General features: G+C 35.3%; 2 long non-coding RNA genes across 5 annotated transcripts; one reads left to right on the forward strand and one right to left on the reverse strand.

Annotated features, from left to right (window-relative positions):
- Positions 1-1,675: 1,675 nt before the first annotated feature.
- Positions 1,676-27,571, reverse strand: LOC118152100 (uncharacterized). The gene is made up of 3 exons (XR_004740449.2): positions 27,544-27,571; positions 3,903-3,995; positions 1,676-1,786 (listed from the first exon to the last, which is right to left on the reverse strand). It is a non-coding gene; the product is annotated as an uncharacterized LOC118152100 (long non-coding RNA).
- A 21,359-nt stretch (positions 27,572-48,930) lies between these two features.
- LOC118152332 (uncharacterized) lies at positions 48,931-116,069 on the forward strand. Of its 4 annotated transcripts, none has more exons than XR_013533487.1 (7): positions 48,931-48,996; positions 49,490-49,548; positions 66,615-66,696; positions 71,202-71,319; positions 73,535-73,652; positions 94,050-94,132; positions 115,249-116,069. It is a non-coding gene; the product is annotated as an uncharacterized LOC118152332 (long non-coding RNA). The 4 variants fall into 4 exon arrangements; XR_004741009.3 differs by having other exon boundaries at positions 73,540-73,652; XR_013533488.1 differs by lacking the exon at positions 115,249-116,069 and adding an exon at positions 110,432-110,679.
- Positions 116,070-144,179: the final 28,110 nt, after the last annotated feature.

Genomic DNA, 144,179 nt, shown 5'->3' on the forward strand with positions numbered 1-144,179 from the left:
ATTTAGAAAATTGAAAATGTAAAGTCTCCCCTTGCTTATCTTTTGTAAATATTAAATTTAACAATATTCCAACAAGTCCAAAATACCCCGTGTCTAACACCATACTTCTGTAGAGAAAGACTGGTTGCCCGATGTGATTTGCTGTGCTTTGATTCACCATAAAAATAACCTTTATTGAAAATAATATTTCCTGTTACTCTTTTATTTGGTTGCCTGGAAGGTTTCATACATGGGTAATATGCTGTAATAACATGTCAGAAATGCCTTTGTTTTTTAAAGTGGGAGAGGTCATTTTGCAAAAGAGAAGTAACAAAGGATCCAGTAAATATGGGAAAGTATTTGTACACTCTTACTGTCTTAGTTTTGTTGGTGCTACTATAACAGGATACCACAGACTGGGTAAATTATGATAAACAAAAATTTATTTGCTCATGGTTCTGGAGGATGGGGAGTTCAATATCAATATGCCAGCATCTGGTGTGAGAATTAAAGAAAAAGGAAAGAAACATGAGAGGAGCTCTCCAGTCAAGACAGATTTATTTTAGAGAGAACAAACCTGAGAGGTGCCTACTGGCCGAGTGATATCAGAGTCATGCTCTTGTACAGACTAAGAGTTTTTAAGGATTCAGGGTGAGGGAGTTTGTTGGAGGCTTGGACTGCTTCTTTGTCTCTTTGTTGTGCTTATCTTAGAGAAAGAGTTGTGTGTCTGTTTCCACACATCTTTCTGCAGCTGCAGGCATATCCCCAGAGTCTGCTTTTAGCTTCCCTATCTTAGTGCACCTGAAGGGAAAGAAATGAACTTATTAAGGCCCACTGTTTTACTGGGGTCCATTGTATGAGGGCAAAGTTTGGCAGTTACCCAAGAGACTTTCCCCACATCTTTCTCTGTGCCCAACCTGTCTTATTTGTGTTTCACTATCTGTGATTTCCTTGAAATGTATGAGGCTAGAAAGGGAGCCGGAACTTAAAGTGGCAGTGTTTGTCCAAGACAACAGTGCTCTTGCTCTGTCATTCCAGACCCTATAGTTATAAAGGGACAAGAAGTGACATGTTCTTTCTGACTACTTCCTGCTGAGCAGGGGCAGAAAGTTTTCTTTGTCTTAGATTGACTACAGGAGCTACGCCATCTGTAGATGTTTTTGGGTAGTTGTCTGTGAAATGTCCATGAGTCTGTCAGTTAAAAATTTTTGAAAAAGGTTAATTAAGCAGGGTAAAAACAACAGTCCTAGGCTTTTTAGCAGCTTTTTTAAATTAGGTCTGATTAGTTGCGACAGAAGCAACATTTTTTTTTTTTTTCCAATGACAGGGAGAGGCACATGTTGGGAAAGACCCATGTGGGTTTTTTGTTGTTGTTGTTAATAATTGTTATTCCTGCTATCGGGATAATAATAATCAAAATGCTATAGCAATTGAGGCTCTCTGTTTGGTATTCCACCCTAAGAGTGCTACACTATATAGTCCAACTGCAAATAGTAGACTGAGTAATGCAATTCCTGCAAGGGTGGCAGAGTAAATAATTTCCATTAAAATAGCTTTTAATATTTGCCTTAAAAGGAGATGTAGAAAAAACAATAAGTAGTGAGGTAGGGTTGAGACTGAGTAAGATGAGTAACTTTTACGTAATTACCTATCTTTTATTATTTTCAGCATAAGAGTTCTTATTACTATTTTTTAACATTGATAGGACATTTTTCTGGGCTATTAGGAGTTGCTTTCTCAGCTCTTTAGGCTTTGACTTGAATCTGATGTATCCAGGAGCTGATTTCTGTAACGGATATAATTTAAACTGTAGAAGACAATAAAAATTGAAAAAATTTAGGACAAACTAGAATTTAACAACAGGTATACTATAGTTTCTGAAACATAATTTTCTCTCTTTAGTTTCCCTTTTTTATTAAAAGACAAATCATGATAGTACTGGTTTACTTTATTTTCCTTGCCTTCATTATTTGTATACAGTACAGCAAGAATAATTATAAGAAAAATTACTTGCTATATAGGCCTTTAAAATCAGCTTTAATGCAACTTCATTATGCAGCCCAGCCATGAATTTGTACCATTAAATACCTATGAGTTGGGTGAATTCCTCTCCTCTTGAGGTTTTAAGATAACTTATGGTTACTAGTCTGTTAGAAAGGGGCATTCTTTACTTATCACACATTAGAAACCCTGTATAAGGACTGTAGGATAAAATAAATTCTTCTTCAAAGGTTTTAGCCTATAAATTGTTAAGAACAATGAGTTCTAAGATCCTCTCCAAAGAACCAATGTATCAGTAAAGTTCAGCTCCTCGGTTCTTTGTTCTCCCTTTCAAAGTTTAACCTCCTGGTTCTCTTTGCCCCCTTGGCCCTAGTTTTAGTAAACAACTTTCCCACCAGTTCTAATTAGTAGTTTATATCTGTTACCCTGGTACCCTGCTTTGACCTGAGTCACATTTAGTTATCTGTCCCGTAACTGTCCTTCCTGCCATACTGTTCACCTTGCCACTCTGGCTCACACCTCTGCTCCCTTTAAACTAGCCAATCGGAATTTGCTTAGACTGTGTGGACCAACTCTAGCCACTGGGGGAACGACACAGCAGTAGGGGCTACCTGCATCAGGGATAAGAACTCCTTCTACTCCCCTGTTCGGGTGTGTGCTCACCATCGCTCCATCTGTGAGACGCACACTTCTAGAGAAATAAAAATTTCCTTGCTGAAAAAATTTACATCAAGTGCTATTTCTTTTGCAGCACTGAAAATTTACGTATGACAGGACTGCATTCACAGAGTATTTGGCCAGTTTCTCAAGGGCTTTATTGCTTTTTAAGTCAAGTTCAATTTCCTAAAGGAGAACACACCATTCCAGTTAAAGCCTTGGTAAAATAACCAGTTTTTCCAATTGTGTTCCATTACAAAAGAAAATAGATTTCTATTGCACTGATGCAAACCACTATACTGTTGTAATTTAAGAATACATATAAGTAGTTTTTAAATTTGAAGGGAACTAGGCAGAAAGGAACAGAGAAACAAACATGCTTTAGATTCTATTTACAGAATTATACAGGGGTATACTTTACACAGTTGTTTAAGGCTGTAGCTAGCTTAAGACAAGTTTTCTTGACTGAACAATAAGATTAAGATTAGCAGCATTCTAAGCAAAAGGTAAAAATTTATTTTTGTTCAGTCAGTTTTATTAACTTTTGTTTTGCTTGATATTTATAAACATTTTAGCTTTTCATGAGTTCTGTATATTTTGTTATTATTGTTGCTGTTGTGAGAAACCTGCATTTGAGAGCACTTGTTAAAGTTTCACAGCTTGAGTATGAACCATGTTTTTAAGAGAACTAAAACCAAATAATAATTCGGTAAAAAATAAAATGTCCAGTTTGGAATCAGCTAGAAAGACAACTGACAAAAAAAATTGATTATTTTTGTGGTTTAGATAACCCAACATCTGGTGAGAAACTTCTTTCTGTTTCATTACACTGTGGAAGATGAAGTGGGAGAAAGAGGGAAAGAGGGGACTGGGTAGAGCCCTCACGGCCTAATCACCTGCTTAAGGTCTTACCTCTGAGTACTGTTACAATGGAACTTAAATTTCAACAGGAGTTTTGGAGGAAATAAACATTCAAACCACAGCACTATCCTTTGAAAATTTTTCTGTATATATATCTACCTGCTTAAATGTGAATGTTTAAACAATATGTATTTAACTCAGTAGTGGTAGAGTTTGTTTGATTTCTTAGTGAATAATTTACTATCTAATGAATTAACTTGAAATGATTACCTGATTAAGTAACTTAATTCTATTTATTTCCACAAGGTTGATCTGTATGTAAGCCTAAGACAAGGTAAGTTGATTTTGGCAAAAGAATGGGTGAAGCCAGGGGAAAAGTAAGACACTAAAAACATGGGACTTACCACAAACACTGATTAGGTTAGCTATTTTCCATTTGATGATTCATTAATCCACCTTTGGTTTCATAAGTGCTCTCAAGCCTGAATATCGTTTCTCTATGAATGGCAGAGGAGGAGTAGAAAGAATGAAATGAATATAATAAATGAATCGAAAAAGAGTGCTGGCAAAGTTATTCTGTCCAATGTCTCTAGTTATAAAAATCTTTGATTTTTTTGGTCTTTACAAATTTAGTGACTACTAGGCATTTAAAGACCCAATCTTGAAAAATCCCTTTTCTTCATTAAAATAATTATATTTTCATAATTCTTAGCATGATAAAAATTTGTTTCACCAATAAGGAACAAGGTTAACATGCAGGAAATAAGGCCCGAAATTTAGGCAATAAAAATTATCATCAAAGAAGCAGATTCTGTAAGGTTTAGTTTATCTCTAACATATCTAGAAAAAGTGTATATTAAATCTTTTACAACTTTTGAAATATTATAATTAAAGCATAAAATAATAACCCAAATATTATCATATGTTTACATATATGAATCCGTAAATTTGATATAACTTACATGTGCTATATAATAGTCTATAACTTAAAACAATCATTTATTGAACTCTTGTGCCCAAAGACCTATCGCTTTAAGGACCCTTATTTCAGGAGAGTTCTCACTCTTGTAAAATGGTTAGAAATCAGGTCAAAAACTGACCAAACTAAAATTTATCCCATTTGTTTATTGAGGTAAAATGGCTAAAATTAATCTGGTCTTCATGGATTTAAACTGTACTGATTAATTTAGTGACAATTTCAGAACAGATTATTTATGTCAGTAGCCAAAGGTTAACCTAGTCTTGAACAATAGTTATAGACCTCACTCAAACTCTGGGCTTCTGTCCATTCATTGAGTATATACTTGACCACAGACGTCCATCTTTTCTGGTATCTTGGCTTTGTGTCTGTGTAATTCTTTTGGTGAAATATGCACCTAATAGTGTATTTCTAAAGTGTCATGAACTTAAGATATGCTGTGCTATTAATATAATAAAAATTCACAAGTAACCTGACATAATGAATTAGACCAGAATGTCAAGACACATTTTACACTAAACAAATATGAAAAATAGCCAGCTAGACTTGCACTGATTGATAACTGTATTTCAAAATGTTTTTCTTTACCTTAAGGATCATTATTAAAGTGAATAAACATTTTGGTGAAACTTAAATGTTTTAATGTGAAATATTTTTCTTCCCTTTTTCAGCTATTTTTAATTATAAACCTAACCCAAGTTTGTGTCCTTCACCAATAAAAGTGGTTTTGCAATCCACACTGATATCTAATAAATTAGTTACCCAGAAAAAAGGGAAAATATTATACAATAGACATGCTAAAAACAGCTACCTCATAGCAGGGATCTATAATATAAGCAATGTTATCATTTCTTTTCTATCCCAAAGAAGCAAGGTTATATAAAATATTGGAAATCTATTTCTAATTCCAGTATTTCAAGATAGTTACTTACACTAATGCTGTCAACTACCTTTTGTTACCACTACAATTTTTTTGGCTCCATGAAATGACAGCAAGAATTTATAATGGTTCCTTTCTTTTATAAGACACATGAAAAAGTAAAGTTGATGAATCTACTCAAGACCAAGAGCTAACCAAAATCTAAAATGATTTTAATTTATCACAATTGATGAGAGATCTTCAGTGCCAAAGTCATTGCTGGGTTTTCACAATTCATTGCAGATAATCTGCCATCCCATTACATTGAAAATATAGGAGATTCATAATCAGTGAAGAAAGTGAGATTAATACTTGCAATTATTATAGAATTATTTAGCCTGCTATAGGATTATTATTATTAGTGTCATTTGACAATTCTTTTTCATTTTATTAAACACAATTGTGAGTAATTTTCTTGCCTAATATCATTCTGCATTAGCTGACCTGCTAGCAAATATTCATGGAAATATCCATTAACAGCACATGTAAAATGTTATGTTATGATGTTGTTGATTCAGCACACCCCACTACCTGATTCTTTAGTTCTTTGGGAATTTAACTACCAATTAACTGTGTGTTTTCTGGATTCTTTCCAGTATTCAGTATAATATGAAAATATTATTATACTCTTAGAGTTGATGATCATTATTATTTTTACCATATTGCACAAGCAATTGCACTTTAATTTTACAACCAAAATAGAAGTATATCCTCATATGAATTTTGATTATTTTTCTATTACTCTGTTCAGACTCTAAAATTCTATTCTTAGGTTATTATACATCAAATATTTTGATAGAACGATGAATGAGATAGTTCCTGGACATTCTATTCAGTGTTCCCAAAGGACTATACAGCTCACTTCTTATATTGTTACGGTGTCTTACACAGATCCTTTACACTGTCATGTACATATATTAACTTTTTAAATAATCAATAAATATTTTTAAACCAGGGTAAAATATAAAGTTTTCTCTTTTATGCTTTTACACCCTCCATCTGCAGTTTATTTATAGCCTTCTGATAAGTTGAGTCCCTTTGTTTATGAGAATCTGGGCAGCAGTGGCTCCAAGAGCATGTTTAAACCTAGATATAAGGTTATGGATACCTCTTATGGCTTCGTTTCTCTTCACACCAAAGACTGGGACAAGAATTTGAGTAGGGATAACTTATTTGGGAGATCATCTAAAGTAGAAAATGTGAGGAAATAGAAAGAGGGAGACAGAGAAGAAGCAAATCAATCATAGAAGTACATTATTGATGTAATTCTAATGGGAAAACAATGGGGGCATGCTTCGTTGGAATCTCCTGAGTAACCTCCCAACGTTATCTCCATGAAGATCTGGAAGCCGATGCTGACATGCGTATAAATGGTTCCTATTTCCCATTTCCTGGAGTTGTCTCAGAGGATATTAACTCCTTGTACTTCTGGGCAGTGCTTAGTTAGCCTTCACACACTTAGGATTTGGAGAAGATCTAAGATGAGAGATGAGAGTTCAGATGCTATTAGTATGAAGTAAGTGTAATTTCCCGCAGTACTGTCACCACGGGTATAGCCAAAGTCAAAGCTTAGGATGTGACATTATTGGTGGTTGTGGTGATATCATTTTAGGATAATTACTGTATTTGAAATTTTCAAAGATCTCAAGAAATAAAGCTTTACTTATAAATCTACAAATAGGAAACCTCGTTTTAATTTTTATTCATGTATTTTATGGCAAATGTGCAAAAAGCTACATCAATTGATGTAATATTTAAATGTCAGAGAAAAATGTAACTGAAAGAATGCTTTGCTAAATTTTTGGAGCAAAAGAAGCTTATATAGTCATTTAAAAAGAGTAAGAAGTAGGAACTCATGTTGTGATGGGGATTTTCTTAAATGAGTACATACCTGAACATATTTAAAGATTTGCCAAAAAAGAATCATTGACGGCCGGGTGCGGTGGCGCAAGCCTGTAATCCCGACACTTTGGGAGGCCGAGGCGGGTGGATCACTAGGTCAAGAGATCGAGACCATCCTGGTCAACATGGTGAAACCCTGTCTCTACTAAAAATACAAAAAATTAGCTGGGCACGGTGGCGTGTGCCTGTAATCCCAGCTACTCAGGAGACTGAGGCAAGAAAATTGCCTGAACCCAGGAGGTGGAAGTTGCGGTGAGCCGAGATCGTGCCATTGCACTCCAGCCTGGGCAACAAGAGCGAAACTCGGTCTCAAAAAAAAAAAAAAAAGAATCATTGACTTTGTGTCCCCTGATGATTAGGCAAGAATTTTAATATTTTCCAACAAAATAATGGCTGTAAAGGATTGATGGGGGTAAATAACATACCAATCCACAAGGACAGACAATACAAGAAAGAAAACAATAATCAGATAAGAGAAATCAACTCCTTTGAGGAAGATGATAATTGAACTAGGAAGCGGTAACTGAACTTGACAGTGGCTACTGAACTTTGTGAAAGAAAAAAAAAAGACGTTAGTTCTCAACGTCTTAAATATGTGATATGCCATGATACCATATGCAATCCTGGGAGAGACAGAAACTTCGAATGGACAGGAGGAACTGTGTGTTGGGACTTCTGGAGATGGATGACTTAGAAGACAGCTTGGCAAATTTTGTTTGGTACAATTAAATGCCCAGATTTCGCTTCCTTAACTTATTCACGGAATAAAATATCTTTTTGCTTCCCCTTCAGGAGACCAGTGGTTTGAAAATAGACATTTAAGTTAGGATTTACATTCTGCTGTGTGTAAGATAAACTGACCACAGTGGTTTAAACATACTTTCCAATTTAACGAGAGGACTGGAGAGAGTAATACCTGATGTTGCTTCAGGCACATAAGGAAATTAAGTAAAATGTCTTGGGGATTTTTATGGCCTTTGACTTATGGCTGCAAAAGTGGCTACTAGAGTTTTTTTGTTGTTTTGTTTTGTTTTTGTTTTTGTTTTTGTTTTTTTTTTGAGACGGAGTTTCACTCTTGTTACCCAGGCTGGAGTGCAATGGCACGATCTCGGCTCACCGCAACCTCCGCCTCCTGGGTTCAGGCAATTCTCCTGCCTCAGCCTCATGAGTAGATGGGATTACAGGCACGCGCCACCATGCCCAGCTAATTTTTTGTATTTTTAGTAGAGACGGGGTTTCATCCTGTTGACCAGGATGGTCTCGTTCTCTTGACCTCGTGATCCACCCGCCTCGGCCTCCCAAAGTGCTGGGATTACAGGCTTGAGCCACCGAGCCTGGCCGTGGCTGCTAGAGTTTTAACTAAGCCCACATTTTTGGAAGAAAGATAAAGATATCAGAGAATGATATATTTTATTGATTAATACTGTGTCATAGGGCCATGACCTAATTCCAAGGAGTGAGGAAAACATTTGCTCTTGTTTTAGGCCTGTCTGTTGCCAATCTCCCAATGGGTTCTAATATTAAGGAAAAAGAAGATTAATATTGGCCTTATGTCTATCAATATCTGCCAGTTCCTCTTTGGTAGCCAAAATCTCTACATGCCATCTACCCAGGAAAAGAAGACAGTCACAACATACACAGTGTCATCTCCAGTTTGTATGAAGATAAAAATCACAATGGAGTTTGTTTTTCTCTGTATGGACAACTGCCCTTCCGTATGATCTGGTTACCTGTCACATAAAAGATAGTTTACCTGCCTTTAATATACCCAGATAAAATTGCATAAGAGATGTAAGAAAAAAATTACAATATTTATTCAGAAAAAGGGACCATCAAAAATACCTAAAAATAGTGGTTTATAGTAATTCTTCATTATTTTAGTAAGGAGTAGCATAGAATTTTTGTTCGTTATCTAGACAATATGGCAACCGTAACTCTGCTGAGAATTCATTCTTTACCTGTACTTGAACGCTACAGCTGAGAAGTACAGTACATGACGCCTTCCTTTAGGGTGATTCTGTTTCCACAGACACATTACTACTAAAGGAAATATGGGGACACTGGATTGCTTTAAGGATTTGTTTTTTATATCAGTTTTTAATTATTTTGAAGTGGTTTTCAATTTGTACAAAAATTAGTAGAACTCTAACTTATTTTCTTTTGCTAATTGCCGTATGCTAATAATCAAAGCCAACGATCTTGACTGTTGGAACTCTTGGATACTAATGATTCTCTAATATTTTGTTTAACCTAAGAGCCTCATGTTTTACTCATGAAGCTTTAAAGTAATCGAAAAATAACTTGCAATGGGACAGTAACACCCTTAAGATCAGCTTATTTTAATATACAAAATTCCTCTTCCTGGGAGGAAGAAAAGATGTCTGAGTTAGTTCTGGAGAATCAACTTAAATTTAAGTGGCAAAAATTTATGACTTTCCTAAATGTACAGGGAACCAAATGATGGGACTCTCAATCAATTTATGTTGAGAGGCCAGAGAGAGAGAGAGAGAGAGTATTCCTCTAAATACTATTTTATTTTCTTCTCTGTTTGTTAATTCTAATTCAAGTTTTTCTCTTTTTAAATAGTGTATAGTGCAAATTGGCAATAGATAGCAATCATGTGCTAATATTCTACCTTTTTTATTATTTTCCCAAAAGTTTTAGTAACACTATGCTATCAACACTACTCCTATGATAAAATTGGTGAGGATTGTGACTTCATTCTGAGGTTATGATAAAGTGTATCTGGTTTTCCAAAATTATAAATACATGAATATCACTAAAATATAAAATACTCAAGTGTGAAGAATTCTTATTCAACTCCTTAATTAATGAGAGAACCAGTAAGATGTTAATATTGGTCCACATGAAAATTTGACTTGCAGAAATTTATGTTTTCTAGTGGAAATAATTTAATAGCTTATCATTAACAGGAATTATTTGCATTACAATCAGTTTTTACAACTTCTATCTCTGCAGGGTTGTAAAGAGCCTTGTCAATAGCAAGCCAGTAAATAGCATACCCTGTAGAATCAGATAATCCCCAGAGTTCTGCTAGACAATACCCAGGACTTACAGAAAAGAAAACCTTGCAATTTTTTTTGCCCAAATATTGGAATTAAAAAAAAAATGATCATAGTCTCTACCCATTTTCTAAGCCTTGTTCTTCACTCCATATCTTGAGTCTAGGAGCAACCTGATATCTGACTAATTTGTTATTTCTATGAGTGGTCCTCAGATTAATCTGTCAATTAGTACTTCTTGTTAACCTCTGAAAATCCTAACTGGTTACAACATTATTAACATTTTCAAAGCTCTCTATTACCATCACTACATTGTAAATACTTCACTATGATTTATCACAAATAATTTTGACAGAAAGACACAATAGCTGTCCATTGGTAGAGAAACCACATTTGAATACATCAAATTTGAAAATAGTAAATGAGACAGAAAATATTCCAAAGCATTTATATCATATGTTACTATATTGGAATATTATATATATTTGCTTTATTTCTAGTAATGTTAATGCTACATAATTAAATGAGATGTTTTTATGAACCGCATTTTTCCCAATGCATTGTTTATGCTAATTAATTCCATTTTAAGCAAAAAAAAAAAAAAACTACAAGTATATCGTGAATCATGTACTCTATATTTTGCAGATGAGAAAACCGAGATTTAGAAAAATGGAAAATACGAGCTAAAATCCCTCTGTTAGGAAGATATATCAATAGAAATACCTATTTTTATTCTCATTTGGTCAAAAGATTATTTAAAATTAATTCTACAATGGCTTTAAGGCCTTGGGGAGGTAGTTTGGAACTATGTTTAAGTATTCAGTCTATGATGGCAATACCTTGGCTTAAGCTCTTACTAGCTTTGTTATTTAGTACAAGTTATCTAACCTTTTTAAGCCTGAAAATCCTCATCAGTAAAATAGGAACAATGATAGTTTCTAAATGAGAGGGTTGTTTTGGAAGTTAAGATGATGAATGCAAGAGACTAAGTATAACGTATTTGTAAGTCCTTAAGAAATGATTATGTCATTATTTTATAACATATTATTTCTAGCAGACAATAATGCTTCAAAAACCTTTTTTGGAATAACAGAAATTTCTTTGACCCCGTCAATACTAATATTAGTCTTCATTCTTTCCTCAGTTTATCCTTTCCTAACATGAGTAAAGAGATTACTTAGATTCTTCTGAGGTTATAAGGTTAAGATGCAAGAGGTCTGATTATGTTTCTAGCGACAATTTCATCTCTCACATCATAAAAAAAAACCACTTTTTATTATCACTCCTTAGTTCCAAGTACTTGGAATTATAAAACAGATTACTGGGTGTGTCATCAGTGAGAACTCTATCCTCATTTTGAAATCATAGGGAACTGAGCTGAAGATGCAAAGAAGATTTGAGTATATGGCATAAAAATTTAAGAAATTTCATGGGAGTTACAATGAACAGACTACTAGGTGATTTCTGCTTTTAAGACAGGGGACTCCAGGTACACTGATTTCAGAGAGCGGTCAAGGTCAATAGGTAAAGTGATGAGATTTCAGAAACCAGAGGTTAGTGATAATTTTGGGTTCTAAAGGGTACATGCATCTCAAGCTATCTTTTTGCCTACTGACTCAGGTTGTTCCTGGTTCCACTGGAGAGAAAAATTCAACACTAGAGAAATGGTAAGGTCTATATTGTAGCCAAATCTCAGTGGATTATTTAATATCCACATCCTACAGCTCCCTCTCAAATATAAAAATGGTTTCTCTTAACTAGGTATCTGGAAATATAAATTAAAACCTATGTTTACACTGTTGGTGGCTGTGGTCAATTAATTCAACCGTTGTGGAAGACAGTGTGGCAATTCCTCAAGGATCTAGAAATAGAAATACCATTTGACCCAGCAATCCCATTACTGGGTATGTACCCAAAGGATTATAAATCATTCTGTTACAAAGGCACATGCACACGTATGTTTGTTCACAATAGTAAAGTCTTGGAACCAACCCAAATCCCATAAATGATAGACTGGATAAAGAAAATGTGGCACATGTACACCATGGAATACTAAGCAGCCATAAAAACGGATGAGTTCATATCCTTTGCGGGGACATGGATGAAACTGGAAATTATCATTATCAACAAACTGACACAAGAACAGAAAACTACACACCACATATTCACTCATAAGTGGATGCTGAGCAATGAAGACACATGGACACAGGGAGGGGAACATCACATACTGGAGCCTGGTAAGGAGCTGCTAGGGAGAGGAATAGCAGGGGATGGGGCATTAGGGAGGGGTAGCATTAGGAGAAATACCTAATGTGGTGATGGCACAGTAGATGCAGCAAACCACCACCATGCCATGTGTATACTTATGTAACAAACCTGCACAATCTGCACATGTACCCCAGAACTTAAAGCATAATAATAAAAAAGAACATGAGAAGACAAACCACAGACTGGAAGAAAATATTTGCAAAACACATATCTGATAAAGGATTTGCTATGGTTTGGATGTGGTTTGTCCATGCCAAAATTCATATTGAAATTGAATTGCCAATGTACAAGTGTTGGCAGGTGAGGCCTTTGCAAGGTGATCAGATCATTATGATGGAGCACTGTCTTTCACCAGAGACTGGGATTAGTTCCCTGGAGATTAGATTAGTTCTCAAGGGAATAAAGTAGTTCTTTCAGGAACAGGCTGTTATAAAGAAGGCCAGTCTCTTCTGTCCCTTCTCTTTCACACATGCTAACATGCCCTTTTGCTTTTCTTTCATGCTATGAAGCAGCCCAAGGCCCTTGCCAGATGTGACCACTTATTCTTGAAGTTCCCAGCCTCCAGAATTATGGCTAAATAAACCTCTTTTCTTTGTTAAAAAAAAAATTAAAACCTACAATTAGATACTGCTATATATCCATCATCTTGGCCAAGAGTACAAAGTCTAACAAGAGTGTGGAAAAATGGACAGTGTTCTTACCTTCTGGTGGTAGTACATACTGATTCAACTATTTTAGATAAGTACTTAGAAATGAAGACACTTATAACCTCTGGCCCACTTCCAAAAGTATACCTTAAAACAGGATGCAGCTTTGTTCATAACAGCCAAATGAATTGTGGCACACTTATAAAATTGTATATTACACAGCAATGTACATTTACAAATTAGAAGAAGGGATTAGATTTCTTTCCGGAAGAGGTCTTCTATAGTGCTATGTTATATTTCTCAAGACATGTCAGTTATATGAGCTTTCAATTTATTTCTGAAATATACATGCAATATGTGAAGTATATATGAAATACAATTATATAAAATAAATATATAAATGCATATGTATATCAGCTTACACCTCAGTGTTCAAGTTTTCATTTGTTTCCTCAGTTTTCTAACATTTTGTTAAACTCACCTGACCTAGAATTTTGATCACGTTCATCTAGATTCTTCTATTTTACCAAAGTTCTTTTCAAAATTCACTCCCTAAAACTTGGCAAAATAATCTGTTGTTATCTCACCAGAATTTAGCATCGTTGCACCCCTTAACTAATTTTAACAACTTCTACCTGTTAGATGAGGGTCTCTTTTAATTCTTGTGGAGCTCCTGGTTGAATGAATTTTCCACAGCTTTCTTTTTATGAAGTTTAAAGCTATTGCCTCTTGAATCCAATTAACAATGAAAACAAACCAAGAATGTATATTCTATTATAGAATGTGCGGTGTAATGAGTACTGTCCTAAAGTCCATAAAACCTAGTGTTATGTGTTGGGTGTGCCTTTTCTAGCCATGTAACCATAAACCAGTTATCCAAATTCCATTAATCTCAGTTTTCTGACCTATGAAATGGTGCTAATAATGCTATGCAGGGTTGTATGAATTTAATGAACCATTAAAGTTTCACATTTGATGCTAAAATGATAGCTATTATTATACTTATACCTAATTATTAAAACAATGGTAATTCAGTAGTTCAAAATAATATTAACACATTTATGGGACACTTGGTTGACTATAAGCATACATTTACCAAAGTATATTTGATTCTAGTTTACTCTCTTTAAGAATATAAATTCCATAACTCAATACAAACCATAATTCAAATAATAATAGATACAGTAAATTCTCTGATTTTTTTCTTACACTTATTTTTAAGGCAATATTGTTTACTGTTGAATATAAAGAAGCTTTAAACAAGCCTGTCTTATTCCAAATTTGTATAATGCTTTCTTATAAAATTAGATTATAGAATTGTGTGAAATAAATTCATACAGTTAATACATTTATCTTTAAAAGACCAGATGGTCAATTTAGCATTTTTTAAAAAGATTTAAAATTTAAAGCTTAAAGCCAAGTTCTTTCAGCATTATTTACAGTCTGTCTCCCATGCACTGCAAATATTGCTTTAACCTAAACTAAGTAGTATGTGTATTCACACATAACTAAAATGAATTTTATACCATAGTTTTTCATGGTTAGTTGCTGTTTCTTCTTCTCTACTTACATTTTTTGGGAAAAAAATGTAATTCTACCAAAACAAATATTTATTAAACTTTGCTTCAGCTCATATTGGGTTATATTGTATTTTATATCTGCTAATACTGACTGTCAATTTGACATTTAGTTTTTAAGATTTTATATCTCTTTAACACAATAATTATTAATGTCTGTTTCCTTTTCAATTTTAAAAATGCCACTACGTTTGTGACGTCAACTACAAAGTTAATTTTAAAATCTGGAACATAAACTCCATGTTGGCAAGGATTTGTCTTGTTCATGACACAAAAAAATTGGCACTAAATGAATCTTTGTTGATTGAATGAATGAATTATGTATCTGACACTAGCAGAGCTTACAGAAGCAGAGATGAAGCAGAAAACCTAATGACTGTCAAAAGGGTGAACCCAAAGATGAAAAGACACTTTTAGCTTAGTTACTTTGATATTCACTCAAAATAACACTCCAATTTTGCATGAGCTTCTGGAATGAAAACAGCTCTACTCCTAAATAATAAATGTATTAATTGCACTCCTTATGAGTTCTGACAGCAGTCAGCTTTGTGGGTTTCTGATTTGATTCCAAGGAGTTGAGTGTCTCTGTGATTTATGTAATAGGCAGCAGTGTCATGAGGAAAGGCTTGTAGGATAAAACTTCCTAAAGACAGAGACACAGATGGCTGCCTGTGAGTGTGTGGTGAGTGTTAATGAAAATGCACTGAACGGTGTAGAAGGCCAGCAAACAACCACGGACAGGTGCCCAGAGTTTTTTGAAAGATATTCTAGATCGTTTTTTTCCCTTCGTGGTAAGTTTTAAATTAGTTTTTGCTCTGGAAATCCATAAACACTCAGGAAATTATGAACACAAGGTGAGCATTAAAGAATGAAAATAACAACAAAAAGAATTGAGTAAATTATAAGGGTTCATCATTGATTTCAGCCATGCTTCTCTATGCTTACCTGCTTACCAATAAATGACACAGGTGAATTTTTTCAAAGCAACCCTTTCAGACCAGGCTGTTAAACCAATACAAAGGGCCGTATGCAATTTTTTGTATCATCATCTAGATTTTTTATGTTGGTTATCTATCCTGAAAAACATCCATTCATAAATGTTCATGCATTGAACTGCCAGATGCTTCTTATAGCCATATTCACTGTATAATCAGTTTACTATTCTATTTGTATCCTACCAATGGTTCAATTTCCTCAGTGTTTTTGGTCTTATTTCTTACAAAATTCAATTCATTGCATATTAGGCAAAGTAAAGCAAAGAGTCATGGTGGTTCAGAAGGTGATTTGGTGTTTTTCTGAGAACATATTATGTCACAGATAAAGTATTTCTATAACATCATTCTAACACCTTCATGTAATACTGCATACTTAGTAAACTTTCATTCAAATGTCATAGGCTGCTCGCGGTGGCTCAAGCCTGTAATCCCAGCACTTTGGGAGGCCGAGGCGGGTGAATCACAAGGTCAAGAGATCCAGACCATCCTGGTCAACATGGTGAAACCCCGTCTCTACTAAAAATACAAAAAATTAGCTGGGCATGGTGGCGCATGCCTGTAATCCCAGCTATTTGGGAGGCTGAGGCAGGAGAATTGCCTGAACCCAGGAGGCGGAGGTTGCGGTGAGCCGAGATCGTGCCATTGCACTCCAGACTGGGTAACAAGAACGTCTCAAAAAAAAAAAAAAAAAAAAAAACAGTCATAAATTCTGTCTTTACACATTCTTCTAATTCTGGAGTCAACTGTTCCTAGTCCAGGCAAAGCCCACTCATTTTATGTGAAAATTGCTTTAACTGCCCAGTCCAATTTTCATTTAATCCACTGCTCTGGAAATCTAAAAGGACAGACAAGGAATATTTTATAAAATGGCATTTTGTCCTCCTAACCTATGGAGTCTATATAAATAAGCTTTTGGTCAGAGAGCTAACCAGGAGTTTCAAACGGACAAAGAACAAAGAAACCAATTGCTTGCTCCTAGCCATTCATCATTATTTTATTTACAGAAACCAGGAAAGCAAAGTCAGAAACGTTTGTGTTTTTAATTTTTTAAATTGAATTATGCACTTCTAAACTCATCTGGTGTCATAGACATAAATCCAAAACAATTCACATACACTACAATTCAAGATGCTGCCCTTCAGAAATGTCACTGGTGGGGAGTCTTAGTCTCTAACGCAGATGAGTTTTGGAATCAAAAATGTGAGCTTCAGCTTTGTTAAGGGCAGTCATGTCAGAGGTACATGGTATCTTGCTTCCCATGCCCAATCATCTAATGCATCTTATTTTTATGTTCACAACTCATAAAAAGGCCTCCTCTGTATTCCAGACACCCAGTCAAACCACCTTCAGAAACATATTTTTAAGTGTACAAATAGTCCAAAAAATCTTAATGTGCTAGAAACATAGCAATTCCCACAGCCCCTGCTGAAATATTGCAATACCTCTGCTTCCCTGTGTTTAGCTCCATAACCACATGACTGTTACCAATGAGTCAATGCTTTTCCTTTCAAAGAATTCTCGTTACAGATCCTTAGCCAAAAAGCCTGCTCTTCTGTTGATAAAGTTGTTCTGCAACAGCTTTTTTTTTTTTTTTTTTTTTTTTTTGAGACGGAGTTTCTCTCTTGTTACCCAGGCTGGAGTGCAGTGGCACGACCTCAGCTCACCGCAACCTCCGCCTCCTGGGACCAGGCAAAACAGGCACATGCCACCACGTCCAGACAATTCCTTGTATTTTTAGTAGAGACCGGGTTTCACCATGCCGACCAGGATGGTCTCGATCCATCATCGTGATCCACCCACCTCGGCCTCCCAAAGTGCTGGGACCACAGGCGTGAGCCACCACGCCCAGCCTGCAACAGCGTTTGAAATTCTTATTTTTAGTCATTTTAGTATTTGTATCTGTTAACTAAGATCTTTGTTGACTCCTCCTGTTGCACTATATTAGGGACAAAATGTCAGAAGATAGAACAAGATCCCATCTTCCTTTCTACTGTACTTGGCCTGTTCTGAATATATGACCTTGCTTTAAGTAGTGCCTCCTTGTGAAAGTCTTCAGTGGAAACTATAATGCCAACTATTTTCTTTTCCTCAAAGTAAGAAAAACTGATGGAAGTGATTTATATTCAGTATAATCCAAAACACTAGAGTTAGGCACTCTAATGAATTTTGGTAAAGGAAACATTGTGTGGACTCTATGTTAATTATTTGGTAGTTTGGCCAATTAACATCTCTAAATGTTGGATACAATTTCTTCAAAAAGGCTCACAAAATATTGAGCTTCTTACAGTTTCTAGGGGATGCAAGGCAAGAATTTCAGTTGATTCTTTAACAACGTAAGTTTGAATTGCCTGGGTCTCCTTATGCATAGATTTTTTAAAAAGTGGATCAAAATATAGTATTTGTGGGATTTGAAACCATTGTGTATGAGAATGGTTGACTTTTAGTATACATGAGCTCCACAGGGGTGGCTGAACATCTTGATTATGCACTGATTTTGGTATATGTGGGGGTCCTAGAATCAATCTCTGTGTATATCATGGGGCAACTGTATATCACCCATTGAAAGGAGGGAGTTTGGGTTGGCCGCAACCAAGCAAAATCCTGAATTCACTCTTTGGTAAGGACCTTTCACTTAGGAACAATTATATTTCTTTCTAAATTAAATATTATAAATAATTTTAAAATATTTTAGCAAAAAGCAAAACAGTTCATTTTCTTATTAGTAATAATACACCATCATTTACAACAAACTACCCTTCTCTTATGGATTAAAATGTGCTGGCACCACAAAACCAATAGAGAAAATTCACTTTTTCAGATCTCAGTAAGCTCTGTCAGCCTCGATGAGCCATCTGCTTTTCAAACCTGCCAAATCAGGCCCTTTAAAAAAAATAGTTAAATATTAATTCAATTTTATCTTTTTCTAAAGCCACTTTAAGTTTTCACTGAAATATGCCTTTTGCCTTCACATGTGCTTTATACTGATGGATATTTAAGTGGATAATACTAGCTCTGGCATCATCTAGAAAATAAAAATTCTAGAAAATATGTTTGCTGCATAATTATTACATATGTATTATATTGTCCATTTTATTTCATCCATCTTATCCTTATTCATTAAAAATACTTTGAGTAAATTTATAAATATATATATTTATATAAAATATGCTTTATAATTATGTGAACTAATTAAAGTTGTGTTTTGCTAATTGGGAAAGGTTTTGAGATACACATTGGATTGCTGAAGTAGGGTTTAAGAATTGAGTTGGAAATCATTAATCTACAATTCATTCTGGACAAGATAAAAGCTGATGAAATTGATAAATTCAGTTCACGGAGGTCGCTTACTTTATGAAAGCTAGCCCCCTTAACCTTTTTATAATTTAAATTACAATTGAGGATAAAATGATACCTGTAATTAATTAATAATAAGACTGAAACTCAGTTTAATCAGGGAACTACCATTCGTTTATCTTTAAAAATTATTATAATAATTTGCAAGGTAGCTTATTATTGTGTCACTTTCACAAACGGAGAGATTTGAATTTTAAAAATTGGTTTCTTATATATGCAAATGATTTATTATCTACAACATTTTGAATTATTCTCAAAATTATATGGGAATAAATTTCAGATACACAATCACATCTTAAAGAATTTTTTTTTTCAGTTCACTGGAGCAGAACAATGAAGGATTCAAAGATGAGACTGTTCCCCATTCTTAAGAACACAGGCATAGGGAACTCATCAAAAGCCTTCACCAGGAAAATTAGCAAGGACCAGAGGTCTTACTGTACACTGAAGAGCCAAGTGACTGCCGAGTCAGCTGTATAGATGAAGAAAGGCTTCAATGAGCAACTATTACTCTTACTGAATTGTGTAATGTGAGCAGTCTCATCTACCTATTAATACCTCAGAACTTTTATGTTTGTGTGCTCGCTTCCTAAACACTAGAATAACAATATTATAGGAAGAATAATTTAGTAACAACAAGTCTATTTATCATCCAGATATTAAGCAGACTTTATGTATTCACTGGATGTATGAATTTCCTGAAAACATAAAGTATATTTTGAGATCAACAGTGCTTGTTTGCTGCTCTATCTTCAGTACCAAATCTTATGGAAAATTTAAAAAATATTTATTGGATGAAAGGATTATTTTTGTACTTAACTATGGTTTTCTGAATTTCTACCTACATGTACAGCCCCAGCAGACACTCTGGGGTGGTAAAGTATGAAATTTAGCCCTCAATATCCTGTAAATTAGGTCCTCATAATTATTTTGGAAGACAAATTCTAAAACCTAACTTGAAAAAATGTTTACACCCTGTATAGTGCCCATGGCCAGTGCTGTGGAAATTTACCTCAGCAATCACAGTGATCATTTTAAATGCAGGTGAGATCATGTTACCATACAAAAGCCTGGGATCCGCAATTAATTCAGTGATTCAGAAACAAAGTCCTTTGGTAATGCTGGCATGATTGGAATTCCCTATTAGGTCTTCAATCTCATTCACTATCCCCCCATCACACATTTAACTCCCATCAAAACCTACTGTCCTGTTTTCAATTCCTTTTAAACATAGACAATATTGTTGAGCCTCAGAACTGTTGCACTTGTTGTTTTCTCTTTCTAGAACACTGTTTCCCTTGATATCCACATGGCTATTTCACCTTATTCAAGTATTTGCACAATTAAATTCTCAATGAGACATGCTCTGATCATTCAACATAAAATTGTTTATTGCCTCTCACACAAATCTTGTCCTTTCCTTTTCTGATCTCTTTTTCTCTCAAATAACCATAACTTGTAATGCATTAAAAGATTTATTTATTACTTACTCTTTCTCTTCTGCTATAGCGTAAGCTCTATAAATTTAGAGATCTTTCTTTTCTGTTTTTTTTTTTTTTAGGTCTTCAAAGCATCTAGACCAGAGTCTAACTTTTAGTTGGTACTTAGCAAACCTAAAATTATTTTTAATTTTGTCATGATATGGGATAAAATTGTGTTAAATGGCAACATATGTATCAAAGTACATATCTCAATTGTAAAAATGCACCTTAGTATACTCAATGTATACAGAATATACAATTCAAGTATAAGCACCTGCCTGTTAGAAACTTTATATTTCTTTGGGATGATTTTGCTATGCACATTACCATCTGCCAAGTAAGTGCTCACAAAATACATGTCACATTCACTGAATAAATATGAGCATTATTGTTTCAAACAACTTTAAGCATATTGTAAAATGTCTGATTTGATTGAGCCAGTCTTTCCTCGTACTCTCATCTAATACAATGACAGCATATCAAAGCCCTTGGTAACAGACAGATGGTTTAAGTTCCTTAAATGTCAGCAGCATTGCTCATTATGCCTATTCAAATCTTTACACATTTACAGATAATATTACAACTCCATGAGTTTATCCTAAACCACTGGAAACAATTTACACAATTTTTGAATTTTGTTCAGCTTATGAGAGATTTTCTGGGGCATCATTTTTTAAAAATCTTTGTTTATTACAAGCCACATACATAAAGATACCTTCATATAGAGAAGGCAAGGAATCTTCAATGCCTGAGATAATTCTGGAGTTTACTGGCAAATACCCTACATTGGTACATTTGCAGTGCAAAGATGATGGTGCAGTGGAAAATAATTTTCCGAAAAGTAACTTTGTTCACCAGTAAATAACCAGCAAAAAGTGAAGATACTTTAAGGTTAGGAATTTATTTTTTAATTTTGTTTTTATATATAGAGAAAAACTGTTATACATGTTTAAATATTAAATTTATATAATCCTTTCCTTTTATTTCAAAAAATGTTTATTTAGTCAACTTTGTATTCTTTTAATAGAAGAGTTTCTTTTTCATCCTGATAGATTTCTATAAGAAAAGTTACTGTAATTTTACAGAACAACCTTTAATTTCATACTCTAAAGTTTGGACTTCCTGCTACATTTCATTTATCTACTGGAAAAAAGAAAAAGAAAGAACACAATGTCAGAGCCTTCCAAATCACAACTATATCTTCTGGTTCTGTAGTTAATGAAATAATAAATTAATGGCTACAGTTACAAATTACTACATCAAGTTCCAAAGACACCTATTAAAATAAGATTTAAACATTTTCCATATTTTTATACCTTCACACAGGAAGAATAATGTATTAAAGTGGGGATATCCTGAAAATATTGTTATATCGTTTTTCTTTAAATGTATATTTCTTTGGGAAATATTACTGCTTTTTGCTATTTGATTGAACTAACAAAGATCTTTCCTGTGGCAAAAGAATAAAGAAGGACATATGGCTCATTTGCTCTGATCACTATCAGATCATGTTTTAAGTGAAACAAATAAAGGAATACATTTAATTTATGAGCCATTTCTTCAATTATTGAGAAAAAGTTTAGTAACAGAGCCCCTCATTGCCATTTTCTCCTTGTCATGCTTTATTCTCTTTCAAGGCGCTTATAACTACGTGAAATGTTGTTTTGTCTATTTTTTTAATTATCTACATTCCTTGCTTTCTCTATCCTACCCTGAAACATAAGCTCTTTGAGAACAGGGGCTTTGTTTTGTTTGAGACCATATATCTAACTTGTAGGATTTTCTAAGGCACGTAGAAGATAATCAAATGTTTGTTGAATAAAATAAGTGTGCAGATACCAAATAAAAATATTAAATCAGTATTAACTTGCTCCTTTTTTCTGATTCTGTAAAGAATCATTTTATAGCAATATTATAATATAGTCAATGCCTATGACAGGAAAAAACAATAGTCAATAAATTATTGTTTATATTGAACTATTTACTGTTATGCAATTCCATTCTTTGTCTCTTTTAATCTTTGTTGGTTTAAAGTTTGTTTGGTCTGAAATTAGAATTACAACCCCTGCTGTTTTCTCTTTGCCATTTGGTAGATTTTTCTCCATCCCTTTATTTTGAGCCTATAGGTGTCATTGCATGTGAAACGAATCTCTTGAAGACAGCATATCATTTGGTCTTGCTTCTTTATCAAGCTTGCCATGCTGTGCATGTTAATTGGGACATTTAATCTGTTTACATTCAAGGTTGGTATTGATATGTGTGGATTTGATCCTGTCATCATTTTAACTGGTTATTATGCAGGTTTGTTTGTATGGTTGCAGTGGTAACAAATTTCCTTAACATTTGCTGGTCCAAAAAGGGTCTTACTTCTCATTTGCTTATGACGTTCAGCTTGGCTGAATATGAAATTCATGGTTGGAATTTCTTTTCTTTAATAATGTTGTATCTCTTCTATCTTGTAGAGTTTCTGCTGAGAGGTCCACTTAATTTTTAGTCTAATGGGCTTCCCTTTGTAGGTGATCTGTCCTTTCTAGCTACCCTTAACATGTTTTCATTCACTTTGATCTTCAAGAATCTGATGATTGTGTGTTTTAGGGATAAACTTACTCTGAAGTATTTTGCAGGGGTCTTTTGCATTTGCTGAATTTGAATGTTGGCCTCTGTAGCTAAGTTGAGGAAGCTCTCATAGATGATTTCTTAAAATGTGTTTTTCAAGTTGTTTCTATTCAACCCATCTCTTTCAGAGATGCCAGTGAGTCATAGATCTTGTCTATTTACATAATCCCATATTTCATGGAAGTTTTGCTCATTTCTTGTAATACCACTTTCTCTGTTCTTGTCTGACTGTCTTATTTCAGAAAGCCATTTTTCAAGGTCTGATATTCTTTCCTCAGATTGGTCTATTCTTATATTAATAGTTGCAATTGAATTATGAAATTCTTGTAGTATGTTTTTCAGCTCTATCATGTCAGTTACATTCTTTTCTATATTGGCTTTTGTCTGTTGACCCCCCACATCATTTTATTGTGATTCCTAGCTTCCTTAGATTAGGTTTCAATGTTATCTTGAATCTCCATGATCTTTATTCGTATCCATATTCTGAGTTATCTTCCTGTCATTTCAGATATCTCAGCTAGGTTCAGAAACTTGCTGGAAAACCACTGTGGTCATTTGGAGGAAAGAACACATTCTGGCTTTTTGAGTTGTTCTTTCTCATCTTTGTGGGCTGATGTTCCATCAATATTTGGTTGCTGTCTTTGGCTGTTTTTTTGTTTTTGTTTTTGTTTTTTAATCCTATTTGATTACCTTGAGGATTTGATTGTAGTATAAGGTGGGTTTAGTTGACTGGCTTCATTTCTGGAAGATTTTAGGGGTCCTAGCCTCAGCTCAGGACTCTTGAACTGCCTGCCCTATCTAACTCTGGGGGACTGATATTAACTTCCTGCTTTGTTCTTTGGCTTCTTGAGGTTAGGAGACTTCTGTAGTAGAAGGGCTGATGTGTTCCTGGATTGCTGGTCACAACATTCCAATGGGTGGTGCTAGCATTTCATAGGGTAGTAGCAGTGGGATTCATCCTCACTTACATGTGTCAGTAGCAAATGTAGCTGCAGTGTGGTGGGATGTACAGTTGTCAGCTGCAGCAGGATGTAGGTGCCTACTTGAAAGTAGAGGGTCGAAGGAGAGAGAGGAGGATAAAAAATAACAATTGGGTGGTAAACTTAGTACCTGGGTCATGAAGTTATCTGTACAATAAATCTCCATGAGAATAATTTACCTATATGAAAAACCTATACATGTATCCCTGAACCTAAAATATTTTTAAAAATAATAAAATAAAACAATCACTAAAAGTTATTGTTTATAATATTGTGAACAACTGAAGTAAACAAAAGTGAGAATATAAATGAATAAATGACACTATGTAAAAATATTTTCAGAATTTATTCCTCATGTACATATATTTACATATATATGGAAATATATGTATAAACACATAAAACATTTTTTAATTTGACAAAAACATGTAAAGACAACCATAACTATTTACTAATTAATTGATAATAGGAAATCATATGTATAAAATATGTATAGATTCAAAATTTAGACTTTCTTAGAAAGTTTTATTATAGAAACAGATGTGTGTAGATGTATATATGTAGGGATATAGATATTGGCACCCAGAGTTAAGTACTTACATATGCAAGAGATATTATAACCCTTTAAAAAATCAATTTAGTTATGTTTTGAATTCTCATTTAATGGGGTTAGTAAAATATTTGATCTGCAGCCTCTCTGCATCCCCTAGAAATCTAGTGGTTGTTGCATTTCTAGGGTCACGCTTTCATGATGGAATTTTAAAAAAACTGTTTAGAATACCATTTGTCTACATGCATCAAGTAGCTATTCCTCTTTGGGGTTTTACTGCATTGCCAATGCAGGGTTAAGCATCAAAATGAAGCTCTCACAGTTCTTTTGCCTCTCTCCCAACCTGGCACAATCTCTATTATTGGAGAAAAACACACCATGATTGTTAATACTGAGTGTCAAATTGGTAGAATTGAAGAATGCCAAGTATTGCTCCTGGGCATGTCTGTGAAGGCATTGTGAAAGGAGATGAACATTTGAGTCAGTGGACTGGGAGAGGCAGGTCCACCCTCAATCTAAGTGGGCTCCATGTACTTAGTGGCCAGCGCCGCTAGAATCAAGCAGGCAAAAGAAGGTAGAATAAGCCGATTTGCTGAGTCTTCTGGCCTTCATCTTTCTTCCATGCTTGATGCTTCCTGCCCTTGAATAGCAGACTCCAAGTTCTTCAGCTCTTGTACTCTTGGACTTACACCGTTGATTTGCTAAAGGCTCTCAAGCTTTGGACAACAAAGTGAAGGCTGCACTGTCAGCTTCCCTACTTTTCAGATTTTGGTATCGAGACTGGCTTTATTGCTCCTCAGCTTGCAGACAGACTACTGGGGCTTCACCTTGTGAGCATAAAATCTCCTCGTACATACATCTACGCTTTTACTTCTGTCCCTCTAGAGAACCCTGACCAATACACATGTGTTATCTACTTTCAAACTATTCTGCTTGTTTCATGAAAATTATCACTACTTTTCATGCCTTCTGCAATACAATAACTTTCTTCAGAGTCTCAGGTGTTGAGAAAACAGAATATTTTGTATGAAATTTTGCTTTCAGACATATTACCTTGCCTAAACCAACATCTTACAGAAATAACTACTTTCTTGAATGGAGTATGGTGGAATGAAAGTACAATGCAGGAGAGAATATATATATACATATACATATACATTTCATAATGCCAGTCAAAAGAGATATAAAATATTTATAATTTAAATATATTTGTAAAATGTATTTGTAACTTCTTTAAAGCTAATAAAGGAAGCATATAACTCTAGTTAAAACTTGGCTCTCATTAAAGGTTGGATTAGTGTTAAAAGATATTTAATCAAAGTTGAAAATGTTGAAGATTTTAATTTTATGACAATATTTTTACTGAACTAATGTATGAAATTTCAAGAGGGTGGACTTTCCTCCATAAAATAAGCACTATGTAAGCTTACATGTGTTCTCAGACTATATTCTCATTTCTGCATTACAGAAAAATGTTTATAAGCCTATTTGAATGCTTACGGAAACTTGAATTAATTTCTTTCTTTGTCATGTGTCAGCTGGCCAGCTTGAGTTGGTTATTAAAACTGCCAAATTCATGTGCTCCACATTTGCAAAATATATTAGTCCTTATTCCTGAGACTAAGTAAATAAACACATAAAGCAAATATAAAAATATAAATATAAAATTAATATAACATTTATTGATGCAACTAAATAAAATACCTTTAATTCATAAATAATATGTGCAAATAAATTAGCTCAATGCACTACATAAAATATGTGCATACTAGGTATTTGTGTAAATAAACTTTTATAAGAGTATTTTGTATTTATGAATTAAAGTACAGTTGTATGTATGGTTTATATGTTACTACATAATTTATGCATGTTTTATCTGTCTGGTTATATTCCTCAGATCTATTTCCTGGCCATGAGATTTTTTTCTGTCTCAGAGAAGTTAAGAAGAAACTGTGTTCTTGACAAGAGATTCTTATTTTTCTATAATTATGCAATACAACAATAAAGTTTAACCTGTTACCAGCTCATCTGAATTCAACAAGGAATCTGTTATCCATTTTGAAAGATAGGATAAATGTGTTAGTTGTGCTTGATTTATTTTGGATCAAGGCAGAGTCTTTATCTACATAGTTTATTTTATTCTTTGTTGGACAATGATAACCATTTCCTGTTGGCAAAAGCACAACATTTTGCTTCTCTTTCTTAATGCAATTATCTTACATTCATTGGAGACAAGAGGCACAACTATTTGAAAGCTCCATTATTTTTTCTTACTTTATGGCTAAAGCATATAATGTAATCCATACAATAGAAAAGATTTACAGCAGTGATGATGAAATATGCTTAACTGAAGATCATGGAATGAGTAAAAATGAGAAGAAATTACATATCTGTATAAACAATAAAAATATTAAATGTCTATATTCCTGTAAACATCTGATTAAATATCAAAGATTAAAATTCCTATTACTATACCATGAACTGCTATTTGGATTCTGCACATTGAATCTTACTTTTATTATTAAAGTAATTGGATACATGTAAAATAGATATGATTAGCAACCCTGCCACACTTAAGTCATTACCCAAATAATGCTTTGATTTTTCTTTTTAAGAACCTTATAAAGGAGTTTTAAAATCTGCCAGCTAATATGGTATTTGTAACAGCAAATCTATACTATGTTGTTTTTTAATTAATTGTGGGGAGCAGTAGCCATCTTGTAACTATGTTGCTTAAGCTTTTGTTCCTCTTACCTAAACCTCCATCTTGTGGGCTTCCCTTATTTAAGTTTCACATTCCTCCTACTTATGAGGCTAGCCTGCAGCCTCGTCTCCATGGTTACTCTCTGACCTCAGCCCTCAGAACTTCCCGCCCTTACTTGTTTATAAGCAACAGCCTTCTAGCTAATAAACGAGACTTGATCAGATCCTTGACTTCTCTCCCTTCTCCACGTCTCCTGTCTCTCTCTTTTAATCCCCACTCCCTCCCTAGTGTCTCCGTTGCTCGTCCCGTGGGTAGGGACAATTAATCAATGAAAAAATATAATTTTAAAAACCTCACATATTCTATTTAGATATAGGAATTAGATTTATTCAGTAGTACTATTGGATTTCATTTGGTTGTGTTATGATATTTTATACTTTAATAGGAATGCTTAATCATACTAAATAAATGTATTTCTGATCCAGATGGTATGATAAACCATCATTTTTGCCTCTTCCATCTCTGTTGCACACTCCCATGACAAAACCATGCCAATGGTAGATTAATATTTAAATATATACATATAATTAAATAATTAAATATAATTTAATATTTAAAATATATTATGCACAAATTGATTTCCTCAAAGAAACTATACATAGCAGTGAATGGTGCTGAAGCTACTTTTCTTTGAGTTGTAGGTTCATACAAAGTAATACATGACCTGAGGATCCACTTTAACTGAATAATGGAAATAAAAGTGCCCAATGTTAATTGAAGCCGTGAAGCATATGTATACCTACAAACACATGTATGTATCATAGGTCTAATGAAAATGTGGCTTAAATAGATCAACATAACCCTCACATTCAGGTCTTGTATTAGACCTTAGATATTTTTTTTAAGACAGAATTTAGCTCTGTTGGCCAGGTTGGAGTGTAGCAGCACGATCTTGGCTCACTGCAACCTCTTCTTCCTGGCTTCAAGTGATTCTCCTTCCTCAGCCTCCTGAGTAGCTGGGATTACAGGAGCCAGCCACCACATTGACTTATTTTTGTATATATACATTTTTTTGAGTCAGAGTTTTGCTCTTGTTACCCAGGCTGGAGTGCAATGGCGCAATCTCGGCTCACTGCAACCTCTGCCTCCTGGGTTCAGGCAATTCTCCTGCCTCAGCCTCCTGAGTAGCTGGGAATACAGGCACGTGCCACCATGCTCAGCTAATTTTGTGTATTTTTAGTAGAGACGGGGTTTCACCATGTTGACCAGGATGGTCTCGATCCCTTGACCTCATGATCCACCCGCCTTGGCCTCCCAAAGTGCTGGGATTATAGGCATGAACCACCGCACCTGGCCCCATTTTTGTATTTTAATAGTGATGGGGTTTTACCTTGTTGGCCAGTCTTGTCTCAAACTCTTGTCCTCAAGTGATCCACCTGCCTTGGCCTCCCAAAGTGCTGGGATTACCGGTGTGAGACATGCGACCCAGCTAAACCTTAGAACACTTCAATAATTGTATTTGCCGTATTCCAATGTTTCTGAAGAACTGTTTCTTTATGGTATATGGAGACAAACCATTCTCACCAAGATTGTTCAAGTTAAATTTGCAAAACATATTCAATTCTTCAATTCAAAGTTTTAATTTTATTCTGGTGTTTACTCTGGATGTATTTCTCATTCTAAACATTAAGAGGAGGAGGAAGAAAGCTTATGGAGGAGTGTTTATAGACAGGTTTTATGAGCCTAGTGTCAATTTTCCATCTATAGTCTATTGACTAGAATCAAGTGACAAATGACGAGAAAGGCAGAGAAATGTAATCTAGCTAAAGCAAAGGATGTGAATTTGAAGAGCAGCAAACTAGCAGTTTCTAAGACTTGCTAAAAAACATTCCCACTAACAAGGATTGCTCACAAACTCAGTCATCAACATGTGAATTGAATCCAGATGAAATGAACATGATGAAGTGCCCCAAAAAATGACTGTATATAAGTAAACAGCCATGTCACATTCTATACAAAAATATGCAGTTGAAAGTTTTTTAGTATCTTATAGGAAGAAAATAATGTGTTGTATAACAATCTAAAAATCCTAATCAATTTTTTAAAACTTGACTGGAAGAAAATAACATTATTTATATAAGTTAAAAAAATTATAATGTCAGAAAGTAATCTTTACATTATTGCACCTGATTACCAGGCCATGAATACAGTTTTCAAAATATCTACCCAATAATGTGTTATCTGAAAAATTGTTATTTGAATAATAATTTGATACTATTTTTGCTCAGTGTTTTGTTAATGTTTTCCACACAGTGAATGCCATCACTATGTTTTTATGATGTAAATTTTCTTCTATATACAACTGACCATTAACAAAAAGAAGGAAAACACTCAATTCTATAAATTAAAAAACAAACCTCATAATCACAGATTAGAATATTACACTTTACTATAGAATATGGTAACTTAATAGTACTTTTTTCAAATGTTTCTTTTATATTATATGAGCTACCCTGAGAGTGTTAACTCTACCACTTAGAATAAGCTGAGAAATGCTCATTAAGAAATAAACTAAAATCAACAAGATGGCAGATTAGAAGGTGCCAATGCATATCTCGCCCGTAAGAACAACAAAAACAATAAAGAAACGACTATATATTGATGAATGTAACTGTGGAATATAAGAAAGAGCTCCAGAGTACAGCAAAGAAGTAGCAGAAATTCTGTGGTGCATAGAAGCAAAGACTGACCAAATAGAAGAGTAAGAAATCTTTTGTCTGCAGCAAACACTCTACTCTCCAGTCAGGATCAACAGGAACCCAGGAGTGATTCACCCATCCAGGAAAAAAGCAAGCAAGAGGGCCTTAGTATCTCTCAACACCGCTGTGGGGGAACTAATCATAATTTCCAAAGCATACAGTGCCAAACACCATAATCCCAAATGTTGAAATCCTAAAATATTCAAATCTCTCAGGTCTAAAATACTGAACATCACAATCTCAAATGATCAAAATATTGAAAACATAATTCTGGAAAGTGCAATTAAGAAAAATATTTAATATATTTGTATTTTTAAAAGAAGAAACTTAAAACCAGGAGAACATAGACCACTTCACACAACTGTATTAGTCCATTTTGACACTACTACAAAGAACTACCCAAAGTTTGAGTAATTTAAAAAGAAAGGTTTAGTTGACTCACAGTTCTACAAAGCTAGGAAGGCCTTAGGAAACTTACAATCATGGCAGAAGGCAAAGAGAAGCAAGGCACATCTTACACGGTGGCAGGAGATAGCAATGGGTGAAGTGCAACAATTTTAAACCATAAGATCTCATAAGAGCTCACTTACTATTCCAAGTACAGCATGGAAGAAATTGCCACCATGATCCAATAGCCTCCCACCAGATCTCTCCCATGACATGGGGATTACAATTTAAGATGAGATTTGGGTGGGGACACAGAGCCAAACCATATCAACCATAAAATAGGCAAAATAACATATATATTTTTGCAAGAACAAACATTTAGGTATACCAATGACAGTTATATGGGTATGAGTTATGAGTAGACAAGCCATATCCATAAAGAAATGCCAGAATTCAAAGTGATAAACACATATCACAATGGTTGTTAGTTGTGTGCACCCATCTGTATAACTGCAGTCATCTGAAATACTGAAATACAGTGATGGAAACCTAAATATTTTGACAAGATTCATAAAAAAACATGAGTCACCACTGCATCACCTTACCAGTTGCCCAAACACCCAAGATTTTTTAGAATTTTAATTTTCACAAAAGCAGATGTACAACAAAAAGTCTCTTCAGCTAATTGAGGAAGTTTCAATGTCTTTACGTGCATGCACAATACTTGCTCACAAAATCAACATTGTGATACTGCACTGTTATAAAATCACTTTATAAAAATTACATAAAATGTATTAGAACTCTGTAAAAGCCTTCATACAATTTATACCTTTACTGTTAGAAATGACAAAAACATGAACCACAGAGCATAGTACATGGTAAAAAAAAAATGATGCTGACAATATAAAATAGTTTTTAACAAACTTAAAAAAAAGATAAACCCAAAACCAAACTAAAAAGAAAATGTGTCACATAAAAAGGTGTATTACAGAGATAATCCATAAGAACTGGTCAGCTTTCATGATCACTAACTATATTTGAAGTTTTGCATTCATCATGATGAAAAGCTGCTTTCGTTTTTTAAGATATGGCACTACTCAGAGCATATGTTTACATTCATTTTCTGTGTGACACACTCTTTTTCCAGTTCTTCTATGAATTAATATACACTGACATGAGCCTTCCCTATCAAATGTTTCCATCTTCTGTGCCATGGTTCTTTGCTGTTTTGAGTATGCAGAAATTCACACTTCATGTGCTCATATATAGACCACAAATTTGGTGGAAACAATATGGTGATCTAACTTCAAACACCATTTCCTATGTGTCTTCTTATCCTACCAGGTACACCAATTATTTATAATACAGTAACTTCAGTGGCTTCTTTAGGCAAATGCACCTTTAATTCATTAAGAGCTTCTGCAATGTCATCAGCTATTAGGAATGTTAATGCAAGCAAATGATGCATTTTAACCCAAAGTTTTCATATCACGTGGCAAATCCACTTATCTGAATTTTCTACTAAATGCATTAAAATAAATAGGAAAAAAATCTTTTTGGTAACACTTTGAAATTTACTTTTAGAAGACTTGCTATCACCTAATTCCAAATCTATTGTTATATGTTAGGGATTCAGCTGAAATTTGTTTTCCTCTGCATAAAGACAATGAGGGACTACTACTTTAGCCTAACATGTTGCAATTATTTTTTGATTATGATTTTCAAGCTATTAGACATTAGAGACTTAGAATTTAAAGACTCAGCTCTTTATGAATTATGAACATCCAGATTTCAACATCTGAGAATATGGCATTGGGTACATGTCTTTCAAGATTATGATCCAAACTCCCACTAAGGATACCTGTAGCATTTTGCCACTGGGGACTCCTGCAAAACTAGCACAATATTTTTTCCTTCTTCAAAATTTCACAGATAGAACATTCATTTTTATCACAGATTTTGGCAACTTCCAACATAACATTTTAGTTTTTGACTAAGTGGAAAACTTTCACCTTTTCACTTCGCAGCATTTTATCGCTTCTCTTTGGCATACCCAACTTTTAGCATTACCACATTGGCCTTTTAGACTTTTAGACCATTGTTAAGTAAAATAATGGTTACTCAAATACAAGAACTGCAATATTGTGGCAGTCTGACTTCATAACTGAGATGGCTTCTAAGTGACTAAAGGATGGGTAGTGCATAGAGCATGGATCCACTGAACCAAGTGATGATTTATATTTAGAGTGGGACAGAGTGCGACAGGACAAGATTCCATCACATTACTCAGAATGGTCTGCAATTTAAAGTGTATGAATTGTTTATTTCTGCAATTATCCATTTAATATTTTCTGACTGCAGCTTACTACAGGTAACTGAAACCCCAAAAAGTGAAACCACAGATAAAGAGGGACTAAGGTATATTCAAGGTCTTGAAAGAAAAAAAAATGTATATGTCAAATAAGAATACTTTACCTGACAAAGTAGTCTTTTAGAAACAAAAGAGAAATAAAGACTTTCGTAGACAATAGCAACAACCAAAGGATAAGGGAGATCATCAGCACTAGACTTGCCTTACAAGAAATATTAAAGCGAGTTCTTCAAGTTGAAATGAAATAATCTCAATTACTAACATGAAAAATATGAAAGTATGGAATTCACTAGTAGAGGATAATATGTTCTTAAATTTAAAATACTCTAATATAATGGTGATGTTCAAATCATTTTAAACTATAAAATAAATACTAAAAGACAAATGTATTTAAGTAACAAAAGATACATTTCCTAAATGGATACACAATATAAAAAGATTTTAAGTTGTTACATTGAAAAATATTTTAAGTTTAATGTATAATATAAGGGAGGAAATGAAGATTTGAAGCATAGAATTTTAGTATAAAATCAAAGTTGCTGTTAAGTTGAAATATTCTGTTATATTTACATAGCATGTTATGTAATCCTCATTATAACTAGTATGATTTGGCTCTGGTGTTCCCACCCAAATCTATTCTGTAGCTCCTATAATTCCCATGTGTTGTGAGAGGGACCTAGTGAAAGATGATTGAATCATGGGGCTGGGTCTTGCCATCCTGTTATTGTGATAGTGAAGATAGTGAATGGGACTCAGGAGATCTGATGTTCTTAAAAACTAGAGTTTCTCTGCACATGGTCTCTCTCTTTGCCTGCTGCCATCTGTGTAAGATTTAACTTGCTCCTCCTTTTCTTCCACCATGATTGTGAGGCCTCCCCAGCCACGTGAAACTGTAAGTCCAGTAGACCTCTTTCTTTTGTAAATTGACAATTCTCAGATAAGTCTTTATCAGCAGCATGAAAATAGACTAATACAATAATAGAAAGAGTAATCAAAGCATACCAGTACAGAAAAAAGGGGAAAAAGGAAGAAAGCGTCTATAAAACAAACAGAAAACAATAAACAAATTGGCAGTATTAATCCTTACTCATCAATAATTACCTTGAATGTAAACGCATTAAGCTGTCTACTCAAATGTCATAGAATGGCTGAAAAAATATAAACCATGATCAACCATATCTTGCCTACAAGACACTCGCTTCTTCAAGATGAAGAGTGTGTTAGGACACCAAATATGTTTTACAATTTAGGAAAATTGAAATCATACCAAGTATCTTTTCTGACCTCAGTGGAATGAAATTAGAAATCAATGATAGAAGGAATACTACAAAATGAACCACTATTTATAAATAACATATTCCTGAATTGTCAATGGGTTAAAAAACCAACAAAAGCTCAAACTATCAAGACAACTAAAAATAGACACACAGCATTTCAAATCTTATGGGATACAGTAAAATTAGTTCTAAGAGGGAAGTTTATGGTGCTATAGGTCTGCGTAAAAAAGAAGGGAGATCTGAAAAAATAAAACATAATATTATATCCCAAGAAGCTAAAAAACAAAACAAATTAAACTCAAAATTATGAGAATGAAGAAAATAATAAAGATCAGGGCAGAAATAAATCAAATAGAGCATAAACTTCAAAAAAAATAGTAATTTTTAAGACTAAACAAATGTGACAAACCCACATCTAGATTAAGAAAAAAAAATCACATAAAGTCATAAATGAAAGAAGGTACATTATAATGGAAGCCTCATAAACAAAAAGGAACATAAGGGATTTTTATAAATAATTATATCCCAACAATTGAATAAACTAGAGGAAATGGATAAATTTCTAGAAACATACAACTTAACAAGATTAAATGAAGAAAAAGTAGAAAGCCTGAAAAGACCACAAATAAAGATAATGAAATCATTATTAAAAACCTCCCAACAACGTTTGAAACATCCAGTATCAGATGACTTCACAGGTGAATTCTACCAAACATTCACAAAATGAAAACTAGTCCTGCTTAAACTCTTCTTAAAAAATAGAAGAAAAAACACTTGTATATTCATTTTATGAGGCCAGTATCAACTTGATATCAAAGCCAAACTAACGACAAAGGAAAGAGATTACAGTTCAATATCTCTGAAAAAACATTTGCATAAACCTTCAACTAAATTCTACCAAACTCATTCAACAAAACATTAAAGTGCTTATATATTATGACCAACTGGAATGTATTGCTGTGATGCAAGTTTGCATTAACATGGAAATCAACCAATGTGATACTCCACATTAACAGAATAAGATACAAATAGCACGATCATCTTAAGAGATGCAGAAATATAATTTGACAAATGTCAGCATGCTTTCTTGTTAACAACTCTCAACAATTTAAGCATAGGAGTAAATTTTCTCAATCATAATAAATGTCACATATAAAAATCTCACAGTTTTTTTTTACTCCTGCAGAGGTAAAACTGAACACCTTTTCTCTAATATTTTCTAGTACAAGGCAAAGATGCACATTTCCACCACTTCTACTCAACATAGTACTGGAAGTTACAGCAGGCATAGCCAGAAAAAGAAAAAAAGTAAGGGAGAAAGAGTGAGACAGAGAGAGAGAAAGAGGGAGAAGGAAGAAAGGAAGGAGGAAAGGAAGGAAGGAGGAAGGAAGGAGGGAGGGAGGAAGGAAGGAAGGAAGGAAAAAAACTTTTTAGAGCTCTAATGTACAGCATGAGAACTATAGTCAATAATATTTATACCATAATTGGAAATTTGTCAAGAGAGTAGATTGCAGGTGCTTTTATGATTTTAAAAAATGGGTAATTATGTAAGATGATAAATATGTCAATTTGCTTGACTGTAGGAACTAATTCACTATGTATATTAAAACATCATGTTGTATACTTTAAATATATACCATAAAATAAATAAATTTTCACAAAAGAAGCAATGAAATGAGGATTATTGAAGTACAGGCATATCAAAAAAAAAAAAAAAAGAAAGAAAGAAAGAAAGAAAAAGAAACAAAAGCCAAATAAGGTAGTTTCTTGTTAATATTTACAATCTAGGTTTGTACCACTTTTCACAAGGATATTGAAGCCTATAATATTTACAGATGATAAGAACGTTTTATAGGGCTGGAATATTATCATTTAAAAATAACTAAATATTTGATATCAGTACAAGAAACAGCTTTCACAACTCATCCATGAGCTTGGAACCACAAGGTAACAAAATTGCATGGCACCATAAAATATTTAAAATTCATTTCATTTGTCAGCTCTTTTGCTTTTAATAATTAATTTGAAATTCACCATTTAAGTTTAGAGGATATTTTATACAGGCATCTCCATAAAGCATTTTGAGACTCTGTCTTCCCAGAAATGTGGATGAAACTTTGAGAGCTGTTTCTACTTTTATTACAACTTCTAAAATAGCATTAAACTATATATTGAACACACATGCACACACAAACCCTATATTAAAACCTTAATATATTATCATTCATTCTTAAGAACTTCTTAAATGAATTAAACATTGCAGATAGTGTTTCAGCTCCATTATATCTCTACCAGACACCATTATCTAATTGTTCCACTTCCCTCACTGGAAGAGTTGTTATAGTTCCATATCTAAAAATAGTTTTTATGTGTTCATCTTTAAAATGTGTTTAAATGTATTATAGGCCCTGTAGCATTCAATGTCTTTTTAAAAAATTCAATCTTGTATTTTAAGCTAGTTTTACATCAATACATGCAGATTTGCTTAGTTTATTCTAAGGTATGATATATATATATATAGTATTTTAACGTATGAGAAGTCACTCTTTATACATCCACATTCCTACTGGTAGGCAGTAAGATTTGCCACCCCTACGTTTTCACTAAGGCATTCTATAGCCTATGGCCAAATGTATGTATACTCAAGAACTAATTGGACAGCTGCAGTGGCTCATGCTTGTAATCCCAGCACTTTGGGAGGCTGAGGTGGGCAGATCACCTGAGGTCAGGAGTTCAAGACCAGCCTGGCCAACATGGTGAAATCCTGATGAAATTAGCTGGGCATGGTGGCGGGAACCTGTAATTCCAGCTATTATGCAGTCTGAGGCAGGAGAATTGCTTGAACCAGGAGGCGGAGGTTGCAGTGAGCCAAGATTGCACCATTGCATTCTAGACTGGGCAACAGAGGTAAGAACCCTCTCAAAATAAAAAAAGAGCTGACTTGGGGTGTGCCTTACATTTACTAAATATTTTCCAATTTTTTCTAAGTATTTTTACTACTTTACAAACCTACCATCATTATATAAGGTTTCATGTTGGCAGCAGTGCACATATCAAAATTATGTTTCTGTCAATATCATGACTGTGAAATTATATCTTTTAAAATATATTTTTCCTAACTAGCTTAAATTTGTTTCTCCATAAATTTGCTTATTTTTCAAAGTCACTCTTTTGTGTATTTTCTTTCTGGTAATTTTGACATAGGATCAGTTTGTGGCTATCTATGTATTGAGTATTATTGATTGGAATGTGGATTACATTTGATTTTATTCAAATATTGTTACACAGTATTTTTATATAGTCAAATTAATAAAAATACTTCCATTAATTTTGTGTCACTTAGTCTACTAATTATAATATGCAATTTGGTTATTTGTTTCAGCTTTACTTCAATGTTGTGGTTTTTCACTTATCTTTATTTGATTTTTTTATGATGTAGAATTTTACCATATTCTAAAGATTGGCAGCCTTTTTATTTCAATCCATTTGATAGTTGTTTCTCAGTGTACTAAAACTTACCCTCCTTTTATTATGAATATGGTTATTATTTAATATGTTTAGCTGATTAACATTTTTTTCTTTAAAGTGTTTGCTTAGTTATTATGCTCAGGTTTTTGTTTGTGTTTCATTTTTCTCTTTTCATCTTATTTTTAACAAGTTTCTATACTTTATGATTTGTCATTTTTTAAATACATTACAAATCCCCAATATTTATTTATTTTGCATTTTTCTCCATGGGTTTTTTTAAACACATTTTCCATTAACATAAAATTGCTTCTCTCTTCAAATGCAGGTGAAATAATTATTGTTTTTAAAATTATAAGTTAAAGTTTGAAAGGCTTTATTGACTCACTTGTTATTTAACATTCTGTTCATATTTTCTTCATCCTTTAATTTTTGTTTTTTTATTTGCTTTTATATTTTAAATTAATAAATATTTAGAATTATTTGGTGCATGATTTGCACTGTGCATTTATTTTATCTTTATTCAAATGCTTATCTAGATGTATTTTAATTTTGAAAAAGCTTTGTGATTTGCTGACAGGTTTTGAGTTACCTGTGTATAGAGATTATATGCTTTTTCTACTTAGATCTATTTGTAGGAGAATTTAATTCAATTGTCTAATGTGGATAATTTCTATTCTTAGTGATTTTTAGAGATGCATATTATGTTTAATTATGTTTATAAATTAATGTTTTAAACAATTAGTCTACTGATACACATTCAGATTTTCCCCCAGATTTTAAAAACAATGAAATAAAAATAATATCATGTATATAGCATTTTATTTCTATATGAGTATTTGGATGTCAAAAAATTTATAAGTACAGGTACTGAATCAATATTTCCCTATGTTTGAAATATGGACAGAAAATATCAAGTAGTTTACTTTTCTGGAACTTCAAAAGTGTAAATTTTTGCCAATATGATTGGTGGGAAATAGCAGTAGACTATAATTTTAATTTGAATATTTATTGTTAATTGAGCTTCAGAATATTTTCCCATGATAAGGAGATTTGCACATATTTTAGGTCTTTTCCTTGAAATATCTGTTCGTACTCTTTGTTAAAGTTTCTATTTGAATTGTTGTTTTATTTTTATATTTCCAACTTTATTGAGGTACAACTCATAATCAAAAATTATATATACAAAACATATAGATATGTAAATTTAACATATATACAATGCATAAGTAGATATATAACTTTAACATACATATGAGTTGCACAACTTGATTTAACATAAGTATAAATTGTTAAACATCCTCTACAATCAAGCCACTTAACGTATGTATCGTTTCACATAGTTTGAGTGTGGGTGTGTCCGTGTGTGTGTGGTATGTGAAGAACATTTTAGATCTTCTTCTAAACAAAAGGTATTAAAAAACACAATGGGAGAATATTAGTCTTTTTAATAAATGGTACTTAGCAAACAAGATATCCACATGCATAAATATGTAATATAACTCATATCTCACACTATATATAAAAATTAATTCAACATAAAGACTTAAATATAATACCCAACATTATTAAACAACCAGAATAAAACATAGGGGAACTATTTTTGACATTGGCTTTGGCAGTGAATTTTTGGATATATCACCAAAACCACAGGCAGAAAAAGCCAAAAGTGACAAATGGGATTATCATATTAAAAATATTTTTCACAACAAAGGTAACAATTAAGAGTGTGAAAAGACTACCTACATAATGGGGAAAAAATCTGTAAACCTCATCTCTGATAAGGGGTTAACAGCCAAAATAGGTGAGGAACTCAGGCAACTCAATAGCAAAGGGGAAGTCCGGATGCTTCCATGATTGAGTCACCACCAGGCCCCTCCTCCAACACATGGGGATAACAATTTGACATGAGATTTGGGTGGAGACACAGAACCAAACTATAACAACGTGGTTTGACAAATATATGCTAAGATAGACAGAGAGATAGATAAATAGGCAAATTAAAATAAATTAACTTACTCCATGGTGTGCATGTATCAAATCAGAAACAAAGAATGGGCTCCATAGTATCCTTATTTGTCTTGGTTTTGTCACGAGTTATACATAATTGAAAAAAGAATGATTAGGCAAAGTCATATATGGCTGAAATTTTGTGCAGTGTGTTAACTAGCCTGATTAAGTTCCTGAATATGCAATGTTGCATGTGTTATTATCCTCGGACCTATTTATTCCTATTTCAAAATTTAAAAATAAGCATATATATGTGTATGAATACACACATGCATGCCTCTGTGTATAGACATACACATAAATATACAAAAATATATTTATATACATTTTTTTTGCAACTGCATATATATGTATATATACGAATTACTTGAGAGTATAAGAATATAAGAGACAAGCAATTATTTTTTCCAAACTGGGAAAAGAAAAATGAGGTCTAACCAAAGCTACATAGAGTCAGGCAGTTAGTCTGTCAATGAACTCCAAGTGTCTGCTATGTTACAGACATTGCAATAAGGACTGGGGATATAATGACCAAAATAAACAAACCCTCATGACTATTACATAAAGTAAAATCATCAAGAGCAGGATACGAGATACACAGAATAAATGTGAGCTTTTTATAATACCACATTAAAAATAAACAAAACTCTTTTCTTTTTATATGGAAGATAAAGAAAACTGATTATGTTCTCACTGTAGAATTTGCATTACCAGAAGAGAAGGGCAAGGTGAGCATAACGTTTTATATTTTTTATTGAGTTTCACAATGCATTTCTAGATAGAAATTAAAATACAACATGCCATACAGATTATAATGTAAAAAGACAGGTATTTGTTTACCAGTTTGTATGCTTAGCACTTTATTACAAGTTCTTTATATAACAAATCTAATTAACCAACATATTAATGCATAGCTGTATGCAATCATGATTATATTGATTCTGCCTCACTATCAGGAGAATGATGTATGCATGCCTTCATACGTTCTTATCTACATGTATGCATAAATACACATACAGTTAAACTATATACAATAAGTCCTCACTTAATATTGCCAAAATGTTCTTGAAAGTTCCAACTTTAAGTGAAACAATGTCTAGCAGGTCCAAAATTACATTGTTTCATTCAATGTAATATGGTTAAAACATTGATGAGTTCGGGCGCTGTGGCTCAAGCCTGTAATCCCAGCACTTTGGGAGGCCGAGGCGGGTGGATCACCAGGTCAAGAGATCAAGACCATCCTGGTCAACATGGTGAAACCCCGTCTCTACTAAAAATACAAAAAATTAGCTGGGTATGGTGGCGCGTGCCTGTAATCCCAGCTACTCAGGAGGCTGAGGCAGGAGAATTGCCTGAACCCAGCAGGCAGAGGTTGTGGTGAGCCGAGATCGCACCATTGCACTCCAGCCTGGGTAACAAGAGCAAAACTCTGTCTCAAAAAAAAAAAAAAAAAATTGATGAAAGGACAAATGGTTTTGTTACACATTATTTCATTTAAAGTCACAGTTTTCAAGAACCTTTATATATGTTGAGGATGAACTGTAATGATAATCATGGTTATCATTAGTAAAGGACATGGCAGACTAGATGTCACTGAGGGATACTAATTTATTTGATCCATTCATGAATTTTAACCTAATATTTTGAAGTGCATATTTGCAATCAGATTACTTAACTATGCTGAGACAAAATGTCCTTATCTGCAAAATAATAAATATCTCAAGGTTTTGTTGTAAACCTTATACAAATAATTGGTAATGTTTCAGAGGTTGTTACAATGCTACACTTTAACAACTCAAAAAAAATTGAGTTAGTATTACAATTTTGCCTGTTAAATGTTAATCATGATACATCCCTACAATGGGAGTTCAAAATTTGTAAATCGCATTCACAAGAAAATTCATAGAATTCTAAGTAAACAGAGACATACCAAAGCACTCTCCAGTGATGACTGTGACCTGAACATTTCAGAAAGTTTAGGTGAAACCAAGTTATGGGTTGGTGCAGGTGATTTAACTCAATGTCACTTCTAGTAAATTTTGCCAAGTTTTTTAATGCAGAGGTCTGATTACTGTTTTTACAGATGTTTTAAAATGCCGTGGAAAGCTGAACACCAAAAAGAAACTTTACATAAAATCATTGTATTGATCAACACATAAAAAAAGCCAAAACGACTCACCAAAAATATTTTATTCTCAAGTAGGCTTAATAGCGCAAACTTACCTGTGGAAATTAAGCACATTCCAATCTGGAAAGGTTAGGCACAATTATATTCTGAATTTGAATACAAAGCTAAACTTGTTTTCAAATACTTGTAATCTTTTATTTTTGTTTAAGTATTTTAAAGGTCTAATATTTGAATGACCAGGTCAAAATAATTGATTAAAAGATCTTGCTGTACCTTTTAAGACAGCCCTTCTTCCCCGCTACTTATTCACTTTAGGACTATAAAAGACAATCACCACCAACAACCCAAAATTTGAACTGGAGAGATTTGGCCTTGGGCAATTGGGTTAAATAAAAGGAAGAATTCCTTCCCTCTTCAAAACAGGTGTCAATTCCTCATTTCAATACCTTGAGTTATTCATTATTTGAAACGTGTATCCCCTTAAAATAAACAATGTATCAACTTTCAAAACCTCATTTTGTTACTTAGATGCACCTTCTACTCATGACACACAGCCCCAATTTCTTATAGAAATTAAGGAAATTAGAGTATATAGTGTTCGTTCCTCTTTCAAATCCAAAAATTTCTTATAGTAAATCAATGATATTAAAAAAACTTGTACCTGTGTAACTCACACATTGATTCTCTAATCTATTGAATCTCTCTCTCTCTCTCTGTCTCTCTCTCTCTCTCTCTCTCTTTCCCACACATACACAAGCTGCATTACTTAAGAAATTTGTTTATAGCAGGGGAAATAAATAATTTAGACAATTTTATTATTTTTGAAATTAGTAAGATAATGATCTTCCTCATTTAAAAAGATAAACTGTTCCAATTTGTTGATAATCTCCTTGTTTTGTGGAGTGGATACATTTGGGTAGTACCCACTCCTCTTTGCATTATTCCATAGAAAATAAGATTGTCAGCCTGAAAATGATAGTCCATTTATCAATGAGTTTCCCTCTATTATTTCATGTTTTATAAGAAAAAAATGAATAAAAATATTAACAGAAGTAGAAATATGATTTATTCTCTCATTCAGAGCAAAGTAAGGCTTTCTGGAAGTTGAACATGCATTTTAAATTGTCGTATCCTTGAAACTAAAAAGCTTTAAAAATCATGAACTAGTAAATCAAGTCAATTTATTGAATGCAATTATCCATTGCCCTTTTTTGTTTCATTGCTGATTCTGTTCAATTAAACATTAGCAGTATTTTATTATTTATAATAAAAAGCCACATTAATGTCTAACTTCACATAGTTTCCTATGAAACAGTGATATTGCAATGCATTCATCAACAATAAATTGAATTTTGTTTGAATACGTGTTTAAAATACACTACTAGAAGACTTTTAAACGACGTTTGGCACAACCATCTATTTCATATTTTAACACCATCAATAATAATAAGTTAGAAAATTTCTTACTTGACTAAAAATTAACTAAGTATTCTGAAACCAATGTCCATTTCCTCAGGAAAGTATACTAAAAAAAGAAAACTTGTGGCTTGCTGACTAATTGACCCTGGTTAATCTCGCGTATATTCACACATCTGCTACAACAATTGTGTTGTAAACTCACTAATGTTGATCAACATTTGTTCGTAAGTATATTTACGCCAATTGTAGCTGTTATTGTAATCAACTGGTGTTATTTACGATCTGATTTTTTTAATGCTGATGTAAAATGGGGTTTTTTTAATGAAAACTAAGATTGACATTTACAAAGAGCTATTAATGTTGAATTATTGATAATGTTCTCTTAAATCACTTGTTTCAAAAAGTGTACGCATTTGAGGGAAACTTTAAAAGATAGGATTTTATAACAGATTGCTTTGCAAATATATTTAAGATGGAAGACACAAACTCAAATCTGTAAATGCATTATGAGTGTGTTTTTTGCAAGAAAGACTCAATCAAATTGTTGTACCCAAGCCAGTCAAGGAATGCACCACACTCAGAATGAATTATGAGTCCTTTATTGAGCCGGTGACCAAGAGTGGCTAACGCCCAAAATTCTCTCGGCCCGAAGAAAAAGCTGGGGGTCGGCCGGGCATGGTGGCTCACACCTATAATCCCAGCACTTTGGGAGGCTGAGGCGGGTGGATCACGAGGTCAAGAACTGGAGACCATCCAGGTCAACAAGGTGAAACCCCGTCTCTACTAAAAATACAAAAATTAGCTGGGCATGCTGGCACACACCTGTAGTTCCAGCTACTCGGGAGGCTGAGACAGGAGAATTGCTTGAACCCAGGAGGCAGAGGTTGCAGTGAGCCGAGATCATGCCATTGCACTCCAGCCTGGGTAACAAGAGCGAAACTCTGTCTCAAAAAAAAAAAAAAAAAAAAAAAAAATTTAAGTGGTTTTTATACACTAGTTTTAACAGAAAGTGGGGAACCTAACTGAAACAAAGTTTTCACAAAAGCAGAGTAAGCAAAAAGTTAAAAAGAAAAACCAATACATAAGAAATAAAACACTGCCAAGTGTGAAGAGTACAGCTGTCATGGAAGACACACAACTTATAGAGAAGGGGGCTCTGGGGCTCACTGCATCTGCATTTCCAGGTTTGCTGATATCAAGCCTCTTATCAACAAAGTTATTTCTGGGTGCCCAGAGTCAGTCCTACCTTGCTTTATACTATAGTTACATACTTACTGGGGAGAAAGTTACTAAAAAGAAGAAGCCAAGATGGCATCTGTTTGGCTCAAGAAGCTAATACAAAGCCTGAACAGCTTTCAGCCAGGGAAAAGGAGAGTTACTTTTAGCTGGCAAAAAGCAGGGTATCACAAAATGCCAAAAGAAACAGGAAGAAAATTTAAAGACCATTGGCCTTATGTGACATAATGAGTCACAAAATATTGTTTGTACCATACATGGAAGTTTGAAGCAGCCAAGAGACTGTCTGGATACAAAGAAAAGAGATATATACAATTCCTCTTCAGAGAAGAAATGTCAAAAATTGTGTAGAATTTTAAAAATATATCCACACCACTTACAATATATTCAACATACAGTTTAATTTTTAAAGGCTTGCACAGCAGTATTTATATATGCCAAACAACTGAATATATGAAAAGTATGCAATTATACAGGCTTTAACTATATAGATACTTGATATATCTCTATATTATATATCAATATGTGTGTTTCAATATATCTCCAAGAAAACAACAGAACAATATAAATAATGAATACATCTACCACAGGCAATAGTTTATGCCACTTCCTGCCCCTTTTCAGCAGACACTTATATGCTTTCTTTCACTAAAGATTGTTTTGTGCCTTCTAAAAAGTAATTATTTGTTTGGATTTTCCACTCAATGTTATTTTCAAATTTACTTTTTTAATAGTTAAGTATCACAGCACTCTATGGATATACCACCATTTGTTAACGTATTTGCCAATTAAAGAATGAGATTTTATCATTTGGGACTATACAGAGCTTTCATGTAAAAGTTTTAGTGTGACCTATGCTTTATTCCCCTGCTTACAGAGCCAATGGTTGCTTCTTATGCTAGGTGTGTGTTTAATTCTTTAAGAGATGGTCAAACTGCTTTTCAAAATGTTCTACCACTATGCATTTTTAACCTCAGTGTATGAGAATCCAAGTTTCTCACCACCTTCTCCAATACTTGGTACAATCAGTGCTTTTGTTGTTAGTTATACTAAATCTCCTCTTTCTACGAAGACTAATGATGAACATTTTGTGTGTGCTCTTTATCACCATCTTTATATGTTCTTTGATAAAGCATTAAAAACTTTGCCCATTTTTAAAATTAGACGTTTTGTTCCATATTATTTAGAATTGATGGTATCTTATACATTCTGGATGTAAGGTGTTTTAGGCTATCTGATGGTGCCATGGACGCCATGTTAACCTCTGTAATCTGCATGGACACTCCAGATGAGTTCCTGGAAAAATCTGAAGTAACTAGAGGACCATGAAAAGAGGAAGAAATGATCAACCCCTGAGGCGCCTATTTAACTTTAAGACATTCTCTTTTGTTTCTAACCTGGTGACTCTCTTAGGGGAAGCAGCAAAGGAGAAAGGACTTACAGAGTGCCTACAGAAATTGGTTACACATAAACTGGGAAGGACAACCCACGGCAAACTGCGGAAAGCCTCCAGAGAGGCAAACTTCCCCATGCCTCATGTTCCCGTGCAGGGTGACCTAGGCTCTGTTACCATAATCATTGTGCTCAAGGACGTAAAACCCCTTTGTAGCATTAAGATGTAACAAGACTTGTAGGCTCCTTGTAAGACCCACGTTCCACCAGCTGAACATAGAAAATAGGCTAAAGATAACCACATGTTCTTGTTTTGTGAAACTTCCGAAACTGCCACTGTTATCAATCTTTAGAATGACACACCAGTTCCAGCTCACTGATTCAGTTCCCACTCACTGACTAACCCCATTATCACGTCAACCTCTCCCCACCATCACTCCACCCCTACCCTATAGATCAAAGTGACTGTAACCAACAAATGCTGTGGAAGACCAGAGCTCCAGCTCGGGGCCTTCACTGCCTCCAGTACAAGTGATGGTCCCCTTGTCCCACCTTTATTCTTAATCTGTCTTTTTCTCATTCCTTTGCTGCCACCAAACTTGGGGTACCCATGGGTGGGGTGTGGAGCAGACTCCCTACAGTGACTCCACACCCTACAACCCCTCCCAGCTTGCAAACCAACCCTAAGGTAACTTCTATAACTTTCCACTGCCCACCCCAAACCTATAAAACCAATTCCTATCCCACCGCCCTTTGCTGACGCCCTTTTCGGCCTCAGCCCACCTGTACCCAGGAGAATAAAGAGCCATGTTGCTCACACAAAGCCTGTATGGGGGTCTCTTCATTCAGAGCATGCATTTTAACATTGGATATGTCTTTTATCAGGTAAATGCTATCCAAGTATTTTCTCCATGTCTTATAACTTTTTAAATCACAGAACAGGCCTGAACATCAGCCTCTAAACAATGAGAGTTGCTGCATGGTCTACAGCCAGCAAAATCAAGGGAATGGAACGGTCTAGAGGTTTGGGGGATCCATCCCAACTCCAATGTGGCCAGAAGGCAGGAAACTGAGTCAGAGAAAGTTATTCTGGAAACTTAAAATGTTGTATTTGTCCTAATAGATTTTAGACTTATTCGGAACCTGTTATTTCTTTCCCTATTGCTTTCTTTGGAAATGGGAACATTAAATCCTGAATCTGTTCTACAAGTAGAGTTTGAATGTAGATAATTTGTTTGATTTCACAGGTTCACAGCTCTAGGGAGACTTGTCTTAGGATGAATTGTACTGTAAGTCTCACCCATACCTGATTTAGAAGAAACTGTGGACTTCAGACTTTAGAGTTGGTGCTGAAATGAATTAAGAGTTTTGAAGTGATTGGGATGAAATATCTGTATTTTGCATGTGGGAAAAACATAAATTTTGAAGTCTGGGAATTCTATGATCTGAATGTGTCCCCCAGAATTCATACGCTGAAGTTTAATTGCCAATGTGATAGTGAAATGGGAAAGGGTCCCTTGTCCCCCTTGCCGGGCATGTGAAAGGGGGAGTGCCTTGCTTCTTCAGTGCCCCACTGCTCAAGCCTCTAGAGGAATATAAAGGCTGTGGGGTTCTGACCCCATGGCAGCACCTAGAGGTGAATGTTTGTGGGTGTGTGTTACAGGATGCACTTTTATGTTATCTGTCCATAGGCACTTCGTGCTAGTCAGCTTAATTAGACCCTCTGCCTTATCACAATGATGGGGGCTTTCTGTATCCCAGCGTTTCTTGCCTTGGTGTACCGGAAGAATCAGATCACACCTGGGCTTGGAGAATTAGTGCAAGCCTTTATTGAGTGGAAGTAAGGGACTGTGTTAAAGAAACTTCCCAGGTCTGCTAGGGGAGGAGTTTCAAATGCAGGAATTTCCTGGCCCCCAGCCTCAGGCAGCTGGGACTCTTTGAGGACTCCCTCCTCATGGGCCTGGTAAAATTCTTTGTCAGATCTTCCTGCCAGCGATAAAGCCAGGTGGGGTCCTTTTGTCCCAAATTCCTGCTGAAAGCTCTGGTAGGAGGGGGTTCTGTAACTTAGAGTTGTAAAACAAGTAGCCAATCTGGTAACAGAGTTGAAGATCAATCAATCCAGAGGAAGTTTGAAAGAACTCCTTTCATTGGGCAAGAACATGAATGTGGAGGGAATAACTCAAGGGTTAACACTTCAGCTGCAGCTACCTGAAATGATTTCCAGCTCTGGGTTTGCCTCCTGCAACAGCATGGGAGCTGTCTTCTCTCTGTCTCTCTCTGTCTCTCTGTCTCTCTCTCTCTCTCTCTCTCTCTCTCTCTCTCTCTCTCTCTCTCTCTCTCTCTCTCTCTCTGTCTAATAAATCGCTCTTCCACAAAACTCTTTAGGTCCAAGATTTTATTCTGAGGGTAAACTCATGATGACTCTGGGGCCCCTTTCCCCATTCTTCAGGGCTAGAGAGGCCAAGACCCTACAAGCTGGGTACTCCAGGGTAACAGAAGTAGCTCTCAGCAGATGAAGGAGCCAGAAGGAAGATGGAGTGGGAAGGTTTTCCCCTGGAGCTGGGCCACAGTGGCCCCACTCTTCTCTGACCACCCTGGCCAAACTCTATGTTGTCCCACTGGTCAATGGCCTGTGGTGTGCTCTTCAATTAATGTGCTCCTCTGAAGATCCGAATGCTCGTTGCTCCCGCCCATTAGGGTCTTGGGGGTTTTATAGGCACAGAATGGGGCACAGCAGGCCAGGGTGGTCTTGAAAAACGCAACATTTGGGAAGGAAGGCAAGAGTGCCTGTCCTCACCTAGGTCTGTGGGCACAAGCCCAAGGGTGGCGTTCTAATCAAGGACCCACCTTTCTCTACCCAGTACTTCCCTGCCCCCTCCAGTATCAATAGTATTAAGAGGTGTGGCCTCTAGAAGTTGATTAAGTCATAAAGACCCAGTCCTCATAAAGGGGATTCATGTCCTTATAAAAGTCACTTCAGAGAGCTCCCTGGCCCTTTTTCCTGTCCACCTTCTGTCATATGAGGACACAGAAACAAGGGGCCACACTGGAAGCACAGAGTAAGCCTTCATCACACACTGAATCAGCTAGGGCCTGGATGCTGGACTTTCCAGTCTCTAGAACTGTGGGAAGTAAATAAATTCCTTTCATTTATAAATTGCTCGACCTAAGGTGTTTTGTTAAAGCAACACAGAACAGACTAAGGTCATCTTTAAAAATGTATGGCTTTTAATAAATTTGTTTATATCATCTAAGTTGTTGAAAGGATTGTCCTAAAGTTTTTCATAGTAACCAGTTACTATCCTTTTAATATACATGCAATTTACGGTGATATAACCTCTTTCATTCCTGATTGATAATTTGTGCCTCCACACTTTTCCTCTTGATTTTTCTGACTAGATGTTTATCAATTTTATTCATCATTTCAGAGAAGCATATTGTATTGATATTTTTCTATGTTTTTGGTTTGTTTCTCTATGTGTTTCACTTTTTCTCTGATCTTTACTTCTTTTAGACTACTCTGATTTTTTATTTTCTCTTTTTCTACTTAAGGTGGACGCTGACATAATTTACTTGAAAACTTTCTTGTCTAATAGAAGTGCCTATCTAATGTAAGTGCCCTAAATTTTCTTTTAAGTATTGCATTAGCTATATCCCACATATTATAATATTGTAGGTTTTATTTTCACTTACATAAAAATATTTTAAGTGGCCTTTTGAACTGCTTTTTAATATGCATATTATTTAGAAGTATATTAGTTGGTTTTCAAATATTTGGAGATTGTTAAAATATATTTATATTAGGACTTTTAATTTAATTTCATTCTGTTAGGAGGAAATACACTTTATGATTTAACTAATTTTAAAATTATTTGTAAATATTTTGTGATACAAAATGTGGCTTCTTTAATTAATGCGCCCTTTGCATTTGACTGCAATATACATTCTGGTATTGTTGGGTTAAATATTACAGAAATGGCAAATGAGTATATTTACTTGATAGTGTTATTAAAAATGTCTACATTTTACCAATTTTGTTTTTACCACATTTTAAAATCAGTTACAAACAGATCACTAAGACTGTTGATTTGTTTATTTTCTACTTCATTTCTATTAGTTTTTTCTTCAAATATTGTAAAGAACTGGTGTATAAGAGCATAAATATTAAGGGTGTTTAGATTCTTTTCATGAATTAATTCTTTCACCAATATGAATGACTCTTTCTGGGTAATTTTTTTTTTTTTTTTGGAGATAGAGTCTTGCTCTGTTGCCAAGACTAGAGTGCAGTGGCAGAATCTCAGCTCACTGCAACCTCCGCCTTCCAGGTTCAAGCAATTCTTCTGCCTCAGCTTCCCAAGTACCTGAAACTACAGGCTCTTGCTGCTATGCTTGGCAAATTTTTTGTATTTTAGTAGAGATGGGGTTTCACCATATTGCCTAGGCTGGTCTCAAACTCCTGAGCTCAGGCAATCTGCCCACCTCAGCCTTCCAAAGTGCTAGGATTACAGGTGTGAGCCACCTTTATGCTCCTTTGAGGTGTGAGCAGCAGGCAAATATATAAATACATATATTTATTTATATATATTTATGTATATACGTGTGTATGTGTGTATGTATATGTGTGTGTATATATTCACACACACACACATATTTATTTATATATATGTGTGTGAATATATATATTTGCCTGCTGCTCATATATATACATATATATGTATACTTCTATAGGCAAATATAAATAAGAATAAAATATATGAATTAAAACAGAGAATCATTGGGCTGCTTGAATGTGACTAGCACCTTGTTTGAAATTAGGAGGTTTATATCAACATTGGGCTGGGAAGATAATATTATCACATATAACTGATCATTTTAGTTCAGTAATGAAAATATTTACAGTTAAATGAAAATAAATTATTTATACAGTAGAAAGATACATAACATTTAAAATATCTCAACATTTGACCTTTGGATGATATAGGCAATGCTTGAGGCATAGAAATTTGATGATTGATTGGTAAAATAAATTGAATGATATTTTGAAATAACAGTGTCTGAGGGAGAACTTTGAAAACTGAATTCTGCTTTGAAAGTTTTTTTGGTGTGGCAGGCAAAGAACCAGTAAAAGACCATAGAACAGAAGCCAAGCATGAAAGTGAAGGACAAAAGAGATCTTGAATCAAATGAAGCTCTATTAATAACGCAATTAAAATTTGAATGATGCCAGTGAATTTGAAAATTAAAAGATTATTTTTTGCTTTAAGCATTTAGTTTACTGGCTTTGAAACCATAATATGGAAGGATTAAAAGAAAATAATTGGGAATAGCATCTGGAATTTATCATTCTGAGATATTTAGCTATAATAAGAAAGAGAAAAAATGATGTTTTGAAGGAAGATAAAACTAGATTGATTGTTTTTCCCCTTTTGACAAAAGAGATTCTGTAACAGATTTGCAAAGGTCAAAGAGTTAGGAAGAGCAGAGAGATTTGTAACTTGTGATGAAATATCTGCGTCTGACTTTTAGAAGAGGATTGTGATAAAATTAGGATGAATTAGAAAGTGTGCTTAGTTTTGAAAGATGGACAAGAATGAATGTAGGAAAAAACTAAGGGATGCCATTAAAAATATTCTTAAACCTGCAATTCAGACGGTTAACATTAAGTAATATTGATATTATAAAAATTATGTTAAAATTCTCTCTTGAAAACAAAAATTTATATGTAGCTAGTTTTAAGATCAGAGGATGTGTACTTGGATAAGGATAGAAACTGAACATAAAGGAAAAATCTTAAAATATGATTCAAAATCTATATCTAGACAGCAAAAAGATCTGTCAAGGCTTGAGGTCATAGATGCCCAAAGAATTGTTTTTCTGGTATGGAGGAATATCTCTATCTAGTTAGTGTATTTAATTTGAAGAGAGTGTTGTCATCCACACAATTTGTCATTTTTATTTAATACTTAGGTTTGAACATACCATTAGCTGGATGGCTTATTTTAACTGTTAGAAGAATACAAACAATCTAATAATTTGATGTGATATGGCCGCATGTCACATAATAGCCTTTAAAAAGATCTATGTTTTCAAAATGTCCCTAGAGGTCCTGATGGCATTTAAATTAAGTATCATGAGAAAGAAGATATAAAGTGCACTTTGATAGCAAGACTTACTGGCAGAGAGGCCTGAAAGAGAAGCAATGGTATTCTTTCAGCTTACTACTTACCCACAAGAGTGATTATTGATTTTGTGATATGAGGTTTGTAACTAAGATAAAAGCAATGGTAGAGTTTCCAGCAACCAGTACTAACTTACCAAGCATTTGAGGGAGCACATTTAGAAGCAGACCCATTAGTCCTAGGTAAGCCTTCAGATGACATCGACATACTAACTTCACTCTCAAGACGCTCAGCCAGACACACACCTCCTGGAACTATGTGAGACTATGTGAATGTATATTGTTTTAAGATGCTAGATTTAGGGATAATTTGTTAAGAAGCAGTATATAACAATTTGAAGATTGGTTTGATAATCTTAATGGCTCATAATAAACAGGAGGAAATCATTGCTTCATTTTCTTTTCTGATTACAAATGTAATGCAATCAGAAATCCTGTTTTTAAATATAAGTTTTATGTTTGGAACATTACAAATTAGGCAATACAGAAAATATTTTTAAACATCAGCAAACTTGCAGCTAGACAAAGTTTTAATGATCAGAATACTCCTATTGTTTTATTGATGAATATGTAATAATAAAAATATGATCCTATTAATCAATCAAAACATGAACAACCAAGATTATATGACTGTAAAACCACTTCCCTAATTATATAAATTTAAGGTGTCCAACATAATGTTTGAGTTACATAGGCATAGTGAAGTGATTTTGATTAGTACAGTCAAGAAAATTAACATATCTGTCCCCTCACACAATTACTCTGTGTGTGTGTGTATGTGTGTGTGTGTACAATGAAAATACCTAAGATTATTATTTGCAGATTTCCAGTATATGATACAATATTTCTAACTGTAGTCCTTATGCTCTACATTAGATCTCTAGAAATACATTTGATGTAAAAAACACTTAGTGAATAAGTAACATCATCACCCTACACCAATCACAAATCACAACTAACTGTAACCTCAGGGAACCTCAGATGTAAAAATATAGTCTGTTTACTGAAGCACAAACATGCCAATTCTATGTATCTTAGAGTTACAAGCTATACATTGACGCTAACAGAGTAAGGATTTCAAAATAAGCAAGACTTGATATTGTCCGCTTAAGTTTCTGCTATTATCCCTATTACTTTGCTTTAAGATTATAGACTTTTTTTCTTTTTAACTTTTATTGTAGGTTCGAGGGTGCTTGTACAGGCTTGTTACGTGGGTAAATTGCATGTCTTAGTAAATTAGTGTACAGATTATTTCATTACCCAGGTAATGAGCATAGTAGATCTTTGGTCCTCCCCGTCTACCCTCAAATAGGCCCCAGTGTGTTTTGTTTCCTCCTTTGCATCCTTGTTTACTCAGTGTTTAGCTTCCACTTATAAGTGAGAACATGCAGTATTAGCTTTTCTGTTCCTGTATTAATTCACTTGGGACAATGGCCTCCAGAACTATCCAGGAGGCAGCAAAGGACATGATTTCATTCTTTTATGGCTACATAGTATTCCATGGTATATATATACCACATTTACTTTATCCAGACCACCATCAATAGGCATCTAGGTTGATTCCATGTATTTGCTGTTGTGAATAGTACTGCAGTGAACATGTGTGTGCATATGTTACCATGGTAAAATAATTTATATTCTTTTGGGTGTATATCCAATAATGAAATTGCTGGGATGAATACCAGTTCTCACACATTCTTTGAGAAATCTCCAAACTGCTTTCTACAGTGTCTGAACTTTTAGTAATTCTCTCTGGTAAGTTCCCTATGTTAAAATTTCTTCTAATTCACTCTTCCATTTTCAAAGATAAGATAAACCAGAGAATTTGCTCTAGCAAATCTTCTCAGGATATTTGTGGTTTTATCATAAATGTATATTTAGTTTGTAAACGATTCGTAGTTTATTTTAGAGTAATTCATAAAGTAGGCTCAGTCACATTGGACATTCTAGTTAGAGAGAAAATCACTGAAGCAGATATGTAACCGATTAACGGCAGGTTCTTGGCCTCTCCTAGCAGGAAGAATGCAGAAGGGGGTTTTGGTGTCACGTGAGTGCTACAGCTCAGATAGAACTCATGAACCGAAACAGAGTGTGGTAGCTCAGTTTATTAGAGCGAAAGGACAGCTTCCGTGCTGTGGAAGGGGACCTGGAGGGGGCGCTGCTGCAAGCTTGGGCAGCTGGAGACTATACCCCTTAATTATTCCCTCCCCATTCTTGTTCTCGTCCAAGGAGAGGGTTTTGTTCAACCGTTCTCTGGATTAGTTGAACTTTGAATCCCTTACCTGATTGGCTACTGATTTAAAACCCTGACTCACTGAGCTTCCACCTCCAAGGGCCTGCGGCAGGAAAAGTCCCTGACGGGGCACAAAGGTCCTAAGAGCCAGAGGAGGGAAAACTGGAAACAAAGCCCCTAGCTGGCCAGAGGCAGGAAAAGTCCTGCGCTTGAAACAGCCCCTAGTTAACCCGGGAAATTCCTCTAATACAGTGCCTCAGATGGTAATAGAAATAGCAACCAGCAAAGAACTGGTGTGAGGTTTCTGTTTGTTTGTTTTGCTTTGTTTTTAAGACAGAATTTTTGTCGTTCAGGTTGGGGTGCAGCAGCAATCTTCTTACCTCATCCTTCTGAGTAACTGAGAATACCGGCCTACGACACCACACCCAGCTCAATTTTACTGTAGTGTTTGTACTTTTTATCTTATTCACCAGGCTGGTCTCAAACTCCTGAGCTCAAGCCAATCACCTGCCTTGGACTCCCAACTTGCTGGGACTACAGGTGTGAGCCACCACACCCAGCCAGACATTGTTTTTTAAATGTAGGTAGTCATTTGTTATACAATAACCTGTTGAACTAAATGTTTTTTACCATTAACTTAAAAAGACGCTTTCTAATTTTTTACCTCTATAATTTTGGTTCTGGACTATCTTCTCAGTACATTGATCTGCCTTCAATTTTTTGTCACTTCTGCAATGCTGAAAATGTTCTCTTCCATTGAAGCTGTACAGGTTTTCGTTTTCCTTTTTTCTTTTTTTTTTTTTTTAAGTCTTTCAATATCCTTAGTTTTCAGGCTTCCTTCCAGAGGACTTTGTATCATTTTGTAACACTATAGATACTACTTAACAAGATTGACTTTTCCAACCATAAATAAAAAAGGAATCTTTTCATACTTTCTATTTTTGACAGTTTACTATAAGCTTTGCTGGTTTTCTTCAAGCAGGCTTTACATTTTTGCTGCTACTTTTTATAACAGTTTTGGAAATTTGATTTTAAAAATTCTCATATGTACTTGTGTGTATGTGTGTGTGTATGTGTCTACATGTATGTTCTTTTTTGTGACTTACTGATTAAGTTAATTTTCTAAGATTTTAGTTTCACTTTGTTATGATAGTTTTTAAAATTCTTACAAACATTATCATTTTCTATATATAAAGCAGTTTAAGTAGGCTATGGTTTTGCTACTGAAAGAAAATTCAAGCACAAGTAATACTGAAATTATCTGAGTGCTTTAAAGCACAGATGCCTCAACCATATTCAACAAGTAGTTATGAAAAATCTACATTTTCCAGGTTATCCAACGGTGCAAATATATACTAAAGTTTAAGAAACAGGATCGTAGAAGATACCTCTTCTTTAAAAGTAAATCATCAGTAAAGTCTTTAGTGAAAGTAGTTTTTGACAACATTTTTTTTTTTTTTTTTAATTTTTTATTGGATTATAGGTTTTGGGGTACATGAGCAGAGCATGCAAGACAGTTGCGTAGGTACACACATGGGAGTGTGCTTTGCTTTTCTTCTCCCCTTCACCCACATTTGGCATTTCTCCCCAGGCTATCCCTCCCCACCTCCCCCTCCTACTGGCCCTCCCCTTTTCCCCCCAATAGACCCCAGTGTTTAGTACTCCCCTTTCTGTGTCCATGTGTTCTCATTTTTCATCACCCACCTATGAGTGAGAATATGCGGTGTTTCATTTTCTGTTCTTGTGTCAGTTTGCTGAGGATGATGTTCTCCAGATTCATCCATGTCCCTACAAACGACACAAACTCATCATTTCTGATTGCTGCATAATATTCCATGGTGTATATGTGCCACATTTTTCCAATCCAGTCTATTATCAATGGGCATTTGGGTTGATTCCAGGTCTTTGCTATTGTAAACAGTGCTGCAATGAACATTCGTGTACATGTGTCCTTATAGTAGAACGATTTATAGTCTTTTGGATATATACCCAGTAATGGGATTGCTGGGTCAAATGGAATTTCTATTTCTAAGGCCTTGAGGAATCGCCACACTGTCTTCCACAATGGTTGAACTAATTTACACTCCCACCAACAGTGTAAAAGTGTTCCTTTTTCTCCACATCCTCTCCAGCATCTGTTGTCTCCAGATTTTTTAATGATCGCCATTCTAACTGGCGTGAGATGGTATCTCAATGTGGTTTTGATTTGCATCTCTCTGATGACCAGTGACGATGAGCATTTTTTCATATGATTGTTGGCCTCATATATGTCTTCTTTCGTAAAGTATCTGTTCATATCCTTTGCCCACTTTTGAATGGGCTTGTTTGTTTTTTTCCTGTAAATCTGCTTGAGTTGTTTGTAAATTCTGGATATCAGCCCTTTGTCAGATGGGTAGACTGCGAAAATTTTTTCCCATTCTGTTGGTTGCCGATCCACTCTAGTGACTGTTTCTTTTGCCGTGCAGAAGCTGTGGAGTTTCATTAGGTCCCATTTGTCTATTTTGGCTTTTGTTGCCAATGCTCTTGGTGTTTTGTTCATGAAGTCCTTGCCTACTCCTATGTCCTGGATAGTTTTGCCTAGATTTCCTTCTAGGGTTTTTATGGTGCCAGGTCTTATGTTTAAGTCTTTAATCCATCTGGAGTTAATTTTAGTGTAAGGTGTCAGGAAGGGGTCCAGTTTCTGCTTTCTGCACATGGCTAGCCAGTTTTCCCAACACCATTTGTTAAACATGGAATCCTTGCCCCATTGCTTGTTTTTGTCAGGTTTATCAAAGATTGTATAGTTGTATGTATGTTGTGTTGCCTCCGGTGCCTCTGTTTTGTTCCATTGGTCTATATCTCTGTTTTGGTACCAGTACCATGCTGTTTTGATTACTGTAGCTTTGTGGTATAGTTTGAAATCCGGTAATGTGATGCCCCCCGCTGTGTTCTTTTTGCTTAGAATTGACTTGGCTATGCGGGCTCTCTTTTGGTTCCATATGAAGTTCATGGTGGTTTTTTCCAGTTCTGTGAAGAAAGTCAATGGTAGCTTGATGGGGATAGCGTTGATTCTGTAAATTACTTTGGGCAGTATAGCCATTTTCACGATATTAATTCTTCCTAACCATGAACATGGAATGTTTCTCCATCTGTTTGTGTCCTCTCTGATTTCGTTGAGCAGTGGTTTGTAGTTCTCCTTGAAGAGGTCCCTTACGTTCCTTGTGAGTTGTATTCCAAGGTATTTTATTCTTTTTGTAGCAATTGCGAATGGCAGTTCGCTCTTGATTTGGCTTTCTTTAAGTCTGTTATTGGTGTAGACGAATGCTTGTGATTTTTGCACATTGATTTTATATCCTGAGACTTTGCTGAAGTTGTTTATCAGTTTCAGGAGTTTTTGGGCTGAGGCGATGGGGTCTTCTAGGTATACTATCATGTCGTCTGCAAATAGAGACAATTTGGCTTCCACCTTTCCTATTTGAATACCCTTTATTTCTTTTTCTTGCCCGATTGCTCTGGCTAGAACTTCCAGTACTATATTGAATAGGAGTGGTGAGAGAGGGCATCCTTGTCTAGTACCAGATTTCAAAGGGAATGCTTCCAGTTTTTGCCCATTCAGTATGATATTGGCTGTTGGTTTGTCATAAATAGCTTTTATTACTTTGAGATACGTTCCATGGATACCGAGTTTATTGAGGGTTTTTAGCATAAAGGGCTGTTGAATTTTGTCAAATGCCTTCTCTGCGTCAATTGAGATAATCATGTGGTTTTTGTTTTTGGTTCTGTTTATGTGGTGAATTACGTTGATAGACTTGCGTATGTTGACCCAGCCTTGCATCCCTGGGATGAATCCTACTTGATCATGATGAATAAGTTTTTTGATTTGCTGTTGCAATCGACTTGCCAATATTTTATTGAAGATTTTTGCATCTATGTTCATCATGGATATTGGCCTGAAGTTTTCTTTTCTCGTTGGGTCTCTGCCGGGTTTTGGTATCAGGATGATGTTGGTCTCATGAAATGATTTGGGAAGTATTCCCTCTTTTTGGATTGTTTGAAATAGTTTTAGAAGGAATGGTACCAGCTCCTCCTTGTGTGTCTGGTAGAATTCGGCTGTGAACCCATCTGGACCTGGGCTTTTTTTGTGAGATAGGCTCTTAATTGCTGCCTCAACTTCAGACCTTGTTATTGGTCTATTCATAGTTTCAGCTTCCTCCTGGTTTAGGCTTGGGAGGACACAGGAGTCCAGGAATTTATCCATTTCTTCCAGGTTTACTAGTTTATGTGCATAGAGTTGTTTGTAATATTCTCTGATGATGGTTTGAATTTCTGTGGAATCTGTGGTGATTTCCCCTTTATCATTTTTTATTGCATCTATTTGGTTGTTCTCTCTTTCATTTTTAATCAGTCTGGCTAGTGGTCTGTCTATTTTGTTGATCTTTTCAAAAAACCAGCTCTTGGATTTATTGATTTTTTGAAGGGTTTTTCGTGTCTCAATCTCCTTCAGCTCAGCTCTGATCTTAGTAATTTCTTGTCTTCTGCTGGGTTTTGAGTTTTTTTGATCTTGCTCCTCTAGCTCTTTCAATTTTGACGATAGGGTGTCAATTTTGGATCTCTCCATTCTCCTCATATGGGCACTTATTGCTATATACTTTCCTCTAGAGACTGCTTTAAATGTGTCCCAGAGGTTCTGGCACGTTGTGTCTTCGTTCTCATTGGTTTCGAAGAACTTCTTTATTTCTGCCTTCATTTCGTTGTTTATCCAGTCAACATTCAAGAGCCAGTTGTTCAGTTTCCATGAAGCTGTGCGGTTCTGGGTCGGTTTCTGAATTCTGAGTTCTAACTTGATTGCACTATGGTCTGAGAGGCTGTTTGTTATTATTTCAGTTGTTTTGCATTTGTTGAGCAGTGCTTTACTTCCAATTATGTGGTCAATTTTAGAGTAGGTGAGATGTGGTGCTGAGAAGAATGTGTATTCTGTGGATTTGGGGTGGAGAGTTCTGTAAATGTCCACCAGGTTTGCTTGCTCCAGGTCTGAGTTCAAGCCCTGGGTATCCTTGTTGATTTTCTGTCTGGTTGATCTGTCTAGTATTGACAGTGGAGTGTTAAAGTCTCCCACTATTATTGTGTGGGAGTCTAAGTCCTTCTGTAAGTCATTAAGAACTTGCCTTATGTATCTGGGTGCTCCTGTGTTGGGTCCATATATGTTTAGGATCGTTAGCTCTTCTTGTTGTATCGATCCTTTGACCATTATGTAATGGCCTTCTTTGTCTCTTTTGATCTTTGTTGCTTTAAAGTCTATTTTATCAGAGATGAGAATTGCAACTCCTGCTTTTTTTTGCTTTCCATTAGCTTGGTAAATCTTCCTCCATCCCTTTATTTTGAGCCTTTGTGTATCCTTGCATGTGAGATGGGTTTCCTGGATACAGCACACTGATGGGTTTTGGATTTTTATCCAATTTGCCAGTCTGTGTCTTTTGATTGGTGCATTTAGTCCATTTACATTTAGGGTTAATATTGTTATGTGTGAATTTGATACTGCCATTTTGATGCTAAGTGGCTGTTTTGCCTGTTAGTTGTTGTAGATTCTTCATTATGTTGAAGCTCTTTAGCATTCAGTGTGATTTTGGAATGGCTGGTACTGATTGATCCTTTCTATGTGTAGTGCCTCTTTTAGGAGCTCTTGTAAAGCAGGCCTGGTGGTGACAAAATCTCTGAGTACTTTCTTGTTCGCAAAGGATTTTATTCTTCCTTCACTTCTGAAGCTCAGTTTGGCTGGATATGAAATTCTGGGTTGAAAGTTCTTTTCTTTAAGAATGTTGAATATTGGCCCCCACTCTCTTCTGGCTTGTAGCGTTTCTGCCGAGAGATCTGCTGTGAGTCTGATGGGCTTCCCTTTGTGGGTGACCCGACCTTTCTCTCTGGCTGCCCTTAGTATTCTCTCCTTTATTTCAACCTTGTTGAATCTGATGATTATGTGCCTTGGGGTTGCTCTTCTTGCGGAATATCTTTGTGGTGTTCTCTGTATTTCCTGCAATTGAGTGTTGGCTTGTCTTGCTAGGTGGGGGAAATTTTCCTTGATGATGTCCTGAAGAGTATTTTCCAGCTGGGATTCATTCTCTTCGTCCCCTTCTGGTACACCTATCAAACGTAGGTTAGGTCTTTTCACATAGTCCCACATTTCTTGGAGACTTTGTTCATTCCTTTTTGCGCTTTTTTCTCTGATCTTGGTTTCTCGTTTTATTTCATTGAGTTGGTCTTCGACTTCAGATATTCTTTCTTCTGCTTGGTCAATTCGGCTATTGAAACTTGCGTTTGCTTCGCGAAGTTCTCGTATTGTGTTTTTCAGCTCCTTTAATTCATTCATATTCCTCTCTAAGTTATCCATTCTTGTTATCATTTCCTCGAATCTTTTTTCAAATCTTTTTTCAAGGTTCTTAGTTTCTTTGCATTGATTTAATACATGATCTTTTAGCTCACAAAAGTTTCTCATTATCCACCTTCTGAAGTCTAATTCTGTCATTTCGTCACAGTCATTCTCCGTCCAGCTTTGTTCCCTTGCCGGTGAGGAGTTTTGGTCCTTTCTAGGAGGCGATGTGTTATGGTTTCGGGTGTTTTCCTCCTTTTTGCGCTGGTTTCTTCCCATCTTTGTGGATTTGTCCACTGGTCGTCTGCGTAGTTGCTGACTTTTCGTTTGGGTCTCTGAGTGGACACCCAGAATGTTGATGATGAAGTATTTCTGTTGCTTGGTTTTCCTTCTACCAGTCTAGCCCCTTCGCTGTATGACTGTTGAGGTCCGCTCCAGACCCTGCTTGTCTGGGGTGCACCTCTAGTAGCCGTGGCACAGCGAGGGATGCTACCAGTTTCTTTTTCTGCTCTCTTTGTCCCAGGATGATGCCTGCCTAATGACAGTATTTTGGATATAGAGGGGTCAGGGAGCTGCTTGAGGAGACAGTTTGTACTTTATAGGGGTTTAATTGCTGAGCTGTGCACTCTGTTGTTCATTCAGGGCTGTTATGCTGCTATGTTTGATTCTGCTGCAACACAGCTCATTAAACAACCCTTTTTTTTTTCTCAAATGCTCTGTGTTGAGGGGTTTGGGCTTTATTTTTGGATGTCCGATCAGGTGTCCTGCCCAGCTCGAAGGCAGACTAGCCACTGTTTGGCTGCCGAGGCTCTGCCCTGCTGTTGTGTGATTCGCGCTGTTCCTGCCGGCTCTGCTGTGGTCTCCGCCACGCCCTGCGGCGGAGTCTCTTCGTTGTAGCGTGTTGCCTCAGCAACGGCAGGCTGCGTCAGCAGTGGGCGTGTATCTCAGTAGGGACAGGTTGCCTCGGCAACGGCTGGCTGCGTCAGCAGTGGGCGTGTATCTCAGTAGGGACGGGTTGCCTCGGCAACGGCTGGCTGCGTCAGCAGTGGGCGTGTATCTCAGTTGGGGCGGGTTGCCTCGGCAACGGCTGGCTGCCTCAGCAGTGGGCGTGTATATCAGTTGGGGCAGGTTGCCTCCGTAGTGGTGGACGCCCCTCCCCCACAGAGCATCTCGGACCGTCTGCCCGGGATAGTTTGAAATCGCGGTTTTGTTCGTCCCACTGGGTATCCCAAACGATCTTTCCCTGCAATCCCCTGGGCTGGGCTACTGTGCAAGTTTCGTTCAGTCTCAAGTCCAGCCCTCTCAAGTCTCAGGTTGCCGGTTGAACAAGGCACCAGGACAAGCGCGCCCTGTGGGGATTGCTGGGTAGGGCCGGCCGCCGCCACCCCGGCTGCCGGCTTCGCCAGGCAGACCTACTGCCTGGCGTCCCGTGTCTTTTTATACTTGGGAGTTTCCCCGTTCTGTGGGCAACAAAGATCAGTCTGGAAATGCAGCACTGACTCACCGTTTGCGGATTCAACGCGGGCTCCAATCCTGGGTTGTTCTCACAGCGCCATCTTGAGTCCCCTCGACAACATTTTTTTACTTTGTTTATTATTAATTTATTCAGGTTTCACTTTTTCCTGCTACTGTCTTTGGTAGTTTCTAATACTTTCATGAAGTCACACACATGTACAGACACAGAGAAACATATATATGATTTTAAGAATAAATTTTGAAGAATTTTCAAATTTATGTGGCTTCTGTTAAAAAACACCTGTTGTGTATGTTTTTATATCATCAATGCTATATGCCTGAATTTTCTCTATTCAGTCTGTTAGGTGTGCCAGATGTGTGCCTATTAATTTTAATGTTGCCAATAAAACTCATTCAATTTTGTTTTTTTGTCTGGGGGATTGAGAAATAATTTAGGTACCATTAAATTAATTCTGCTTAGATGCACAATTTGATGATTTTGACAAACACATATAGTCTATCACACAGTCAAGATACAAACGATTTTCATCACCTTAAAAACTTATTTAATGTAAAGTTTTTGTCAATCTCCTGCCTATCTCCCATCCCAAGAACCTGACAATTTGTTTTCTGCCTCAGTTGTTTTTGGGCTTGGAGAATATTGCATAAATGGGGTAATATAAGGAGCCTAAAGGCCTAAAAGTTTTCAATTAATGCAGTGCAATCTGATTGTCAATTTTAGCCTTAGAGCTCCCTGTGGAGTGAACCAAGGCAGCACTGCAGCTCAGCCTCTCTCTCTGGCCGTGTTTGCTGCCTTCTCCTTCCTTCCACAAATTCGGTTTCTCTAATAAATATTCTTCCCACTAAACCATCTTATTATGCTTCCCCAAGATAGAGACCTAGGATATTGGCCAACAGAAATTTTTGATTAGAAGGTGACAACTAAATAAAAACTTGATAGATGACTATATTTCCTAGTAAGAAGCCTGTTTTCACTGTTTCCGGCCATGAAAAAAAATGCCTCTGAGACACCCAGCAACAAATAATGGAATGAAAATTTAAATGTTTAGGTAAATAATTATATGTGAGAATGTCTATTCTATCTACAAAGAGGAAATCAAAGTGAAAGTTTAGAAAAAAATTATTTTGTTGGAATGCAATCATGAGGGAGAAGAGGGAAAAATGAACGAAGTCAAGAGAAATTCAACTTAGTAGAATGAAGAGTTGAAGATATTACAAGATAAGGAGAATTATGTTTTATAGGAGAGGCTAATAGAATTGTATCTTCAGTTTTTCCAAGTTTTAGGGAAAAATAATTCAGTCTTTTACCACTGAGTATGACCTGAGTTGTAGGTCTTTCTTAGCTTGCTGAGTTATTATAATTGAATGTTGTATTTTGTTGAACACATTTATGTGTCTATTAAAATAATGATATGATTTTTTTTTTAGTCTGTTGATAATGAGAAATTACCTGATTGGTTTTTGAATGCTGAACCAACATAGTAACTCCAGGATGAACATCATTTGGTCATGATGTGTTAGTCATTTAATATATTGATAGATTTAATTTGCTGTGCAGATAACTGCAATGATACACACACATACACACCAAAAAGAAACAAAATTAGAGAAAAGAAATTGAAATACTTGTAAAAGTTTTCTGCTAGAAGCAGTAAGTTATATAATGTGATTTCAAATAATACTGACAAATCAAAAGCATTGTAATGTGTTCTTATACAGGACAATCACTTAAAAATTAGAAATAAAATACAAGTCAATAACAAAAATAAAATTGAATTATAAAATTTTCTCCATCTAAAATCAGGCAGACAACAGAAAAAGCAACGAGAAACAGGAAAAACAGAAGACAATTAAAACATGGTAGTTTTAAATCTGTCATTTGTATAATTACATTAAATGTAGATGTTCAAGGCACCTCAATGAAAGACAGAAAACACTTTATTGAATGAAATAAATACCTCTCAAATACAGGGTGCATTTAAGAATCTTACTTAAAGTATTCAGAAATTTGGGATAAAGAAAAAAAAATGTGGAAAGATATAACACACTCACCCTAATCAAAAGCAAATTGAAATCGCTAAATAAAATTGAAATTTCATGAGAAACAGACTCAGAGAAAGTAATATTACCAACAGCATGAGATGATATTTCAAATTTAAAAAAAGGAAACGCTCATAAAACAGCATAAGAATAAAAGGTGTAGGGCCGGGAGTGGAGGCTCACGCCTGTAATCCCAGCACTTTGGGAGGCTGAGGCGGGTGGATCACGAGGTCAAGAGATCGAGATCATCCTGGTCAACATGGTGAAACCTCGTCTCTACTAAAAATACAAAAAATTAGCTGAGCATGGTGGGGCGTGCCTGTAATCCCAGCTACTCAGGAGGCTGAGGCAGGAGAATTGCCTGAACCCAGGAGGCGGAGGTTGCAGTGAGCTGAGATCACACCATTGCACCCCAGCCTGGGTAACAAGAGCAAAACTCCGTCTCAAAAAAATAAATAAATAAATAAAGGTGTAAATATTCAAAGGGTATTTTTCTCTCATTATTAGAAGGGGAAATGCTGTATGTCTTACAGATTCTGGCCAGCTACAAATCAAAGGAGTACTCAGATACAGGTATGCAGTGACAGAGCTCTACGGGACTGCCCACAGAGTGAACAGTCTCAATCAGCTGGCACTGCTCGTTTTTGTTCAGTATAGACATAATGCTGAAAGCCTGGCGCCAACACAATCTGTGGGTAATTAACACTGTCATCCCCCCTTGCAGGGAGCAGTCTTTCAGGCAGATAATCAAAGGTAGGTTTTTGGATAACGTAAGTAAACAGGCCTATTTTGATAAACTCCCCTACATTTACTTGCACCTACTTCTCACCCTCCGCCTCAGCTAAGAGAAAAGCTGCCTTCAGCTTACTCTCTTCCAAAGCTTTGCAGAGCCCTCTTACCTTCTTAAGGCTGGTTCTTTCCCTATTGCTTCTCCCACCACTCTGACTGATCCCTTGCATGGAAAAATAAACAAAGGATCAGTAAAAACGTTGAGGCCTTGACCAACATTGAAAACCAATTGAATTAATTAACGTTGATTGCTAGAGCACACCGAGCTAAACAGACAGTACATTCTTTGGAAGTTCATATGGGACCTTCACTGAGATAGACCATATCCTTCACCATAATAAAAGTGGTGGTTGGAAACCAGTATGGAAAAATTAAGATCTTACAAAATGTTTTCTTAGACCACAATATAATTCAATTAAAATTAAATAACATGAAGATACCTGAAACACCTCAAAATAATTGAAAATTACACACCCCATTTCTAAATGTCAAATAAGTTAAAATGAAAACCAAAATAGATATTAGAAAACATATAAAAATAAATAAAAAAAATTAATATGTATAAAGTGCACCTAATGGAATTTTTACAAGAAAATTTAGAGCATTAAATTCTTACATTAAAAAAGAAATTGTCCCAAATCAATGATCTTAGCTTCTGATGCATGATATAGCATATCTTAAAAGCTGTAACTAAAAAGTCAAGGTATGAAAAATTATCAAGGTTTCTTTCTGTATTCATTAATAATCTGGGAAGACCTCATTAAAAAAATGAAATTAAAAAAAAAAATTAACTCAGCATCAGTAAGAAAGTTTGATAATTAGATGATATAATCAAAAGATTAATATTGTTGTATATGTGTTTAATCTGTACTTTTCCTTGAAGTCCATAAGTCTGCATGCCAGGTTCAAAAAATGAATCTATTATGATGACTTTTTGAGTTTTCAGTTACTGAATTTGCCCCATTACTTAAAAAAACTTTTTATTAATTTTTTATAAGATTTTACTTTATGAATTTAATCTGCATTACATCTAACAAGTTTGGGGGCTTATGAAACATGTATTTATTTATAGGTTGGTAATACTCTACCAAGGTATGCCTAAGTCAGAATTTTTTGCCATGAAATTATAATATAGTGTCTTTTTGCTTTTATTTTATGTGCATTTGCTAAATTTTTAAGGATTCCATTTGTTTTTCATTATTATGGAACATTTACATGCAATTGTGGTAAGCATTTTAATTTTCAAAATTTCAATTTTAGAGAGCAAATTATACTCTGTCCGTAATTATCCTGACCCTGAATTTTCTTCTTTTTCCCATGGAAAGCCCTTTCTCATTTCAGAAACCCCTGGGCCTTATAAATATGTAAATAATTACAAAAAATTTAAGTATTTAATAAATAAGTTTATAATTTTTATGTACTGCTTTCCTATAGATATTTGCCTTTAAACAGTGTACAGCTTTCCTGGTTATTGGAAAGTGAATAACATAACCTCCAAATATAAAAATGAAGTTTTGCCAAAGTTCACAAAAATATACAATGAAAATAAGATCTTTCCCACTAACTACTTTCTCATTCAAATGAGTTCAGACTTAGCCTTCTCTATGTCTTCTTTCAGAAAAAGTCTATGTTATAATATTTTAACCAGTCATCCAGGCCTACAGCTCCTAGATTCTGACGCTCTATCCAATACCATTGAGGTAATTTTATTTCCTTTTGTTGGTGATTCTGTAGTCGCTATTACTCTCTGCTGAGTATTCTCAGTTCCTGGAGTTGTCTCAAAGCAAGAAGATAATGCAATGCCATTCAATAATTCAGCTGACTCTTGCCATTAATATAACATGACTTTCTCAATTTTTTAATTTTAAAATTTCAATGTTTTAATTGGAATATTATAATGATATTGCCCATTTCATCAGATACTTTTTAATCTTAAGGAGCATGAGTCATTTTCCCAACACAAAAGCCATGCTTTTAAATATATAGCCTTAAGGATAGAGAGAAAGCACTACTAAACAATGCGTAAAGTATTGCCATTACTTTCAATGGCAAAAATCTCAATTAAATTTGCAGCAAACTAATATTTGTTTTTCTATTTGAATTATCAGTATCCAGTGTGAAGATTAGTGAAGCAATGCAAATTTTGTTTCTATTCATTGACATGTTTTGTTTAAGATAAAGGATACAGTAACAAAACTATAAACTTAGTTAGGATACCTCAAAAAGTAGGAGAATTACTGCCTAAAGTGTAACACAGATAGGAGGAAAAAAAACACTTGAAGGGAAGGAGAATGCAAAAAAGGAGCTAGTAAACATGAATTGTGTATTAACTATGTTCCTTGGTCTTTGAACAATTGCCAGCACATAGTGCACATCCAATACATTTTAAAATGTTATTTAAATGAATGATTGACATATTTGAGCAACTTAAATTTACAATTTAAGAATAAAAAATGAGGATAATATCTGTGATCAAATTACTGTGTTAGTAAAGCAAATAACCTTTTCTTTCGATTTCTACAGCCTGTCTTCCTCATGCTAACTGATGTTGTTTACTTAAGACATAGCTGAAAGTTAGAAACACACCGATATGCACATGCATATACTCACAGAGCAAAAGGCTATCAACAGAACAATCGCATAACATCTGAACACCATAGACTCACATCAAAGATGGATATCACTGGAAAAATTGCTTTGCATCATGCTGTGTACACCATCCTGTATCACTTTAGATATCTCCAGTATCTACAAAGTGGCTAAAGGCAAATAATTTAAACAATATTTATTGAACATATTAAATATCATGTTTTTTAAAAAAATAGTGTGTTTTCTAAAAATATGTTAATTTATTTTATACTATGTTAATGTTATACCTTAACAATAATGTATAATTGATTTTGCTTATTTATATACTGTATTCCTATATTTTTTAGTAGTTAAAATGTTTGAATTGTAGAACAGCATCTTTACTTGGTAGCTGTCATAAATTTTAACTATATTGTCCTTTCTCAGATTAATTTTTGCCCTTATATATGCCAGGTATATTTTCTCTAGAGTTATTTTCTGGATATGGCTAAACATAATGGATATTGGAAACTCGAAATTTCTGTTATAAAATTGTTAAAATTCCTTTCTGAAAAAATTGAGCAAGTTGGATCAATCACTATTTTTTGACTGTCATGGAGATATTTTTTGCTTTCTTGTTTCAAATGCTTTTTATAGTCAACGAATGTGAAGTAATTTGAAATTTCATTTTGAATCTGAAGTTTAATTCTCTTTAACTGGTAGGATTAATAGATATAGTCCAAAGCCAGGTATCTCAGAATAATCCTACATTTTATTTCTATTGATACATAGTTTGAACTTTAGGTAATTAACTCAAGAAGAATCTTAGTGCTGTTACATGGATAGAACTGTGTGATAGAAATAGATTAAGCAAAGATGCCCTATGCATTCTGCTGTTTCTCGAACACATTCCCCTGAAATTTACGTGTTGGAAACAATCCCCAATGCAACAGTGTTGGTAGTAAAATCTAATAAGTGGTATTTGTGTCATGAGTGGTAAGTCTTCATAAGTGGATTAATGTTGTTATCATGGGAGTGGGTTAGTTAGCCAGAGAGTGTGTTCTTATAAAGAAAGCCTGGCTACTGGTACCTCTCTCACACACACTTTCTTGATTTTCTGCCTACTGTTATGGGATGACACAGCATAACGATATTGTGAGCTGGTCCCAACAACTGGCAACATGCTCTTGGACTTCCCATGCTCCAGAACCACAAGTTAAATAAATTTATGTTCATGATAATTTTAACCAGTCTCAGATACTCTATTATAGCAACAGAAAATGGACTAGGACACATTCAAGAAATAATTTATTGTATCAATAACAATAAGAAGTTTCTTTATTTATGGAATGTTAACTTAAACTTTCTTCCATATGAATAATGGAACACACAAGAGCAAGGCCCATCTAATATAAACTAAAGGTTTACAGTGAGCCATTTTATCTAGAAAAGTACTACTGTCGTTTGGCTGAGTTGTGCTTTACAATTACATAGTATCTGATAAATTCAGAAGTAATGAGTATTAACTGTGATAACAAAAGTTATATAATTAGGATATTATTGAAAATAGCAATACATACAAAATTATACACACAGTATATAGAGCATGTAAAGAAATAAATGATAGCTATGCAATGTACATGGATACATCTTAGAAACTTAAAAATAAGGGAAAGTAAAACAAAGAATGCATACAAATGATGCATTTTTAGAAAAAGTAAACACACGCTACTAAACTATAGGTGACTTAGGAATACTGTTACATATTGGATGTTAATAAAACCAAGCAAAATAATGGCAAACACAAAATTTAGTATATTGGCTACCTTTGGTGGGGAGGTAGGAGGATTGACTAAGGATACATACCTAGATAGCCACAACCATCAGGCTCACATTCTATTTCATAAGGTGATGAGCTAATAGGGAAATAAAAGAAACTAAACTCTTTAAAAGCTAGTATGTCTTCAGCCCATTATTTCTTTGCTATACAAAATAAATATAATTTTCTTACACAACTCTTTATCTCGAAATGGTTTGACAAAATTATGTTAGGTTCATCATAAGGTTTACATTCACTTTTCCATTGAAGATAAAAGCCTATTTTTCAGTTTTGTTTTCTTAGGAAGGCTCGGGATTATATTCCTCATGTGGAATGACGAATGTGAAATTAACAAAGCGGATTGCTTTAAAGACCAAAATTACTCTCTGAGTCTCCATGTGCAACAGATGGAACTACTGAAGCCATGCTTAGTTGCCTTAAGGAGCAGCAATTGTCTTGCTCACTTCTGGAACCTTTACAGACATTTTGGCTGCCAGAGTTATTGTCGTACCCTGGTCAAGACTTTGAATATTTTCAAATATTTATAGCCATGGGACTGGCTCCAAAAGACTGTGCCAATGTCTTAGCAGGTATTTTAATGAAGCTGATAGTTGCCTGATGATTTTAAAATAATAACAGGCATGAAGCATTATTGAAGTTTTACTGACATATATGCCTGTTTCTTCTATATTTCTAGAATTCCAGGTACTGCAAGTCATCCTCTATTAGATGTGCATTGCAGTGTATTTCCCCACTGTAAGAAAAAGAGTTCTACTATGTTTTAAATCATTTTTTTCTTTTCCTGATTTCAACTTCTGTTTTCTAAAGGAAACATAAGAACTGCTCTACTTCCAGGAACATAAGAACTATTCCAAATGTTAAGACACGTATTATTTTAAAAAGTGGCCATTTTTTGTTATGGCCATTTTTTGGGGGCTACTTTTATGTTACTCCATCATAGGCTTTATTATGAGAAAAATAGTCATAATAAATGTAATAATGGATAGTAACTACTATGTAGTCACTCTTTCTATGTGTTGGCCTCTCTGTTGTTCATATTGTATACAGACTGTGGCAGTAGTTTGTAAAATTTATTAATTTCTGTCATTTTTTTTCAGAGATAATTTTCTTTTCTTTCTTCCTACTTCGGTTTTCCAGTGTTCTAACAGCTAGACATTTTGATGATCATGGTCCAGGGGATGTTTCTAGTACCTCTTAGTCACCCACTTTCATCCTCAAGCTCTGACTTCCCTCTGGGTCTTCCTGATTTGTTCTGCTACAGGAAGACTCTGCATTGCCTCTGTTCAGCCACAGCAGGCCAGGAGGATACCTCCACCGTGCCAACAGTGGTCATACTCAGGGTGCACTGGTCCCTCCACCACTTCTCAGAAGGCCAAATGCAGAGGTGGGGTTTGGCTTCTCCACTGGCTGCTGATGGCAGCAGATGAAGCAACTCACAACTGAGGGGTAGGGCTACATTTGGCAAATGAGAGCAGAAAGTGACCAATAAATGAATGCTTTACCTCGCCCTAAACCCTATTCTTACAACATTTCAGAGATACTGTAGTTCCAAAACAACTACACTTGTAAAAAGTCATATTCCCCCCTTACATTTGTCTTCTCTCCTGACTCACACTTCATTTAACTCACTTTTGCTTTCCTGGAATTACATTCGCCACTAAAATATTAGCATACATTCTTTAGGTTTGAGTTCCGTGTTCTAGGAAGTCTGGGCTAAAACAAGGATAAAAACGTTTAAACAGGGAAATACTTGGAGATTTTTTCATGTCCTTGGTTTTCAAATCCTAAATTCTCTAGAGAAATGGAGAGGAGTGTTGACACGGATATTTGAGAACAAGATAGAAGGAAAAATTGGAAAAAGCAGAGTCTATGAAACTACATGAGTTCAAAAAAAGCTTCAACGACCACTTACAAGGTAATTAAGTAAATAGAAATTTTCAAAATAGCTTTGTAGAAGCTGAGAGGAATTAGGATTGTGTGTTGACTCCTAGGCAAAGTCTACAGGGAAGTGGTAGTTCAGGTTTGTTTTCTTACAAAGGCTCATGATTATATTCCTCATGTGGAATGAGGAATGAGAAATTAATATTTCCTTCCTGAAGAAGGAAATTTTACCCAAGTATTTTAAGTTAAAAGTGCTGTAGAAACTAAACAGGGCCAGATGGCATTCTTCATTCAAAATCTTGGTAAATATAATTTATCAGGCAGCTACTTGCCATACCGTGCAATATGCATATAATGCATCTAATTTTAGATTTTTACCAATCTATTGATAGTATTAACATTAATTTAACAGTGAATGTTCACCAAAATACCTAATAAGATACTTTAGTTTCAATGCAGCAAATATTTTAACCTTCACAATTAACTTATTAACATATAATTATGATTTTGTAAAAGTAGCAATTTATTTTTTATAACTTTTCTTTTGCAAATGGTTTCCATAAATTTTTAGAAAATATAAATAAACACAATAAATGTGTATAGTTTGGAATTGCCAATGACTCTTAAGATGTTATATTTCATTCAAAATATATTTTTTCTAAACAGATTTTCACACCAGCAAAAGTAGTAACTTTGTCTTGTTAAATTTCATTAGACACAAGTAGAAAAGTCATCTCACAATTATCTATCTTAGCTAGAGATAAGGTGAATGTTATCACTGTGTAATATAGACACATAGTATGATAATTGAGTACTATATAACTTTGTGCTTTGCATAAAATTATTTTTTCTGTGAAAAGTCTCTTATCTTCTGTGACAGCCTTGGAAATTTAATAAAACTCTGCAACTAACACAGTATAATTTATCCCTAGGAAAAAAACTTTTGGACGAAAAAACAAGATAATTTTTTTTCTCCATTTGTATAGGAAAGGTAGCAATCTCAATAGATTTATTAAGCATGAAAACCTCAAATGCTATAATGCTCCTAAGGAATTAAATGATCCATTCATGAATCACAAAGAGGATATAAATTACCAAACTGTTTGTATAATTGTAATGTACTAGTACCCATTATAGTACATTAGTACAGGCTTCTAAAGAAATTCTCTAACAGAGTTCCGCTACCAAATTGCAGAAAGTGTGTTCTCATTTTCTCCATATATTAGTATTGAGCTATTCATTTAGCTTTCAAAATTTGCTATTTAATGCAGGGCTTTATTCATTTGAACATGCAACAAGACTCTATTGCTACTGCTTGCAGTTGAAGGATAGACTTCTGAAGTAAGAGGTAGACCTTACAAAGGAGCTCAACAAGGAGAACAAAACTCTATTTAAATGTATTTAGTGAGCCTTTACCTTGTGCCAGCTGTCCTTCAGGGAACATAGAAATGAACAAGACATCTGAAATACCTGCCATCAAAGGGCTTACATTCTGTTGGAATGCAATGGCAAAGTAAACAGTACGTAAGTGGCTGATGGTGATAAGTATTACAAAAGAAAATAAAGGAGGGTAAGAGCCAATAGGGAATGCCAGCGGGGGAGGTTGTTTTTCTTTTATATTTGAATGTTAAGTCTGACTTATAACATGTTGTTTGAGCAGAAAGGCAAAGGAAGTGAGAGAGGATGACATGCAATTACAAAGAAAAGGGATGTCAGGCAGAGGGATAACCAAAGACAGTCAGGTGTTATTTACCAACAGGGGCGCCTTATGGGAAATGCATCTTTAGGTAATTTTGTCATAATGTGAACATCTTAGAGCATGCTTATGCAAATCTGCTTATGGCCCACCACACACCTAGGACATATACTATTGCCTCTTGCTCTACGTTGTAAACCTTTACAGCATTTTACTGAGTAGAATACTGTAGGCAGTTGTAGCACAATGGTAAGTATTTTTGTTAAACATATTTTAACATAGAAAAGATAGTGCATTTTTCCACAGTGCTACGAGAATACAGCATCACTTGGTCATAGAAATTTTACAGCATTATTAAAATCATATAGGGCCATAATGATAGGTGTAATATGTTGATGACTGAAATATTGTTACATGGGGATGACTGTATTTCTAGAGAGAACAACTTGTCTGTTGTATTTGAGGAACAGTGTGGAGAGCATACAAATAAGAGGAAAAGAAAAAATGATTTATCAACTTTTAGTACAAAGGCATGCTTTGGATTTTCACTCAGAGCAGAAGAGGAAGCTATTAGAGTACACATAGCAGTGGAATGAAACCATCTGACTTCAGGTGACATTGCTATGCCAAGAACAGACTGTGGTTGATGGAGGAGAGGAACAGGTGTGGAGGTAAGGAAACCCTCAAGGTCAATAATCCAGTTAACATACAGTGGTATTTTACCAATTTATTTTCTCTGTATATATTTTAGTGGTAGATAAATGTAATTTTCAGATGAATGGGATGACGTATGTGTAAGAAAGAATGTGTCAAAATTTATTTTATGTGCACAGTAGAAGAATGAAGTTACTATTTCCTGTCAGAGAGCTTTGGGTAGAAGAGTTCTTTCTGATGAAATAGCTCTAGGGTGATAAGAATTTAGCATGACAGTGATGAAGCAGCAAGTTCAAAGCACAAGAAGTGACAGGGTATAGTGTATTTGAAATAAATGTCATCAGAGACATGTTATATTGAGTCTTTAATTTATGAGAATGAATAAATGAATGAAGACACATGGGGGCTGGTAAAGCATGGAGAAAGAGAAAGAACGTACATTCCAAGCTACGGGTTCCGGGAAAGGAGAGTGTGTAGTCAGATGTGCTATTGAAGTAACCAACCAAGTGGAATGAACGGAGACAATTGGGGTGACAACGGACATGAAATAATGAGGTTTTATAAAGAGATATCGCCATTTGAAAAGCAAATTCTGAGAAGAGTAAAGATGAGGCTGAAATATACCCCTGACCAGAGGAAAAGACCATTTGGAAACATGATTATTAACCACTTAGAAAAACTCAGTTGAGTTAATATATCCAGACAAAAACTTAGTTTTACTAAGACAGAGATGTGATAACATTTCAAAAAAGTATTTTCTGATAGAGTAGAATAAGTAGTATTTCCCATGAAATAGGGTGTATAAAAAGGGAGTGAAAAGGCTGGAAAAGAAACCAGAACATACTAAAATAAGAATTAGGAAACAGATAAATTAGTTGAGAGCACTATATTTTTGACAGTGACCTAATGTAACAGGAGTCTCTGGCTTGGGCGTTTAATGCTTTAAAATAATTTATAAAGATGCTTTTAGAGGAAAAAACAACCATTTCTTTTAGTTTTGAGGACTAAATAGAGAAAAACATGTATTCACCACAATCAAATGAAAGCTTCAGTGGTAATATTATGATGCATAGTAAACTTTAGAGCAAAATACATTACTAGACGTACATAAGGTCATTTCAAAATTATGAAAAAGCCAATTCAAGAAGGAATAACTCTTGACATGGCAGAAAATAGTTTATAGCATTGTTTATTATGTATTTTAGCCCACTGTTAGGACCTACTGCTCAGGAAAGAAGTTTTCTACAAAGTATAACTGCTCATTGACAAGTACTTGGTCACCCAAGACTTCTGATGAAGATGTACAGGAAAATTGATGTTGTTTTCATGCCCGTTAGCACAATATCCACTGTGCAGCCCATTGAATTAAGGAGTAATTTGGACTTTCAAGTCTTATTAATTAAGAAATACATTTTATAAAACTATAGCTGCCATAGGTAGTGATTCTTCTGATAAATCTGGGAAAAGTAAATTGAAAGTCTTCTGGAAAGGATTCACCATTTTAGATGTCATTAATGAAATTCATGATTCATAAGAGGAAGTAAAAATATCAACATTAACAGAAGTTTGGAAGAAGGTGATTCCAACCTTCATGGATGACTCGGAGGCATTCAAGGCTTCAGTGGAGGAAGTAACTGCAGATGTGAGGGAAAGCACGAGACTAGAATAGAAATGAAGCCTGAAGATGGAACTTAATTGCTGCAATCTCATGATAAATCTTTAACAGATGAGGCATTTCTTCTTATAGATGAGCAAAGAAAGTGGTTTCTTAAGACGGAATCTACTCCTGGTGAAGATGCAATGAACACTGTGGAAATGGCACCAAAAGATTTAAAATATTACAAAAACTTAGTTGATTTAAAATATTACAAAAACTTAGTTGATAAAGCAGCAATAGAGTTTGAGAGGAGTGATTCCAACTTTGAAAAAAAGTTCAATCAGTAAAATACTATAAAACAACATGGAATGCTCTAGGAAAACCTTTCATGAAAGAAAAAGTTTATTAATACAGCAAACTTTCTGGCTTCCTTCCAGAAATTTCCACAGCAATCAGCCTTCTGCAACCACCACACTGCACTAGTCATTTTAACAGGGAGGCAAGACTCTCCACCGCAAAAAAAAACATGACTTACTGAAGGCTCAGATAGTCCTTTGCATTTTCTAGCAATCATTTTTTTAAAATTAAGGTATATACATTGTATAAACATAAATTTGTTGCACAATTAAGAGGCTACAGTATAGTGTAAATACGACTTTTATATGCACTGATAAATACAAAAATATTGTGACTTGTTTTATTGGAATATTTATTTTATTGTGTTGATCCGGAACCAAACCGACAATATCTTTGAGGTATGTATGTAATTAATTTGACTTAATCAAAATTAAACTTTTGCTTCTTGAAAACACTGTTGAGAAAATTAAAGAAGGAGGGGGCAGCAGCAGTGACAGCATAGCTGGGGCTGCCATCCCCAGGCCTCAAAAAGATTTTTGGGCCTATTATATTTAAATAAGAATGTCTACTCACATTATTAGACAAAAGTTTCTCCTCACTAGCAGCAAAGTAGTGTATCTAATTTTATCCATGGAGAAAATACGTAATGGCAATTTTCACAAATACATTTTAGCACGTATATAACAGCCATTTTAGCCAAAATAAATGGATGGCTTATAAGCACAGTAGCAACTGAAAAAAGGCAAATGTTTATCAACACAGCAATGATAAACAATTTGTGATATGCCCATACAAAAGAATGCTATTTAGCATATAAATAAATGAATGAACTGCTGATATGCACAACTTGGATGGTTTTCAAAATAATTATGCTGAGTGGAAGACAACAGACAATAAAGACTACACATCATGTGATTCTATAAAAATCTAGAAAATGCAAATTAATGCATAGTCACAGAAAGTCACTGGATTTACTAGTCTGATTTCATTGAACTTCTGTGTCTTCATAAGCTCTCATGCTTGCATCTTACAATATCTATCACATAATATTGTGACTCGAACTCCTTTTCTTAATGTATCTCACAGAGAAATAACTCGAGAAGTTAGGAAACTCTCAGTCATCCACAGAATTTCTATCATATAGTAAGTTTTCAAATATAAAACCCAGATTCCTGTAGTGACATCGAAGCTTTTTCATGATGAAGTCACTCATTTAGCCTCTTTGACCTCATTACTTGGCACTCTTCTATTCACTTCTGCAACCCCAATGGCCTCCCTGAAATTCTTCAGATATGTTAGGCGTGATTCAACCTGATGGCCTTTGCCATTGCCAATCCATTTGTCTGGAGTCGTCATACCACAGGGAGTTCTTGCCAATCTCCCCTGCCCTTTATTGCTTAAGCATTACCTTCACAATAACTAAGCTTCACTGCACTAAGCTTCCTGTTTAAAGCTTTAATTTCCTATCCCTGCTCAGCATTCTTGATTCATCTTAGCCCAATCAATCCATGTTTCCTTCTTTTTCCTGTTGTACTCTTCATCTTTAAACACACTGTATAATTTCCTTGTTTAGGTTGGTAGCTTTGGTTGACTTTTTCTTCCTATTAAAATTAATACTCCAGAAAGTCAGGTGTTTTTTGACCAGCGTGACCCCAAGTAGCATCTGCCACAAAGTGATGATCAATAGATATTTGATAAATTACTACCTAAATTAATGTTGAAGAAAAGCATAATTTTATGTCATTTTGCCATTTTTTCCTCAATAAATAAATTTTGTTAAGCATTTAAGTTTGCTTTCAAAGTATTAAATAACATGTAACAGACAAAATACATGAACCTTAAAGAAGCAATCAGATGACTTACCAAGTCATAACTATTCAAAAAGTATAGATTTTTATACTTCTAGATTCTCTCTGAAGACTCTGCAATAATGCCCTCAAATGAAAGAAACTTTAAACCTCACATTTTGGTAGAAAATTTAAGAAAACAAGAGTTTTCTTCAGCAATTTGAAATACTACCAGTAATTTTAATAAATTTTTTTTTAATAAGTGTGAAATCATATCTCTGAAGTGTACTAAAATTAAGACACCTGCTAAGGGTGAGAAGATGACAGTAAACATCATTATTCCAAATAAGCACATTTAATACCTGCTTGAATAAAAACATATGGATTTGTTCACACTAGCAATAAAGAAATGCAGAACCAGAAACCGTAAAGAGTGATATTTTAAATTTCTAAAGAACTTCAAAATAAAGGATACGCATTTAAAAGATGCATTCTATGGCTACATAATACTATATAATGACAAGATGACAGGTTGTGACTAATAGCATTTTAAAAGCTCTCCTCATAATGAAACTGAAGGTGTCATTTCCCTATAATTTTATATATGTCATTAATTTACTATATCTGGATACAACATATTACCAAACAGATGTTCATCAAGAACTAAATCATTTTTAATAGAACATAATAATTTAAATCTACATCTATTAATCATTTTTTATTCTAACATTTATAATCTTGCTAAACATTTTATCAGTTGTCAACGTTAAGAAAAACAAGAAAAAGTAGTCCTTGGAGAAATATATTCCTTTCAAAACTGCATTTAAATAAAAACATTTGCCAATATTTACTATTAAAAACACTAGGTATAATTTTAAGGACTTGGTATTTGACCAATTTATTCTATGTCATATTTGTTACAAAATAATAAAAATATAACATATATTTTATCTTTTTTGAAATCTGTGATAAAGCACATTTAGTTGTATTATTTTTGTTGGGATATGTCAGCTAATAAAAATTGATAACTGGCGTAAAGACAGACATTTTTGAAATTATAGTTTCTGCCAGGATGGTGACCTAGCTTTAGCTGCTAGATCCCTACTCCAAAATCAATTCCGGAGAAACTTTGCAAGTGAGAAAGAGAAATGTCTTTCAGATACAAACATAAAACAAAGAAAAAATCAGAAACCTCTGGAACACAAAGCTGCCTTGGGCTGATGTATCCTAAGTCCTACTTCTGCTTTTGCCACAGTTTTTCACTGACACTTCATTGCAGAAATTAGCCCAAATGACAAGAGGATAGCAAGGGTGTGCCAAAGCCCTGAAGGGTAAGGACTTGATGAAGACTCATTGGAGAAACCAGAGTTCTAAGGAGTTACTGCTTCATATTCTACCTTCAAACACCCAGGGCTGATGGGTGATAAATTATGAAAACTATTTTCTCCCAATGATGTTTCTCTATGAGAGTTTAAAAAGTGAAATCTTGACCATAGGATTTGCCTTATTGAGTGAGTATCATCAAGTGGGAGTGGCAGTGATCCATAACGGTTCTGAAGTTATGGCATTTCTGAATACTCAACCTCATTGGTAGCCTCCTTATTAAATTATCCTGTTCTTTCATGAAATGGTGATGGGACTTCAGTCTTTTGCTGATGCAAAATACTAATTAGAGCATCCACTGCAGAGACATGTGTGTACTCAGAGATATATACTGCCTTTTCTGGAGTTCAGTGCAGAAACATGGTTGAGTTCCAGACAAAGGATTTGAAGAGATAATTTGGCCACTTCCAGACTTGGCCCTAAAGAATATCTTCCATTTCTCTCCTACTGTTTCTCTGGAGAACGCTGACTAACACATCGTGTCTTTGTGATATGAAAAAGCTAAGCTTTTCACACACTATAGATACAGGATAGAAAGAAGCTATTCAGTATGCAGTAAGTTTTGACTAGAATGAAAAGCAAAACTTTATTACATTAAGCTATCATGATTTTATGTTTTATTTTTCTCAAAGAGGCCCTAGCATATCTTGACTATACAACTGCTAATAGTCTCTTACATAATTTCATAGAGAAAATAAACATATAAATAAAAATAACTGCACATAAAAAGTAGATTTTAAGAAGACAATATAATAAGTTCTACATAAAAATTAAAATGATATTGTTGGAAGAGCCAGAAAAAAACTTAAAATTATTATAAAATAAAAAGTAAATATGTATATATGTGTCTTTACACACCTATGTGTGTGTATACAGAGAGAAAAAGGAAGATATCAATATTAATTAATACATTAAAATTGTTGAAATAAAGAATGATTATTGCATAATTAGGTGAATATAGCTATAAAATGAACAAGTGAGTTGAAAAAGATTGATTGATTGATTACCATTGCTAAAAGGCAGCAGAAAAAGAAGGAGGAGAACATACTTGAATAAATATTGAAGATAAGCTTTAGAAAATTAAAGGAAAATGAAAGACATTGAAAGCATGCTCATGAGGGATTTAAAAAAAACACTCAGATACATGAGAGTAAGTTTTAAGGGTATTAAAGACAAAGGAATGACTATGGCCGAGAGAAAGAACAGATTACCTGAGAGGCACATGAATTATATAGGCAAAAAGTTTCTCAGTTACCACAGCACATATAAAAACAAACCTGAGTGAGTGTGTGTGTGTGTGTGTGTCTGTGTGTGTGCATGTGGTTTTAAGCACAGACAGAAAGATATCTGAAAGTATATATTTTATGTCATGCCTAACTACTAATTAAATTAGGGAGCATAATAAAAATCCAACAAAACATATTATATCTTTAAATCCTTGTAATGGAGACACATGTTAAAGACAATTTTTAAAGAGTACTTGGATAATACAATAAATATCATGGAGTTGCAGTGAGACTTGCTTAAAGTAAGGTTGGAAAACCATTTTGGTAGAATTTATTATTGTTGTTCAAAAAAGTCTTGGGTAAAGGAAAATATGAATTATATTACTAACCCAGAACTAAAATTCCATTATGTAGATATTATAAATACCTACATGTAGAGGCCTGAAATAAAAAGTACTTAAAATTGTGCAAAAGTATCTGTTTGAAGTAGGAAAGATGTAAATATTGATAAGTATAGGAAACCAATATGAGTCGATACTATAGGCTTGGGTCTTAAAGGGGGCAATTAACATAACAAGAGTGGAAGAAAACATTGGTCCATCCAATGCAAAACATAAAATGAAAACCAAGATTTAAAAAACAGAAGTAAAGAAAATATTTTTAAAATCTTAATAAATAATGCAGAAATGTTTTAATAAAATATTAATTACAACACACATGAGTTAAGCACACTAACTAAAAGAACTCCTCGAATGAATGCCAAAATGGGATTCAAAAATGTATTGCCTATAAGGGACCTAATTAAAATAAATAAAAAGACAAAGAAGAATGAAAATAAAATGTATACTAAATACATATCTACTAAAATAAAATATAAAATGATGTATGTATGTCATGTATATTATGTATACTACATACATGTATTGTGCACTTAATGATATAATTTGTCTTGAGAAGACAGAATTATATGCTTAGAAACACTTTGAAGGAAGATTGAATATTATAAACACTATAAATATTTCTTTAATCCTTAAATTATGAATTTTCTAAATTCCATTAGAATTTGTTCTAATCTTTATCTTTAAATATATCCCAGGGGATTTTGTAATGGATTCTGAAAAATCAAGCCATTTTGATGTACACCTTTGGTTTGTTAGTTAAAATTTTAATAGTATTTAATTGTGGAGTTAACCTGTCTGGTTGTTCTAGTCATTCTTGCCCTTGGCCTACACAGAGGATAGTGTGAGTGTGTGTGTGTGTGTGTGTGGTATGTGGTGTGTGTTTGTTGATTTCATTGTGCTATATCATTTTTAAGTAGATCTAATTTTAATAAATATGATTTTCAAATCTTTAGGGGAATGAAACGTGTGTGAAGTGAAGAACAAAATCTTCATCTTTAAAAAGGAATTTAACAGACTGATTCCTAAAAATGTTCCAAAGAAGCACACTATATTTCTTAAATAAAAATTAACAATGTACTATAATTTATTATTGTTTATGTGAAGCTATGACAAACAAAATGTTTTTCTTACTTTTATTTTAAAATTTTATTTTTATATTAAATTATATTATCAGCCCAGATTGATTACTATTATAAAAGGCAGAAAGGGAAATTTTTTAAAATAAAAATAAACAAATTTTTAAGAATAAAATTTAGTTTTACTCAATGAACAGAGATTTCAAATGTCACAGTTTAACATAGTTTGTAGAATTAATCTTTTAAACATTAACTGACATCTAAATTTCATTAGATTGTGAATTAGTTTGCTTGGGCTACCATAAAAAAAAACACCTTGAACTGGATGACTTAAACATAATTTGTTTCTCACAGTTCTGGAGACTGGGAAATCCAAAATCAAGGTGCCAGACCTTTAGATTCCTGGTGAGGACTCTTTTTCCTGGCTATCAGACAGCTGCCTTCTAGCTGTAGGGGGGGAGAGAGCGAGAGAAAAAAAGAGAATCCCTTACTTTTATTATAAGGCCACAATTCTATTGAATTAGAACCTAATTTAGCCTGTATTACTCCCTCACGACCCTAACTCTGGACACAGTCACACTAGGAGTTAAGAGTTTTAGATATGAGTTGGGGAGACGTTGTGCACCTACTCAAAGTTCGTTGAGTTTTTAACAATGTCAGCACTTGAAAACCTTGAAGGTGGTAAGTGACCTAATGTATTGCTTACAAAAAATAAATTCTGCTTTTCATTATTCTAAGATATGTTTGCAAATACCACTTGTTAAATTTGTATGTAACTTGTAATAGTATATTACACCTTATTATTTTGATTTGTCAAGTTCTAAGCTCCTTTAGTTCAAGGCCATAAAGCCACTTAGCAAAAATATCCCTGAGGCTATACTCATAAACCCAATTGCAATTTGCAAATAAAGAAGATGATCCAGAGATTTCTGATACAGTAGGAACTTTTTAAATCACTTGATACAACTTCATTTTATTTTAAAGGGAAATGGAGCAGTTTATTTCTAGAAACCAGCCACAATGTGATTTTGAATTTTCAGGTTCAGTTTAATTTATAATCAAGATAGACATAGTACTTATATTTAATGCAAATTTTACCCATTAACTAAAATCTAATTCTCCATATAAGTATATAACTATGGAAGTTAATCAATGTTAAGTTTGTGTTACTCAAAATTATCCTATGAATTTCTTTAAAATTAGCCTTCTCTGTATTGCTAGGCAGAATAATCAAGTACTAGTAAATAAATTAAGTACTATTCAACTTATCCTCGGGTGCATTGTATAGAATTGTTCATCAACATCTACAATTTGGATTGATGAGATGCAATTTTTTAAAATTTAGATCCATATTCAATATTAATGTTTGTTTTTTCTCTCCACGTGTCTCAATAAATTGCATAATCCATCCTCATGGGAAGTAAAATAAAATGTTACTTCATTTCAACCCTAGCTTTTTTAGAGGTTTAACTGCTAATATCTGAGCTTCCTTTAAACGAGAATAACAAAAAAATATAAGACCTGCTAATCCATGATGGTCCATGGATTCTTTGTTATGAATCATAGAGAGGTAAAGAGCTTGTGCAAGAATGTAAAGCACTTTGTGGCTAAACCTGCTATTTATTTCAGCTGAATTTTGCTTTTCTTTGTAGCAAGACTTTCTCGAAAAAGGAAGTATTATTAACTTTATCTCTCAAGCTTCTTATCTCATTCAGGACCAATAATAATACATAGTTCAAAGAGCAGCTACCTTGAGTAGTACTATTTCACTCAATTTCTAACGTAGTCTTTGATTTTGTAAAGTTGTGACTGTTGACTTGATATACTAAGAGACAGACATACAAAAAATCATACTTAATTATGCAGATTTCTAAGCTCTGTCTCTTTTTCTACATTGCTGTAAGAAAATATATCAACACTTTCTAAATAAGACCCAGTGAGGTATTTTTAAAAAACAAACGATTAAAAAATGCCAGAAGCACTATCAGGTCAGCCTTAGGCAAAAAGTGACTTAGAGCACAGCTTACTTTAACCAACAATGTATACTACAAGCACTGAATCTATTACCCTGAGGCTGTAATAACAAAATCTTTAGGTTAGAAAATTTTAAAAACAGTTTTGGTTGGTTGGTTTTGTTTACAATTTGAAAGGGATTCTGTTGTTTGCACATTTTAATACTTGATTTTTAAGGAGTAATAACTATGACTTAAATTCACTCTGGTATTTGACTTTAGGACAATTTTACTGAAAGTAGATATAGATTCATCTTAGAAAACATACAAATTTTGAAATTGTGCTTTTCAGATCTGACATCTTTTAGTAGTTGAGACTTCAGTATAAATACAATAGGAAAAGTGAAATTCAATTATACAATATTTTCAACCAATAAGTTAGAATGCACTAGAGTTCTAATATGAACCAGAATGACTAAACTTCAATAATATCTATTTTCAATTCAGAATACATTTTATCATGGAACCTCTAAATTCAGAGATATCAGTATTCACCAATACAGTGGATAAACACTATTTGCTGAGATGCTCACCTGCCAGATGAATAATGACTACAAGTATTTATCATAGATTCCTACTAAAATAATAAACAGTCATTCCTCGGTATCCATGAGGAATAGCATCCAGGACCTACCATGGATAACCAAATCTGTGAAAGTTCAAATCCTTTATATAGAATAGTGTTAATATTAGCATATAACCTATGCACATCCTCTTTTATACTTTAAATCATCTCCAAATTATTTATAATACCTAGCACAGTGTAAATTCCATATAAATAGTTGTTATACTCTACTGTTTAGGAAATAATGATGAAAAATGTCAGTATATGTTCAGCAATTTTTTCTGAATGTTTTCAAACTGCAATTGGTTGAATCCATGGATGCAGAACCCAAGAATATGGAGAGCCAATTGTCCTCCCCAAATGGGTAATATTATGAGTTGTCATTAACTTTATTGATAATAGAGGGTGTAAGGCCAGTTATAAAGAGAGTTTTTAAAAAATGATATCATTAGAGGCATATAGAAGGAATGTGATGCTAATATAATAACTTTGCAGATTTCTCACATTAACTCATTACAGGTCTCAAAAACATATTGCTTGGAATCATTGAATAATCCTTAAACCTATTCTGATAGCTCTTTTCTACTTACAAATTGTAGCATTTAGGTATAGGATAGGTGTTAGATATATAAAATAATCTTGATGAATATATAATTTTTGAATCTGTAATAAAAGACAAACCCAGAAGATTTCTTTTGTACTAATTTAATGTTATTGAGCAACCTATTCCATCACAGTAGTAACAGTTGTATAAAAGTCATACCTCATGCAACAGATATAATCTTTTAGAGACACTAATTATGGACAAGCAACCAAAAAAAAACTTAACGTGGTTTTATCTACAATCATGATTATATAACTATATTAGAAAATCTTTGCGCATAATATAGCAATGAATAGAAATTACACAGTGTTTGTGATTAGTTGTTGATGAATAGACTACAATATTAAGTTATGTAGACTTTTATTAAGTTTATTGTAAAATATAACATGGCAAAGCAGACTCCAATCATGGAAAATGCCCAGGTGATGCTCATTAATTATTTAATTTTTTATATGTACATTAGGAGTGTAGCAAACAACCAGTATTCTACCTAGTATATTTTGAAAATAAAAAACGTAACACACCTAGCAATTAGAAAATTGTAAACTACTTGTAAACATCGCTTTACTCATGTCTTAGGGGCAAATGAAAGCAAAAAACAAAACAAAACACAACCGTTTAAAATTTTCACAAGACTTTTATTATATTTTCTACTTTGTTTTCCTTAATAAAAATGTTGTAACCATTAATTAAGAGCAGCATTAAATCAACTTGAGATATCATTTCTTTCTATAAGTTATATTCGTTTGATGATTAATTCAAAATAATTCTATTAAAAGCTTTAGGTTTTTTCAGTGAATCCCACTTCATAAACCATTGAGTCAGAATGCATAAACTAAAGGTAATGAGAAATGTTATTGGGAGAGAACTTTCTCCTCTTAATATATTTCAAATATTCAACACAAGGCAAACTTTATCCAAGTAATCTTTAGGTTAGGTGAGTTTTAAAAGAGGTGTGTGTTTCATAAAGTGTTTTTAAATTACCTTCTCCTTGGAAAGGTCCTTGGGTGGGCTTTGAGGAGCATGTTAATAACTTATAATGAGGAGTAAGACATGGTCCTTACTTCAAAAATCATACACTATACTAAGTTTGAAGGGACGAAGCAGCATCTCTTCTCTAAGAAATATAATCTATTAGGTTTGTGCAAATGTAATTGTGGCATCATGCGGTAGCTCTATTTTTATTTTTTGAGGAAACTCCCTACAATTTTTCATAATGGCAGTTTACACCCTCATCAAGAGTGTGCCAGGGTTCCCTTACTCCACATCCTTGTCAACACTTGTTATCTTTTATCTTTTTGATAGCAGCCATCCTAACAGGAATGAGGTAATACCTTATTATTATAACTTTCATTTCCCTGATAATTAGTAAGGTTGAGCCGTTTTATATACTGTAACAGCAGAAACCAGAATTACATTTACATCGACATAATTCCACTCTCAGCTTCTTGAAATTGTAGCCTCAATGCTTTTATTTTCCTCCATGTAAACAGAGGAAGATGTCAGAAACAAAATAAAACCGAAAAATAATTCTTTAAACTAATCTATTGTTTTCAACCATATAAAACTTGCGATTTAATTTATTTGTATATGATTCTAAATGATTTGTATGATGAATTCATTTATATCCAACGCATCAGGCCCAAGACCATTCAATCTAAGTTTGCTCACCCACACATATTTAGAAACATAACTCCTCAGAATGTGCCTTTGAATTTACCACAATTCATTTATATATATTATATAATGTAAAATATGTGTACATATGCATACATATATACACAAAAATATTATATGTTTATATAAATTGAGATATACATGTATTCATATCCATACATGTACCCACATATGTGTATATTTGTATATTTTTCCTATTTCATTATATCTATATAAATCCATTTTAAACTCAAGGGAAAAGAGAAATTTGTATTATTTTTTAGTTTACAATTTAAAAACTCAGTATGGTATTGCATAAATACACAGATGGAGATCAGTGGAACAGCAGAGAGCCCAGAAACAAATCCATGTAATTTAGGTCCAACTCATCTTGGACAAGGATGCCAAGAACATGAAATGGACCGTCTCTCCAATAAACAGGCCTGAAAAAAACTAGATACTCCACAGCCAAAAGATTGAAATTGAGCCCTTACACCGTACATGAAAATCAACTCAAAATGGATTGGAGACTTAAATGTAACACTTGAAATTGTAAAACCACTAGAAAAAAAAAACAGGAGGAAAGTTTCTTGAGTGGGTCTTGGTAATAAAATTGTGGTTATTAAACCAAAGCACCATCAGTAAAAGTAAAAACAGACAACAGGAATGACACCCAACAAAAAGCTTCCATACATAAAAATAAGTAACCAGTGATAGGGTAAAGAGGCATCTTACCAAGTGGAAGAAAATATTTGTAAACCATATATCTCACAAAGGATTAATTTCCAAAACATTTAAGAAATTTCTACAATTTGACAGTAAAAAAACAAATTGTCCTATTACAAAATGGAAAAAGGGTTCTAATATTCATTTTTCCAAAGAAGACATGCAAAGGCCAAAAGGTATACAACAAATTCGCAACATCACTAATCATCAGGGAAATGAAAATCAAAACCATAAGATTATCACCTCCTTTCTGTTAGGATGGCTGCTATCAAAAAGATAAAAGACAAGTGTTGACAAGGATGTGGAGAAAAGGAACCCTGGCATACTCTTGATGAGTATGTAAACTGGCACTGCCATTATGGAAGATCACATGAAGTTTCTTAAAAAAAAAATAAAAATAGAGGCCGGGTACAGTGGCTCATGCCTGTAATCCCAGCACTCTAGGAGGACAAGGTGGGCAGGTCATGAGGTCAAGAGATCAAGGCCATTCTGGCCAACATAGTGAAACCCTGTATCTACTAAAAATACAAAAATTAGCTGGACATGGTGGCGTGCACCTAGAGTCCCAGCTACTCAGAGGCTGAGGCTGAGGCAAGAGAATCGCTTGAACCCAGGAGGCAGAAACTGCAGTGAGCCAAGATCGCGCCACTGCAATGCAGTCTGGTGACACAGCAAGACTCTGTCTCAAAAAATAAATGAATAAAATAAAAATAGAGCTATTGTGTGATCCAGCAACTCCAGTTCTGGGTATATATGCAAAGGGATTGAAATCAGACTCTTTAAAAGATATCTGCATTCCCATGTTCATTGTTGCATTAATCAGAGCAGCCAATATATGAAAATCTAAATGTCCAGTGATGAGTAAAAAAAATTGGTAAATCTACACACAATAGATTATTATTAAGCCTTAAAAATAAAAGCCTGTTTTTTGTCACAACATGGGTAAGACTGAAGTACACTGTGCTAAGTGAAATAAGCCAGACGCAGAAAGACAAATCCTGTGTAATATCATTTATAAGCAGTGGAGAATAAAGTCAGAGTTACAGAAGCAGCAAGCAAAATGGCAGTTGTCAGGGGCTGAGAAGAGAGGGTAATGGGGTTTTGTGGTGAAAGTGTGCAGTTTTAATAGCATACGATGAATAAATTATGGAGATCTACAGTGCATCATAGTAATTATAGTTAACAATACTGTGTTATATACTTGAAATTTGCTAAGAAAGAAGACCTTAACTCTTTTCATCACAAAATAACTGAAGAGGATGGCAACTATGCAAAGTGATGGATATGTTTATTAGCGCTATTGTTGTGATCACTCTACAATGTATATGGTTCACAGCATGAAGTGGTACTACTTAAATATACATATCGTCTATTTATCAATTATATCTCAGTGATGCTGTTAAAGAATACTGATTTCAGAACAGAGAATCTGGTAGAAGCTTAATGTTGAGAATACATATATTTAGAAGAGGTGACTGACCAAATATTAATAAATTTGAAAATGGAAGTGAAATATAACACTTATAACAATGAGACAAATAATTATGTCAAAGCCACTTACTATGGTCAAAAGACATTGGCTTTGGATCTCATAGAGATCATCCCTTTTTGGAGGAAGAAATTGGAGGTCTTGAGATTTTACAACTAATTTTCAAAATAAAGGCAGAGAGGATTATCTAAGCTGCAGCCAAAATCTAATATGGGGCATCAAGAAAATAATTCTTTTTCAGACAAGGAATTCTTCCAAATAACCATGTTACAAAATAGATGGGCCATTGCAGATCTGTCACTACAAGAATGACACACTGCCTTGAAGGTGATCAATACATTTAAAAAATATTGAGTAGTATTAGTCTTTTAAAAATACAGTCAGAGAAAAATGACTAATTGTCTCTCTTTTAAAAGGAGGTAAATAGCAACAACAAAAAGATAGGTGAGTCATACCAAATTAGTAGCAAATATTGAATATTAGATATTGTGGAAGAGCAAATGCAGAGGATAGAGATTATAGTACAGAATGATGGAAGGGCACCAAGATGGCAGAGTGCAATCAAAAGACTCAATGTAAATTCAGAGAAAAATACTCATCATCTAGAGATTGTAAGGAGTTGGATAGAAAGCAAAAAATAACAATACAGAGCATGAAAATGGAGAAAGAACACAGGTAGACCTGAGGAAAGGTTTACAACATTTTAATCTCTTAAGCGACTTTAGTGAAAATAGAAAAAAAAAAATTCTACCTTACCTTTTACTTACGGTAAAGTAGAAAAGAGATAAAAGTGTTTATAAAGCTAAGCAAAGATATGCAAATCATTGTCACATTAGTGAGTTCTGCCACACCATACAGTAATAATAATAATGTACCGAGGACAACCACCTGTAAATTACATTTTACAAAGTGGTTTAATTTGTGCTACAAGAGCAATGGAGCTTACAAATAATCAATGGGAAGAAAATGACGGACATGTTAAAAATATTTAATATAAGCTATACATCCTTCCATTTACCAGTAACCTGCTGAGTCACTATGAATCTTATAGTTATAAATCCACAATCCATCATCTGTACTTCAAAACATTTGGAAGGACCTGTGATCTGGAAACGGGCTTATTTATCTCTGTCTTCTATGAGTTTTGGGGTACTGTTAGATTATCCACTCCATACTTACCATCATCATGGGAAGTGGGGGCCACCCACAAGAAGACGAAGCAATGAAGGATATTAAAAACTTCTAAAGTTAGTAGGATAATGTCATTGTGCACTACAGATTCTCTTCTTATATGGTGTCATTCTTGTAAGAATTTATTTGGCAGAAAAAGAAATTTGTGTCTCATGCTCTGTTTCTTAAAGAGATTTCTAGAAGTTTTGATTTCTAATATTGCTTCTTTGGTCAATGTGCCATTTGGAGAGATTTAAGAGCCAGCTGGTCGTCTGTCTATAAAAGATTAGCAATGTTCTAGATAAAGATGTTCCCTCAGGTTGGTCCTGGTAGGCAGATGGCATGCACTGACTGATTCATAGCTTGAAAAAGGAAAGACAAAACCATCATCAACAACAACAATAAAATATTTTTATTCTTGTAATTTATTGAGATTTTGGGATTAATTTTTCCCTCAGTACAGCACAGTTTTGTTTTATTTGTTTGTTTTGATTGATAGACTCTCCATAAACAACGTTCATAAGAAAATTCCATATATGTGCCTTGCAATTCAGGCTTCCACGCTACTTGATAAAAAGAAACGAACAAAGTATACACAAAATTGGAGATTCAACCAAATAACTGAGCTCTCCTTATAGCTAAAGGTTTACATAGCCAATACTAAACTTATTTGCATGAGTCTCAGTATTACATTATAGTGAAGCTTGTACCTCAAACTAGACTGAAGCTTTTTAAAGTTAAACATCAAAGTTTATACTTCCAACATGTCCACAGAGATTCCTAACACTATTCCTAATAAACACTTATTAAAGTACGCTGACATAACTTTTTCTGAAAAAAGTATGTATCTGAATAATACAAATTGAAAACATAAGAATATGTTGAATCTTAAGAGCAAAGATAGAACTAAAAGAAAAAATAGAGATTTCCATTAAAAAAGAAAAATGAAGAATAAGAATAGTGCAAGGAATTTAGAAAATTAATTACCATAGGAGATTTTTTTTTTTTTTTTTTTTTTTTTTTTTTTTGACACGGAGTTTCGCTCTTGTTACCCAGGCTGGAGTGCAATGGCGCGATCTCAGCTCACCGCAACCTCCGCCTCCTGGGTTCAGGCCATTCTCCTGCCTCAGCTTCCTGGGTAGCTGGGATTACAGGCACACGCCACCGTGCCCAGCTAATTTTTTTGTATTTTTAGTAGAAACGGGGTTTTACCATGTTGACCAGGATGGTCTCGACCTCTTGACCTCGTGATCCACCCTCCTCGGCCTCCCAAAGTGCTGGGATTACAGGCGTGAGCCACCGCGCACGGCACCATAGGAGATTCTTGAGAGAAAAGATGGAAGCAGCATTTTTAGAAAACAACAAATAAGCAGAAGGCAAATTAATACTGCCTCTGGAATAATGGATCTTTTTCTGTAGTTTTTATTTATTTAAGGTATTAACTGGTAAAACGAATAAAGTGTCATTTTTTTTGTTCAGTGTGAAAATGTGTCACATATAAATTCTAAGCCTAAAAATACAATGGCATCATATAATAACCACACTGTCTGAACGTCCCATTTGTAAAAACTATTAGAGAAAACTTGGGGACAGCAGACTTATGTGGTTGTAATTTTAGAATTAAGTATGTTTGTTAATGAAGACTACTTTAGAAGTTTTAAGTGATTAATTGCAGGCAATTTTCCTAACTCTGCCAGCACCTTCCTGTTCTCCCCTATAACTCCTTAGGAATATCCAATTTATTTGTCTACTTATATTTTACGTCACTGTCTTGTGACTTCTGATCTTTTTTGCCTCCCTCTCTTCTTTCTTTTCCTCCTTCTTCTTAATTTTTCAAATCATATATTTTTTACCTTGAAGCCAGATAGTCACTTATTAAATATGAATCTTCCTTGTCATCAATTTGCTTACCCAAGATATAAGGTAGCATCAGTACTTAGAAGCAAAAATTTAAAACTTTTATTAGTGGTAAATTTAAAAATAATTTCATAAAATGTAAAGCCACCAAATTCAGATATTTATAAAATTTCACTTAGGCACACACTACAGGCATTTGCAAAACATTAATTTTGTTTAATTCCCAAATTAAAATATGGTTATTATGGTTTTGTTAAATATTTTAATAAAATTTGGGAAAAATGAGGCCATTGCTTTTAAGATTTGAAATTAATGGGTTCTTTTAAAGATTAAAAACTGTAATACAAAAACATTTTTAAAAATATTTAGCAAAGTTTTCTGAATTGTATTGTTAAAAGTGCAGATAAAAATGACCTTTCTCAGTTTCCCATTTAAATTATCAGTTTAAAGGGTAATCATGTGAAGTAGAGGACTTTTGAATTATTTATGAATGGATCGCTTATGTAGGGAGTTCTACATGCAGTTGCATTTCAATTTTTGACTTTGTCTAGTGAGAGGCAGCCAATTCATTGAACAAGATTAAACATAAAGACATTCACAGAAATTCATAATGGTCTTACTAGGAAAGGCAGCAAGGGCATGAACAACTGTAGCAGGGCTAATCTCAAATTTCAATGGCCATCACTTAATTATTTTAGCTTTCAGTTCAAGTAATGTATCTCTTTATTAACGCGTCACATTTTATTAATTACCACAAACCACTCTCCAGAAGTCACGGTCATCACCTAGTTCCAGCCTTTTCACATATTTTATATGCTTAGTACTTAAAATGACCCCTGTGGTTGATAGTGTAGTAAAGGTATTTTACTGGTTGACTAAATTAAATGTATTCACACTACATGTGTTTTCTGGATTAACATTTTAAACCTAGTATTTGTGGTACCAGAGAACATAAACTTTATAGGTTCTTCAAAAACTTGTTTTTTTTTCAAGTTCTTATAGCACTTGTGGCATAAAAAATATACGAATTTAACATTTGCCTATCACATTTATAATATTTGTTAATATACCACAGGGAATATTTAGGACTTACCACACTCAAGATATTGTGTATTATTGAGTTAGAATTTATATCCCAGGAGAGTTTAATGCATTTCTGTGCCACATTCAGGTAGGATAATTATTTTGCTAAATACTCTCAAATAGTAAATGAGTATGAAGATTCAGTATAAGTAATTTGTAGAACAGTGATGTAAAATGTAAATATTTAAAGCCCTAACAAATAAAGTCACATCACATTTAATTTGTTTACTGAACCATTACTTCATTCATGTATCAAGGATTTATTTACTTTATATAGAAGAGATACAGCAATCTTATTGAGAAGAAAATATAGCAAAACTTCTGGCTTCCTTGATCACCTTGTTGCGACAATTTCAGAACATAAGATGAGACAAAATTTAAATACAGATTTTTGCTAGCTAAGGAAAAGCTAATTAAGAATGTACTCATTACTATAGTTTCAGCCCTTTGAAAAAGTGATGTCAAAATTAATGAAGATACAAATTATGCAATGAAAAGAATAGTCTCCAATGTATATGACTCATGGTAGATCTTAGAAGGTTATATGTCAATAGTGAAGTATCAGTAACATCTGTTCAGTTCCATGCCCTTTAGACGAATAGACTTTTTCACATTACCTCCTTCTCCGCATTAGGTTGTGTAATGGATTACGCAATATTCAGGTATGATCAATGATAAGTTGATGGCTGGATAGAGGGTATAGAATCTAAAATAGCTCAATAATGACTCCCTTCAACTCTTTTTCAGCTTGCTTTCTGGTCCTCCTCATGTGCTGTGGTTTTTTTCCAGTGTTGGATGGTAGGGTTAATTTCTTTCTCCCTCTCATTCCATGTCTTATCTTGTCTTTAGGAGATGAAACATTTGCTTTGCAAATATGCATTTATATTTTCTGTTTCACACTTTGGTCAATGACTTTATTTGAAATTTAAGTACTGCTTCTGTATTGCTTCAGATATTAGAACGAAAGTCAGATGGAAAGAAAATATACAAAATTCACTGGCTAACACCTTGTGACATAACTCTTCCATACAATCAAAATAATTTAATAAAATAACATTACATATTATAAGAATGTAAATCAAGCTTGTTCAGCCCACAGCCTTTGGGCTGCATGTGACCCAGGATGGCTTTGAATGTGACCCAACAGAAATTTATCAACTTTATTAAAACATTATGAGATTTTTTTTTGGTGTAAACTTTTTTTTAACCTATGAGCTTTTGTTTGTGTTAATGTATTTTGTGTGTGGCCCAAGATAATTCTCCTTATTCCAATGTGACCAAAGGAAACTAAAAGATTGGATATCCCTGATATAAATCCTCATTCTCCACAACTGAAAAGTTACAGAGAACATCATATTTCATGTCTTGGTCATGAAGTATTTTCCAACGTCCTACAAAGATTACAAAAACATTTCTAATTCACAGGGATCTCCAACTTCCAGGCCGTAGACTGAAAGCAGTTCACAGCCAGTTAGGAACCAGTCTGCACAGCAGGAGGTGAATGACTAGTAAGTGAACAAAACATGATCTGTATTCACAGCCACTTCCCATTGATTGCATTACCACCTGAGCTCCATCTCCTGTCAGATCAGTGGTGGCGTTAGATTCTCATGGTAGCTCAAACCTTGCTGTGAGCTGCACATGTGAAGGATCTAGGCTGTATGTTCCTGATGATAATCTAATACCTGATAATCAATCTGTCACTGTCTCCCATCATCTGCAAATAGGACCCTCTAGTTGCTGGAAAACAAGCTCAGGGTTCCTGCTGATTCTACATTATGGTGCATTGTATAATTATGTGATGACGTATTGCAATGTAATAATAATAGATATAAAGTGCACAGTAAATGTAATGCACTTGAATCATACCTTAAACATCCACTCTGCCCATCTGGGGAAAACTGTCTTCCAAGAAACCAGTCCCTGGTGCCAGAAAGGTTGGGAACTGCTGTTTTCAAAGGCTATTTTATGTTTCCAATTACAAGTTACAAAATATCTTCTGGAGAATTAGAACTTGTTCAAATCCATCAAGATAGTAAGTGACTAAGTCAATATTTCAACCTAGGTGTAAATTACTTCCATGGCATCATTCCTTCTGTTTGTCCACTCTGCCTGAGAGCATTGCATTGTACTGGGGGAAGGCAATCTTATCACTTAGTTTACTTAGCAAATTTTTTGTTATTTTATTTTTTAACATACAATGGCAAATTCAGTTGACTTAATCATAGCAATATCACAAATACCATATAATTGAAATCCAGTTACTACTAGTTATTGTATTGATGTATATGACAATTAATTGTTATAAAGGTAAACCAACCTATCATTTTCACTCAGTCAGAACTTTTTTCCTTATTTTCCTAGTTCTTGGTTTTGTTTGTTTGGTGGTGGTGTTACAGGTGGTGATCTGGTGTTGTCTGTTTAAGAAGTCTCCTTACAACTCAATATAGATGGAGTCATCAATAACAAGGCCTCATCTCTCAACAAAAAGATGGGCTTAGAACTCAGGGTGAGCCCATTAGAATTCTGCATCCGCAAGATGGTCCAATAAGATTATTCCTTGAAACATATTAGGTAGAGCCAGTAAAAAAGGCACAGTAACTTTTTCTTTGACAGTACAAGGTGAAAAAAAGGCTCTTGAAATACTACTGGCTCTATAGCTTGGTAGCAAAGAGAATGATAGCTGCAAAATAGAACCAATTTTCAGAGGAAATTACAGATTGATATAGGGCTCTAAAATGAGCATTTAAGCCATTTGCTTCTTTTGTGCTTGAAGTCATTTCCAGGAAGTAGACACATTTCCAAGCATTGTTACTTAAGTTGCCTTGTGTTATTTTTGTCACTGGTAACTGAAAGAGTTTTGACAAATAGAGAAACTATTAGGTATAAGTATGCTTCTAAAGTAACAATATATTAAATAATGCTATGGATAAAATAGAATTGGGGGCAATTTTTTACTTAGTGAAACATAAACAATCTTCATCATATGACAATTAAGTGACTGGTTGTACTAATAGATGTTGCCTTTTAGAATACAAACTGTATACTTCTCAAAACTGAAGTTTTAGAGGCTTAGTAGAATATATCTGTATATTGGAGTGGATTGGTTTTATAAAAATCTCTTTTCTCAAAACAAAGTTAAAAATACATTCTGTTTTATGTTTTATTTCTTTCAGTTTTTGTAGTTAAGGAAAATGGAAAGGTACAAATTATTCTAAAATTTTCTAGAGAATAAAATGCCTAATTAATGAGAATAAGTGATAGGACGAGTTCTTGATTCTTCATGTTGGCAAAAAAGAATTGGATTTGTATGGATTTAGGTGAGTAAATGAAATATAAGAAAATTTATTAGTGATAAAATTCACATTATAATTTTCTTTTTAAAAGGTGACTTAATTAAGATATTTTCCAGAAAACCTCTCTTGAATCTACTCTTTACAGCTCTGCTGACTGGGAAGTCCTTTCATAAGACATTGACGCTGGAATCATTTTGAGAACAGGACACATGGGGTCTATGGAGAGAGGTGGGAAGTGAGGACAGGGTGGTAAAATTGCATCTCCAATTACACTTTCTGCTTTTAAGTTTTTTGTTACACACAAATTGATTCCTTAATTTATTCCTCTAAGGGTTAAATTTTAGTTCAAATTTCTTTTAAACTTTTTAATTTCAAATTCCAGATTCATTTTAGAAATTCTTAAAATCCAGAAAATTATAGCAAAAAAAAAAAAAAAGAGTAAAATCTCCTATGATCCCACCAGTCAGAGCAACTTGGCTGATAAAAGTCTCTTGGTCATTATTTGATGTGTAGGTCCTACTCTCATTTCCAAATTAGAATTAACTGAGCCTACAGAGTAGTATCCTATTAGACAGAAACATTTCTAATGATTAGTAATACCCAAACTTACATCAGGGACTTAAAAAAGCAGCACTTAAGAAATCACCATAAAGCCAAGTTCTTCTCATTTATGTATTTCCCCACTCTTAGAATGAAACTCTTTAAAAATGCTCATCATCACTGGTCATTAGAGAAATGCAAATCAAAACTACATTGAGATACTATCTCACACCAGTTAGAATGGCCATCATTAAAAAATCCGAAGACAACAGATACTGGAGAGGATGTGGAGAAATAGGAACACTTTTACACTGTTGGTGGGAGTGTAAATTGGTTCAACCATTATGGAAGACAGTGTGGCGATTCCTTAAGGACGTAGAAACAGAAATTCCATTTGACCCAGCAATCCTGTTACCCGGTATATATCCAAAAGATTATAAATCATTCTATTATAAGGACACACGCATACAAATGTTCACTGCAGCACTGTTTACAATAGCAAAGACTTGGAACCAGCCAAAATGCCCATTGCCGTTAGACTGGACTAGGAAAATGTGGCACATATACAGCACGGAATGGTATGCAGCCATAAAAAATGAGTTCCTGTCCTTTGTGGGGAAATGGATGAACCTGGAAACCATCATTCTCAACAAACTGACACAAGAACAGAAAATCAAACACTGCATGTTCTTACTCATAGGCGGGTTTGAACAATGAGAACAAATGGACACAGAGAGGGAACATCACACACTGAGGTCTATGGAGGGTAACCAGGGGAGGGACAGTACACGGTGGGGGGTGGGAGTTGGGGAGGGATAACATGGGGAGAAATGCCAGATATAGATAATGGCAATGGAGGCAGCAAACCACATTGCCATGTATGTACCTATGCAACAATCCTGCCTGTTCTTCACATGTACCCCAAAACCTAAAATGCAATAAAATATAAAAAAAAAAAACAAGAATAAAACTCTTTGTTTAAAACATCTCATATTTTACAGACAGCTGCTTGCATCCATGTTTTAGGTAGTAAAGGGGCGTCTTGAGCAAGTGTAGTTTTTTAACAAACTTTCATTTCTTCCTGTAGCTTCAGTTCCTTAAAATAAACACTTGCATATATAAGACCTGAAGAGTTATTTTGGGAAGTGGTCACGTGGAAGAACAAGGAATTAAAAAGAGTTACATGGTTAAGAAGAGGCGGCCAATTAAGGGGATGTTAAGTTGATTATCACAGAGGGCACCTGAGCCTTAATCATACCATATAGAATACATCTCCGAATAGTATCTCAGAAAGAAAAAGCCAGTTTATCCAGTTACTCCTGTGTCCCACCCTGACTGGACAAAGGTAATTAAGTCCCTCTCACTTTGCAATTACCGTACATGCCAGGGGAATTGAGTGAGCTTGGTCAGGCCAGCACCCCACACAGTATAAGCCAAGTAGATCCAGGTGAAAAACTGTTAGTACTTTTCAAACTAGATTTAGTAAGACTCTATTGATCATTTATTAATTTATTTTATTTATTAATGAACATTTCATCAATCTTTCTACACTAAGATGGTATTCTATTTTTCCTTTTATAGCGTCTTATATTATCACAAATAATTCATTATTCTGCTTAGTGTTGGTCACCAATGTCTTTTCCCATGTTTTTCAGACACATGATAAAAATTTTCAAATAAATTATTTAATCTTTTTCTTTTTACATAGACTTAAAACTATAAGAAACTGATTTTTGCCTTAAAGCACATTATCACCCTTTACTTACTCAAAAAAATTAATATGTTTTAGCAAATTTGTATTATCTGTCTTTATTTTTATATGGATTTCCATAATTTTCTCCAAATCCTTTGGCTTATGTAATTTTGTTACAGTTCTCCTACTGTTAATTAATGTATTTCTACCATTATATTTTTTAACTTGCTCTTGTCATTATAAGAAAGAAAGCTATTTAAAATCTGTAAACCCGGCTGATTTCCTCACTTCTATAACTTTCTAGCTCTAATTGGATTTTTCAAGGTGTTCAAGAGAGCAATTATTATTTCTGTTTTTTACTTCCTGCATTTACTAGCTTCAGTGAAAATTTTAAATAATAATGATGAGAGAAGGCATCATTTTCTCATTCTTGACTTTATTGAGAATGACTCTAGCACAAAATATTCTGTATGACATTAATAGATACGTATAAAAAATTCACTGTCTGACTAAGTTGAAGAGAATGAAGGTCAGGAACAATTGAACAGCACCTGGCAACTAATTACTCATGTACAGTTGAGATATTATTGTTTTTATTACATCTCTTAGTCTTCACATTTTTTATTTCCTACAGCAAATTCCCAATGAGTTTTTAGGTGTGTTTAATATGTACCTACAGAGGAATTATGGAGTTTTAATTTAATAACTTCTTGCCAATTTTAGATATTTCATGTATTGTCCACTGAAGTATCAATTGTCTTTTGGAAATAATATTCTTAATTGAAGAGAAATCTTTAATTTTAATAGAATCAAATTAATCAAACTTTTTTTCTTTGATGTTTAAAGGAACCCTTATCATCCCTAATTGACTCCCTGTCACAAAGATAATTTTCTATATTGTTACTGTTAATTTTATTGTTTTACAGTTAGGCTTTTATATATCAAGTATTTGAATTATATCATCAATACATGTTGTATTAGTTCCCTTCAATGTTGGTAGATAACGATCTCCCAATGATGGCAGATCACGATCAAACTAGCTTTAATTCACCTACATGATAAGTCCCTTCTTCCTTAATCATCTATAAACATGCCTTCTTACTGATTTCTGGGGCTCTTTATCATATAGCAAGTCACTTTACATCTGTCCTTGAGATATTTGTGCTGTTCCTCTGGTCTAGCAATTCATTCATTCTTCCATTAATACATCATTTTTTTCCAGATATATTGAGGAAGGAGTAACAAATAAAAATTCCATATATGTAAAGTGTGCAGCATGATGTTTTGATACATGTATATATTATGAAATGAATAGCATCATTAAGCTCATTAATATACAAATACCTCACATAGTTATGCTTTGTTTCATAACACTTAAGATTTTCTCTCTTAGCAAGTTTCAAGTATACATTAACTAAGACAGCATTGTGTGTGTTAAATCTCCAAAACTTCTTGATTTTACAACTGAAAGGTTATACCCATTGAACATATTTTCCCATTTATCCCAATTTGCTAATCACTATTGCACACTTTGCTGGCATGAGCTTGACTTTTTTAGATTTTATATATAAATGAGAACATTCAGTATTTGTCTTTCATTATTTGGCTTATTCACTGAGTATAATGTTCTCCAGATTCATCTGTGTTGTCACAAATGGCAGAATCTCCTTTTTAAAGACTGGATATTATGAGACTGCTGGATAACCGAGTAGACTATTTTTATTTTACTAGAAACTGCCGTACTTCTTTTAATAATAGTTGTATCAATTTAGATTCTAACCAACATTGTATGGGGGCTCCATTTTCTCCATATCCTGGACAATATTTTTATTTTTTGACTTTTTAATAATAGGCATCCTAATAGCTATTAGGTAATATCTCAGTGGTTATGATTTGCATTTCCCTTTTGATACTCACTTCCCAATGTGATTATTACTTGGAAAATTGTCTATTCGTATTTTCTATTTTTAAATTAGACAATGTGTTAATTTGTTGTAGAATTGTAGCACTGTCTTATATATTTTGGATATAAACCTTTCATTATACATTTAGTTTACAAATACGTTCTTCCATTTCGTATGCTGCCTTTTCATTTTGTTAATTGTTTCCTTTGCTGGGCAAAAAATTTTTGCATTAATATAGTCCTACTTGTTTATTTTTGCTTTTATTGTCTGTGCTTGTGGTAATATGCCCTAAAACTTATTGCCAAGACCAGTGTGGAAGATTTTTTTTTCTTCTGTTTTCTCTCAAAAATGCTATGGTAACAGATCTTACCTTTAAGCCTTCAATGCATTTGCTTGTTTTTTTTTCTGTATGATTTAAGATAAAGGTCCAATTTCATTCTTTTCATGTGGTTGTTCAGATTTCCAAACATTTATTGAAGAGACTATTTTTCCCTATTATGTATTCTTATTGAATATTTGTTTACCACATATGATTGGGTATGTTTCTTGGTTTTCTAATTTTTCCCATTGGTCTATGTGTCTGTTTTTATGTAATACCACACTGTTTTAATTACTATTACTTTGTAATATAATTTGAAGTCAGGAAGTATGATGCCTCCAGCTTTATTTTATCCATGTAGGCAGAAAGGGCATTGATAAAGCAATGCAAGACTGTATATCCTCCCCTCTTTGATACATCTTTTCTTATTTCTGTGATATACTCAGGTACCCCAATATCTTACCTGGATATTTTACCTCTTGTGAAGATGTTTTCCTGTGTAAATAGCTGTTCAAATTAGTATTTCTCTGAGGCAAAGAGGACTGAAAAGTTATATTCCATAGTCTTGTTGACATCACTCTCCATTAACTTTAAAACATCTTCTTCCCTTTCTTTCTCTTTCTTTTCCGTTTTTCCCCTTTGTTTTCTGTATTAATGAGAACCTTGTATTATCCAAATATTTGCATTTGTATTTCTTTTCTCCATATATCTTACATCCATCCCATTTATTTATGATATTGCTAATGCTTTCCAATTGCCTAGATGGGTGTATGCCTTAAATTGTTCTTCACCTATATCTATCCTATTATTTATGCTATCCATTGTGTTATTTGATTAGTTCTTCACCTATTCTTATTCTATTATTTATGCTATCCATTGTATTATATGCATTAGTACCTTTAACTTCTTATTCCTCTTTCAATATCTTCCTTTATCTCCCTATGAATAGTCATTGAGTATATTTTAAACCCCTGGAATGTCTCTTCTATACTCATTTAATATAAGTTGTCACCTATAGTCTTTATTTTGAGGTATCTATATGTGTAGGCATTTGAAAATTTTTGTCTTTTAAGCTAAGGACATCAGCTACTGTGGCTGGCAATGTGGATTGGCAAGTGACTTAAAGCTGGATCTCAGACCATACTATCATAGTAAAGTCAGAGAAAAAAGGCAGGAAAATGCTCTAGAGAGGATGCTCCAGGTGTTAGAATTGACCTACTCCCCTTTTATGATTTCTTTTTTCTAATTAGTCAAACATTTTTTCAGAGATTCACTTTAAACCTTTTAAGAAATGTGGAATTAATAGAAGGAACCCATCAAAATCCAGGGCAGCACAGGGGCCAAATTAGAGTAGTGAAGGCCATTACCATCATGCATCACAGATGTTACTGATGGTTTTCTTGAACTTAACAGCCAGAAATGAGAGTGCAAAACTTTAATATCCTGAAGCCCATCATTTCACTGCTGCCTCTTACAGCCCACATTTTAAAAACCCACATAAAATCAATAGATACTTTTCAGCTTCCTCTCACACATTTTAATGTGCTTGAATTGTGGCCATTTAATAAGTAAACACCAGAAAAGAAGAATATATAGTGATTTCATGTGATTAAAATATTAGAATAAATCTACTTCCAATAGCACTCATCTTATAAGATTGTATTTTACATGTATAATATGATATATCTGATGCCTAAATTTTTACCCAAATTCTACTATTTGGTAATGTAACCAGGGGAGCTACTCAGCTCCCAGTTCTGAAGAGGGTCTTAGACTTGCTAACCCTGAAGAATGGGGAAAGGGGCCCCAAAGGCGCAGTGAGTTTGCCGTTCAAATAAATTTCATGGACCCAAAGAGTTTTGGGGAAAAGTGATTTATTACAGAGAAAGAGAAAGACAGCTCCCACGCTGTTATGGGAAGTGAGCCAGAGAAGGAATCCATACAGGTAGGAGCGGCTGGAGTTTTAGTCCTTGAGTTATTCCCTCCCCATTCATGTTCTCATCCAATGAGAGGAGGTCTTTCAAACTTCCTCTGGAGTGATTAATCTTTGACTCTAATACCACATTGGCTGCTTGGTCCACAACTCTGAGTCACAGAGCCTCCTCCACCCAGAGCATTCCGGATGTTTTTGACAAAGGAGCCTTACCTGGCTTTCTCCCCCTACCCCGTGTGTGGGAAACCCAGACAGAGAACTTTATATTTGAAGTCCCTCTGGTTCCCGGATGGAGATGAGGAGCCGGGAAACTCCTGCCTTTGAAATCACACAGCTCATGGACCCGGGAAGAGAAGTCACTTGGTAATAATTAGTTTTAAATAAATATCCTCCTAGATGTCTCATGTCTTGAAACTTCTGAGTTATTTAGACTTCAAGATAGGAAAAAATTGCTTCAAGAACCCTCACAAGACTTTGTATAACATAATTTCCTCATTCCCAGATTCTTCATTCTGATCACTCAATGTTTATTATCACTTACTTGTAACTTACTGATAATAGTGCTTTAAACTGTAAAAACAAACAAACAAAACAGTGATAAACATATGCTTTGTTTCCTAATAGTCAAGAATTTTTAAAATGAATTTCTTGGCTTATTCAAATGTGGGTGAAAACCTTATGGAAGCCAGATCAAATTTGGACTCTGCAGAATACACTACTTTTTTTTTTTTTAATTGTACTTTAGGGTCTGGGGTACATGTGCACATCATACAGGTTGTTGCATAGGTGCATATGTGGCAAGGTGGTTTGCTACCTCCATTCCCCATCATCTATATCTAGCATTTCACCCCACGTTATCCCTCCTCAACCTCCCCATCCCCACACTGTCCCTCGCGTTGCCTCCCCAAACTGACCCCAGTGGGGGATGCTCCCCTCCCTGTGTCCATGTGTTCTAATTGTTCAACATCTGCCTATGAGTGAGAACATGAGGTGTTTGATTTTCTGTTCTTGTGTCAGTTTAATGAGAATGATGGTTTCCAGATTCATCCATGTCCCTACAAAGGACAGGAACTCATCATTTTTTATGGCTGCATAGTACTCCATGGTGTATATGTACCACATTTCCTTTGTCCAGTCTATCATTGATGGACATTTGGGTTGGTTTCAGGTCTTTGCTGTTGTAAACAGTGCAATGATGAACGTACATGTCCATGTGTCTTTACAATAGAACGATTTACTTTATCCTATTTTTGTTATTTCCAGGGAATTTATTCTGTCAGCCAAAGACTAAACTATTTCAGTATTTTTATAATGCAATAAAAATACAGAAAAAATAACAGTTTTTCTTATGAATTAGAAAAAAATTTTCCATTCTACCAGTGATTACTATAGAATCTCTTTAATTATTGCTAAAATCAATAAAAAACAATAATATTATAAAGTTAAATAATAAGCCTGAAAGCAGTAAGTAAATTCAAAAACATTAAGAAAGGGAATCTTTTCTAAGTCACAACAGTTACTTTCTTTTTATCGACTCATATGGATCCTTAATATTCTCAAAGTATAATTTTTTTTGGAATTCTTTCAAGATATTTTTAAATAAAATATTATTACCTGAAAATAAATCTGCTGCAATTGATCTGGATGCTGAATCTATTTGATTTTTGTTTCAATTCTGAGTTCATGAATAAGTTTACTCTTTCAAAAGTTTTTTTTTTTTTTTAAGGGAAACTGTCTCTACAGTATAGATTTTCATCAACATCAAAGTGAATAAAATAATATCTTAGCAGTAAAGGAGGAATTGTTGAAGGACTGTAATATAAACAAAATGTAGGACATATATTATGTGTAAATTATTAAATTCATGTCACAATATACTAAATCATAGTGCTAGTGAATTGTGATTGAGCATGTTGATCATCTCATGTCTGGTAAAGAACACATAATGAACAAATTAATACATTCTCTCTCATATATTTAATCATTGATTTTTCTTCTGAATCATTGTTTGCTGAGCCACTTTTCTGAACTTTGAAATATTTATTTTTAAATATATAACATATTGACAAAATCTATATTGAATTATATTTGGGAAATGAGAGTACAATTATATCCTTGTGCATTTCATTTTTCTAATTATCTTTGATCCTTTCCTGAGAGCAATAAAAACACTATTCTATGACTTTTCTATTGTTTCTGTAACAAATCACCACAAATGTAGAGACTTGAAATAACACACATTTATTACTGTGCAGTTCTAAAAATCAGGAGCCACAGTGAGTCTCACCATGCTAAAATCACGGCATCAGCAAAGCTGTGCTTCCTTTTGGAGAATGTAAGAGTGGATCCACTTGCTTGTGTTTTATAGCTTTTGGGAAACAACCTTGGGCTTGTAGACCCCTTCCTCCAGCTTCAAAGCCAGCAATGGCCATTTGAGTCTTTCTGACAATAATAATTCTTTTTTATTTGAGATGGAGGCTCACTCTGTCCCCCAGGCTGGAGTGCAGTGGCCTGATCTCTGCTTACTGCAACTTCCACCTCCCAAATTCAAGCAATTCTTCTGCTTCCGCCTCCCTAGCAGCTGGGACTACAGGCATACACCAGCATGCCTGGCTATTTTTTGTATTTTTAGTAGAGATGGGGTTTCACCATGTTGGCCAGGTTGGTCTTGACTCCTGACCTCAAGTGATCCACCCTGTCAGCCTCCCAAAGTTCTGGGATTATGGGCGTGAACCACAACACCTGACCAACAATGCTAATTCTTTGCATTTGTTGCCTCCATCTTCTCTAGGTAAGCCTCATTTAAATTATCCAAGGTAATCATTTTATCTTAAAATGATTTCAAGAATCCTAGTAGCAAAGCTTCCTGAATATAATGCTCCCAGTTACGAGATTGATGCAGATAAGTAAAAAATATTTATCAGCCACTTAGGACAAGTTACTAAGATCACAAAAAACATTGCAGTATAGCAAAAAATGTCTAAAATTTCTTATCTTAAAAGGCTTTAACAAAATTCTTATGTTTTGTATAGTTAATTTCTACAAGTCTGTAACTAAAGCTAAGATTAGTAGCTCATTGCATAGAAGTTATAGAAAAGTCAATTTTGTAACCTTGCCTTTGGCTTTGGTTTTGGGCTTTTATGTTGGTAAAAGAGCGTTAACCATTGATGAATGCCTATCTGCCTCTATTCCCATCTGGCCTACAACATTTAAATTAGCTATAGGTCTTTAGAGTCTAAATTGTTTGGCCATGGGGTCCTGCTGAGGGACAGGGTGGACCTGGGGCAGGTAGCCATGCTACCCTGACTCCTATGAACAGAATAAAGATTGGTGGCCATTGATGCTGCCTCTGGCAAATCTTGGCCAGAAGGGGCTAAATGTAAACTAGAAATAAATTTCTGAGCCCCGAAAACCAACTGAATAGACTTCTCTTCTTGGCCAAGGGCATTCCAAAGTAAACCCGAAAATGTAGTTCAGGCTAGGATGAGAAGGCTGGGTCAGACAGACCTCACTCTGCCCTCCCCGCATTGGAATTTAGGCACAACTGATAAGCATTAACATTAAAACAGAGGTCTTAAGACTGACAGAAACACACTTTTGTAGCATAAGACACTAAATCCCAGCCTAACTCTATTATAGTATCATATGACAGACAATAGGCCCTGAAAGAAATTAAAATATTTAACCCCAATGTGTATTTTTTTGACGTATATTGAAATGACTCTGCAAAGCTGCCTCTTGTGGGGAAAATCTACATTCTCCTACCTATGTCCTGTTACCTGGAGAATTTATCTAAGTGATAAAGCCTGGGTCTCCACAACTCCTTATCTTAATCCAGATTTTCTTTCCATTGATTGCAAATCTTAATAACTCTTTTGACAAACTGCCACTTAGACAATCTTTAAATTCACCTTCCACCTGGAAGCCCCCACTTCAAATTGTACCACATTTCCCACCTGAACCAATATATATCATACATGTATTGATTGATGTCTTATGTCTTTGTACAACATATAAAATCAAGCTGTAACCTGACCAACTTGGGCATATGATTTCATGATCTCCTGGGGCTGTGTCATGGGACACTGGTCATTTATATTTGGCTCAGAATTAATGTCTGCAAATATTAAAGAAAAAGAAAATAATATCACCGGAATCCTCTAGAGAGGAAAAGGGGGAATATGGTTTCAGTAGGCTTAAAATTATATAAGCCATACTTTTTTGCTATAAGAAGCAGTTGGGACATTAATAAAGTTGAACTGTGAACATTGGAAACTCCCATGGATCGCCTGACTAAACATACTTATGATCATTTAAATCCACACTTGTTTGGAAATGTAGGATATTTAACATAACGTGAAATACAACATAACACAATCCTGCTACTTTCTGTGAAATGACACTTTCTTGTGGATTTAACATCTTGACATGAAGAGATGGATTCTCTGTTCCGGCTCCACACCTGTGTCAATACATACTTAGAGAGTGGAGATCTCACAGGTCATACTCTGCTTGTTTCATGTAACAGGTTGTTCTCAGCCAACTAGTTTAGAATCTTAGTTTCTTCTCTCTTGATTACTGCAACAAATTGTAAACTTGTCATTTGATTTTCACCTCAACTTCCACTTAATTACTCAAACAACTGCTCAAATAATTCTCTTAAAGCTTTGATTAAATTAATTATCTATCAAAAAGGTTTAGACTCGATAATATACTCAATCTCTTCATCAGGAAAAAGGGTTCTTCCCAATTTGACTTTTACTTAATTGCCATGTTTACCACTGATAAACAACTATTTCCTCCTGCTAATATACTAACATTTATATTATATTTACTAAAATGTGCCATTTATACCATTCCACTGCAGTCATGATACAAATTATTCCCTTTATCTGGATCTACTTTGCGTGTATGCACTACAAGTGAGTCACTTTTGTTTCTTCCTGTAAATTGGTGTATTTTCTCTTTTTGACAGGATCTGATATGGATGGGCTTTGTCTAATGTTCAGTACATTTTGTATGTTTAAACATTAAAACTCGAGATTACTGTCTTCATCTTGACAAGTAGAGTGATCAAATGGAGTAGGCTGGAACTTAGAAACTGTTTTAATTAATTACAGGAACATAGATTTCCCTGTTTAATGACATGACACTGCTAAAGTTTAAGGGCTATAAATTTGGAACCAATTGGAGGAAAACATTCATGGAGTGTTGACCACTGGCAAAATACTCTGCATCAGGAAATCAGCCAGAAAAATATTGTAGCTGCACCTTAAAATGGGCTATATAATTTTATGACTAGAGTAACATGTGTAGCTATGAAAGCAAAAATAATGAAGGATGAAATAAAAAGAGATAATTAAACATCAGACTTCAGTGCATTAACCATTTATCTGCAGGAGCCAGAGATATGTGTCTTCTCTTTAATTGATTCTTGTAAAAAATTATGCTTTAGTTGTGATGCTTTAGTAACCTCTATTTGACTTTTCTGTTGCTGAAAGATCATTTGTAGCTTTCTTCTGGCTTAGTTTGCAAATTTCTTTAGAAGGACATTTTGTCTATTCCAACACTTAGCACAATATAGGTACTGAGGCAATCTGTGATGCTCGTTCCGTGTTTCACATCAGACAGCTTGAGGACATAAAATGGTTTACAATCTGACTTACAACTTCAGTTTCTCTAGTTTTTGCCTCTATCCCTATTATCAGATTCTCTCAAAATCTCACATAATTTTCTCTCAAAATCTTACATAATTTTCTTTTTCTGGAAGCAACAAGTGATGATACAGTCATGATAGAACTCACGGCCAAGCTTAGGAAGCGTCCCTTAAGTGTTCCAAGAGTGAAAACCTCTAGGACTTTTGTTGTTGACAGCTTTTCTCTTTTGCCTTCCTTAATTTATTTTCGGGTTTTCCCAAGCTCATTCCTTCTCATTTCCTATCACTCCCACTCCCACTCCAAAACACTCATCAAATCAACTCATGGCATTTCAATAATGGAAAGTACTGTATACTTATATCCTGATCATATTAGATGAAATTGTGACACAGTCTTAAAACATGGTTTCAGATAATTATTTAAGAATTCTGATTTGTAGAAAAATGTGCTTATAATCTTTAAGGGTCAAGCTATGCAAATTGAAGGGAAAAGTAGTCCATTATTTAGAAATATTGTGGAAGTATTCTGACAATAGTTAGTGAAGCTGATCCAAATGCTTTGCCTTCATAAACCTCTGTTTATTTTTATGTAACATTGTATTTTAGGAAGACCTGACAAATCATCAATTAGATTGGTACATTCAATTAAAGCATCCAATAAAAGCAAGATCAAACAAGTTAAAAACAGACAATATGTGAAAAATTAATAATATACTAGCTAGACTATACTATATCTCTTGTGCTTTGCTAAGTTGCCTTCTGCAATTAGTTTATGTCTCCCTTATGACTGCCCATATCTCCATAATACTTTATAATAGTGAGTTTTGTTTTTTGAATGCTACATTTATGTTAGAAGCTGTTTTATTGTTTATCTGCTTCAACCCAATTCATTGTCATATGCAAAGTTTACATAATTAGTAAAATCACCTCTCTTTACAGGTAAGGTAATTGAAGCAAAGAAAGATAAGTATCCAGGTCAAGGTTACACAGCTACTTTATGTCAGAAGTGGGATTAACCCACAGACTGAGCTCAAAAGTCCTTATTCTTAGTCATTGTGCTTTACAAACTTCCATTCATATTAATTTCACTGAAGTATAACTTATGTATAGATATCAATATCACAAAATAGACTGAGCTCCTTAACAGAAGAAACTACACCTTATCCAACTTTGTGCCCTCTGTCCATCACAGGATCTCATACACAAGTCAATTTAGTTCACTGTACCCAGTTGAATCATCTGTAAAGTGAGGAATTAAAAAAAAAAAACATGCTATATAGAACAAAGGGGAAGGTAAGAGAAAAGAGAGTAAGAATGGGCACAAAACATCAGCAGGTATCAGAATGGGAATATTTGGAAAACTATCCTTTTGATTTTGCTACATAATGAAATATTGCCATGAGATTTCTATGGATTATAGAGAAAGTCTCTTTCTCTGGAAAATTCACACATGAAAGCATAAAAAAGAAAGAGTTGGAAGTATGAACTCGGTTTGCCACCCAATATGGTTTCATTTTGACATCATTATTTCCAAATCTTGAGAATTGAAGAGAGAGAGAGTAGAAAAGAAAGAGAAGGTGGAAGAGGTGAACTGACATGTACTAATTTATAATCAACGAGAGCATGAGAACTTGCTATACACTAGGCAACAGTCAGTTAATGTTTGCATATTAGAATTTTGATTAGTGGTCTCTAAAATACGGATTGCATGACCCCCTGGGGTACAAAATTTCTAATTACATTTACATTTATGATTATAGTCATTTAATTTAAAATATAAAATAATAAATATACTTTGCCTACATTTGTTGTCTGAATTTTTAAAAATGAGCTTAGAGTAAATGAAAGCAAATTTTAGATTAAAATAAATAATACATGTTAATCCTGCAAGCATTTCAAGTGTGAGATGTTCTGAATTTTATGGTATATAGCCCTTATACAAATGAAACTTGGTAATAGATTACAAGATGATTATTGGGTTCTATTTCTTTTCACCTGTGATAAAGGAATAATATACCATTCAGATGGAACAAAATCAAAGGAAATGATAGAAGTAAAATGATTTTTTAAGTCTAACATTTTATGATTATGTCACTGTCAGTGATACAGTATCCTGGAGTACATGGGACTGTATATCGACTTAGGGAACAAATAATATCTTAGGTGGTGTGAATTGAAGGCTAAAGTGAAAAATTAAATAAAAATTCTTAAAAACAATACATTCTTTGTTACCTATGAACTATAGCAAACTAGGGAAACTGTCATCAGCAATATGCTCTAGAGATAACCTTTAATCATTTCTCAGGATCACATGAACTTTGAAAATGTCAAGGAACAAGTACTGTAGCCTTTTCAGAACAAAATTTGGGTTCCTGTAGTCATTCCTGGAAGAGTTTTTAAGAAATCATTGCTATGTTTTTCAACACATGCTGTTAGAATATGAAATGGGATTTTTCTTTTGGACAGCTATACAATTGAAAGACTTTCCTAGACAACATATGAAACTTTCTTCCCATCCTGTGAAATTTAAGGCAAGTATAATATTGTATATAATATAACCAGGAATTTTAATTACCTTGAGGAAGCAATGCGACAGTGAAAAGTAATTTAAAATTGATTCTCAGTTATAACTTGGTTGATTCAAGGAGCAAAAGAGATCCTGTTTTTCTAAAGATATCTCCATATAAAATATGGCTATTTGCATACTTCATTCTTACCTCTTTTTCTTAAATATTTATAACAGAACACAAAACAGAAAATGAATTTTTGATAATAGTTTGTTTTGCTTGATGAAACTGCTAACTTAAAGCCAAAGTAAATGAGCAATTTAGTGTTATGATTATTAATATTATTACTGAAAACTGCTTTGTGTCTTTGTGTAATGATGCCATAAAGTAACAGTGTACTATTACCACATCAATTCTACCTTAGCAGAGTTAATGTCCTAGAGTAGAGTTTAATATAACAGTTATTGCATAAAGTGTTTTTTCTGTCAAACTATTTATAGCAGTAAGCTAATCGTAAGGTTCTTCATACTCCACATATGATGTAGTTTCTAAAGATGCAATCCAAAGTGAAAATGTATTATAATAAATAAGACTGCATCATTATTATGAAAATGACACTGATATATTGAAAAAGAGCTTGAACTAATGATTTCAGAAATATGCAATGATGCATGATGTTATAATAAGGTTCATCCTTTCTAATATCTTCTCATGACTGTTTCTATATTAAATGCTCACCCAGTAAGAGAGCATCTAGTGACTACGTCAAGTTGAGGTACCTGACATTCTCAAGGTAGACAAACTTCTTCACTGTACGTTCTTGCATAATCGACATGCATTTACTAAGCATATTTGCTTTGAGTTAGCCACAGAAACAATTTTCAAATCCGTGTTATATGATTGTGGGGGACACTGTTAGTAGAATCAACAGGCACAGCTATTGAGGGAAGTAGTCTACTGTGACCTCAATCAAATTTCCTGGTAAGAATCTTTTAGGTCAGTGGTTTCCAATGTCACAGTTTTTGAGTGACAATTTTTGTTTCTGAATTACTTGATTGAAGATGAGTTGGGAAGAGGTTCTAATATACTGAGGCTCTAGTGTCTATTTCAGAGAGGGCAGACTGCCAATTGTTAAGGGCCAGCTAGTACCCAAAATCTGTTTCCATTCTGCGAAAGCACTGCTGACCACATTCTTCTCATCAATAACTAAGGAAGATGGAGGTGGAAGTTGGCCTGATTTCTAAAGAAAATCACTCTGCAAACTGTATCAGGACTGGCATTTTGGAAATTTTGCTTGAGGCAAGATGCTTTGGAAAGGAATATCTCTGTTAACTCTGTTTTCCAAAGTTTCACTGTTACCAAATAGAAAAAAAATGACACAACAGAAAATATGAACTAGCAGATAATACTCATATAAAGGAAAGTTTCTTTATGAAATCACTTAGACAATCAAAATTAATTGAAAAAAAAAAAACCTGATGTAACGACCACCCAGTCATACATTACAAATACATTTGAAGTCCTCTATGTCTCCTTCCTGAATAAATTTGTCTGTCTACCAGGAGCTGACCCCTGCACTTATTTCTGTGCTTTTTCATGCATATCTTTTTATTTTAATGAATACCCACAGATTCTTAATGGGTTTATTTTGATTTTTTTCTAATTCATAAATACTATATGCATTTTTATAATTTAACTATATGACATCTTAATTTTAAACTTGCTTTCTTCACCCCAAATCTGTTGTATTTATTTATGTTAATTTGTGTGTATGTTGTTTTTCATTGTGACATTGGTCTATTATTCGATTGCATTAATATTCTACAATACATTGTACAATACATATTCTACATGCTGCATTCTATTCTACTGATGTAAATTTAGTTCTCCCTATCCCAGTGTCTCACTCTTGTAATTTTCTCTTACAAGCATCTGTGTTTATTTGGAATTATATATTATATATTCTATGACTGGAGTATAAGGTGCATACATCTTTCCCTCTCGCAGATACCTCAAGAATTCTAAAGCACTCCAGTAAGTACTATGTGGAGGAGACTTAGAGCAGGTGGATGACCTATTATTTATTGCAGGCATAGACGAGGTTTTTTGGTGATTTTTTTTTTCTGAAAGCAGATATGTAAATCTATAACTAAACTGAAGAGAACCTTCCTACAAAATTCTGCCATTAAGTGCACTTACCTTGCAAAGTGTTACTTACCAACATCCAGAAAATATTTCTGATTGAAATCAAGTAACGTTTACTTTCATCACCACTAATATTGTAATTTGACCAAATTCAAATGTATTGGCAATTGATTACATGTCTTAGTATTATTTTGTGTCTTGAATGTTAAATGGTTTAAATTTGCCAAAGAATCTTAATCAGATGTATACGAAAACCTTAAAACTGTTAAATTACTAGTCACATGAGCAATGCTTTTCAGTATGAATTTTTACTATTTCCAACACATTGTGCTTACATTTATATTTAAAAAATATTTTCTCTGACTTGATCCCGTTGGACATAATTAATGAAACAAATCTAACTTTGGAAAATTAATACGTCTTTTAAAGGCATTGAGATTGTACTTCTAGACATTTAACTTGAAATTTCTCTTTTGAAAAATGATATTAAAATTATATAGCAAATGTAACACGAAGCACTTTTCTTTTGTACATGTCATGACAAATATTAGTATTGTGTACCCTCAGCATAAATAGAGTTGACGAATTGTCAGAATGCATAAATACATAGAATTAAATAAGTTTCTTGAAATTTAGTCCCAATCCACCTTGGAAATATTTTTATTCTTGAAGATTAATAAGCACATGTGGAGGTACAGTGTTCATATCAATGAGTAACAAAAATAATATTGAGTCACTGTAATCAGGTAATTTTATCTTTTGTTTTGAAAACTATTACTAGTTTGATGTTCTTGATAACCTTTATCATTTACTCAAGTATCATTGAACAATTGACACTAACAAATCAAAGAACTACAGACACAGTGATGCTTGCCTTTTATTTATGTCAGTCTGTCTATAGTAATATTTGTACAGAAAAAGGCAATCAGATTTTCCTAACTTCTGTTAAACTCTGTTGAGGAATTCAAACATCTTGACTTGAAAAAAGTGTCTCATCATGCATTTAAATGTTATTGTTTTGTATCTCAACATTAGAAAATGTGTTGAGTTTCTGAGATACTGCCAAGTAGATTTTAAATGGAACACTGAAATAAATAATCACAAACCCAGTGATATGCAAAATAATAATCACCAAAGATGTGAATATGTTAGTTTATATGTCAAAGGAAAATGACTAAAGGTTACAGATAATAATAAAGTTACTAATCAGCTGATCTTAAAACGAGGAGATCATCTTGGATTATTCCAGTGGGACCAGCATAAGATGATTCTTAAAAGTGGACGTGGCAGGCAGAAAATCCCTTTTCTGCCAGAGACCAGAGAGACTGCCACATGAGACAAACTCTGCCTGACATTGCTGGCTTTGGAAATGAAGAAAGTTCAGCCTCAAGCCAGGATTGTAGGCATCCTCTAAAAACTGAAAAAAAACAAAAAAATGTATTATCTTCTAGACACCAAGAAGTAGTTGCAGACATTCTCACACCTTAAATTGAGTTCCATGAGATATATTATAGACTTTTAACCTCCAAAATTTAAAAAGATAAACGAATTTCTATTGTATAATCCAAAGAAAATTTGTAATTTGTTCTAGCAGCAATAGGAACAAAATACAAATACCTGAGGACATTTAAAGTTTTTGTGTGTGGCATCTTTTTGTATTGTAATGTATTACATGTCAGTCTACAAATGTTTCTTTCTTTTTTTTTCAGACAGAGTCTTGCTCTGTTGCCAGGCTGGAGTGCAAGGGCCCAATCTCGGCTCACTGCAACCTCCACCTCCTGGTTCAAGAGATTCTTCTGCCTCAGCCTCCCAAGTAGCTGGGACCACAGGCATGTGCCACCATGCCCGGCTATTTTTTGTATTTTTAGTAGAGACAGGGTTTCACCATGTTGGCCAGGATGGTCTCCATCTCTCAGCCTCGTGATCTACCCACATAGGCCTCCCAAAGTGCTGGGATTACATGTGTGAACCACCGCACCTAGCCCAAATATTTCATAGTATGGAACATATATGAGGAAACTTCATGAAGTCTGTAGAAAAAAATTAAATTAAAAGATAAGAATTAAAATATAAATGTTATTTCTTAACATAAAATCCTCTATCGAGTTCAAGACCTTTTTATAAGCAGAGATACCAGCCATTTGGCTCATCCCTGAAGAACTGAGGGTCCTGGGAATTTAACATCAATGCAGTTATTTTTAAATTATTAACTGAAAAAACACTGGTGCCCTTTATAGATTTTTCAAGCTGGGGAAAGAAAACAAGTCAGAAAAAAAGCTAAATTTAGACTGTAGGGTGAATACCTGATGATTTTCCATAGACATTCTCATAAAATAGACCTTGTTTGATGAAATAAATGATCAGGAACATTTGGTGGAGAAAGGCTCTTGTGAAACTTTCTGGGCATTTTTTCTGCTAAAGCTTAGATAACTTTCTCAAAACCTCCACCTCCTGGTTCAAGATATTAAAATATCTCATAATAAACAGATATTACTGTTATTTAGCCTTCCACAAAGTCATTGAGCAAAATATCTTGAACATTAACCTTTGCTCTTGACGGGTTGTCTTTTGCTTTGACTTGATAATGTCCACCTCTTAGTAGCCATTGCTCTGATTGTGCTTTGTCTTCAGGATCATACTGGGAAGGCTGTGTTTCATCTCCTGTTACAATTCTTCAAACAAATGCTGCAGGATCTCCATCCCACTTGCCTGAAATTTCTACTGGAAGCTCTGAAATTGTTTGCAGCTGATCTGTTAGTAATGGTTTGGCCCCCTTTACGTGAAAAGTTTGCTCTACTTTAATCTTTCAGTCAGAATTGCAAGCTGGACTGTTTAAGATGTCTATGGTATTGGATGTGGCTTATGCTAGTAATCATCTTTTCTCTTCAACTGGGTCACAAAGCTTTTTTTTTTTTTTCTTTGCAAATTGATGTGGACGGTCTGCTATTTTGTAAGTTACGTTTAACATATCTTATCTCTTATAACAAGCTACCCTTTGGTCAACTGCTGATTTCTTTGAGGATGTTGTCCACAAAAACATTCTGTACTGTAGAAATGATTTCACCATTCCTGCACCAGAACGCTAATGTAAATTTGATGTTTGTTCTTTTTCAATTTTAGCAGAATTCAGGTTTCTCTGATAAGCACTCTTTTCGAACTGATGTCTTAACCGTCATAATTCCTCAAAGTATATCCTGTTCAGAGATTTTATAACAAGGTATAACGAGTTTACTTTTGTGCCAAAATGTCAAAATCTAGGTGTTTTTCCATAATAGTCATTTTCTATAAACTTTTTGAAGAACTCTATGCTCTAGAAAACTTATTTCATGTTTAGTTGAAATTTAAGAACATACATTCTATTAAGAAACTTAAATTACCAAATAACCATAAAAATCAACCACAGGCAATACATTGATTTTGAGTGAATTTGTCTTCTGTTCTTAGCACTTCATTTGCTACCATTTTCATTTGAGTAGCTAGAACTCACATGTTGTGTCTAATATTCCTTTTTTTGCATATACTACTCTGACATAATTTTCCTTAAATTACTCCATGCCATTTAGTTTTAATAAATTTTATATATTCATTTTATTTTAGATAATTGTTCTTGTGTATTTATTTTCTCAAAGATTAACTTTTTGGTAACAATCAGCTAATCCAGTGTAAGGTAACAATAAAATCAAATCCTCTGTTTTGCCAGCAGACAAAGAGAACATGTTTTCTTAACTCAAATGTAGGTAATTGTTAGCAGCTGTGAATCAGTACGAATCTGCTGCAAACTCAATTATTGCTTCCTCAGAGGAAAGAGTTAGACTGAGGGACATAAGGCAGAAAGAGAGACAGAGCCAAGTTTTAGAGAAGGAATGAAACTTTACCAAAAATTTTTAGAGCAAGACTAAAAAGTAGTAAAACACACTTGGAAGAGGGCCAAGCGGGTGACTCGAGAGATCAAGTGCACAGTTTGATCTTTTGACCTGAGATTTTATATGTTGTCATTCTTTCAAGGTCTTCTGTTACTTCTCCCTATTCTTCCCTTTGCTGTCCACATGTGCGGCAGCACTTGGGAAGGGCCACATGTGCAGTGTGTTTACTGGAGTTGTACTCATGCTCACTTGAAGCATTGTTCCCTTTCCTGTGTAGCATTCCTAGTAGAAGGTCATATGGCAGTTAAACTCTGGCTCTTAATATACATGCTTGAGTCCACTCACTCAGTTCCTGAGATCTGATTGGGAAACTGCTAATCACCAGTTTTATAATAAGCTTGGTCTATCTATCTATCTATCTATCTATCTATCTATCTATCTATCTATCATCTATCTCTTTATTGGGAGACTGCCTTTACCTGGCACCAGATATGACCAACTATTATTTTAGAAAGACAGTGTAATTAAGTGCCTGACCATTACCTCATGGTTGCCTGAAATTCCTGGTGGGAGACAAGGGTGGAGCCCTCTCCTGCCCTGCTCATGCCTGACTAGCTACCTACTATCAGATGATCCTGATATTCTAACTAGTACTAATACCAATTAAGTTTTTCCCACAGATGCCAATGCTCAAAGACATGGAGACAATTTCCATGCCAGCAGGTCAAGGGTTTTTGATAAATAAGCAATTGGCCATTGTGGGGGTCCCAGTGCCTGTGTAAGGACTCCAAGGATGATACCCCTTCTCTCATGTACAAACAAGTAAAAAGGCTTTCTGGGATCTGTCAAGGCCAGGGCTCAGGGTGGTGGTGAGTGCTTGTTTGAAGGTTTTCAGGGCATTGCCCATTCAAGATTTTAATTTAAGGGTCCCTCCCCTGGTCCTTGTAGTTCTTCATACAGAAGTTTTGCTATAAGTTCAACCTAGGATGTACAAGTGTGATAGAAGCCTACTATTCCCAGAGAGGACAGCAACTGCTGTTGAGTGAATGGAATGTCCGTGTGATAAGAAGGTAAGATTTTGTGGTGGTCTGAGAGAACCTTGGACCCTGGGATTAATGTTAGTCCCAAGAACTGAACCTCCTGAGGGGAGATTTGAGCCCTGGAAGGAGAGAGTTTATAATCACAGGAGGCCAACCTCTGAAGAGTTTTATTAGTATTTAGGTCTGAGGCATTTTTGATTGGACAGCAAATAAACAAGCCATCAGCATTTTGAAGCAGGGCTCTATTGAGGGACAGTTGAAAGCTGGACAGATCTTTGGAGACAGCTTGTCCAATCAGGTGTGGGCTATCTCTAAATTTCTGAGGGTGGGCTGCTCAGATTGATTGTTGGGAAACATGAGTGGAAGGGTCTCCCACCATTCAAAGCCAAATACAAATTGAGAGTCTGCATGTACTAGAATGCAAAACAGGGACATCTTTTAGATCTAGTCTGGTGAACCAAGAAATGCCAGAAGGAATATGCCCCAGCAGGGTGTAAGAATTGGAAACAATGGGATGCACTGAGATTACTGCTTCACTGATGGCCTTCTGGTCTTGCACCATTCTACAGGTACCATCAGACCTTTTGACTGCCACGAAGGGTGAGTTACAATGTGAGTTGCAATGATGCAGTCATCCCATGGCCAAAATCTTTTCTATTAGGGGCTATAAGTTTATTTGAGCTTCAGGCTTTAGAAAATATTGGAGCTTCCTAGGGAAGGAGTTGGAATTTTTAAAGTGAATTTTTACAAGGTCTGTGAAAAATGAAAGTCCTGGAGTCACAGTGTTCCATATCTCAGGAATAACTTGTTGTACAATGAAAGGTGTTATTACCTTTGGGCTTTTGGTTCCAGGTGCTAGTAAAGCTGATAATGGGCCTGCAAGCTCAAATGCTTGAGGCTGGTTTGAAGCTTTGTCATTGTGTCCCTCTCAAGTAGCAAGATTTGGCAACTTGTCAAGACAAGGAAAAATGAGTGAAAATGTTTTCCCAAAGTCATTTCTGTTTTGGCTGACCTTTTATGCCAGTGAGGGACATTGAGGAACAAAGAGAGGGTCCAGGAAATTCATAGGGCAGAAAAATGTACTTTCGTGTTGATCAAGAACTCAGTTCTTCTTCCTGCCATGTCTGGGGTTCAGCCATGGTGATGAAAAAATGCAGACGCCTGGATGGCCGCTGGGTCCTGTCAATCCCTGAGACAGAGAGGCCCTCCTTGAGATTTATCCCCTTTTCCTTGTTATACCCATAGGTTTCCTCATAGTCAAGGAACAAACTTAAGGGCATTTGCCTTTGCTATTCTCCCATGTTGGCCCACAGTTGACGCAGCTGGTAAATGGGTGACTTTCCCACATGAGAGAGGGGCAGTCCTGTTTCCAGCGCTCTACTTGTTTGCAGTGTGGGCAGGGGCCAGGTGGTTGTCACTGGGGACTCGATGAGGGCAGGGGAGGGTTTCAGCAGTGTCAGCTAATGTGCTTTGACTGACTGGTAACAGAGACAGCAAAGCGGGATCCCTTGGTAGAGGCTAGGAATTAGTGATAGTGGTGGACATACTGTAGGCCAGCCACTTATCTCTTTCTCATTCCTTCCTGTCATGTTTGAGTCTCAAGACCTCCTCTCTGTTATTGAAGACATTGAAGGCCTTGTCCAGCAATGGGGGGAAAAAGAGTTTGTGGTCTCTGATCTAAGTTTTCGAGTTTGTGTCTAATGTCTGCAGATGCCTGGTTGATGAAATAAACAGCCAAGATGGCAAGGCCTTCTGGGTTCTTGCGGTTCATGTTAACATATTTTCTCACGGCCTCAGGCAGCCAGCAATGGAATAGACTGAGTTTGCATTTTTCACCTGCATTATTTCTTAGTTTGGAAAAGCTAACAGTAGCTTTTTTCATGGCCTTAATCAAGTAAGTAATCATGTGATTACAATGTTCTCTGTCATGGTCTCCTCTTGATGACCCAATCTCAGATTAATGCCAGACACTGAAGTTCTCTGAGGATCAGAATTCTGGGGTTTTCAGGCACGTACCTCATCTGCCCATCTTTGAGTCAGAGACCAAATGCAAGATTTTTCTTCATCAGTGCAACAGGTGGTGAAAATAATATAGATGTCCTCCTGCCAAATGAGGGTGAAGGAAACAGTAAGTCCCCTAAATTCCTTCATGAAGGGAGAAGGGTCCTAACCGAAAGAGCCAAGCTTAGTTTCTATTTGGGAAAGATTAGACATTGGGAAAGAAACATGAACTCTGATGGTGCCTAGATCCCATTTGCCACCTCCCAGAGCAGCAGAACTTTTTCAGGAGAGGAAATGGGATCATAGGTGGCCCCTACCTAGTATGTGAAGGAAAGAGGGGTCTTTAATGAATATGAGGCACTGGAAAATCACATCCACGGTTGGGATATTGTTGGGAAGGGGAGGGAGGAGGATCAGATGGAGTAGGTGTAATTGAACATAAAGGTGGTTTATTAGGGGCAGGAGGTGTGGCCTTAACTGATTCACGTGGTTAGGGAGAATGACAGAGAGTAAAGGAATGTTGTCCAAAATATTAGAAGAGTCAATGGGGCCACAGAATCTAACAAAGCGCATTTGACAGGTCTGTTGCAAGTTAGGGTCCGGAGAGAGAATCGTGAAAGCCTGGACAGAAGAAACTTCAGCATACGGAGGAATTATGAAAGGAGAGGCCAACTCTAAGGTAGTGTTGCCGGCATGGGTCCCTCCTGGAGGCCAGGAGCATTCCTGATATGGATGTTTATAAAGTGGCCCTGCTGTATTACACAAGGAAATTAGATGTTTCTTTTTGAGAGTTTGAGGGTCAATTTTTTTCCCAATGCTTTAAAATGCAGCTAAGAAGCAAGTCTGAGGGAATGGAGGGGCATTGTCCTATGACAGAACCAGGAAAAACATGTCTGGTGGGGAACAAACTACCATTTTCATCAGGGCATCCTACCAAGGGGAAAGGGTTCCACTCATGTGCACTGAGAAACTTCAACATGCACTTTCCAAAGGGGTGTCCCACCTATTAGAAATGTTCTCCGGGTGCCAGAGCCTTCCACTGGATGAACCCTGGGTGAGCAACCCCAGCTCAGCTCAGGTATGAATTATGCAGGGTGCTCCATCCAAGTGTGAGGGGAAAAGTTAAAGGAAGACTCCCTGTTCCAGTGCTGGTTGGGATCACTTGGCTTCAGACTTTGGAGCAGGATGCCTGGTTGTCTTCATGGGAGAGTTTAGAGTGAGAAAGAGGTGTCTAAGTTTCTCAGAAGTTGTGCAGGTTCATCCTGGTTGAGCTTCCATGGTTAATTGCACACATAGAGATTGTGAACCTTTTGACCAGAAAGGGGTGCCTTCCTCTTTTCTGAGCAAGGGAGCCAAATCTGTTCACCCCCTGGTTTTTAGGCTACACCAGAGTGGCCCTGGCTAGTAGCCATCAGTTCCCAGAGGGACACTAGAGTGTGTCTTCTGGAGGACTGGAAGGGAAAACAAAACACCAAACTCTCACTTGATTAGGTGGTGGTGGTCATAACTCTTTTTACTAGAACCTCCTGGACGGGCAGGGAGTGGCCCTGCTTGAGGATCTTTAGTTGTCTCTAGGCTCAGATGCTTTCCGTGGGAGGCTGGAGTCGGAGGAGAAGAAAAGAAGAGAGTAAAGGACAGGTCTCCTAGCACCCCCTGCACTCCTCAGGCATTCCCAATGTACTCTCCTTATGAACCGCCAAAACATTGAAGGTGTGACTGGCTGGGGCCATCATCACGGGCAGTAAAGGGATTTACCAAGGCAGTCATAGGTAAAGAAAGGCAGATTTATTAGAGAAAGTACAAAGATAAGTTGCAAGGGTGCAACAGGCAGCACAGCAGATAAAGGGCCAGCAGGCAGGGGCTGAAGGGAAGGTATATTGGGTCATACTGGAAGGGCTACGTGCAGATGAGGTGTGCAAATAAGGTCGTGCTGTACACAGAATGAGGTACTTGGGAATAGCATGTCTTACCAGGCAATCGTGATTAGCTGTCTCTCAGAACAATTGTCCTCCCCAACCTGGGACCCCTTTCTCCTTGTAGCTTACTCATCTTATTGGGACTCCATTAAAACCATTAAGAAAATTAAGGCAAGTGGAACTAACTGCCTCATAGAGTACACAATTTGATATTGATTTTTTTTCTGCTTTCTTTAGGAACATATCTTTAATCATGTAATTTAAGTGGAAACTAGCGCTTCATATACATTCATATACAGAATTTCCTCTTACAATAAACATTATTGAATAGACATTATGTAATGTGTATTGATGGTCAAGGTCCATTTGATTTTTCTTATAGTGTGTATTGATGTATTGGAGAGGTTAAAAATCTGAAAACTCTACTTCTCAGATGCCCTTGCTGTGAATTTTTTGGATACAATTTAGGTGTGATCAATCAGATGTATTCATATTAAATAAATGGCAAACTGGTTAAGAAAACAAGGAGAAAGGAAATAGGGTGTCCCTTGTGTGCTCATACAAATCAGAACAGACATAATGCCCTTATGTTATGTCTGCTTTCTGAGTGTTAGTGTGTTTTCTTGCTGTCTGTTGTTGTGGTATTTTTTTTTCTTGTATTTGAGCCATGATTATAACAGAGGTGGTTTCATTTGAAAGGTATAAATCGGCCGGGTGCGGTGGCTCAAGCCTGTAATCCCAGCACTTTGGGAGGCCGAGGTGGGTGGATCACGAGGTCAACAGATCGAGATCATCCTGGTCAACATGGTGAAACCCCTCTCTACTAAAAATTACAAAAAATTAGCTGGGCACGGTGGTGCGTGCCTGTAATCCCAGCTACTCAGGAGGCTGAGGCAGGAAAATTGCCTGAACCCAGGAGGCGGAGGTTGCGGTGAGCCGCGATTGCGCCATTGCACTCCAGCCTGGGTAACAAGAGCGAAACTCCGTCTCAAAAAAAAAAGAAAGGTATAAATCATTCCTGGAAGTGTGGCAAGAACCTTTTAATTATACTTCCAATGATTTTTAGCCTCCTAATACTTGACAATAAATATCTTTTGTTTTAAAATTTCCAGAAAACTTATAATTGACTGAAAGCAAATACTAAAAGCAAGGGATTCGATATTTAGAGAAAGGAAATCAGCTTTAATTTATGCTTTGCTTGAAAACCTCTCAAGAAAGAAAATAGGACATCAATATTTCACAGAATTTTTATTTCATTGTTTTCTTTTTCAATGGAAACACAACCAATTGCAGTGCCCATTTACCTAATGAATTCCCACCCTACCAGAGTGAGCTCTAGTCACTTAAAAGGCACAGTCAAAACCTTACACACAGCTTTGTTTCAAAGGCTCTTTGTGTTTGGTTCGATAATACAGGAAACTCGAGATAAAATAAAATTATTAACTGTTTATAGATAGTTCTCTGCTGAAACCATAAAACGGTTTCACCAACATGAGAGTCACTTTAATGTGCCCACCTCAAACCATTTATTTTCTCACCTCTGTCAGAATCTCTGAAGAGCATCAGCATGGATACATAATAGATCCATCCCATTTTCTGTAGTTGACAACAAAGAAACAGTCAGGAACACATGCGGAATCATAGGCCTGCAAAACTCCTGCTATTCACTATAACTCTGCCATGCCTTAGGCACTGCCTACCCTAGAATTCCAAGTGAAGGACACAACAATAACTAATAATTTTGTTTCAGTTATTAAAAAGAAGTTAAGAGTTCATAAGGCATCTAAGTTAAGTCATACTGATTAAGACTACGTATCTCCAGATACTCTTACATTTGCAAAGTAATTGCATTTCTGTGTCTATGGCTTATAAATAAAATTGAAGAGTTGCTAGAATAAAAGCATGTTATCTTTGAGAAACTGTCTTACAAAACAAGCACAAGAGTGGCCTAATGGGTCCTTACCATCTTTTAACATATTTTGTAATCTTTGATGCATAAAAAACAAACATGCTTATTTACATTCTATACTTAGATAAACGTATTATTAAACATTTATTCTGAAGACAATACACATAGAGGCTTTAAACTTTAATATATTTTTTAATCTCACTGATGAATGAGAGAAATAAATATTGGGGAAATAAAGGCATTTTTAGTTAACAAATAGTGAAAAATGCTAACTGTACACAATATAACTGTGCAGTGATAGTAAATATAGTAAATATCACTGTAATATTCTCGCCAGCTCAAGGAATGTATATAAGTTGAATAAAATGATAGTAATAAAATATCTTAAAACAGTGTTTTAATATTTACGTTTGTGACTCTAAATAACAGAAATTGTAAAAAAAAAAAAAAAAAAATTGTTCACCTTCCCACCTCTGAAAATAAAGTGTATGTAGAGAAAGTCTTCATTCCCAATCACAGTTTCATACTCCCAAGCTTCATTCAGGTATATTTACTTTGGTTTTATTCACCTCCCAGAATTAAAAAAAAAAAAATGATGTATTTTATTTAAAGGGATAAGTAGGGTAAAGGATTGATTAAGAGATATAATAATCCAGTCTAGACTGGATTGGAAAAATGTGGCACATATACACCATGGAATATTATGCAGCAATCAGAAATGATGAGTTCGTGTCGTTTGTAGGGACATGGATGAATCTGGAAAACATCATCCTCAGCAAACTGACACAAGAGCAGAAAATGAAACACCGCATATTCTTACTCATAGGTGGGTGATGAAAAATGAGAACACATGGACACAGAAAGGGGAGTACTAAACACCGGGGTCTATTGGGGGGAAAAGGGGAGGGCCAGTGAGAGGGGGAGGTGGGGAGGGATAGCCTGGGGAGAAATGCCAAATGTGGGTGAAGGGGAGAAGAAAAGCAAAGCACACTGCCATGTGTGTACCTACGCAACTGTCTTGCATGCTCTGCTCATGTACCCCAAAACCTATAATCCAATAAAAAATTAAAAAAAAAGAGATATAATAAGAAGACTAAAGAAATACAAGTCAAACAATCATAAAATCTAAAATTAGGGTAACATTAAGCCTATGTTTACGAAACAAATGCATGTTATATTTGTTTTGTGTCATAGGCTGGATGAAGTCAACAGTTCGACAGAGCCTTTTATTTGTTGTAGCAAATGTAGAACATAGAAGAGCCTTCCTGGTCTCCAGCGGCTGACATTATTCAGTTGTGGTACCATCAGTTCTCACCTGAGTTACTTTAGTAACATCCCATATAAAATCAGTTTCTAATTTATGCCCCATCCTCCTAAGCCCCAAACCAAAACAACATTTCTCCATTCTAGTACAGCACTCTTTTAAAAATAAACATCAGCCTACATTAAAAAAAAAAAATCTTTCTATGGAACCCGTGATTCTGGAGAATATAATGCCATCACTTTACCTCATTATATAACAGAGATTATCATTTAATCCCAGCCTCTTTTCAGAATGTCTTCCCACAGGTAGAGTTAAGCCTTCCTGCTCCTACAGAAGATTAGGCTTTCTTCAATTGGAGAATTTGTCAAATAAGATTTATACCGTATTTTATATGTCTGTCATCCTATGATCAATGTCTCATTTTTATTTGCATCCCCTTAGTCTGATTAAAAGAAGCATTTTGAGAAAATATTAAATGGCAAAATTAAAAATATTCTCTCCTACATAAATTTCTTCTTACCTACCACGTTTTTTGATTTTCCATCACATAGCAGCCATAATGCTAATATTCTCATGTGGAACAACTGTCAGAACAATGAACCAACTAAACAAAATTTGTTTGGCCCCTGTTAATCTTTATCCCTAATGCCAAGGCTCATTTTTTTTTTCTCTTTTCAATTAAGTCCCTCATAAAATTATTTATATTTGATATCAAATTTTTTTCTACCAAATATTTCTTAAACCTATCAATGAGGGCTTCATGCCTACCGTACCATTCAAGATCACCAATGACCTTCTTGTGATTAAATCCAATTGGTAGTCATCCATCTTCATATTGCCTCCTTATTGCATTTTCCTGCTCCTCTAATACTTATTCTTCTCATGACTTCCTGGACAACTGTTCTCTTAATTTTTCCTTAGATTCACTTATACTTCTGATGGCACTGGTGGCCCATCTGGAGCAGCCACTGCAAAAATGGCAGCTGCAGTGGAGGTGTGGCCAGGGCTGTGTGCTCCACAGGGCCCATGGGAACCAGGAACAGGTGGGAACCCTGCCTCTTTCCAAGTTGGCAGGGCAGGAGCTCCACCCTCCCTGGCACAGCTGCAGCTGCCCAGTGGGGCTCTGGACTCAAGCATCCCTGTGCTCACTGGAACCCAGAGAGCCCTTCTACCCTCACAGGCTCAGAACTTTCTGCTCACACTGCTTGGCTTCTCCCTGCTCCTGGTGCTCGCTCCAATTTTGGAGCAAAGTTGAGGCCAAGCCCAGACACTGTCGTGACCCAGCCAGGTGTGTTGGAGCTCAAAGAGATGCTGACATACCAGCCTCCTGCTGCCTCAGCCTCCTCCAGACTTTGGGCGCCAACAAGCATGGGAGTGAGACCGAAGGGAGTTGGAGGGCAGCTTGGCACGGGCTTGTGGGCACCCCTCTGCACAAACAGCCTGGGCACCATGAACAACATGATAATGGCAACAGCAAGCAGACATGCCCCTGGGTGGAAAGGGGTGGGTCCCCAGTGAAGGCTCATCTTCAAGCCAGGGACAGCCTGAAGAATGGGGGCCAGCTGTCACTTCAGGTGGAGTCAGCATCCTGGAGTGAGAACTTTTGGTGCTTTTTCTGGGCCCACCCATGGACACCTATGGACCAAACAGCAAACACTTCCTCCCCTCTAAATCCCACTAAAGACCCTGCACTCAGCCAGATTCACAGAGATCTCAGGAACACCAGCTGCAGAAAGGAGCTACCCACTTCCTGTCTTGTGAGATCAGTTCTGTCACTCAATGAAGCTCCTTTCTTCGTTGCTCACCCTCCAGTTGTCTGCATAGCTCATTCTTCCTGGACATGAGACGAGAAGTTGGGACCCACCAAATAGTGGGACTGAAAGAACTGTAACACAAACAGGACTGAAACATAACGCCCCCCCATTCACTCTGTTGTGGACGAGAAGAGAAGCGCCATAGCCCTTTGGAGAGCCCAAACCTAGGAGTTCCCCAAGTCAGGGTTGTGACACCCTTTCTGGGGCTCTGCAGTTCCTGGCATCTGCAAGTTCCCAGGCACCATTGCATGCCCCTCATCCAGACAAGGGTGCCCACAGCAGAAGCCATGTGCAATACACCTGGTCTAGCTGCAGCCTTGCATGGAGCTGGCACCTCTGCCACTGCCTGGATCTGCCTGTCCATCTACACTGTGCCTAGAGCTACTCTGTGCCTGGCTCGCCCTTGTCAGGCATGAGATCTGGGCCAGTAGCACCAGCCAGGCACAGCCTGACAGGCTGAGTGGGTGAAACATGTTCAGTGGTCCCAAGTAAAACTCGGGCAAAGCCGCCACTAGCCACAGAATTTCTAGCTGGTGGTGTGACACATCAAGTATCTTGTGACACTTTCTCAGTTTCATTTTGTAATTTATCCTCTTTTCCACACTGTCAGAATCCATAATAAAAGTAACATTTTAGAAACTGCCATTCATCAAGGTTATTAGGATACTCTTCCCTATACGATAAACATATCTGTGTGAGGTTGGATTTATTTTAATATACTTAGATACAATTGATCTATCACAATAGTTTGAATATAGATGCATATATCAAAATCTAGCGCTTCTCTTAAGTCAAACGTTACAGAGACTTGCCAAAATGTAAAATAACACCACCGTTCTCATGCATTTCTTTTATTTCAGAAAATACAGTTTATTGAGGAAAAGTATTGTTGATATTAATGCATAATGGGTTTATTATTGTTAGTTTTAAATCAATAAATGTATAACTATTTCTCACTTCTATTTTCTTAATATGGTAAATATTTTCAGAAATAACCCATACAAACAATATTTTTAGGGTCCTCAATAATTTTAAAATGTAAAGTAGTACAAGACTGAAAGATGTAAGAAAAATTACACTGCCTTAATTAATTTCCCTGTTCTCTCACCTTATCTTAGAGTTTTAAACAGCCAAAAAGAACTTTATTGATAGTGAGAGAAATGGGAATACTTTTAGAAAGTAAACTCTAAGTTTTGTATTCTAGAAGTTGATGATGCACTGGGTAAAAGGCCTTAGGACCACATCAGTAATGGAAGATAGAAAATTAACACTCCTGGAGGGATGGTGTAGTGTTTGTGAAGGCTATAACCTGTGGCGAAGAGGAAACAGTTACAGGTGGGAGGGTATGCACTTGTTGCTCAACATCTCTGCTGTTTGAACATTATGGAAGTCATAGCAACTTTTAGGATAAGGCATACTTTGACTTGGAGTAATTGTAAAAATCTTGGATCAAAAGATCCAAAATATAAAACAGGGTAAAGGGAGCATACTCCCTCACTATAGGAGACATTTTCCTGGCAAGAACTTCCAGAAGATGGGAAAGGAGAGAGTTAGTGAAGCTCTCAGAAGCATAGAAAAACTGATAACCCACGTTACATGACACAGAAAGGCAAAGGGGCATGACAGAGTGGCTAGGATAAGAACATAAGACTGAAAGAATTTGGGATGTTGGAATAGTAATCTCTATAAGAAAGAATATCCATCATCTGATTGTGTTATTTAGGAGGCCTGGAAGTCACTCCATGTCCCAAGCCAATAAGGAATGTGTTCATGGGAGGGTACCAGCATTACTGAGAAGCTCAATAGTGGCTCTACCATGTAGGCAGTGACTAATAATCAGAGGCTATATTATAAGGCAGAAATACCTATTAGCTTTGACTGATAGAATCCAAGAATAGCAGGCACAACATGGTGGTATTTAATTAGGCATCAGAAGTAAAATGAATATAATGGGCAGCAAATTTGGAATGGTACCTAGTGGGGCTGGGGGTGGCTGACTTACGGGACTCTATGGAACGGCTTAATTGAATTAGCAAACTATGGGGAAACATATAAGCAGTCAAAACATAGATAAGTGATAGATACATAGATAGATAAATAGATAGATAAAAATGTACACCCAGGGATATGTTATCTGGTGAAATAAATGGAAATTCATGAACCAGTTATCATATTTGAAACCCATTCACTGAAAAGTGCCGCTATGGGAAAGCATCCTGCAGTATAATAGAAAGTTTATAGAGTATTGATTTCTTCCATTCCAAAGTGGCCTGTAATCATCCACTCAGGTCATCTTACACTGGGGAAAGGAAAATATGGAGTTCTTTTGAGAATTGGATCCCAGGTTGCGACCGGCAATGATACACACAGTTTCAAAGCAGTGATTAATGGTATAGTGAGGTTAGGAAATCAATGAATACCTGGCCTAGATCCATTTCCAGTGGGTTAACTAGGTTCATGGCACCCACTGTAGTCATTTGCTTGGTACTTAAATGTACAAAGAGAATGGACACAGCAGTCAACAGTGCTCTTACATCAATGGGCCTGTAAGAACCACTATGGTAGGAAAAGCCAATAACAAGTCCCTAAATCTGTCACACCCAAACACAATAGTAAAGAAGAAACCTTTCATTACAGTGGAACAACTGATGTCATTATAATCCTCAAACACTTTAAAGGATGCAGGGATGGTATTCTCTACTATATACCCATTTAATTTCTTAATGTAGTCCATGAGAAATTACAATGAGCTACTTAAAATTATCCAAGTTTTAGCCTCCTTTGCAACCACTGTACCTAATGTGATATCTTTACCAGAGAAGTATAATGCTTACTTGTATATATGATAAGCAGCTATTAATCTTATGCATGTACTACTTGTCATACGCATGTAGAGAGTGAATAAGAAGCAGTTTACATTCACATGGAGCCACATTTATTCATAATCATGCCACAAATCTATGTTAATTTTCCTTTTCTCTGTCATAATATATTCCAAAATTCCCTGGGCTGTCTGGACATTTCATACAACATCATATTGGGCCATAATGATGAAATCAAGTTAATCATATTTTATGATTGACATGTGGGAAGAACTTGGGGATCCTTAGTTAGATGAATATGATCTAGCAGGTGTGAGATAAGACCTACAAGGATTCAGAAGCCTATACATAGGTGAAGTTTAAGGATGCAGTAATTGGGGCATACTGCATATCTGTACAGAGTAAAGCCTAAGTTATTGCATCTTGCCTCCTACCATCAAGAAAGAGGCACGGTGCTTGGCTAGAACTCTATGTATAGGAAGCAACACATACATCCCGTGCTTAGAAAATAACCCTAATGAATTTGTCATGTGACAAGGAAGGAATATTATTTTGAGTGGTGTTGAGAAAGAGAAAGTCTAGAAAGCCAGTCAAGGCTGTAGCTTAAGCATCTTTACCACTTGATCCATATAATTTAGCAGATTTATTTAGTTAGCGATAGGTCTGAGTTGAAAAGGACACAGTGAGGAGTCTTTAGCAAACCTCAGTAGAAGAAACACAGCACAGATTCCTAGTGTTCTGAGGCAAGACCATGCCATCAGCACTAACATACCATTCAACTATCATCTTCTTGCATGAGATTAGGTTTTGGTAGAAATAAAGTGTCTAATCATGGGCCATCAATTAACCATGCATCCAGAACTGCCCACCATGAACTGATATTGTCAGCTTCAGCCAATGACAAGGTTGGGCAGGTCCATGAGCAGTTCATCTCTATTACTGAAATGGTTCATACAGGGAATGACTTCAGCAGATCCAGAAGGCACAAGTAAATGGAATGAACAGATTTCATGTATCTTGTCATAGTTGTTGACACTATAACAACTATGGTATCCATCCATTCTCATGCTGCCAATAAAGATGTACCCAAGACTGGGTAATTTCTAAAGGAAAGAGGTTCAATTGACTCACAGTTACACATGGCTGGGAGGCCTCACAATCATGGTGGGAAGCAAGGAGGAGCCAAGTTACCTCTTACATGGCAGCAGGTAAGAGAACGTATGTGCAGGGGAACTACCTCTTATAAAACCATCAGATCTCATGATAACTCACTCACTATCATGAGAACGGCATAAAGATAACCTCCCTCATGATTAAATTGCCTGTCACTAGGTCCCTTCCACAACACATGGGGATTATGGAAACTACAATTCAAGATGAGATTAGGGTGCCAAACCTTATCAGTTGTGCAGATTTATTTTCTTCAATTCACATGTATTGCCTCATGGGATCCCTTCTGATGAGCTGCCAAAGGAAGAAATTAAGCTGGATTCACAGATGAATTGGCTTCATATAGGTATGCAAACTGAACATGAACTACCACACTGCAACTACACTCTCAGGGTGCCCTTAGACACAGTAGTGAATAAAATCCCTCTCTTCAGTTAGAGTATTATATACTGCATCTGGTTATCCGCATCTTATGAAGACATAATTTGCCTAAGCTAAATTATCTCTCCTTGAGTCCATATATATACAGTCCATATATATGTGTGTGTATATATATATGTATGTATTTAGTCCATATATATATATCTAGAAGAAGGTTCACTACTTGTTTAAGTAATTGTATGGAAGAAGTCAGGTCTGAAGATTAAAGAAATATGTGTGTGAATATAATTCAGAGTATGGATAATGAATAAAAATATTTGTACCAAATGTTAATGCCCATTAAAGAACACTCATTGCAGAAGAGGCAGTAAATAATCTAGTATCTCTGGAAGGTTCAGGAAGTTGGTGTTAATCAGCTCCTGTCCACAATCACATCAATACTTTCAAAATCGACTGTTTAACAGGTAGCCATGGTGGCAGAGATGGAGTCTACATGTGAGCCCAACAACATTGACTCCTATTCATGAAGGCTAATGTAGCTACTTCTATGGGTTAATGTTTGATCTGTCAACAAAAGAGGTGGATTTTGAGCTCTTGATTTCTTGATGAGATCAATCATCCGCTTCATGGACAACTATTTCCAGACTCCTCCCACCCTTTCACTATGAAGGACAGCTATTAATCTTGACCAGATACACACAGAATCAGGTGGGTATATGTTTTTCTTCTATGTCTGCAAGACCTTGAACTGCAATACTTAAAAAAAAAAAGAAAAAGAAAAAAGGTTCAAAGAGTGTCAATTGACTGATATTGGATTCCCCATAATATCTCTTGAATTGAAGAGACACACTTTATGAAATGGAAAGTCTACCTATAGATTCATGATTATGTAACCCAATGCTCCTATCTTGCGCTACACCTAGGAAGATGATATCATAATAGAATGGTGGAATTATCTCTTAATGATGCAGCTGAGGTCTAAGCTTGGAGATTTCATGCTACATTGATGGGAAACTGTACTCTATGACGCATTATACTGCTTAAATTAATGATTATTATAGAATATTCTATCAAGTAAATAAAATACCTCAGTCTGGAAACCAGGAGGGTAGAGGTAGCAACTTTACATTCTGTATTTATGGCTTCCCTAAAGGGATAAACTCTTCCTTTAGGTAACAGAGGAAGAGTCCCCAAAAAACAAATCTGTAAAGAAACTTTATTTAAAAAGAGCCACTATCCCCATCAAGCTACCTATGATCCTCTTTGCAGAACTGGAAAAACTACCTTAAACTTCATATGGAACCAAAAGAGAGCCCACGTAACCAAGACAATGCTAAGCAAAAAGAACAAAGCTGGAGGCATCATGCTACCTGACTTCAAACTATACTGCAAAGCACAGTAATCAAAGCAGCATGGTACTGGTACCAAAACAGAGATATAAACCAATGGAACAGAACAGAGGCCTCAGAAGTAACACCACACATCTACAACCATCTGATCTTTGACAAACCTGACAAAAACAAGGAATGGGGAAAGGATTCCCTGTTTAATAAATGGTGTAGGGAAACCTGGCTAGCCATGTGTAGAAAGCTGAAACTGGACCCCTTCCTGACACCTTACACTAAAATTAACTCCAGATGGATTAAAGACTTAAACATAAGCCCTCACAGCATAAACACCCTAGGAGAAAACCCAGGCAAAACCATTCAGAACATAGGCATAGGCAAGGACTTCATGACTAAAGCACCAAAACATTGGCAACCAAAGCCAAAATAGACAATTGGGATCTAAATAAACTAAAGAGTTTCTGAACAGCAAAAGAAACAATTACTACAGTGAACCAGTAACTAACAGAATGGGAAAAAATTTTTGCGATCTACCCATCTGACAAAGGGCTAATATCCAGAATCTACAAAGAACTAAAACAGAATTACAAGAAAACAAACAAACAAACCCATTCAAAAGTGGGCAAAGGACATGAATAGACACTTTTCAAAAGAAGACATATATGAGGCCAACAAACATGAAAAAATGCTCATTATCACTGGTCATTACAGAAATGCAAATCAAAACCACATTGAGATACCATCTCACACTAGTTAGAATGGTGATCATTAAAAAATCTGGAGACAATAGATGCTGGAGATGATGTGGAGAAATAGGAACACTTTTACACTGTTGGTGGGAATCTAAATTGGTTCAAGCATTGTGGAAGACAGTGTGGCAATTCCTCAAGGACCTAGAAACAGAAATTACATTTGAGCCAGCAATCCCATTACTGGGTGCATATGCAAAGGATTATAGATCATTCTGTTATAAAGACACAGCACATCACACCTGTAATCCCAGCACTTTAGGAGGCTGAGGTGGGTGGATCAGGAGGTAAAGAGATCTAGACCATCCTGGCCAACATGGTGAAACCCTGTCTCTACTAAAAATACAAAAATTAGCTGGGCATGGTAGCACATGCCTCTAGTCCCTGCTACTTGGGAGGCTGAGACAGGAGAATGGCTTGAACCCAGGAGGTGAAGGTGGCAGTAGCCGAGATCATGCCACTCTACTCCAGCCTGGCACCTGGCAACAGAGTGAGACTCTGTCTCAAAAAAAAAAAAAAAAAAAAAACAAATAAACAGCACATGTATGTTCATTGTGGCACTGTTTACAATGGCAAAGACCTGGAACCAACCAATTTGCCAATCTGGAAACCATCATTCTCAGCAAAATGAAACAAGAACAGAAAATCAAACAAAGGCATGTTCTCACTCATAGGTGCATATTAAACAATGAGAACACATGGACACAAGGAGGGGAGCATCACACATTGGGGTCTGTTGGGGGGACTAGGGGAGGGACAGCAGGGGGTAGGGAGGTTGGGGAGGGATAACATGAGGAGAAATGCCAGATATAGATTATGGAGTAATGGAGGCAGCAAACCACATTGCTGTGTATGTACCTATGCAGCAGTCTTGCATGATCTGCACAGGTACCCCAGAAAGTGTGTATGTATATATATGTGTGTGTGGGTGTGTGTATATATATATATATATATATATATATATATATATATGAATGAAAAGGAAAACCTCCAAGTTCTAGAAGAATACCTGGCTAGTGTCCATCTTCCCTGGAAAAAAAAAGAGCTACTGCCTAGTCACCTGGGACATTTGTGTCAGTGAATTATAAAATACAACTATATTCTAGTTATGGTAGTTGACTGTGGTCTTCATGAAGAGTATGAGTACTATTACATAATTGGAGTGCATTGGTGTTCTCTAGAGAAAGAGAACCAGCAAGGTGTGTGCGTGTGTGTGTGAGTGTGTGTGTGTATGTGTATACACACATCTCTGTATATGTGAGAGATAAATTTATTTTAAGTAATTACATCATGCAGGGACCGTCTCTAAGTTTATAATCTGCAGATTATGCTGGAAGACTGGGCACCCAGGGAAGATTTGTGTTTTGAGTGCAAACACATTCTGTTGGCAGAATTCCTTCTTGCTCATGGGAGATACGTTTTTACCCTATTAAAGAAATTGACTGATTAGATCTGGCCCACCCATATTATGAAGAGTGGTTTTCTTAATATCTACCAATTTAAATGTAAATCTCATCCAAAAAATACCTTCACAGAAACATTCAAAATAAGATTTGACCAAATCTCTGAGCACTGTGGCCCAGCCAAGTTGACACACAAAATTAACCATCCCAAAGAACAAGGAAGAATATGTGTGGCACTCAGGTAATTTATTTTGTGCCTTTTTCTTGTCATATTTTGGCATAGAATTTCCAACCCATTACCAATATTTGTGATTGTTAGTTACCCACCTTAATTAGAAACAAAAAAACCTTCTGAGAAAAAAAACAATTTAAAAAATCTACACGGTCACAAGATCTGTTAAAGGTATAAAACTAAGACATCAGAAAACCTCGGCTAACGACACTGAGGATAAAAATTTAGTGTTTCAGCAACATGCCAGTTCAGGTGACAGTGTAATATGTTAAAAATGTCCAAAAGCATGATTTGCAACGTAATGATTTTCGTAAAGCATCAGAGAGTGGTGATGGGCTCCATTTAGTTCATCTTGACTTGTAGACAGCTCCATATTTGATGATAAAACTACATCATAAATCAAAATATGCACACTGGAAATAAGCCTAGAAAAAGGGATTTATAAAGATTGGAGTGGTAAATGACTGCCTAAAAAATATGCAAAATGGTCCTAAATGGTAACATGGGTAGCCTTTGAAATATCCAGGTACATCAAAGCATTATTGCGTTTTTTTTCACATTTTTGTTGTTTCTTGTTATTTCCAAGATGCACTGAGTAGCAGAAGTTGCAAGGGTCTTTGCACCTTCAGGCCACAATCTGAATTGTTTCTCCAGTATTTCAATTGGTTGTTGGGTTCTGCTTTTTTGACATGTAGTTCATCAAAGAAACCTGACGCTGACCGTTATAAGACATTCATCTAGTGCAGTTTAACAGCATGTAGAAAAAAAAAGTGACAAGGAGAAAGAAGTCTATCAAGAAGTACCAGAGTGATATCCATTTTCTTCAAATGATTACAGTTATCCCCCAAACATGACTCACCATATCAGAAAAAAAGTAACATTAAGAATAAAAAAGAACAGACACTACAAAAGAAGGCATCGATGAGGCCCAAAAGCAAATGAAAAAAATGCTCATCATCACTGGTCATTAGAGAACTGCAAATTAAAACCACACTGAGATACCATCTCACACCAGTTAGAATGGCAATCATTAAAAAATCTGGAGGCAACAGATGCTGGAGAGGATGTGGAGAAATAGGAACACTTTTACACTGTTGGAGTGAGTGCAAATTAGTGCAACCATTGTGGAAGACAGTGTGGCGATTCCTCAAGGACCTAGAGATAGAAATTCCATTTGACCCAGCAATCCTATTACTGGGTGTATACCCAAAGAATTATAAATTGTTCTATTATAAAGACACATGCACACATATGTTCATTGTGGCACTGTTTACAATAGCAAAGACCTGGAACCAATGCAAATGTCCATCATCCATAGACTGGATAAAGAAAATGTGGCACATATACACCATGGAATACTAGGCAGCCATAAAAAACAATGAGTTCATGTCCTTCATAGGGGCATGGATGAATCTAAAAACCATCATTCTCAGCAAACTGACACAAGAACAGAAAACCAAACATCCATGTTCTCACTTACAGACGGACATTGAACAATTAGAACGTGTGGACACAGGGAGAGGAGCATCACACACTGGGGTCAGCAGGGAGGGGCTAGAGAAGGGGCAGTGGGAGTGGGGAGGGTCGGGAGGGATAATGAGGGGAGAAATACCAGATATAGGTGATGGGGGGCATGAAGGCAGCAAACCACATTGCCATGTATGTACCTATGCAACAATCCTGCATGACCTGCAGATGTACCCCAGAACCTAAAGTACAATTAAAAAAAAATAAATGCCAAAAAGATAATTAGGTCAGAAGATAGTATCATACCAAGATTGACTTTATTGTTTTATTATTTTTGTATTCACTTGAGAGCAAAGTGGAAATTTCCAATTTACCTTTTATGCATTCAGGTGTAATACTTTGTAGACTTAGCAAAGTTATCTCTTCTATTTATGCTGCTGAGATATATAGCTATAAAAGATGTCATAAATATTTCAGTTTTTTAGAGACCAATCTTTCTCCTGATGAGGACTAATTTCATTCTTTAAAATCTTATTCTACTCATTATAAAAAATTATGTCATGGCCGGGCGCGGTGGCTCACACCTATAATCACAGCACTTTGGGAAGCCGAGGTGGGTGGATCACGAGGTCAAGAGATCGAGATCATCCTGGTCAACAAGGTGAAACCCTGCCTCTACTAAAAATACAAAAATTAGCTGGGTATGGTGGCGTGCGCCTGTAGTCCCAGCTACTCGGGAGGCTGAGGCAGGAGAATTGTCTGAACCCAGGAGGTGGAGGTTGTGGTGAGCCGAGATCGTGTCATTTCACTCCAGCCTGGGTAACAAGAGCGAAACTCCGTCTCAAAAAAAAAAAAAAAAAAAAACCAAATTATGTCATATTTTATTTCAGCGAGATAGATATAAAAAGGGGAATTTCCCCTGATGCTAAGTATTATTGACTACTTTAATATAATAATAGAACATTGAAATATATAATATGTTTATATATATAATACATATACCACAAATAGAGAGAGATATAAAAAAAGTGAAACAACTGGACATTGAAAGCGTTTTTTATAGTAATGTTTCTAAATTATTTCTAATGTTTAGGGCCCTCACTGGAAATGTGAAATCATGCGTAAATACGCTGTGTTTTGCTGCAGGTTTTCAGACCTCCAAAAACATGAATGTAGCTTTAAATTGTAAGAGTGGAACTGCAAGTCAGTCCATCATATTATATGAATATAACTACACATCAACGTGTAAAAGACAACAGCAATTTTTCAATACTGAGCTATTGACTCCATAAATATGTCTTGAATGTTCATTTAATGTTAGGTACTATTCTAAATCCTGAGGGGGAAAAACAAGGAAAATGCCTGTCTTCATGGAGCTTATCTTGTAGTGCGAGGAGTCAGACCACAAAATAAAATATCTATTATGTTAAAAAGGGATGCATGCAGGAAGAAAAATAATTCAATGAAAGGCTACAGAGGCCCCTAATAGGGCTTGAAATGGTCAATAAGTTGCTGAAGACTTTTTCACTAAAGTGGAGATATTGTATTTCTTAAAGACAAGGGAGAGAACTACTCACCTATTTCGTGATATAAAAGGCAGAGAAAAAATAAGTGTGAAGACCCTGACACAAGTGTGGCAGAAAAGCAATAGCGACAGTGTGGCTCAGTGTAACAGAAGAGGTGTTCATGTTCAGAATGGGAAAGATCGCAGCTGCTAGGAGCATTTTAGATCCAGAAGATATTATCAGCCACATTCTGCCATTAGAGAAGTTGGAATACAGTAGAGATATGAACTGTTACACTGATTTCTGTACTGACAACAAAAAGAAAAATCGAAGGCTGGAAGAAGGGAACCCAGTAGGGAGGCCATGGGAATAATCTAGTCTTGAGTCAACGTTGCCTTCAATCACAGTATTTGGGAAGGATGGAGGGAGTAAAACACTGTGGGAAATTGAATGCACTTTCAAGGTAGCGGCAACAGCATTTGCCAAAGAATTTGATAGAGAATGTGAGAGGAAAAGTAGTCATGGAAAATTCAAACATTTCTTGCCTATCAGTAGAGAATGTGATCCTCCCACTTTCAATTCTATAGGACAGAGGAGTTAAAAAAAAACAAAAAACCTCTTGAGTCTAGTATGGAGAATCTGAAGGCAAGGAGGGATATAAATTAGCAACCGGAGGGACGTAATATTTTTCATATGTGGAGAAATTAGAGCATGTGTTATGTTGATGATAAAGACTCAGCAAAAAAAGGGGGAAAATGGTTCAAGAGAGAGATGGGAAAATTGCCTGACAAATATCCCTGAGGAGGAAAGTACAGATGGGATATAATGTTCAAGTGTGGGTTGTGGGCTTTGCGAAGAGCACAGAGAAGGAACTGGGGGTGTGTTTTCATCTTAATTGCTCTTCAGGAGCACTCTTCTTAAAATACTCTTATTGAAATAATATATTCCAGTGCTTTTCTTTTTCTAACTTTAATTTTACCACCTTTGAAATGAACAGATATAATATAGGTTGTGACAATTGAATACATACATATAAAGCACCTTTATTAAAATTTAGACATAGCTGCTTTTGTCTCAGTTCCTAGTCAATAGCCTCCCACTCACCAAACTCATAAAAGCAACTTCTATTTCACTTTCTTTTTACCATGTAAAAGTTTTGCCCGTTTCAGAACTGCATATAAATAAGATCTCAAGGTATGTAGTCTTCTGCTGTGACTTATTTTGCTCAGCTTAATGCCTTGAGACTCATAAATATTACTGCATGAATGAGTAATTTCAACTTTTTATTGCTGACTAGTATTCCATGGTGTGAATATACCACATCCTGTTTATCTATACCTGATGATGGACACTTGGATTTTCTTCTGGTTTTTGGCAACTGTAAATGAATATTTTAGGAATATTCTTGCAAGAGACTTTATGCCGTCATATGATTTTATTTCTCCTGGATAAACAGGAATAGAAAGGCTCAGTTATAAAGTAGATGTGTTTTTAACTTTGTAAGACATTGCCGTATTGTTTTCTAGAGCACTGCCTGTTTTACGCTCCTCCCCGTATTGTAGAGTACTTTTGGTTGTCCCACATCCTCACTACCTCTCAGTTGGCATCACATTGTGAATTTCAGTTGCATTTCCCTGAAGATTTATTTTTCCCATGTGGCTATTTGCCATTTGCTTGTCTTGTATTCTTTGGGAAGCATCTATTCAGGTCTTTCCTTTTTTAAAAAATAAATAATTATCCCATTTGTTTTTTAATCATTAAAATTTTGTTTCGTGTGTAATGCATGTTCTGTGATTCAATTATATGTATTGTAAACATTTCTCCCAGTTTGTGGCTTGCCTATACATTTTTTTCCCTTTCTTTCTTTCTCTTTATCTCTCTCTCTCTCTCTGTCTCTCTCTCCACTTTCTCCTCTTTCTCTCTTTCTTTCTTTCGACAGAATCTTGCTCCGTGGCCAAGGCTGGAGTGCAGTGGCATTATCTCGGCTCACTGCCACCTTTGCCTTCTGGGTTTAACTGATTCTCATGCCTCAGACTCCTGAGTAGATGGGATTACAGGAGACCACCACTACACTCAGAAAATTTTTGTATTTTTAGTAGAGACAGGGTTTCCCCATGTTGGCTAGGTTGGTTTCAAACTCCTGACCTTAGACGATCCGCCTGTCTCAGCCTCCCAAAGTTGCTGGGATTACAAGTGTGAGCCACCCCCCATCTTGCCTATGCATTTTCTTAATTGTGTCTCCCTAAAAGCAGATGTTTTAATTTAGATAAAGTTCAACTTTGCTTCTTCCAGGATCATAAACTATTCTGCTACAACTCTGACTGAGAATACGGGTAGGGGTGTCTCTGGAGCTGTTTTGCTTTGCAGCCTCCTACTATCAAATCATGACAAAGAAGACAGGCAGATACATTTGGGAGAGCTGCAGCATAGCAGTTGTTGCTTTTTGCTTTTTCTTTATATAAAGGAAGTTCTCAGGAACTGTTCTGCAAAACAAACAAACAAACAAACAAAAAGATGCTCCATGCCTCTCTATCCTCTCATCTCCTTGGGTCTGAGGTTCCAGGAAGTCTCTGAGGTTGGTTCCTAGGAACCCAGTTCTTTCACTCCCTCAACGTCAGAGACTTCATGAGACTGCTGTTACTCTTCTTTTCCACGAAATTTACCCTAAACCCAAACATCATTAACTCCAGAAAACTTTTCCTTGACCTGCCAGACACTAAGAAGACTTTTCCTGCACCCCTAACCACCACCATTTTCCCTCTTTTAATGCACAGCTCATCTCATTGTTTTTGTTTTTAAAAAATAATGTCTCAGTTCCCTCTATTCTATGTTTCAGGATTATGTTGGGTTGGTTTTCCACTTTGTTTCCAAACCTAAATGGTGTTCCATTTTCATTCTTTCCTAATTATTACTTAAATAAATACTCTTCTAAAGCTCTATTTACTTATGTGTATTTTTAAGATGCTTTTTTTAATTGAAAATGTGCTCTAGGAAGATATGTGAGTTTAACAAATAAAGGGTCCACGATCACAAAAAACCAGTAACAAAAGTAAATAATTTATTACTATGTATTAGTAATCTAAATGAAAATTTGGAGGAAATCAGTTATCATTTTATGAGTACTCAGGAATTTTAGTCAAAGGTCAGAAAACATCTATATATGGAGAAAAAATATATATATATGTATATATACATATATATATATGTTTTCTCCTTCTCCAAGTTAGAGAAGTTTATATATATATATATATATATACACATATATATACTTATATACATATGTGTATATACATATATACACACATATATATGTATATACATATATACACACATATATATGTATATACATATATACACACATATATATGTATATACATATATACACACATATATATGTATATACATATATACACACATATATATGTATATACATATATACACACATATATATGTATATACATATATACACACATATATATGTATATACATATATACACACATATATATAAGTTTATATATATGTATATACATATAAATATGTGTATATACATATATATATTGAGACAGACAGGCACTTACAGAGATCAAAGTTTACAAGGAGAAGTTCAGGAGCTGGAGCCTGTAGGTGGAGCCAGCATCAGAAAGAACATTTTAAATTGCAATGGATAACTTGCTGGTGGTTTAGCGTAAAATTTCTTAACATACACTAAATTTTTTCTAAATTGTTACTTTATAATTGTGTTACCAAAAAATAGACAATCCTGCATACACACACAAAGACACACATAATTTTGTACAATATTTTCACTAGACTGAAACTTTTCTGATTCCATAAAGCAGTCTTCATTGATGTAATTCAAACTAGGTCTGAGGTAATTCAAAATAGAATTATCATATTTAACAAGTAATACAAGTTAAATTATTCCAAAGCTCCAGCCACTATGAAAACAAGACGACACAATTATCATTGTAAATGAAGAATCTGTAGGAAAAAAAATACATTAGTTCTATCTGAAAGCTCTCTAACTTCTATCTGACATTTAAAGAGTTTGCAGTTTATCACTCTCATCCTCTCAACAAGAAAAAGAGGCTGAACAAGCTAAAAATCACAACTCTTCTTAGATCCATCAGGGAATTGAGGTCACAAGCCAAAGTACCGTGAAAGGAAAATAAATTGTAGGGCCCCCAAATCACTAAGCTAAAGGCAAAAGTAAAGCTGGGAACTGCTTTGGTCAAACCTACCTCCCATTCTATTCAAAGTCATCCCTCTGCTCACTGAGACAAATGCATATCTGATTGCCTCTTTTGGAAAAGCTAATCACAAATTCAAAAGAATGCAACGATTGGTCTTTTATCCACCTATGACTTGGAAGACCCCTCCCCTCTTCGAGTTGACCAGCCTTTGCTTCTTTTTGTCCCACTTTTCCAAACAAAAGGAATACTCATCTTACATATGTCGACTGATGTCTCATGTCTCCCTAAAAAGTATAAAACCAAGTAGTGCTCTGACCTCCTTGGGCACATGTCGTTTGGACCTCCTGAAGCTGTGTCATGGGCCCCCATCCTTAAATTTGGCAAAATAAGCTTCTTAAGTTGACTGAGACCCATCTCAGATTTTGGGGGTTCTCAGTACTGTCATGAAAAATGGAGAGACAGACAAGCACTTACACAGATCAAAGCTTACAAGGAGGAGAAGTGCAGGGTCCTATAGGTGGAGCCAGCATCACAAAGAACACTTTAAATTGCAATGGATAAATTGCTGGAGGTTTAGTGTACAGTAGGTTTGTAACTTAAAAACTTAGAGGAAGCCCAGTCTCGGAGGGTCCCACACATTTGTGATTTACCACCAAGAGGCTTACCAGGTTCTCAGTGTGAAGACTGGAGAAAACAATTTGCTTCTAGTAGAACAAGGCCAGCAAGACAGTGGGAATGGCCATTTCGAAACAGCATTATGTTTTCAGTTCTCTTTAACAAAGACTGCCCTCGAAGAAGATGGTCTTACCAGAGCCCAACCAACTTGGAGAAGGAGAAAAAAAAAAAAACAATTCCGATCTCCTCTAGCTTGGGTGAGGAGAAAGAGAAATGCTCAATTCAGATTCATTGAGGACTGAGACCTAATAATAAAACCATCAAAAATACGCCCTTCGCCTAACGTCTTATCACCATACCAGTACAAGTCCACTCTAATAACTGGAGATTACAAGTAAAAATCTACAAGCCAAAGGCTCTATTTAAACAATCTCAAGAAAATGGCAAAGAAGAAAACAAAGACAAATACAAGGATGTAAAGGAAATTTTAGCTTCTGACATCCACAGGTAAAGCTTATATTAAATGCAGTCTGACTCCTAGCCAAACAAACATAAAATATCACAATACAGATCTATGTATGTTTATGCTGAAAGACCAAAAACACGGTCTGAAAAGACAAAGTAAGCATCACAACCAGACTCAGATACATCCGAGTTTTTAGAATTTTTAGAATGGGAATTTTAAAATTCATAAGTAATATGTTAAGAGTGCTAAGGAAAAAGTGGAAACCAAGCAAGAACATATGGATAATGTAAGCCAAGAGATGTAAACATGAAGACTCAAAAAGAAATGCTATGAGATCAAAAACAATGTTCACAGAAATAAAGAATGTCTTTAATAGGACCCTCAGGAGCGAATAAGGCCAAGGAAAGCATTTGTAAGTTTGAAAATACATCAATAGAAATCTCAAGATTAAAAAGCAAAAAAAAAAAAAAAAAAGAAAAAAAAGAAAAATATTAAATGGAATATCGAGAATCTTGGAACAATGATAAAATATGGAACATATCTGAGAGAGGACTTGTGTTCAAAATATACAATGAACATATGCAAATAATTTTTCTTTTTTTTTTTTGAGATGAAGCCTCACTCTGTCGCCCAGGCTGGAGCGCAGTGGCACAAACTTGGCTTGCTGCAACCTCCGTCTCCCAGGTTCAGGCAATTCTCCTGCCTCAGCCTCCTGAGTAGTTGGGATTACAGGCGTGTGCCATCATGCCCAGCTAATTTTTTTTTTTTTTTTTTTTTTTTGTATTTTTAGTAGAGACAAGGTTTTACCATGTTGATCAGGCTGGTCTCGAACTCCTGACCTCATGATCCACCCACTTCATCCTCCCAAAGTGCTGGGATTACAGGCAAGAGCCACCGGGCCCGGCCACAAATACATAATTTTTTTTAAAAACCAAGTAAAAAATGGACAGAAGCTATGATTAAGCATACTACCCAAGAAGATATACAGCTGAAAATAAATTATTAGGTGTTCAACATCATGTATGATTAGGGAATTGCAAATTAAAACAATAGAATAGCACTATATACCTATTAGAATTTGCAAAATTTTAAGAGAAACAAAATTCCAATTGCTGGTGAATTTACAGAGCATTAGGAATACTCATTCACTTCTGTTAGAAACAAAAAATAATACAGCCACTTTAGAAGATAATTTGGCAGTTTCTCAAACAGCTAAACATACGTTAACCATGTGATACAACAATCACTCGTTTAGGTATTTAACCAAATGGGTTGAAAACTTATGTCCACATAAAAACCTGCTGATTAATGTTTATAAAACTTTGTTAATAAATGCTCAAAATAGGAAGCAAACAAAATATCTTTCAATATGTGCATGGATAAATAAAAACTGGTACATCCATGC

Source organism: Callithrix jacchus, chromosome 3, assembly GCF_049354715.1.
Source record: "Callithrix jacchus isolate 240 chromosome 3, calJac240_pri, whole genome shotgun sequence".
Classification (NCBI taxonomy): Eukaryota; Metazoa; Chordata; class Mammalia; order Primates; family Cebidae; genus Callithrix; species Callithrix jacchus.